The 144,179-nt window shown below is 37.4% G+C and overlaps 7 protein-coding genes, 1 long non-coding RNA gene and 3 pseudogenes across 10 annotated transcripts; 8 read left to right on the top strand and 3 right to left on the bottom strand.

The window, feature by feature from the left end:
• The first annotated feature begins 17,168 nt into the window (after nucleotides 1-17,168).
• LOC148917776 (trans-resveratrol di-O-methyltransferase-like) lies at nucleotides 17,169-18,542 on the top strand. Its single transcript, XM_089051432.1, has 2 exons — nucleotides 17,169-17,339; nucleotides 18,036-18,542. Exons 1-2 carry the CDS (start codon nucleotides 17,184-17,186, stop codon nucleotides 18,342-18,344), a joined length of 465 nt encoding a protein of 154 aa, XP_088907558.1. The 5' UTR covers nucleotides 17,169-17,183; the 3' UTR covers nucleotides 18,345-18,542.
• A 9,643-nt stretch (nucleotides 18,543-28,185) lies between these two features.
• Nucleotides 28,186-29,989, top strand: LOC103328349 (trans-resveratrol di-O-methyltransferase-like; annotated as a pseudogene).
• Nucleotides 29,990-36,700: 6,711 nt separating this feature from the next.
• On the top strand, nucleotides 36,701-61,506 carry LOC107880901 (uncharacterized). The gene is made up of 15 exons (XM_089050676.1): nucleotides 36,701-36,827; nucleotides 37,086-37,139; nucleotides 37,304-37,357; nucleotides 38,466-38,519; nucleotides 43,260-43,623; nucleotides 44,786-44,986; nucleotides 45,257-45,537; nucleotides 46,271-46,382; nucleotides 50,396-50,686; nucleotides 53,584-53,974; nucleotides 54,087-54,328; nucleotides 56,282-56,489; nucleotides 56,592-56,768; nucleotides 56,879-57,120; nucleotides 60,647-61,506. Exons 1-15 carry the CDS (start codon nucleotides 36,763-36,765, stop codon nucleotides 61,046-61,048), a joined length of 3,138 nt encoding a protein of 1,045 aa, XP_088906802.1. The 5' UTR covers nucleotides 36,701-36,762; the 3' UTR covers nucleotides 61,049-61,506.
• Nucleotides 57,587-60,110, bottom strand: LOC148917775 (uncharacterized). 2 transcript variants are annotated; one of them, XR_016125830.1, is made up of 2 exons: nucleotides 58,411-60,110; nucleotides 57,587-57,913 (listed from the first exon to the last, which is right to left on the bottom strand). It is a non-coding gene; the product is annotated as an uncharacterized LOC148917775 (long non-coding RNA). The 2 variants fall into 2 exon arrangements; XR_016125831.1 differs by having other exon boundaries at nucleotides 58,642-60,110.
• Nucleotides 61,507-66,147: 4,641 nt separating the features above from the next.
• LOC103328351 (vignain pseudogene) lies at nucleotides 66,148-74,526 on the top strand (annotated as a pseudogene).
• Nucleotides 74,527-97,149: 22,623 nt separating this feature from the next.
• LOC148917774 (uncharacterized) lies at nucleotides 97,150-98,025 on the bottom strand (annotated as a pseudogene).
• A 5,070-nt stretch (nucleotides 98,026-103,095) lies between these two features.
• LOC103328304 (14-3-3-like protein D) lies at nucleotides 103,096-108,762 on the top strand. The gene is made up of 7 exons (XM_008230690.3): nucleotides 103,096-103,307; nucleotides 103,818-104,124; nucleotides 104,239-104,326; nucleotides 104,883-104,992; nucleotides 105,073-105,221; nucleotides 108,195-108,250; nucleotides 108,333-108,762. The coding sequence occupies exons 1-7, from the start codon at nucleotides 103,235-103,237 to the stop codon at nucleotides 108,333-108,335; spliced, it is 786 nt and encodes a 261-aa protein (XP_008228912.1). The 5' UTR covers nucleotides 103,096-103,234; the 3' UTR covers nucleotides 108,336-108,762.
• Nucleotides 108,763-110,014: 1,252 nt separating this feature from the next.
• LOC103328305 (bifunctional riboflavin kinase/FMN phosphatase-like) lies at nucleotides 110,015-114,063 on the top strand. The gene is made up of 10 exons (XM_008230691.3): nucleotides 110,015-110,530; nucleotides 110,644-110,833; nucleotides 111,173-111,303; nucleotides 111,779-111,848; nucleotides 112,194-112,259; nucleotides 112,561-112,712; nucleotides 112,797-112,874; nucleotides 113,028-113,164; nucleotides 113,429-113,518; nucleotides 113,802-114,063. Exons 1-10 carry the CDS (start codon nucleotides 110,428-110,430, stop codon nucleotides 113,961-113,963), a joined length of 1,179 nt encoding a protein of 392 aa, XP_008228913.2. The 5' UTR covers nucleotides 110,015-110,427; the 3' UTR covers nucleotides 113,964-114,063.
• Nucleotides 114,064-121,349: 7,286 nt separating this feature from the next.
• LOC103328306 (ubiquitin-conjugating enzyme E2 36) lies at nucleotides 121,350-125,658 on the top strand. 2 transcript variants are annotated; one of them, XM_008230692.3, is made up of 8 exons: nucleotides 121,350-121,559; nucleotides 121,662-121,689; nucleotides 122,496-122,582; nucleotides 123,419-123,477; nucleotides 124,670-124,711; nucleotides 124,800-124,873; nucleotides 125,046-125,143; nucleotides 125,401-125,658. In XM_008230692.3, the coding sequence occupies exons 1-8, from the start codon at nucleotides 121,524-121,526 to the stop codon at nucleotides 125,436-125,438; spliced, it is 462 nt and encodes a 153-aa protein (XP_008228914.1). In that variant the 5' UTR covers nucleotides 121,350-121,523; the 3' UTR covers nucleotides 125,439-125,658. The 2 variants fall into 2 exon arrangements, with proteins under 2 accessions (XP_008228914.1, XP_088907030.1); XM_089050904.1 differs by lacking the exon at nucleotides 124,670-124,711.
• An 8,107-nt stretch (nucleotides 125,659-133,765) lies between these two features.
• Nucleotides 133,766-134,777, bottom strand: LOC148917773 (uncharacterized). Its single transcript, XM_089049613.1, has 3 exons — nucleotides 134,579-134,777; nucleotides 134,434-134,478; nucleotides 133,766-134,224 (listed from the first exon to the last, which is right to left on the bottom strand). The coding sequence occupies exons 1-3, from the start codon at nucleotides 134,702-134,704 to the stop codon at nucleotides 133,784-133,786; spliced, it is 612 nt and encodes a 203-aa protein (XP_088905739.1). The 5' UTR covers nucleotides 134,705-134,777; the 3' UTR covers nucleotides 133,766-133,783.
• Nucleotides 134,778-138,230: 3,453 nt separating this feature from the next.
• LOC103328354 (uncharacterized) lies at nucleotides 138,231-138,661 on the top strand. Its single transcript, XM_008230747.2, has one exon. It carries the CDS (start codon nucleotides 138,260-138,262, stop codon nucleotides 138,659-138,661), a length of 402 nt encoding a protein of 133 aa, XP_008228969.2. The 5' UTR covers nucleotides 138,231-138,259.
• The last annotated feature ends 5,518 nt before the right edge of the window (nucleotides 138,662-144,179 follow it).

Genomic DNA, 144,179 nt, shown 5'->3' with positions numbered 1-144,179 from the left:
GGTTCCTCTGCACGGCATTCCCATCCCCTGCTCCCGCCTCCTCCGAGTCTTATCCAACGCTCACGCCAAAATCTGAAATCCAGCATCATGCGGAGGATCCACAGACTGATCGAGTCTCCTGGAGGAAGTTGGGAGGCGGACTCTTGAAGAACCAAGCGCTCCTTCCACCATCGCTGCTGCTTAACATTACATAAAATATAAATTCAAAAATGCATATAAATTGAAAGTGTAACATAAGAATTAAAAATACATAATACTTACATGAAGGACTCACCAACTCATTCCCAGTGTCGAACATAAACGCTACCAAAGACGTCGATCTGAATTTCGACTTTTAATTAAACAAGAGAAGGAAAATATTAGTATGAACAAAACAAATTAATAATAATGACGTATTAAAAATTAAATATAAATTATATTATTCTTACCCGACGCTGCATCCATCCTATATGAGAAGGGCCTGGAGTTTAATGGTGAAGAAGAGTCTTCTTCTTCCTATTGTCCTTATTCACTTGGGCTTTGTTCTGTTATACAAAAAATAAAACGTAATAATTGAACTATAAATAAATAAAATAATAATGAGATATAAAAAATAAAATAAACATTAAACAAATATTATTAAAAAAATACCACATAATCGGGCGCTGAAAATGAGCGCAGAGCCACGCCCAACTATCCTCCCGCCTCTCAAGCTCCTTCGCAATTCCTCCCAAGAGCGACTTATGCGGATCATCAAACGCCTGAAAATGGTGATGCAAGTCGCTCTTCCACTGCTTGTACATTAAGTAAATTGATTACATACATTAAGTAATAAAAATATATAAAGTTTGAAAGAAAAATAATCAAAAGATAGGAAACATACCGACAACTGGCCGCGAACTTGCATCTTGATCTCGTCAGGGATGACCTTCCAAGACTTCCATTGCATCGGGCAATGGGTCCGAATGACGTGGCCAATGTCGTGGGCCAAGGAGCTATGCAAGTCCGCCGGGTGCAGCCCGATGGCGCTCATCATATCCGGCCGACACGATCGTCATCACCCGTGTGACCTTCGCCGTCTTCAGCTGCCGACACGGCCCTCGGGTGTTCCTCTTGGCTGCAAAGGGATATGACAATATTGTTACATATACAATTAAATTGAACCATAAAATTCTCAATTAAAAAAATGTTAAAAACAAAAAAATGCAAGTGGAAGGATATTACTTAGGTGCCCGAGGCACCGATACCAACGATGTGGTGTTTGGTGGTAGCGGGCGGTGTCGCCGCCTAGCGCTAAGAGGCTGCACCACCAAGAAGATGATGATGCAGCCGCACGGGATCCCCAGGACCAGCTAGCACGTGGTCCCGCTTCCATCGCTGGGAGCAAGGCAATGATGCGGCCGAGCCGGGCCCGAACTTCGGTGTAGCCGCCACCGCCCTACGACGTCTAATCAAGTCTGACATCTGCACAATTTCATTAATCCAATGTAGCACATACAATGTCATTAAAAAATTGAACTAACTAATTAAAATCATAGTTTGACCTAGGGTTTGCGATTTCGGAGTATCCGGGACTCCGATCCACGATCCGTCAAATCCTAAACGATCCTATAAATACATGGTACCACATACGTGAGTTTCAGCTCGATCCAACGGTCCGAACATATCAAACCCTAAAATCGCACAATAGGTTCGAACCGCTCGACTCAAACGATAACCAAATTCCAATCCGAGCACACCTACGCGCTCGTGACAACGAAATGTTTGCACTCGGGACAAAATGCCCTATGCCACAGTACCCCACGCGCCACCACACGCGCCGGCAAGGTGGGTGCCCTAAGCGATAACAATCACCGGGAAATCCTAAAATTAAGGGTCAAGGTTCCTACCCTAGGTTGAAAACATCAATTGGAGACACTTTTGTTCTCGGACCTACCCCAAAAACGGACGGAAGTGGCCAAATTTCAATTTCAAAACCGGCCGAAACCTAGGGTTTCAAATTCACTACCCTATGCACACAATCAATCAAATCCTACACAACCATCAGCTAGAGCATGAAAAATAGCCCAGAAAGGATACCTCAATTGCCGGATTTGGTGCACGGAGGAGAGAGAACAACGGCGCGCCGCCTAAACGGAGGAAATGACGGCGGCAGGATGGAAGGCGATAGCGGAGAAGCTCGAGGTTCAACGGTGGTGGCGGCAGGGTCTGAATTGGGGCGGAGTAGGGGCTGAGGTCACGGCGGAGCGAAATGGAGGTTTAGGGTTCCGTTTGAAAAACTCGGGGAAGAAGGAGAAGATCGCGATTTTCAGAAAACTTATTCGACTTTGCGCGATTTAAGATATAAATCCGTCGCGCAAAATTCATTAAAATACTTTTGCGCGACGAAAAATGCAATTTTGTCGCGCATTATTAAAAATATGACCTTTGCGCGGGAAAATGATTTCGCGCAAAGTTCTGAAATATAAACTTTGCCGAAAAATCTAGTGTCGTCGCAAGAAAGTTGTCCAACCAAAATTTTGGGATTTGATTTTAGGCGGGAAGATAAATTCCACGATATTGCGCGATTTAACACGAGTTACTTGGTCGCGATTCTAGCGCTTGCCAAACAAAATTTCGCCAAGTGTTGATAGAAAGGGCTGTAATTGTTAAGTTTGCGCGACGAAGAAACTCTTGTTCGTCGCTAACCGCTTTTGCCAAACAATTTCACTAAGTGTTGGAGCGGAAAAGAGCAGCGAATTTTGTAAATGATTTTGCGCGACGAAGGGACTCATGTTCGTCGCTAATCTGCTTTTCCAAACAAATTTCACTAAGTGTTGGAGCGGAAAAGAGCAGCGAATTTTGTAAATGATTTTGCGCGATTTAAGGGACTCATGTTCGTCGCGCAATCTGGCTTTTGCCAAACAAATTTTACTAAGTGTTGGAGCGGAGAAAAGCAGCGAATTTTAAATGATTTTGCGCGACGAAGGGACTCATGTTCTTCGCGAATCGCCTTTTGCCAAACAAAATTTCATTAAGTGTTGGCGCGAGAAGGGCAGCGAAGTTTGTTCAGGGTTTTGCGCGACGAATAAGTTGATATTTCGTCGCTGATATTTTGCGCGACGCATAAGTTGTTATTTCGTCGCGCAAAACCATACCCTTGTACCCTAAACCCTAAAACCTGTACCCTAAGCCCTAAACCCGAACTCCTGAACTAGTTTCAATGATCCAACCGGCAATCTTCTTTTTTCATAGTTCAAGATCGTATACGTCAAAAATCATAATGAATGAACATTTAGAGATTGAGTAACGGGACAAAACTTTTCGACGGTTCTAAATAAATTTTCCCGATTCAATGGTGATTTTAACTCCGATCTTGAACATTTTTTACCGCTGCGGTTCTTTACCCTATATGAATACAGAAATGAAATTCGATCTTCAGTTTGAGATATTTACAGTACAGGACATCACATAATCTTATGTTAGACTGAATGAATGTATAAAGAAATTATTCATTTTTTTTGATATTGTGTTTTTATGGAATACGCATTCTAGAAAACTAGTTTCAGTAATCTAGCCGTCAAATATGTTTGTTTATACTTCGAGATCGTATACGTCGAAAATGAGAAAAAAAAAACATTCGTAGATCAAAGTAACGGGACAAAACGTTTCGACGGTTATAACCGAAAAGTCATGATTTAACGGTTATTTTGACTCTGATTTTGATGATTTTTTACAGCTATACTGTTTAACCCTATGTAAATACAAGTGAACTACTTCGATCGTCAATGTCAACTATATACGTGTGTATATATCAGAAATATATATATGTGTATATGTTTGTGCGACGGGGTGTCTTGGTCGTCGCGCAAAAGGCGCTTGGACGAAAATATTTGTCGCAAGAATAATAGAGTATGCGCGACGTACGCTTCCGTCACAAGAAAATCTGTGCGACAATTATGCATTCTCGCGCAAGGTTATTTTCATTCACATATTATTAATCTGAATTATTCATCATTACATATAATTAATTGTATGAAAGTATGATTTATTTTCTTTTCTTTTGATTTGAGAATGGAAGGATTGTTGATAATCTTATTTTCTTTGTATTCATTTTTTCGGTTATATGGTTTTCATTTGTTAAAAGTTTTTTGTCAAAATAAATTTAAACTTTATGATACAAATTACTTGGATATATTTATTTACCAATGGTTTATAACTACATTTATTTTAATAATGTTTCATTTCTGCACATATATAATGTTTGGATATAACAAGTACATATATGAAAACATTTGCATTACACAAAATATGTCCACTAACATAATAAAATTACAAAAAAAATTAATCATTCATCATCCAACTATAATAACTTTCGTTATCGTTGCTATCATCACTTTCGTCTCCCAATCCTCTTCCTCCTCCTCCTCCTCCGCCCTCTATAACTACATCATCGTCGTTGCTCGGGCCACTGCAACATCATATCGCAGAAGATCACCGAGGTCAATTGTAATTGATCTGAATCGGTATTTCGATTGAAGACACTCCTTGTATTTGAAATGGCTCTTGTATAACATTAGTATCTCGAAGTGTTTCCGCATCATTTTCCATTGAAGATTCCAAACGCTGGTCAACCACATTGTTGACGCGTTGTCAGTTGGATCTAGTTCTCGCTATAGCATACACGTTCCTCGTGATCCATCTTTTGAACAACGTTCCAACCGCTTCCGGCTTTAGGGTCATCTAGATACACAATTTGTGTTGCCATGTTTGCCAAAATATAAGGGTCGTCATCATACCAAGTTCTGTTCATGTTCACAGATAGTAAGCCATGATCGATTTTAACACTTCCCGGCCTATTTGGGTTGGTGTCAAACCATCGACACTTAAACATGATCACTTGGTATCGATCTTTGTAAAGCAATTGCACGACAGTTGTGAGTTTGCCATAGAAATCAATGTCAGTACTTTTGCCACCACCGGGACATGGACACCGCTGTTTTGTGACACAACTTGTCATCTCGTGCTTCGCCAAAAATTTGACGCCGTTGACATTACAACCCGAGAACAATTCAGCGCGAATCGGGCCGAACGCCAAGTTATATAACTCATCACTGTAAGTTGGGGAATTCGATGATTTCAACTTATTCACCTAATATTATACAAAACCATTCATATGTTAGTCTGACAAAATTAAAAACTACAATTTATATTTCTCAAATAACAAACACTGATAACTTACAGAATCCAAAAACCATTGTGGAAACAATTCACGGTGTTTCTGGGCAACCAAATGTGATGGATGTTCTCGCTTCATCATCTCTTCATGCTCATATAAGTATCCCATGATTTCATCACAATTGTTCAGTACGAACCAATGCGCTACCTCCATGTCATTTCTAGAAAACGACTCTCCGCGTCCAGGATCTCCAAAGGGTCGTGCGCTTTGGGCAAAAACAGAAAGTTTTTCATTTCTCATACCTCCATCATGATTGCGCTGAGGACGATTGAAAACCGTCTCCACATCTTTTAAATACATTCCGCAGAAAGTAAGCGACTCATATTGAACCCAAGCCTCTACGATTGATCCTTCGGGCTTCGCCTTGCGTACACTTTTTTCAGCTCTCCGAGAAGCCTGCCAAAATAAAACGATATGATTGAAATTAGCAAGCATGTGATAATGATGCATACACAAACGATAATGATTATATACCTTTCTATTGGATACATCCAAATAGTTGACAGGACCAGCAAGTAATGCCTCTTCCGGCAAGTGAACCATCACGTGCATCGTACTTGTGAAGAAAGTCTGGAGGAAATATCATCTCAAACTTGCATAGGACTTGGACAATGTCATGGCGCAATCAAACATGTCCGCTTTTTCGCAAAGTTTTGCCGTCAGTTGGGAAAAAATCTGACAACAAAATGATTGGCTTCACTACATCTTCCGCAATAGGTGTCGAATACCAACAGAAGTAGGCGCATAAACACATGGCAGTCATATGGCTCTTAAGTCCAGAATTTACCTCACAACATTCACACAACGTGTATATTAGAAGCAATACCCATCGGGAAACTTTACTGACGATACAAACTTTAGAAACTCTTTCTTGTCATTCGGTTTCATAGAAAAGAATGCAAGATCCCTTCTAGCTTTATCATTGTCCCTATTCATCCATAAACCCCTTCGTATGCCCATTCTTTCCAAATCAAGACGAGCTTTGATCGTGTCCTTTGTCTTCCCCTCGATATCTAGAATCGTGCCCACCAATGTGTCGAATACATTTTTCTCAACATGCATCACATCTAGATTGTGCCTCAATTTTAGTTTCGACCAATATGGAAGCTCAAAAAACATAGGCTTGTGCGCCCAGTTCATATGTGTAGAAGGTCCGATATTTACTAACTGCTTTTCCCGAATGGAGCAAAATCCAACCGGTTAAGCTGGTCCAATATCTCATCACCGGACCATTCTCTGGGTCTAAGGCGACGCTCTGTGTTCCCGTTGAACTCTTTATCTTTTTCCCTCCACTCATGGTCCCATGGCAACCATCTCCGATGACCAAGGTAACAAACTTTTCCAGCATGCCAACCAGAAGTTACATCTTCCTTGCATACAGGACATGCCATATAACCTTTTGTGCTCCACCCAGAAACCATTGCATATGCTGGGAAATCATTCACAATCCACATAACTCAAGCTACCCGCAAAGTGAACATCTTCCCGCTTGATTTATCGACGTGCGAACACCGCTTGTCCATAAATCCTTCACTCATCAACCAGCCCTTAAGTAAACATCGATTGACCTCCCAGGATCCTCAGTTATCAAAACAGTCATCATCATGTATTCTTTTTTCATGCATTTCCAAGGCGGCAAATTATATGGGAATACGAAAATCGGCCAAGTGCTGTGGTGTTGGTTTAGAACCCCATACGGATTGAATCCACAGTGGCAAGTCCCAATCTAACATTTCGGGATCAGTGAGCAAACTCGAGGAACGCTCGATCGAACTCTTTCCATGCCTCCCCATCTGCAGGATGCCGCATCACATCATCGTCTCACCCGCTTTTCCTTATGTCATCTCATGTCCGTGGCAGTATGCGTCCGACATATACAATCGCCGCAACCTAGGTTTCAGTGGGCAAATAACGCATGACTTTTTGTGGGATCTTAGTCGCCCTATTCTCGAGATGTCATCTTGAACCTCGACTCATTGCATATAGGACATGTATCTAACGATTCATGCTCTTTGTAGAATAACATGCAATTGTTTTTGCAAGCATGGATTTTTTCATAACCCAATCCAACACCATTCAACACCTTCTGCGCCTGTTTATGGTCTTTCGGCAAACAATTGTCCGTCGGAAGCATTCTCTTGAAAACCCCCAAAAAGTAATCGAAACACAGGTTCGACATACGATACTTTATTTTTCCGTGCATTAGCTCCACAATGGCCGTGAGAACGGAAAAGCTCTCGCACCCCGGGTATAACTCTTGGTTGGCATTTTTTAACAATTTCTCATATTGTTCAAACTCCGCACTGTCTATTGGTGTAGGCACATCATCTTGCTCTTCTTGATTCATGTTGGTCGATGCAAATGGAAAAACATCCTGTATAATATCCATGACTTGATCATTAGCATCCACAATAGGTTGAACATTGTCCACTCTTGTGGCATTTGAAGACGAAGCATGCTCTAATTGTTCCCCGTGAAGGTTCCAAATGCTATATGTCTCAATCATTCCATTCCTTACTAAATGAAATCCAACATTTTCAATTGTCTCCTATAACGTGTTGTTGCACCTCCTACAAGGACAACGGATTCTAGTTGTACCCGGGTTGTGTCTACGTGCAAACTCAATAAAATCCTCGATTCCATCCAAGTATTCGCTCGCATCTGTCGGGTTCTCAGTATCCACCTTCTCGCCCATAATTCCTGAAACCAGAATCACAACACAACAATCACAACAACTTCATACGAAGTTATAATGTCACCTTATGCCTCCGGTAAGGGTCCTATCCCATTCGGGAATGCATACTCCTGCCACGTAACCTACGACTACATGAGATTAGATTTCGACGTGGATGACTCGCCACAAGATTCGCCATAGTTCTTGAGGTGGCCATAGGTATAAATACCTACGTACCACCCGAAGAACGTACATCGAGATGACAACGAAATATCCACAATCGAAACCTAATCCTGTAGCCATAGATTACGTGACAACACTATGCATTACCAAACTATCCAAATAATGGGACAATTCAAGAATTAATTGGACCGCAGTCATGCATTACGCATCCATGCACGAAATCCAACTAATCTCGAACAGGGAAACTAAGTGTTACTAAACATAAAAATAAAAGCACGAAGTTAATTTCAATTAACTTCGTACATCACAACAGATTGTACTACGTTACACACAATTTAACAACATAATATAAATATAACTTCACAAGAACATTTTAAACATAACAAATTAACATTATTAATATATAAAACGAATAAAATACCTTCTCAATCGTTCTCCACCAATCGCTAATTACAAATATCCCTAACGAAAACAAATTAAAAAACCTTAGTACGAACTTTAATTAATACTTTTAAACTAATGACGAAAAATACTTACCCAATCAATGTATTGAAATCCCAGCAGCGGCAGAGAGGTTGAGAGAGAGGCAGAGGCAGAATGCTTTGTTTTTGCATTCTGCCTCTGCAATGGCAGAATTCTAATATGAAGAAGAAGGACTTTGCGCGACGAACAAACACATTCGTCGCGCAAACTTCCGCCGCAAAAAACCAAATCGTCCGTCCGTGCAAACCGCTTTTTCGTCTCGCAAACACTCGCCGACATCTAACTTTTGCGCGACGCGGTATTTCTCGTCGCGCAACCTTTCGTCGCGCAAAAACAAAATTCCGCGCACCAAAAATAATTTTCGTCACAGAACGTGGAACTTTACGCGACGAAGAGTACTTACATCGCGCAAAAAAATCCCAACCAGGTCATTTTGGCGCCAAAATAAAATATCCTCGCTCTTCACGCGACGCAAACATCTTCCCATCGCGCTTAAATACGGACCACTGGTATCACATTTTTGGCGCCGACGAAGAAATGTTCCATCGCGAATGTTGGCTTTAGCGACGATGTTTCGTCGCAAGAATGTTTCGCGCCAAAAAATCCTCGCTTTTTTAACTGCTTTGCGCGATTTAAAATTATTTTGTCGCGCATATACATTTTGTGCGACGAAAAGTTTTGGTGGCGCAAATTTTCAGTGGATTGCGCGACCAATAGTTTCTTCGTCGCACAGATCGCTTATGCGCGATTTAATTAGTCTTCGCCGCGCAATCTTTCATCGCAAATGGTGAAACGTAGTAGTGTCAAGCCTCTATCAGCATCTGCCATATGTGTTTTTCTATTATTCATTATCATTTGTTTGTTTTTATATTTAGAGTTCTTCGTGCTTCCAAATTTGAGAAAGAAGATGGATAGAGGAGAGAATATAATTATTATTGAAGGAAGAAAACATATTATATATAGCATCCTTCTACACATGCATATATAGCATGTATAGCAACTTCCTTCTACACTGCATATATAGCATATTAGCATATACGTACGGCCCCTTCTAGTATTATTTACTTAAATAATTGGGATGTGGATTGTGTCGGGTCGGCAACGACTATATAAGACTTAAAATAAGAGCCATCGGTGTTTTTGAGCTACACATATAAACATACACACTTAGATAAATGAGTTTGAATAATGATAAAGTTAGTGCTACTAGCCATGAGCTTCTTCAAGCTCAAGCTCATGTTTGGAATCATATCTTCCAGTTCATAAACTCCATGTCATTAAAGTGTGCAGTTCAATTAGGCATCCCAGATGTGATTCACAACCATGGCCAACCCATATCCCTTTCCAATTTCATTTCCGGCCTCAATGTCCACCCTTCGAAGGCTCATTTCATCGCACGCCTCACCCTTGCCTTTGCAGAATTTTCCAAACTTGTCCTTGTTTTGCTTGGCTTTCAATTCGAGTTGTGTATTTAAGGAATTTTTATGGAGTTTAATAATACAACTCAAAACGAAAAGACAATCTTGTTGAAGAATGTAAAGTAACACATTGGAAACTTAGACAAAATGTATAAGATATGCCCTTTTATATAAACCCCACACCAGCTTAGACTATGTTGGTGGTTAATTTGGGGGTAATATCGATGTTTCTACTGGTCCGTGAGTCCGTCCCTCAATGAAATCTTAACAAACCTTACTATTCATAAATGAATTAGTAACAATGACATGTCAATCGGTGCATGTACAAAGTATATTAAGCAGGTACCATACACTAATTCTATGGACTGATGAGGTTGTGAGTATAAATTCAAGTCTTACTTTAAAGTAATTAACCATTAATTAATGCATGGCATCAATGATCAGTGGATTCTGCATGATTGGAGTGATGAGGAAAGCGTGAAGATATTAAAGAAGAGTAGAGAAGCAATTCTGAGCAAAAATGAAGGAGGAAAGGTTATCATCCTGGACATAAATGTGTCTGCAGATGATAAGGCGATGGATAAGAAATCAATTGAAACTCAGCTCATGTGGGATATGTTGATGATGGTCGACGTCAGTGGCAAAGAGCGTAGTGAAGCAGAGTGGGAAAAGCTCTTTCTGACTGCTGGATTCTCTCACTATAAGATTACACATACATTGGGCCTCAGGTCTCTTATTGAAGTTTACCCCTGAAAAAATGCATCACTCTTTTAATTGTATGTTAAGTTCTTTCGAATTTCATGAAATAAGCCCTAAATCTATTTTGTCTCTTTTGGTGTGTATATGCCTATATTATCTAAGTTTGGATGTTTCCTTCTTCTTTGTAATCCTTAAAGTTTATAATTTAGTTCTTAAGAAATAAAAACGGTACGCAGTACCTCTCAGTCTAATAGTGTTTCTTAATGATGTGGAAGAAGTATTAAGTTCAAAACTCATCACCTCATTAGTAAAGTTTAAAAAAATAATAATTTGATGCCCCAGAAAGAAAAAGGATCCAAATGTATGATGGACCAATAAGACATACGGGCATGAATGAGAAACAGATTTCATGCTAATTCCAATCAATTTTTGGGAGTTATTAATTTAAAAAATAAATAGTTAACAACAATTGAAGCGTGGTTTCCTACGAATTTTCAAGGCATGAAAAGGACCATAGTCCACGTTTTGGCATTTGAGAAAACAAAAGCCTTGTGAAAGTTGTTAATAGAATAAACAGTGGGTAACAAACAACAAACATCTACAAGCAAAAACACATGTTTCCAAGAAAACCAATTGTTTATGCCATATCCGACTATCCAATCAATGAATGGAACATGGAACAAGGGACCCACAAACTTGATGATCTATTACGTCCCACAAAGTACCATCGGCAAGTTACAAGCCTTCGGCAACCTAACCTGTTGATCACAGCTAAAGACTGAGCTTAAGAGTAATTTCTCACAAAGACACGTGGTGCCTCCTCAGCCAATCCTCACAATCCCACATCGAAATATCACTCAAGATGCACAGCCGTCAAAGTCTATAGATGTTAGAGCTACTTTCCCAAATTCTTGGACTCTTAGAGTGACTGGCTTTTATGGTCACCTTGATCATACCTAGCGTCATCATTCATGGGAACTTATGCAGAATTAAGTAGGGTGGATTATGGTCCTTGACTTTGCTGTGGAGATTTTAATGAGATTATGGAGTATCACGAAAAGAGTGGGGATCGCATTCAATGCAATGCTCTAAGAGCAACTCCACCCATTTGCCCTTAGCCATGGCAAGGGGGGAGCTAGGGCAGCCACTATTCACGTGAATAGTAGTTGCCCTTGCAAATAGTATTTTCTGTTTCCACCCGTTGCCATGACAAAGGGCAATTACTATTCATTTTTTTATTTTTTTCACAACTTTTTTTACCACAATAATTAATTTTGATAATATTTTCGGAGAAGATTTTCGGGTTCCTACGTGTCAATACTATTCATATCTCATAATCGGATAAACTTTTCAATTTCAAATTTTAGATAAATTTATTTAAAAAAAGGCTGGTATTTATAGAAAAAAATTCATTAATTATGGGTATTTTTTTAAAAAAATTCTGAATTTTTTCCAGTATTTTATTGCAAAAAAATTGGTTGCCGTTGGATTGGAGGAAAAAAGATTGAGAGCCCAGACGACGCCACGTGGCAACAGAAAAATAAATCGTGGGATCAGAGCGCATCAGAAGCAGCATCAGGCGATGGGCCAACAGCCCTCGCTTTGGACTCCTGGCCGGTCGCTTCGCCACCCGAGTTCGTGGGACCCACCTACCCCGGCTGGCTCACCACCGAAATAGCTTTTGTTTTTTTCCCCACCTTGGGTTCACTTTCATTATCGGAACCGCTCTAATGGAGGATTTTAAAAATGCTATTTTCGATTGTCACTTAATTCAATTTGAGTTCACAGTGCACAGGGTATAAGTTTATGTGGAATCACAACAGGAAGGATGCAGCTAATGTGCAGGCTATTGGAGAGATCCTAATTCTATTAGGAGATTTATTTTCTATTCTATTAGGATTTTATTTATTTCTCTTTTGTACAAAACTTGTGTAATTAGGAGTTTATTTGTTTGCTTGTATAACCGTACTAAGGTTTACACAATTGTATTATAAATACCTACCTTTGGAGAATGAAAATATATCAAAAAATATTCTACCCCATATTGTTTGACTTGGCATCAGAGCCGACTTTCTAGTAACCTCTGTGTTGTGCCCACATTCTAGCCCCATATTTTTCTCTACCTTTGTAGTTGGGATTGTGTATTGTGTTGTAGTGTTCGTTCCTCTACTGTGTTTGTGCCATTCCTGTTTTCATGCATCTGTCGTATTTGTGTTTCTGCTATTTTCCGATGTGTACTCTGCCATGTTCATGCCTCTACTGTGTTCATGTCTGTCTTTGTGTATCTGTCTTATTTGTGCCTCTGCTGTGTTTTGTTGTGTACTCAGTCATGATCTGTTGAGTTTTTGCTACAATGATGGGTGATAACTCCATTGTTGGTGTTGTTGTTGCTATTTCTACAAATTTGTGAGTTTCTGACTCTATTCCAAGTACTGGCTCCAATACTTGGATAATTGACAGTGGTGCCTCTAATCATATGACTTATGATGCTAAATTTTTTGATGAGTTGCCTAATAACACCCGTGACCCATACATAACTAGTGTTAATGGCTTGCCTTCTCCAATTACTGGCAATGGCACAATCTCTCTCACTCCTACTCTGTCCTTGTCTCGTATTTACTAGTTCCCACTATCCATTGTAATTTGTTATCTGTTGGTCGATTACTTCATACACTTAATGCTTCTACTACTTTCTATCCTATTCATTACTCTTTTCAGGATCTCAAGACTCACGAGACTATTGGGCATATTAAACGAATAATAGGGTTATATTATTTGACATTGCCTTCTGCACTAGTTCGTGATCTTGTCATAAATATTGTTCAAAGTTGCAATATCAAAAACAAACAACAAATGTGGTTAGGGCATCGTCAATTGGGACACCCATCATTTGGCTACCTTAAGCGTATGTTTCCATATTTATTTCGTGATAAGTCCAGTCTTAAGTGTGAGACATGTATTTTGGCCAAAACCCATCACACTGTGTTTCCTTTGATTGACAGTAAAGTTGGAAAGCCTTTTAATTTAATGCATTCTGATGTGTGGGGTCCAACTTGCATTACTTCAAACGGATTTCGTTGGTTCGTCACATTTATTGATGATTGTACCTGACTCACTTGGGTTTTCTTGTTGAAAAATAAACATGATGTTGCTTCCATCAGCAAGCCTTCTAGGACTTGAAGCAGATTAAAGCTCTGCTAAATTTAGACTTTGTTATCGATTTATAGCTGAAACTTATCAGTTGAAGGTGCTGACGCTCAATCCAGCATAAACACATTCAATCCAGCCCAAACTCCAAAAGGCAGAACCAAGTAGAAATCGAAGTCCAACGTTCTGTTGTCTTTTTTGGACTTGACATTTCTCTTTTAAGTTTTGTAATAGGCAATTTTGCTTAAACAACTTTTGCTTTCTTTTTATTTATTCTGAATAGAACTACCAATTTTGTATTGTAAATAAGTTGTGAAGTCCTCAGTAGTCTGAGGCAAGAAAAAAAACTTACTTGGGAGATATTCCTCACCTCAATTCACAATTGCTTGTTTAGAATCAGTAACTTGGGGCGCAGGTTAATTATTTTTTAGAAGTCTGCTAAGGTTTTAACCGCTAGCAATGGCATGCTCATACACAAAAAAAAGTTAATTTGTTAATCACAAATGGTTTTCAAGTTAATAGAAAACTTTACCCTACAATCACATGATTAAATCAAGTGAACACTTTCCAACATATCGCTGCTTAATTTCCATGCTAGCTTTTGTAATTATTATAATATGCAATGTATACTTGATTTGGAACCACCATCTATTTCGTCATTCTCTTCTCCATTTCTGCCTGCCTTCCCCCATCCCATCCCATCAATCAAATCTCTAGTCAAGAAAAAGCAACCCCATCATTCATGTCATATGCATGATGGACCCTACCTTACAATTATCATACTTAACTTCTTCTTCTTTTTCTTTCTGGATTTCAAATTATGATAAAACACAGATGACAACTGCTGATAGAGATTTGAACATAGGCCCTCCGCAGTCCACTCACGTAGCATTCACAAGGGATTAGATGAGATTCGCTTGGCCCTCCTTTTGGTCCCCTGCAATTAACATTGGAGTCTTTTAATTATGATCTTCCATATCAATTATTAGTGGTGCAACAGCGACCCGTAAGAATATTACTGTTAAATACAGTGATGCATGCAAGCAATATTAGATTTGGCATGAAACAGTACAGTCACGTATGTACTTAGAATTTAGAGGCATTCAGATTATAGTTACTAGATACACAATCAATGACGAACCTATTAAGGCGCAAGGAGGTGCAACTGCATCTCCCATCACAAGAAAAGTCATTGTAGGTGCTGCATATTGCACATTTGCTTAGCCTAGAACATGCAGTCTAGGTGTTCGACGAAAAGCCCATTTTGTGGGCATTAACCTATTTCTATCTAGGGTCCTGCATATAAAAAGACAAAAGGCTTTAACAAGGGCTTTTAAATCTAGGGCTTTTAATAACAAGGCTTTCTTTTTCTTCTACAACAATTGTAGTTTATTTGTAATGCTATTCTTTTTCTCTGACTTATGAATGATATTGGTATTGTCTAAATTATAAGGATATTTGATTGTCAATTTTTATATATAAAGCTTTTAGCCTTTCAAAATTGCACCTCCCTTAAGAAATTCATGGGTCTGCTAATGTACACAATAAGAATAATATGTAAAGAAATCAACTTGGGTATATTTAAAAATCACGCACATAAGCCAAAATAAACTTGTATATATGGTCAGAATTAAGAGACTTTTTGACACAAACTATAACCCACTTGATTAGCTGTTAGATGAAACCATTTTGAATGATAGTTATGTTAAAAATGTTCAGTATTTGTCCCATATCGAAAATTTAAGGGACCTTACATGGGTTTATAAAGAGTTAGGCTACTTCGTTTATTGTCAATTAATTTTGGAGTAGAAACTCAAACTTTAGCCTACCCCACTGCCTGTCCTTCATCCAACAAACTGTTTTGAGTATTTCTCCACTATCTCTGTCATTAAGCCAACAAACTGTTAACTATTAGCTTTGGATCAATTTTAAGAATTCTTTTGGTTTCTCAATTTCTAGAAATTTCTATAATTTGATGCTTCATAAACGTTCTTGGTGTGGTGGCATGGAGTTTGGTTCTTTTTTGGCTGCAACGGGAGTTGGGTGTTTTGCTTACTTTGATCAAAAAGTGATGATATATATATTTAAAATGAATGAAAAGGGTTAGAAGAGAACTTAGATTAATATCTCTGAATATTTGAGGTTCTTCGTGCTTCCAAATTTGAAAAAGAAGATGGATAGAGGAGAGAACCGAGAAAGAGAAGAGTTTTTCTTCTCTGGGTAAGGAGAGAATATAATTATTATTGAAGGAGAAAAACATATTATATATAATATTACGTGCCTATTTGGTATTGCTTATTTGGGGTGATAAGTAATTTTTAAAAAAATTTGGAAAACCCAACCCGTTTGGTAAACTATGAGAAAATCACTTATTATTAAAAATTGCTGTGAGAGAAAGCTATTAGAGAAAGCAGCTAATAAGTTGCTTTCATTTTCTGATTATGCAAGAATCAATTTCAAAGAAGCGCTGAGTTTAATGATTATGCGGCAATCATTTTTTAATTAGGGAATCCGTACCAACAACATTTTTAACAAAAAATTTACCAAATGTCAAACTGCTTTCTCTCACAGCTTGATTTCTCTCACAACAAATCTGACAGCAATTATTTTCACAGCACAGTAAATGCCAAACTGGCCCTACATATACATAATATTAGATGAAACTTCACTTTGTCAATTTCTCCCTCCCACTTCAAAGTTCAATCTACAATAACCTTCTGCACATGCATATCATATTAGCATATATATACGTACGGCCCCTTCCAGTATTATTTACTTAAGACTTTGTATCACAAATGGGCCTTAAGGTTTGTCAAATTATCACCTTTGGTCCTTTATAGTTTTATTTGACAATATTGGTCCCTTATGTTACACATCACACATCAATTTGGTCCCGCCGTCACGCTCCGTCAAAATTTTCAGTTAGATTGCTGACGTGGATGTCATGTGGATTAAACAATATTTTAAATATTTTGGATTTTATCACAAATGGTATTTGAGGTTTGCGAAATTATCACCTTTGGACCTTTATATTTTTTTCTGACATTTTGGTCCTTATGTTACACCCCACACATCAATTTGATTCCGCTGTGAGATTTTGTTAAATTTTTTTTGTTAAATTGCTGACATGACACATATGTGGTGCATACATAGCGAATGAGAAAATGTCAAGTGGATCTAAATGAAGAAATGTTTTATAAAAAAAATAGTTTAACGTTTTAAATTTTTTTTTAAAAGAGAAAATAATTTCAAAACATACATTTTTTTATTCAAATCCACTTGGCATGTTATTAATGGACATGTAAGGGCAGTAGTTGAAGAGTGTGAAGGAGTTTTTGAGGGTTTGAATTCCTTGGTTGATGTTGGAGGTGGCACAGGAACCATGGCCAAGGCCATTGCCAAGGCCTTCTCCAACATTAATTCCACTGTCTTTGACCAACCACATGTTGTTGCAAACTTGCAAGGGACTCACAATTTGGATTTTGTTGGAGGAGACATGTTTGAGAAGATACCCCCAGCAAATGCAATTTTCCTCAAGGTAATTATAAAACTCAATTATTTCTCTGATTTTTATTATTCCTTAATTTCCTAATTAATTATTACCTTGTTGTCAGTAAACACATCTCACCCTTGCCTTTGCAGAATTTTCTAAACTTGTCCTTGTTTTGCTTGGCTTTCAACTCGAGTTGTTTATATAAAACTCAATTATTTCTCTCATTTTTATTATTCCTTAATTTCCTAATTAATTATTACCTTGTTGTTAGTAAACACATCTCACCCTTGCCTTTGCAGAATTTTCTGAACTTGTCCTTGTTTTGCTTGGCTTTCAACTCGAGTTGTGTATTTAAGGAATTTTTAAGGGAGTTTAATAATAAAACTCAAAAAAAAAAAGACAATCTTGTTGAAGAATGTAAAGTAACACATTGGAAACTTAGACAAAATGTATAACATTGCCCTTTTATATAAACCCCACACCAGCTTGGACTATGTTGGTGCTTAATTTGGGGGGAATATCGATGTTTCTAGTGGTCCGTGGGTCCGTCCCTCTGAAATCTTAATAAACCTTACTATTCATAAATGAATTATTAACAATGACATATCAATCGGCGCATGTACAAAGTATATTAAGCAGGTACCATACACTAATTCTGTGGACTGATGTGGTTGTGAGTATAAATTCAAGTCTTACTTTAAAGTAATTAACCATTAATTAATGCATGGCATCAATGATCAGTGGATTCTGCATGATTGGAGTGATGAGGAAAGCGTGAAGATATTAAAGAAGAGTAGAGAGGCAATTCTGAGCAAAAATGAAGGAGGAAAGGTTATCATCCTGGACATAAATGTGTCTGCAGATGATAAGGAGATGGATAAGAAATCAATTGAAACTCAGCTCATGTGGGATATGTTGATGATGGTCGACGTCAGTGGCAAAGAGCGTAGTGAAGCAGAGTGGGAAAAGCTCTTTCTGACTGCTGGATTCTCTCACTATAAGATTACACATACATTGGGCCTCAGGTCTCTTATTGAAGTTTACCCCTGAAAAAAAGCATCACTCTTTTGATTGTATGTTAAGTGCTTGCGAATTTCACGAAATAAGCCCTAAATCCATTTTACCTCTTTTGGTGTGTATATGCATATATTCTAAGTTTGGATGTTTCCTTCTTCTTTGTAATCTTTAAAGTTTATAATTTAGTTCTTAAGAAATAAAAATGGTACGCAGTACCTCTCAGTTTCTTAATGACGGGGAAGAAGTTTTTAAGTTCAAAACTCAAATGTATGATGGCCCGAAAAGAAAAAGGAGAAGCACAAATGTATGATGGACCAATAAGACATACGGCCATGAATGAGAAACAGATTTCATGCTAATTCCAATCAATTTTTGGGAGTTAATTTAAAAAATAAATAGTTAACAACAATTGAAGCGTGGTTTCCTACAAATTTTTAAGGCATGAAAAGGACCATAGTCCACGTTTAGCACTTGAGAAAACAAAAGCAGCCTTGTTCAAGTTGTTAATGTTGGAATTTTAAAAAAGGTTTTAAAAATTTAACAGTTTTTATTTATTGTGGGGGTTGTAAGTATTTAATATTCAGGTTTTATTTTTATATTGAATGTCTTAATTTTCTGGTTGGTGAAGGTTTCATGTTCTTAGATGCCTATAAAAGGCCACTCCTCCTTCATATTTAAAGCAACCACAATACACCATCAGAATATCACATACCACAATCACCACCACAAACTAATTCTCTCATTTTCTACTTTTATAATATTCTCTACTTTATATTATCATTTTAGCAATGGTTCTGTGACTTGGATACCTATATTCGTCTATGAACGTACTCATAGCAGATTTTGAGTTTGTGTACAAGGGGTCGTATCTTTGAGTCTGTACACCGTCAATAACTACACGTAGGGAGGCTATAGAGGCTTTAGGACAACGTCTTTGACGTTCTTTACCAAACTCACCTTCTTACTTATTATTTATTTTGCTTTTACTTACCTGTTATTTTGTTTTCTTCAATTTTATTGTACCTTAAAAGCTTTCTAATTTGTTTATATGATATTATAATATAAAGGTTTTGTATTTGGCTTTACGGAAAAGGAAAACTATATTTTTTTTTTATAACAATCTAAAGCATTTGTATGTTAAAGTTGTTTTCTTCCCATACTGTTATTGCTTTAATACCTTATAACTTTTGTACTGAAACTTTTGTATTTGTATTGGATATTCAAATTGAAAATTATGATTTGTTATGGATAGATGCAGTTTAAAGCTTTCATGTTGTCTATACAATTCCAGTTGCTTTAAATATTGTTGGTACATTTATATTTCTATAATTTGTTGCTAACGTTTGGGAAATTGCTGTTAGTGTTTGGAGGAAAAATAAATAAATAAATAAACAGTAAATATAGGTTTTAGCCAAAAAAAAAATTTCACTTTTGGAAAAAGCAAAAAAAATTTCAAAAAAGACAAAAAAACCTCTCAACTTTCAAATCAAAGACATGCAAATGTAAAGGATTCCTTAGGAAATCCAAAAATAAATAAGGGCAATTTTGTCCATTTTAGCTTCTTTTACAAAATCTCTCTCTCCTTTATGTTTTTTCAAAGTCTCCCCAAAATAAATCAGTTTTTTTATTCCATACCTCATAGGATATTTATGCTAGTTTTGATCCGTAAAGAATTTAACGGTCCATACCATTACACCAAATTTGAACGTAGTAGCGTTTTGTGCAACTTTCATCATCTAAAATAATAATAATAATAAATAGAACATTTCTCAAAATATGCTGCTCCTTTTTTTTCCCAATTATTTCCCATGGCATTTTTGACGTATAATAATAATTCCACATAAATTAGTCTCTAGGTTTATTTAGGGAGACTTTGGAAAAACACAAAAGAGAGAGAAATTTTGTAAAAGAAGCTAAAATGGACAAAATTGCCCTTATTTATTTTTGGATTTCCTAAGGAATTTTTTACATTTGCATACCATAGAGAAAATATTTCAATCGAAACCAAAACTAAATTCATAGTAAATATTTCAAATTAACTCAATAAGTGACAATAAAATGTTCTAATGACATTGGAGTAATTTTATAGCAATTATAATATTAAAGTTGTAGATATAACATGATGTTGTAAGGCTAACGGCTGAAGGGAACCAGAAGCAAAATAAAAGTAAATTTAGGTTTTAGCCAAAAAACAAATTTCACTTTTGGAAAAAGCAAAACCTTTTTCAAAATAGACAGAAAAACCTCTCAACTTTCAAATCAAAGACATGCAAATGTAAAGGATTCCTTAGGAAATCCAAAAATAAATAAGTGCAATTTTGTCCATTTTAGCTTCTTTTACAAAATTTCTCTCTCCTTTGTGTTTTTCCAAAATCTCCCTTTCCTTTTTGGTGTACTCGGCCGTCAGAACAAGATCTGCTTTCCTCCGCTTGTTCTACTCCCTTCAAATCTGCCTGATCCTCTGCCCTAAAGCTGAGTATTTCCTCGCCATTGCATGATCGCTGTTGATCTGGCCAACACCGCCCCTAGTGATTGGGTAGCGAATTTCCTGATGCATGTCGGAGGTGATGACTTTGATCTTGCCAATCCATGGTATGTCCAGAATGCCATTGTAGGGTGAGACTTCATCGATGACCACGAATGTTTGCGAGCTAATTATAGGTGGGGAGTAGATGTCGAGATCTATCGTGCCCACAATAACCGTTATTGCACCATTGAAGCTAGTTAGCGACCTGGTTAATTTATTGATCTTTGTCGCTAAGCCTATCTGTTGAATGATTGCCAATTGTAGGATATTGGCTGTGTTGTCCTCGTCTGAATGGATTCAATCGACCATGACCTAAGCGATTTGAATGCTGATGACAAGGGCGTCGTTGTGTGACAGATCAAGGCCGATCAGATCTTTCTTCCGGAAGCCTAGGAATGCTAGTTGAGACTTGAGACATCACAGTAGCCTAGTTGAGAAGGGCCAAGCAAATCTCATATAATCCCTTGCGAATGCTACGTGAGTGGACTGCAGAAGGCCTATCTTCAAATCTCTATCAGCAGCTGTCATCTTTGTTTTTTTATTATTTATTATCATTTGTTTGTTTTTATATTTAGAGTTTAAATATCGTAGGTTAAACTATTTACGTGCAGCTTCATGAACCAGTAATAGCCACCATCTCTTTCTTCATTCTCTTCTCTAGTTCTCGCTTTCCTCCTCCCCTATCCCATCGATCGAATCTCTGGTCAAGAAAAAAAGCGACCCCATCATTCATGTCCTCATGCATCATATATGCATGATGGACCCTACCTTAAAATTATCATACTTAACTTCTTTTTCTTTCTGGATTTTAAATTATGAAAAACATGATAGCAGCTGCTGATAAAGATTTGAAGATAGGCCCTCCGCAGTCCACACTACTACATTTTACACTTTGAGCGATTTAAGAGAATTTCGTCGCGCAAAATACATTGTAGTTGCACAAATTTCAGCGCGATAAAAACTTCATCGCGAGAATCCGTCGTGCAAAGATCGGGAAGAAAGACTTTGCGCGACGAAACATATTGGTCGCGCAAAGTGACTTTACGCAACGAACATATTGGTCGCAAAGCGTTTACTTTTGCGCGACAAAAAATATTGGTTGCTCAAAGTTTTGCGACGATTTAAAACATTGGTTGGCAAAGTTTTGCAAGACGAAAAATTTATAAAAAAATTCCGCGTCCCATTTTTTGTACCGCCAAATTTTTAGAGTTCTCGCGATTTAATACTAATGTCGCGCAAATATTTGCACGACAAAATATTTTGGTTTTTGACTTTTTGTTTTATTATTTCTTTAATATTAATTTAATTATATTAATTATTTCGAATTTTTACTTTTTAAATTTAATTTAATTGTATGATTCTTTTCGTTACTTTAATTTAAACTGATATTAATTTAATTATATTAATTTATTTCAAATTTTTACTTTTAAAATTTAATTTAATTGAATGATATTTTTTAATTACTTTAATTTAAATTGACATATTCAAAATAAAATTACATATGAAAAATAGTGATCAAATTATCCAATAAATATATATATAATATTCAAAATGTACACATAAATTAACAAAGTACAATAATAAAATCCTAATACAAGTGTATTGTGGTGGTAGTGGCGGAGGATATGTTTTGATAGCTTCCTATCCTCAACTTTAGCCGTCAAAGTCTTGATGATTCCCTACAAAAAAAAAAAAAAAAAAGAAAAGGGATAATCTCCCCTAAAATTGTTATACCACAAATCCAACCCAAACTCCAATCCCTCCCCACACAAACTTAAAACTAACTCCAAAAACACATATTAATGAAAAAAATTTAAAATTTGGAGAGAATATACCTTTTGGCAAGATTGAGAGTGAGTGAGAATGAGAGAGAGAAGTGAGTTTGAGAGAATTAGAGAAGATAGTGATAGAGAGATGAGAGAGTGAGTGAGAGTGAGAGATAGTGAAAAGAGAGATGAGAGAGTGAGTGAGAGTGAGAGATAGTGAAGAGAGAGATGATGAGAGATTAAGTGAGAGGAGTGAGTGTGAGAGAAATGGTAGGATTTGGGGAGAGGGAAAGAGAGAGGAGAGGTAAGAGAAAGACATTGAGAAAATGGTGGAGGAGTTATTTTCATTTTAAAAACCGTATCACTTTGCGCGACGAACAATATTGTTGGTTGTGCAAAGTTTTGCGCGACGAAAAATATTGGATTATTGGTCGCTCAATGTTTTGTGACGAAACATATTTGTCGCACAAGTTTTGCACAATGAATACTAGAATATTGGTCGCAAAGTAAATAAAAAATAAAAATCCGTGTCCCATTTTGGTACCGCCCAAATTTTGAAATTTTGCGCGATTTAAAAATATTGGAATATTGGTCGCTCAAAGTCAAAAAATAAAATCCCGTGTCCCATTTTGGTACCACTAAATTTTGAAATTTTGCGCGACAAAAATACATCTTGGTCGCAAAAGTCTAAAAAGATTATATAAAAATTCTCGCGTCCCATTTTTCAGACTACCAAATTTTTGCGACGATTTAAAATATATATTGGTTGCGCAAAGTTTTGAGCGACACAAAATATTGGTCACACAAAGTCTAAATTTATTTATTTATTTTTAAATCCCGCGTCCCATTTTTAGTACCCACCCAAATTTTTAGAGTTTTGTGCAACGAATTGTTGGTCGCGCAAACTTTTGAGAGACAAAAAATTGATTCGTAGCACGATATTTATAAAAATAATTGCTATGAATAATAAAAAATAAAATTATTTTATTTTACGATTTAAAATATAAATAATGTTAAAGCTACTTAATAAATGTATATACTATTCAATTTCTTAATTGTTATACGTACAAAATAAATAAATTTAAAGCTACTTAATAAGTAAATAAATATATATATATATATATAAACGCACCATTCAACGATCCAACCGTCAGACTTGTTTGTATATACTTCAAGATCGTATACGCCAAAAATCGCAAAAAACAAACATTCAGAGACCTAGTAACGGGACAAAAAATTTCAATGGTTATAAATGAAAAATCATGATTTAACGGTTATTTTAACTCCGATTTTGATGATTATTTATAGCAACACTCCTTGACCCTATATGAATACAATGAACTAATTCGATCGTCAATTTAAAATATTTACATTTGTGGATACCACAAAATCATATGTTATATTTAACAAAAGTATAAATAAACTCTTAATTATTAGTGAATATATTGTTTTGATGGCATACGCATTCTAGAAAACTAGTTTCAACAATCCAACCGTCAAACTTGTTTGTTTATACTTTGAGATCATATACCCCAAAAATCGGAAAAAATAAACATTCAGAGATCAAGTAACGGTATAAAACTTTACGACCATTATGAATGAAAAATCACGATTTAACGGTTATTTTAACTCCGATTTTGATGATTTTTTACAGCTACACTCCTAGACCCTATATGAATACAATGAACTAATTAGATCATCAATTTAAAATATTTACACTAGTGGATACCACAAAATTTTATGTTATATTTAACAAAAGTACAAATAAACTCTTAATTGTTAGTGAATATATTGTTTTGATGGCATACGCATTCTACAAAACTAGTTTCAACGATCCAACCGTCAAATTTGTTTGTTTATACTTTGAGATCATATATGCCAAAAATCGAAAAAAATAAACATTCAGAGATCACGTAACGGGACAAAACTTTTCGACGGTTGTAAATGAAAAATCATGATTTAACGGTTATTTTAACTCCGATTTTGATGATTTTTTACAGCTAAACTCCTTGACCCTATATGAATTCAATGAACTAATTCGATCATCAATAAAATATTTACACTAGTGGATACCACAAAATTTTATGTTATATTTAACAAAAGTATAAATAAACTCTTAATTGTTAGTGAATATATTGTTTTGATGGCATACGCATTCTACAAAACTAGTTTCAACGATCCAACCGTCAAATTTGTTTGTTTATACTTTGAGATCATATATGCCAAAAATCGGAAAAAAATAAATATTCAGAGATGAAGTAACGGGACAAAACTTTCGACGGTTATAAATGAAAAATCACAATTTAACGGTTATTTTAACTCCAATTTTGATGAGCTACACTCCTTGACCCTATATGAATACAATGAACTAATTCGATCGTCAATTTAAAATATTTACACTAGTGGATACCACAAAATCTTATGTTATATTTAACAAAAGTATAAATAAACTCTTAATTGTTAGTGAATATATTGTTTTGATGGCATACGCATTCTACAAAACTATTTTTAACGATCCAACCATCAAACTTGTTTGTTTATACTTCAAGATCATATACGCCAAAAATCGGAAAAAATAAACATTTAGAGATCAAGTAATGGGACAAAACCTTTCGACGGTTATAAATGAAAAATCACGATTTAACGGTTATTTTAACTCTAATTTTGATGATTTTTTACAGCTACACTCTTTGACCCTATATGAATACAATGAACTAATTCGATCGTCAATTTTAAAAATATATTTTCTAACAAAAAGATTTTAAAAAAGAATTTTTTTATTTTATTTATTTTTATAAGGACTTTGTGCGACGAAGTTTATTGTTTTGTCGCGCAAAGTGACTTTGCATGACGAATTGTCTTTCGTCGAGCAAAATTTGGTCGCTCAAGACTTTGAGTGACGATGTATTGTCGTCGCGCAAAAGTTTGTTGTGCAAAGTGATTTTGCGTGACGAAAAACAGTTCGTCGAGCAAAATTTTGTCGCGCAAGGTTTTTAGCGACGAAGTTTTGTGTTTCATCATGCAAAGTAACTTTGAGCGACGAATAATTTTTCGTCGAGCAAAATGTGGTCGCGCAAGGGTGATTTTTTACTAGTGCCACTCACATAGCATTCACAAGGGATTATATGAGATTTGCTTGGCCCTTCTTTTGGTCCCCTGCAATTAAAATTGGAGTCTTTTAATTATGATCTTGCATATCAATTATTAGGTATCAATATTGAATATATATTACAATAATCTTAGTGGTACAACAGCGACCCCCGTAAGAATTATACTGTGATTGGCAAGCAACAATAATATTAGATTGATAAAATTAATCTTATAGTTATTGGCAGGATCCGAATTCATAAAATCTTCATACATCATCTACCAAATAACCTATCACTCTCATTCCATATTAGTCAAGTGTGTGCATGAAACAATACAGTCACGTATGTACTTAGAATTTAGAGGCATTCAGATTATAGTTACTGCATACACAATCACTAGCGGACCTATTAAGGCGCAAGGAGGTGCAGTTGCATCTCCCCTCACGGGAAAAGCCATTGTAGGTGCTGCATATTACACCTCTGCTTAGCCTAGGAGACGCAGTCTAGGTGTTCGACGAAAATCCTAAACGAAGTCTGTGTTGCTTTGCTGTATTGCATTGCGTTGTTGCACACAACGTACTTTTTTTTAATATTTATTTATTTAATCCTGCCAAAACGACGTCGTTTTGGACCAGAATATTTTAAAAAATTATATTTTTAAAAACAATAAAGACGAAACCTGGACTGCCATTTCGTGGGCTTTAACCTATTTCTATCTAGGGCCTACATATAAAAGGACAAAAGGCTTTTAACTCTAGGGCTTTTAACAACAAGGCTTTCTTTTTCTTCTACAACAATTGTTGTTTATTTGTAATGCTATTCTTTTTCTATGACTTATGAATGATATTGGTATTGTTTAAATTATAAGGATATTTGATTGTCAATTTTTTTATATAAAGGTTTTAGCCTTTTAAAATTGCACATCCGCTAAAAAATTCCTAGGTGTACACAATAAGAATAATATTTAAAAAAATCAACTTAGGTATATTTAAAAATCACGCACATAAGCCAAAATAAACATGTATAGAATTAAGAGACACTTTTTGACACAAACTATAACCCTCTTGATTAGCCGTTAGATAAAACCATTTTGAATGATAGTTATGTTAAAAATGTTCAGTATTTGTCCTATATCGAAAATTTAGGGACCTTACATGGATTTATAAAGAGTTAGGCTACTTCGTTTATTGTCAATTAATTTTGGAGTAGAAACTCAAACTTTAGCCTACCCCACTACATGTCCTTCATCCTTTTGGATGACTATCTGTTCTTAAACTTTAAAACTGAATCTCTGGATAATTATGACTTGAAAACTTAATAGTACTATTGGATTACTATATATGGCTTTGCGTATTCCTCAATTCAGACTTCTGAGTGCAACAACCGCATGTTTTGAGTATTTCTCCACTATCTCTATCATTAAGCCAACAAACTGTTAACTATTAGCTTTGGATCAATTGTAAGAGTTCTTTTGGTTCCTCAATTTCTAGAAATTTCTATAATTTGATGCTTCTTAAACCTTCTTGGTGTGGTGCCATGGAGTTTGGTTCTTTTTTGGCTGCAATGGGAGCTGGGTGTTTTGCTTACGTTGATTGAAAAGTGATGATATATATTTAAAATGAATGAAAAGGGTTAGAAGAGAACTTAGATTAATATCTCTGAATATTTGAGTTCTTTGTGCTTCCAAATTTGGGAAAGAAGATGGATAGAGGAGAGAATATAATTATTATTGAAGGAGGAAAACATAATTTTATATATATATATTATTAGATGAAACTTCACTTTGTCAATTTCTCCCTCCCACTTCAAAGTTCAATCTACAGTAACTTCCTTCTACACATGCATAGCATATTAGCGTATACGTACGGCCCTTCTAGTATTATTTACTGAAGGATTAATTGTAGCAATAGTCCTTAAACTATACCCGTAGTTACATTTTGGTCACTCAACTTCAAAAATAGTTGTGAGGTCCCCAATTATGTATGGTGTTGCATTACTAGTCACTTTCGTCAAGTCTGTCTATTTTTTTGTTAAATCCATGGGAAAACTTGGAAATTCATTCCAAATATTTATGAAAATGAAATAACAAAAAAATAAATAAATAAGGGTTATTTGTAGCAATGGTCCCTCAACTATACATGGAGTTACATTTTGGTCATTGAAATCCAAAAATAGTTACAGAGAGGTCACTCAACTAGGTGTTGTGTTGCACCATTAGTCCCTACCGTCAAGTCTCTCTAACGGTAGGGACTAATGGTGCAACACAACTAATTGAGTGACTTCTGTAACTATTTTTGGAGTTGAGTGACCAAAATGTAACTCCGAGAATAGTTGAGGGACCATTGCTACAAATAACCCTTTACTTAAATAATTGGGATGTGGATTGTGTCGGCACGGCAACAACTATATAAGCAGATCCCCAGTATAGAAGACTTAAAATAAGAGCCATCGGTGTTCTTGAGCTACACATATAAACATAGACACTTAGATAAATGAGTTTGAATAATGATAAAGTTAGTGCTACAAGCCATGAGCTTCTTCAAGCTCAAGCTTATGTGTGGAATCATATCTTCCAGTTCATAAACTCCATGTCATTAAAGTGTGCAGTTCAATTAAGCATCCCCGATGTGATTCACAGCCATGGCCAACCCATATCCCTTCCAATCTCATTTCCGGCCTCAATGTCCACCCTTCGAAAGCTCATTTGATCTCACGCCTCATGCGAATCCTCGTCCACTCCAATTTCTTTACAAAAGACCAGCAAGTTCAGCTACCAGTTCGTCCAAACAATAATAACAACAATGAGAATGTTGTTCATCAGGATCTTGATGATGAAGCGGAGGAAAAAGCTGTTGTGGTGTATAGCCTATCACCAGCTTCCAGGCTTCTCCTCAAGGAAAGTCCATTAAGCACCACACAATTTTTACTTATGAATCTTGATATCCATTTCATCTAATGGGCACTTGGTGCCATATGAACAGTAATGGAAATCATGATCATCCAGCTTCCCCATTTGAGATGGCACATGGAAGGTCTTTTTGGGGTTTGGCTGCTCAGCAACCAAAGCTTGGTAGCTTGTTTAATGACGCAATGGAGGCTGACTCTCAGCTGCTAGCAAGGGCAGTGGTTGAAGAGTGTGAAGGAGTTTTTGAGGGTTTGAATTCCTTGGTTGATGTTGGAGGTGGCACAGGAACCATGGCCAAGGTCATTGCCAAGGCCTTCCCCAACATTAATTGCACTGTCTTTGACCAACCACATGTTATTGCAAACTTGCAAGGGACTCACAATTTGGATTTTGTTGGAGGAGACATGTTCGAGAAGATACCCCCAGCAAGTGCAATTTTCCTGAAGGTAATTATAAAACTCAATTATTTCTCTCATTTTTATTATTCCTCAATTTCCTAATTAATTATTACCTTCTTGTTAGTAAATATATCTCACCCTTGCCTTTGCAGAATTTTCTAAACTTGTCCTTGTTTTGCTTGGCTTTCAATTCGAGTTGTGTATTTAAGGAATTTTTATGGAGTTTAATAAAAAAACGAAAAAACGAAAAAACAATCTTGTTGAAGAATGTAAAGTAACACATTGGAAACTTAGACAAAATGTATAACATTGCCCTTTTATATAAACCCCACACCAGCTTGGACTATGTTGGTGGTTAATTTGGGGGGAATATCAATGTTTCTAGTGGTCCGTGGGTCCGTCCCTATGAAATCTTAATAAACCTTACTATTCATAAATGAATTATTAACAATGACATATCAATTGGTGCATGTACAAAGTATATTAAGCAGGTACCATACACTAATTCTATGCCCGATGTGGTTGTGAGTATAAATTCATTGCTTACTTTAAAGTAATTAACCATTAATTAATGCATGGCATCAATGATCAGTGGATTCTGCATGATTGGAGTGATGAGGAAAGCGTGAAGATATTAAAGAAGGGTAGAGAAGCAATTCTGAGCCAAAAAGGAGGAAACGTTATCATCCTGGACATAAATGTGTCTGCAGATAATAAGAAGATGGATAAGAAATCAATTGAAACTCAGCTCATGTGGGATATGTTAATGATGGTCCACCTCAATGGCAAAGAGCGTAGTGAAGCAGAGTGGGAAAAGCTCTTTTTGACTGCTGGATTCTCTCACTATAAGATTACACATACATTGGGCCTCAGGTCTCTTATTGAAGTTTACCCCTGAAAAAAAGCATCACTCTTTTAATTGTATGTTAAGTGCTTGCGAATTTCATGAAATAAGCCCTAAATCTATTTTACCTCTTTTGGTGTGTATATGCATATATTATCTAAGCTTGGATGTTTCCTTCTTCTTTGTAATCTTTAAAGTTTATAATTTAGTTCTTAAGAAATAAAAATGGTACGCAGTACCTCTCAGTCTAATAGTGTTTCTTAATGACGTGGAAGAAGTTTTATGTTCAAAACTCACCACCTCATTAGTAAAATTTAAAAATAATAATAATTTGATGCCCCAAAATGAAAAAGGAGAAGCCCAAATGTATGATGGACCAAGAAGACATACGGCCATGAATGAGAAACAGATTTCATGCTAATTCCAATCAATTTTTGGGAGTTAATTTAAAAAATAAATAGTTAACAACAATTGAAGCGTGGTTTCCTACGAATTTTCAAGGCATGAAAAGGACCATAGTCCACGTTTAGCACTTGAGAAAACAAAAGCAGTCTTGTGCAAGTTGTTAATAGAATAAACAGTGGGCAACAAACAACAAACATCTACAAGCAAAAACACATGTTTCCAAGAAAACCAATTGTTTATAACATATCCGACTGGCCAATTAATCAACGACACATGGAAACAAGGGATCCACAAGGAGATCCCACACACTTGACAATCTATTACGTCCCACAAAGTACCATCGGCAGGAGCCAAGCCTTTGGCAACCCAGCTTGTCGACCGCAGCCAAAGACTGCACTTCAGAGTAATTTCTCATAAAGACACGTGGTGCCTCCTCAGCCAATCCTCGCAATCCCACATCGAAATATCACTGAAGATGCACACCCGTCAAAGTCTATAGATGTTAGAGTTACTTTCCCAAATTCTTGGATTCTCAGAGTGACAGGCTTTTATGTTCACCCTGATCATACCTAGCGTCATCATTCATGGAAACTTATGCGGAGATTAAGTAGGGTGTATGATAGTCCTTGACTTTGCTGTGGAGATTTTAATGAGATTATGGAGTATCATGAAAAGAGTGGGGATCGCATTCAATGCGATGCTCTCATGGAGGATTTTAAAAATGCTATTTTTGATTGTTGCTAAATTCAATTTGAGTTCACAGGGTATAAGTTTATGTGGAATAACAACAGGAAGGATGCAATAATGTGCAGGCTGTTGGCGAGATCCTAATTCTATTAGGAGATTTATTTTCTATTCTATTAGGATTTTATTTCTTTCTCTTTTGTACAAATCTTGTGTAATTAGGAGTTTATTTGTTTCCTTATAAAACCCTACTAGGGTTTACACACTTGTATTATAAATACCTCCTTTTGGAATGAAAATATATCAGAAAATATTCTACCCCATGTTGTTTGACTTGGCATCAGAGCCGACTTTCTGGTGACCTCTGTGTTGTGCCCACATTCTAGCCCCATATTTTTCTCTACCTGTGCCATGTGTGGTATCAAATTATATTTGTTATTCTAACTTCTATTTGTTGGAACCAAAATTGTAGGATGCTATTATCAAATTATATTTTTTATTCTTTCCGCCATGTGTAGCGGTGCCATGGTGGTGGCTAGACCCAGCCACTACGTGGTGTGGTAGCAAGGACACAATGGTGGATCCGTGAGGTTGCACAGTTGTGCCGACCGTGGGGCCTTGCGAGGTAGAACCGGCCATGAGGCCGTGAGGCGGTACGATGTGGCAAGGGCTGGTGCGGTGGTTTCGGCTGTGGCGGCAGGTGGAACAGTAGTTCCAGCCACATGAGATGGCTGTTGTGGTGCGGCAGCAAGGGTTTGCTGCGGGTTCATGGAGGCGAGAGGTGGTGGTGCCACCTTGTCGATCACAGGATCATGGGAGGAGTGGCTTTGGCCGCCGTCGCGAATTGAGCCATTGCGGCGGTCTTGCTCCTAGTGCGCTTGCTTCCAACCATGGTTGTTTGGAAGGCTTTGTCAGATTGGAAAATAGAAGGAACGAATTCCTTAAGCACGCGTTGAGTGTCACTCGTGTTCTCAATGAAAGCACTAAATGTTTATGCAAATACTCTTGCTGGAGAATATTCGGTTTGTGATTCTTCAACCTTCGATCTTGCTTCTCTCTTTTCCTTGATTGTTGTAAAAAAGACTGGAGTAAATAGACAACACCAGGAGGTGTTGGCCAAAGGCCCTCCGATGCCTAAGTTAGTTTGAGTGTTTGTAGGAAAACAATAGCTAACAAAAAGGTACGGAGATGTTTCTATGGTGTGAATCGGGCGGGTGGAGCCGTGTGTGGTGGCTGGAGCAATGTGGAGAAAATATGGAGAGTGGAGAGTGGAGAGGTTGGCGGCAAGGGTGTTGCCGTCAGCTAGAGAGAGAGAGGGAGAGAGCTTCAGGTATTTTTCTTGGGTTTTAGAAATAAGTTTAGATGTACCTTGAATGATGAATGAAGTCATCTATTTATAGGAGCCTCGGAGGCTGGGGTTTCGTAGAGAATAAAACTCTTATTGGGAAGGAGTTTATTCTTTCCCCAAATTGTAGAGATTGAGTCCATTAAGAATTTGATTGGGATCCAAATCTCCTAATTTGATGATGATTATATCTCCTTATTAGGATAATATCTAAATTAATGATATTATCTCATTAAATAAATATAATATCCTATAATTAAGATATTATTCATATTAATTAATTTGCCAAATAAATTGGTTCAATTAATTAATTTGAGGGATATTCTTTTTTTCCACGTGACGTGCTCTAATTGGAGATGAAAATAATTGCTCTCACAAAAAGCTAATTGAAAAAAGAAAAATAAAAGAAGAATAGCTAGCTGTTTGGATCCCACATGCCTCATATGCCAGTTGTGCATGTTTTTACTATGTTTGACATGCACTAGCTACTTGCAGTCATTTATATCACAGAGATATGATAACATGTTTAATTCTGAATATATATTTTACGAACCACTTTTTACTCAAATCAATCTGCTGAAACTCAAGCAATGGCTATTGATTTCAGAACAATCTTCCACCGATGCGTTGGAAAATCATGTGACGCTGTGGACTACTGCGTAGACCTACGCCTAGGGACCTGCAATGGCTTCTACAAAAAGCTGAGTCTCGTGGATTTCCTGGAATGATTGGTAGCATTAACTGCATGCACTGGCAATGGAAAAATTGTCCATCTGCTTGGCAAGGGGATTATGGGAATCGGAAAGGGCAGAAAAGCATCATCCTCAAAGCAGTTGCTGGTTTTGATACATGGGTTTGGCACGCCTTCTTTGGAGTTGCCGGCTCTCAAAATGATTTGAACGTCCTGGGTCAATCCCCGGTGTTCAATGATATTTTGAGAGGTGAAGGCCCAAATATCACATATCAAGTCAATAATACCGTCTATCATAACGGGTATTATCTAGCTGATGGTATCTACCCGAGGTGGACAACATTTGTGAAATCAATTCCACATCCCCGATCCCAGAAGGAAATTTTTTTTGCTGCCTATCAAGAGGGGTATAGAAAAGATGTGGAAAGGTGCTTTGGTATCTTTCAAGCTCAGCGGGCTATTATCAGGGGCGCAGCGCGTCTATTTGACGAGGAGGTGCTTAGAAGTATAATGATGACTTGTATTATCCTCCACAACATGATTGTGGAAGATGAGTATGATTACGATGTTGATGAAGTGTATGAACCATATCCCATGAACTCGGCCTTAACACGAATTTTTGAAACCCTATGGGGCCAAATGGAGAACCAATGCAACATGATCCGTTGGTTAGAGACGGTACTTTCATGCATCGTATGATTGAGTGCTACACGGAGATGCAATCGTCGTATATTCATGAACACCGTCAAGTTGACTTGATGGAGCATGTGTGGGCGGTGAAAGGCAATGAAGGTCAATGAAGTGAAGTGAAGATGTTTTTTTAGTGCATTATGTTTATGTTGTATTTTTAGTTATGCTTTGTTGTTTTTTTATGCTTTTGTTGTGGTTTGTTTATTTGTTATGCTTTGGTTGTGGTTTGCTTTTTATGTATGGAATTTTTTGAATAAAAATGAATTTTGTTGAATATTTTCTTCATTCACTACAAGAAAATCAATACAACTCATAAAATAAAATACATGAATTACCACTACTTTTTTAAACCAAAAAAAAATACAATGAAATGAAAGGCAAGCAAACTAACTTAATTGTTTAACCAATCCGTGTTGCTAGGTCCATCGTCACGAAAAAATCTTCGTCTCATAACATCCCTTCGTTCTAGATTCCAATATTGTTTTGTTTCAGGGGACATATGGGTTGTATCCATGGCCATTGTATCCCGATCCCTTTTTTCAATCTTTTCTTGGCGTGCATACTCCCTTTATTGGCGTGCATACTCCCTTTCTTGGCGTAATACTAGTTTTGTTTTCTTTACGGTTTTCATTTTTATTTTTTGAAGTGTCAGGCATATAAGGTTTTTAACTGACGTTGTTTATCAAATGTCGGGGAAAAACAATATATAGTTGACGCTCTTTATAAAAACGTCAAGGAATGTGATACATACTTGACGTTTCAGGTAAAACGTCATGAAAACATGTTGTGTAGTTGATGCTTTTTAAAAAGCATCAATGCTTCATAGAAGAGGTGATGTTTTTGCAAAAAGTGTCAACTATGAAGTGTCAACTAAAGCTCATTTTCTTGTAGTGACTTGTTGAATCAGGCACATCTATATGTCTTGGAGAATATGGGGAAGTTCTACCTTATATCGAGTATGAGTTTTATTCTTAAGTAGTCACTTTAAATTATATTCGTTATGTCTATCTTATATGTTGGGAATTTCTTTTGGTTTTTAAGCATACATAATGACCTGTAGTTGTTTATATTTTAGGACTAACATTCAGAATATTAATATGGTACTCAAAATAGATGTGAGGAGGAGTATCCTAAGGTTTGAGGAATTTAGGTTTATTGGTTTTTTTTTCATTATTATTGTTTTCCTACGTTCATTAATTCATAACTATTGAAGTAAATAAAAGAAACAAACTGAAAGCCCCCTATTTTTTATTGTTTTCTTTTTTCCCTTGTGACATAGTTTATTTCTTATCAGCGAGGTGACAGATGAGGACGATTTAGACAATAGTCGTAGAAGGAAAGGACGACCAACTGCTAAGAAAATTCTTAGGCACATAATCTTTCCCTTAAGGAGAAAGATATTTATATTATTGTGTATTGCAGGGTCAATTGATTCTGAACCCTAAACCCTAAACTGCACCACACCTTGTAGTTATAGGATGGGGATATTTGTTCCATAAAGCCCCTTATTTCTTTTAAAATTTATAACTTTCTCTGGGAACAAGTAAAGGATAAAATAATGGAAATGCAAACTATTTCCTTTTTCAGTTTCCCTAGTATTCCAAAGATAAAATAAGATGGAAAGTAAAAGATCATTCCATTCCAAAATAAAAAGGAATACAATTCCTATTCCCCTTTCAACATTCCTGTCAAACAAATAGACTGCTAGTTCACTCATTTGTCAGAGATTATCAAAGTATATTATTATTATTATTATTATTATTGTTTGACACCATTTTCTTGGTGTGCTAGCTGCCGTCCAGTTGATTATTTATCTCCCCATATAAATCTTTTGTTGTTTAATTATTGTATTTGTTTGAGCTCAAGCTCCCCAGCTAATATCTACATATATATACGTTACGCCATAAGTGGAATGATTGAGAAGCCACGAATATTTCCTACCCTTGTATTCTATCTCTCATCACAAGAGTATGATATGCTAGTTTCGTGTAACATGTTTCCCCGAAGTTCACAGTGATTAGTCTAAACTAAAAGCCTTGTAGGGACAATTCTTGCAACCTCAAGGCTCAAGCTTTATTCGTGTAACATCATCTTTTCTTCTTTTTATTTTCGGAAACAAAGTACGTTTGTTCTTTTCTTCTGGTTTGGGCAATTGTTTATTAAATTTTCGGGGTATATTACAATAACTTTTCGTACATATGGGAGGAAGCTCCAGAACATGAAACCCAAAGCCAAATGATGACATGCTTATACCCTCAAATATTATCAGCCACAGTAATCTGGTCTTTTTACTTATGTATAAATAACTTTTCTATTGTTTTTTAATTAACTACTTGTACATCCCATGGCAAATTAGTAGTGTGTGTGAGAAATCTCCCACTCTTTGTAGTTCAGATTATCACTTGTCGTTTGGCGTCTCTTACAAAGGTTGTTCATTCATTAAAGAAAAAAATAAGTAAACTTAAATGAAATTGGTGTGTATACAATCAAATGTTTTGAATTAGTGAGCATATTTTGTCAGTGCAAAAATGATATGTAATCATAAAAGTCCACCATGTCATTAGGTTTTATCAATTTATTTTGTTGAATTAGTATATTACTGGTTGAATAGGCATGCCTCAAAGTTTCATTAAAAATTTACATATTTGTATAACAATTTTCATAGTTTTTATTCAATCTTCACCGATATCGAAATTTCCATAAAAATTTTGAGACCCATATTTCAGAAGTGATCGAAATTTAACACCTTGCTTACAATATCCAAAAGGAATTAACAGCTCAATTACAATAGTTGCTTCATTTACTTTTAATCTTTAACAGCTCAAACTAAACTTTACAGTTAATCCACCCAAACCCCACATCCATGATAATATAGCATAACCGTCGACCTGTTCTCTCTGTAGATAGGTAATTTTTTTTTTTTTTTTCCGACTGTAGATAGGTATTAGCTGACTAGAGTCGACTGTCCAGCTCATCATGTTTTGTTATTGTCCTGTATAAAAGGCAATTGTGCCTTCATTCAATGCATATACAGACAAATAGAAATCAGTTTCTCTCCAAAAAAATTTCGTTTGGTCTTCTTCGATTCACACACATTCTCTGTTTCCATGGAAAGGTTACGTTACAATAACTGGTTGGAAATGGAAGAGGGAGAGTTAACCCATCCTCCCAGGTAAGTCGTCATTTGTTTTTCTAATGCATAAATATATATATATATATATGGGGGATTTGATTGAACTATCAAATGAGATCACCATTAGTTACATTAAGAATGATTATTTTGAGATATATTGTTTTGTATTTGTGACTAGTTCAGTTTTGGTTTATACGAAAACCAAAAAGGGGTAATCAGAAATATTTATTTTAAGATGACTTTTGTTGAAGAAATAAGTAGGAAAACCACTTACTAATGCAATTGTTTATACTGCAGGACTGTCGTTGGGATTATTATTCATGTTCTCGCACGTATGGCCGATATCGTGGGGTTAGTATATGCGTATAATTTTTGGTCAAAAGGTTTATTGGTTCTTATTATTCATTATTGTTTTCTTATATATGTTCAACTCTTAATTAATTTATGCATATATTGAAGTAAGTAAATACAAGAAATCAAAAGGATAAACTAACCTGCAGTTGTTTATATTTCAGGACTCTCATTCAGATTATTGTGGACGTTCCTGCATTTGTGCCTGATATCGAGAGGTTAGTACATGTATATATATACGTGTTATTAAAAATTGTGGTTTTTCCTTTTTATAAAATTCTTATTCAAACCTTTAGATATAAATAATATTAAAAACAAAGCTTTAACAGTAAAGTAAAAATAAATAATAAATAATAAATAAAATAAGTCAAGAGTAAGAAAGCAAGCTTGGTATAGTGAAAGCACATCAAAGACGTTGTCCTAAAGTCTTTGTAGCCTTCCTACGTGTAGGTAATGACTATCTACAACACTCCAAGATACCCTAATACGCAGGCTTAATGTCCGCTATGAGCACGTTCACAGTCGGATAGAAATCTCCAAGCCACAAAACCATTGCCCAAAATAATAATATGGAAAGTAGAGAATATATGAAAATATGAGAATAGAGAATCTGATTATGGTGTGTTTCAAATTTGAAGGAGGAGTGGCCTTTTATAGGCATCAAACACTTGTAACCTCCAGACACATTTAACCAAAAAAATTAAGGCAATGAATAAAAAATTAAAAACTGAAAATTAAACAATTTGTAACTCCCATAATAAATAAAAGAAAATAGTCAAAATATTAAAACAGAAAATAAAAAGTTAAAATTTAAAAAACCTTTAAAATAATAACCTTTTGGGGCTTTAGGTTTATTTATTTATGATTTAGGTTTATTGGTTCTCATTACTTATTATTGTTTTCTTATATATGTTAATTAATTTAAAGAAATTTATAATAAAACTTATTTCTTATATTGAATTTATATATAAATCCTAAAAACTATAAATTGAAGAAAAAAAAACTAAAAAAGGGTAAGTTGTAAAATTTTTTTAATTTGAATTATGTGTGAAATACCATTATTATCCTTGCATTATGATTTTTAGAAAAAATAAAATTGATGGTAATGTTTTAATTTCTGAATTTTCAAGGGGTGTATGATATATTTAGTCCATTTGAAATGTCAAATGGATTTTTCCCAAATATTTTGGTATTGTAGGATTATTCTATATTTTTGACCCTATTAAAGGCTTACATGTGAAAACCCTATTAATTTATGCCTATATTTAATCTAGTAAATACAAGAAATCAAAGGGACAAACTGACCTGCAGTTGTTTATATTTCAGGGCTATCATTAGGAATATTAAGAATGTTGTCACATGTGTGGCTGAATGCGTGAGGTTAGTATATGTACATATCTTTTGGTGAATTTTTTTTTTTTTTTTTGTGAAGAAATTATGCGATTGCATTCATAATTCAACCAGAAAAGCCACTAGCCACAAAATAGACAACCACAAAAGGTCCTTTCATTAACATAGCAAGCTAACATCAAAATTAAGAAAATTTAGGGCTCCTCCACTAACGATCATGAAGGATCGAAGAAACTCTAGCATATGCATCCCATTTAAGAATGCAAACTCAAAACAACCAAAAGTATATAAAGTTTGAAAAAAAACGAAGTCATAACAATACAAATAAAACTGTAACATCCCACATCGACCAACGGAGAGGGGGTGATGTGGCTTATATGTACATGCTCGCCTCCATTTAGCATGGGGCTTTTTGAGAGCTTACTGGCCGGAGTTATAGGAACTCCGAAGTTAAGCGAGTTGGGGCTAGAGTAATCCCAGGATGGGTGACCCACTAGGAAGTTGCTCGTGAGTTCCTAGAAACAAAATCATGAGGGTAGATAGGGGGCCCAAAGTGGACAATATCGTGTCACAGCAAAGCCGATCCCAGGATGTGACAATTTGGTATCAGAGCCACTCTGCCATGTAGTGCAAGTGTGCCAACAAGGATGTCGAGCCCCTAAGGGGGGTGGATTGTAACATCCCACATCGACCAATGGAGAAGCGGTGATGTGCCTTATATGTACATGCCTGCCTCCATCTAGCACGAAGTCTTTTGGGAGCTCACGGCTTCGGAGTCATAGGAAATCTGAAGTTAAGCGAATGTCGCTAGAACAATCCCAGGATGGGTGACTCACTAGGAAGTTGCTCGTGAGTTCCTATAAACAAAACCGTGAGGGCAGATAGGGGGCCCAAAGTGGACAATATCGTGCCATGGCGGAGCCGATCCCTGGTTGTCACAAAAACTCTTACAAAGGAGAGGTGGAAAGCTCTCACAAAGGATAAGCGTAAAACTCTCACCAAAAAAAAAAAGTACCAAGAGTAAAGGTGACATAGCCTAATCATCAGAAAATCAGGAAACCCTACCTCTTGTCTGGCTAGCTAAAGTTCCAATTTACCCTTCACAAGTTCTCGGATCCATTTTCGTGCCTCTTGTCCAAGCTTCACTTTAGATCCAACTACTAAACAAGTTTGAACTTCAAATCCTGAAAGAGGAATCTTCACTATGCTTAACTAGGAACAATAAAACTCAACTCACCTTAACAAATATTGCACGTTTAAAAGCTTTGCTCCAAAAAGATGAAATTGCCCCTTAGACCATCCCAAGATCCAAAGCTATCAAATCTTATACAAAACAATCTAAAGTTGTGTCGTACGCCTTATCGAAAACAAAACAATGTAAAAGATAGCCATTGTCCAAAAAGTCACTACTTAGGTTCAATGAACTCTACATGAACCGACACTCCAAAAATTCACCTCAGCACAACTTCAGATTTCGAATCCTGAAGCATCGCTGGACTCTATACAATCCCGACAACAAACCACATTCGTTTGGGTCCAATCCAACGGTCGGTTATCTGTAGATCTAACAATAAAAAAGATATCACTTTATGTAAACCGAGAATCATAGATCCGGACTTGGGATTCTCGATTCTTCTGAACCTACACTCACAACAACACCAGCTTCAACATGCTAAAAGTGTGATATTTGCTTTCTTCCAAAATTTCCAACTTGAAACCCTAAAATGAAATGGTGTCACGGCTTCTAATATGTTGATCCACATCTGTGACACATGTGGTCCACATGTGTGCTGCATTTCAAACTTTGGGGCCTACTTTTGGCCTTCTTGGTCCTACACATTTTTACTTTAATGTGTCACATGTGTCTAAAATCTTACGGTTCAATTATTTATTCCTTAAGTCATGTGGGGTTGGCTTAAGTTGGAGGAGGAAGGATGGGGTTTGCTAGGTGGGTGGGTTGGATGATGGGCGGTGGACTTAACAGAGTTAAGTGCTAGCTGTTTTTTTTTTTTTTTTTTGGTCCAAGAGTTAAGTGCTATTAAGTGGTTTGTCACCTATCAAAAAAACTAGAAAGGAAATAGGGTGGGCACAGGATATTTGGTAACAGAAAAATTGGACTCTTCCCACCCAGATGCACCCCTGCAGCTGCATCTTCATACCCAACCCACCCGTCTTCACACGGGTTGTTCTTTCAAATCCTCCTCTCACAAACAAACCCCATGGCTGTCATTGCAAGACCCATGGAAACCACTTAAGACAAACCCACGAATTCAATCTTCATGTGCATAATCCTCAACGTCCAAAACAGATAAGCACAATAATTCACTTGAATGAACAAAAAACTTCGTAACTTTTTAATTATTCCAAACCTGTGGTTCAAACCCAAGCAAAATCCCCAAACTTCAAAACTTCAGTGTTTTATTTCTTACATTGCACAACACTTAGATTTCTCCAAACACGTCCTATTAAAGTTGTAAGAAGATAAGTTAATTTAAATTTCCTTCTAATTATCATGGCAACAAAAAACCCATGGAAGGATTTTTATCTTAATCCTTGTACAGCTTCCTGTTTCCATGGCCTTCTAGTTGGCATCCATGGAAGCAATTGTCTGAATTTGTTGAATGGAGAGAATGAAAAGCTTCGAGCTTTGCTTTTTATTTATTTATTTATTTATTTATTTTAATAATTTCAGTCGATGGCAGCTATGGGGTTCTTGACTCTATGAGGCTAAGGATGAAGAAAGAATGAAAAATATTTGGGAGTTTCACTAAAACACCCAAAATAGGGGTTGAAATTATAAAAAAACCCAAGCACTATTTAAACATATAAACACACCCAAAACCCATCATTACACACACTCAAAACCCATTTATAAACACACCCAAAAAGTTGACTTTATGGTTGATTTTGGGTGTGTTTCTATGTTTAAATAGTGCTTGGGTTTTTTTATAAATACATGTCTAGGATTGGGTTTATTTATAAATTTGTAAAAATATTTTTTAAAAGAAATTTTTATTTTTATTTTTCCACACATTACTTTTATGTCATGTATGTCAGCAAAACATGGGTTCCACTCGTGCCACATCATCATTTTTAACATATTATTTGATGGAATTGATGATAAGGGCAAAGTGAGATGCAAAACATCGGCCAAGGGAGTAAAATGAGTCACTTTAAGTTCCTAGGACAATGTGAAATTTGACTTGTCAAAGGAATGAACATGTCATTGCCATAGAAAGTTACATACATGCCCAATACAAAAATAAATAAAAAACCAAAGGTTCAACCAAACAAAATAAAAGCCCAATCCAAAATACAAATAATTTAGGTCCAAAACAACAACAAAAAACCCCAAAACACAAAATCCCTAGAATCAAACCTTAGAAATACCAAGCAGTCACCGCCACCCGATCTGTTGCACTTGCCGCAAGAAGAAGGTCTGTGGGAACCGAAAAAGGGGATATGTAGAGTGTGGCTTTGGAGGAGCAAGCCACCAACATGCATCAAGCTCAAATTGGTCAAAATTGACCATTAAACTACAGAGCCCACACCTCCATATCAAAATCTCATATTTGAGGATGGGTTGCAGGGGAGAAGCAGCTGCAACAAACCAGGAGACAACCATGAAAATCCTAGGGAAAGATGAGGAGTTTTGGGTTTGAGATTTCATGTAAAACCTTGATTTAGCATTAGCGCAATTAAGCCTTGATTTTATGTAAAACCTTTTTGTTGTTGAGTTTAAATAATTCAAAATATATATGTTAGAGTCTTGATTGCTAAAACACAATCGAGAGTCCTTCTCCCCTTCTTCCATAAACCTCTTCTTCCTCTTCTTCCTATCATTCCCACAAGAACCCCTCTAATCGAGTGCAAATAACTTCTTTGATTCTAGAGGAACGCCCTAGAATCATATCTTTTCGGTTAATAAATTGGGCCTCTCTTCCCTCTGTCATGTTGTGGAGAGTTTTCCCCCCTAGTTTTAGGCTGGGCTTTTGCTCCCTTGCCTCTTTGGCAAGCTTCTCTCCCCCTAGGTGTTTAAGGGTTGCTTCTCAGCCTTTTGTTGGCCTGATTTTGGCTTGATCTTAGTAGATCTCCACCTTTCCCCTCCTATTGTTTGTATTTTTGAAATTTAAGGGTTTGGTGGTTTCTCTTCTAAGATCTCTTTTATGTGGAGGTGGAGTTGATGAATCTAGTGGGATCTACTATCCTTCGGTGTTGTGGGATTATGAGGGGCGGTGGAGATATTGTGATTTTCTTTAAAATGTCAAGGTGAAATTTGAGTGGTAATACTCTTTCACTCTCTGGTGCTTCTAATCCCAAAGAAGTTTCAGAGGTGGTTATCCACATGATCTCTGTTCAACACTGGTTCCTAAGTTTTATGGATCCTATCATCTTCAACTTTGAGTGAGCTGAGATTTAGATACACGTGGTGACATAAGTCCCTCCATACAACTCATCAATTAATAATTTTCACAAGAACAAGGTATACTCGACATAAATTATGAAGATAATGAAACCTTTCTCTTGCTTACTGTTCTTGCATTGGTTGTATTTTATTGTGTATATTTTCTGTTCTTGTTTTCAAGAACCCTCTTATGGGGCAGTGTTCTTTGTGTGTAATCTTGTAATTGCCTCTCATGTTAATGGATCTACTTTGTTCTAAAAAACATTAAATTTAAATAATAAAAAATTCAGAATATGGATGCTACTAAAAGTCGTCCATACATATGATTCGTTTTTCTTTTCCCTTCTGACATCGTTTCTTATCAGCATATATTTCAATGAGGGAGACCGTTACAATGATGCAAGGAAAAAGAAGGGAATTCTTTGGTGCATCTTCTTCTCTTCATTAACGAGGAAATATGCATTTATAATATCATGTGTTGCAGTGTCAATAGATCCTTTTTTCTTTTACATTCCCATCATTGATGAGAAGAACAAGGGCCTTGGAATAGACAAAAGGGTGAAGACTGCAGCTCTTTGGTTGCGAGTACTTCCTGATGCCGCTTCCGCACTGCATACTATACATTCTGCGTTTAGAATATGTAAAGAGGCGAAGAAGCGTTTTGAAAGACTTGTCGTCAGCCTTATGGGTATATTAATTGGCGCTTTCCTTATCCTTCCCATCCCACAGGTAAGATATTGAAATCTCAACTTTTGTTGCTTAAATAATGCAGACGTTTGAGTTCCTAAGTAAGCTTTTAATTAGGAGATAATTTACGACTATGTTGCCCTTTAAGGTAAATAATGGAAAAAATAAAAATAAAAGTCCTTGATTTAAGGCATTATTACTCTTAAATTTTGAGTTTGACTTTTGAACATTTATGGCTATAAAAAAAATTAAAAACATATACACCAAATTAAAAAATAATAATTTATAATACATGTGTAATCCACATAAGATGAAAGGGAAAGTTACAGGTCGTCGGTTTCGGGTGATGCCGTCGTGAGAGAGAGCAGTGACTACCTTGAAGCTGGAGCTTGCTGGCAAAGACAGATCTCGTGCTATCTGGAGGGCCATCAAAGAGGAAGAGAGAGAGAGAGAGAGAGAGAGAGAATGGAGACGCATGTGTGTCTAATGCTCTTTAGTTTCAAAAGATAGTCAATGGATCTAGCCCAGTGAAAAAGGGCTTGACTTGTAGACTAATGGCTTTAGATTCGAACCTCCATGGTAATGTGTACTATGTGTGTGCGAAAAACTCCCTCTTGTCTTGTTTAGACTATCGCTTGTATTAAAAAATCTCCATGCAAAAACCTTTTTTCCTAATTTATGATATGAATGTCAACTTGATATATATAAGATAATATAGAATATTAGATTAATTGTTTATGAAGGAAAATTTCCGAATCAAGCTGCTCACCAAATGGATTGGTTTGATTCGTTTGTGCTACTAGTTTGAGACCTAAATCATATCAGCCTAATTTGTGTCGCTACATTAATTTGGAACGTAGTTTGAGGTTTAAATGGAACCAAAGCAGACCACTTAGATGTTGTTTTACCTTTGTCTGCATAGCTGTACTTGAAATGTTTATCATATTCTTGAAAAATCCATCGAATTAGATAGCTAATAATGAGTCGTCCTACTCGTGTGTATTTCATTTTATATACACATGTGTGGCATTTAGTCAAGATTTATTTGCCCACTTCAATCCTCGTTCATATCCTTATTTGCCCACCAGCTATTACGATGACAGAAAAATCAGTCGAGGTTTATATTTAGGTCAACCTTGTCTTATGCACGTAGTTAGATTTTGCTTATTGACTCTGGTCTCTAACCAGCTTTTTTTTGGTTCAGTTGGCAATAGTAGTATTCTTTTTCAAGTCAGGAGGCTCCGGACATTTCGGCCAAAGAGTGACCACCGTGAACGTGTTCCTTGTTATGCATTATCTGACAAGGGTTTTCCTAATCTACAGATTCGGTAATTATCTCAAGTACAATACCGAAACATGGGTTCAAGCTCCATTCTATTTTTTCTTCTACGTCCTTGCTAGTCATGTAAGTTCTATCTTCATCATTATAATTCATAAATCACAATTTTATGTCTTATCTTTAGTTTTGTAACTACAAACTTGACTAAGGGCCCGTTCGTTTGGGACCATAATCACCTATAGGGAAAAACACATTCCACATGCTTCTCCATATAATCATTCCCAAACGAGCCATAAGTTTTCTTTTGTATTAAATAAATAGCTAGGTTAAATTTAACCAAAACTTGACAAACCTATTTGAAGATGATCTAATCATGAATAAACATTTTGTGGTTAGGTACTTGGAGGTTTTTGGTATTTCTTTTCTATTCAACGAGAGATATCATGCTGGCACCAATCCTGTAAAAATGCTATAAGTTGTGGTGCTACTGATTATTGCAGTGGTAGTACTTCACGAAATATCATCTTCCTAAATGAGTTAGGCCCATCAAATCCACCAAATGCTAACGTATTTAATTTTGGAATATTTCTTGATGCCATTCAATATGGAACCACAAGATCAATGCATTTTCCAACCAAGTTCTTTTACTGCATATGGTGGGGCGTCAGAAATCTAAGGTACGCATATATGTATGTTAAGCTCTTGATAGTCTAGACGAAATTCATATACTTTTCCACTTCTAACTAAAACAGAACTTTTAAAATGGATGCCTCGTAGGATAAAAGTGGTTTAGGTATTATCATGTATTTACAAAACTATATGTCATTTTGGTTACAAGCATTTTTTTTTTCTCAAATAATCCCTAATTCCTAGCATTTCAAAAATCCAGAATTTATTGAACATTATTTATTTTCGAAATCCCTAAAATTTCTCTAGTAAGAAAAGAGAGTTGAGAAAATTGCGTAGTTTTCTTCTCATTGGCACCTTTATTTTCCTATTTGTGATTACATGGATAGCGCACAAGAGACACTTTTTCTGAAGGACAGCTTGTTGAGTCCACTACAAATTTTATTTTAACAATCCAAATTATCTATTTTTCATGTCTTGATTCATAAATCATCCTTAACAAATACGGTACTTCAAGAAAACATTAAAATGACAACCATTTTATTGAGTGGTAAAATAGATTCTGATTCAAGTAATTTTTTTTTTGGAAGGATGATCTTTGAAGAAATACCAAACAAAAAAAAAAAAAGGCTTTGAATCATGTAGATACAATATGAAATGGGTCTCACAAGAGTGCCGGCCCTTCTTTGAGGAATTTGTTAATTAAAACTCTCTATATATCCTAAATATTTCATATCAAAACATATTCTATATATATATTAAATACTTAATTGGTTGTTGCAGTAACTTTGGTACGAATTTGCAAACAAGTAGCTATGTGTGGGAAAACTGCTTCGCAATTATCGTTTCTTTCATTGGCCTACTATTATTTTTATATCTCCTTGGAAACCTACAGGTACGCTGGTGTTGAATTATGATAAATAAATTAAAAAGAATCGTGATGAATATCTTCTTCTTTTTTGTTGAAAAGACTGAAATATTTCATTAGAAATCATGATGAATCTCTTGATATTAGTAAATTTTTTAAATTATTATTCAGTGATTTGGTCACTGACTTGTGAAATGTTAACCATCTTAATATTTTCCTTCATTATTTTATTTATATAAAAAATTGAAATATTAATTAGTTAGTTTAAAATTAATAAATATACATAAACTTATGTTAAATTTTAATAATAAAATAAGTTTATTTACTAGAAGAAAAAAAAAAAAAAAAGCCCCCAGAACCAGAACCTGACAACCCCCAGCACAACTCCTCTCACTGCCCTCACTCCCACCACAACCCAACCCAACCCTTCCCCATCGCCAACTGCCACCCCCAACCCGTGGCCACCATTTCCTCCACATATCGCCACCTTGATTTATCCTCCTCCATGTCCAAATCTGATCGCACACCCAACAACTTTGTAAACAGTCCCACCCCACCTGCCCCCTTCGCCCCTAGCCATACCCGCCACCACAAATCCACACTCAACTCCACCAATCAGATCTGCTTCCAGCCACAGCTATCCGAATAAAGTAAACAGAAAACCCACACCCAGTCACTACTTGAAATCTATAGACACCAAAACCAAAATCATGAACACGGAGAAAAATAAAGGGAGATTCACTATTATACCCAATGTAGGGCCCGAATTATAAAAAAAAATCTTATATGAAATGAACTTTAGAAACACACCCAAATACTATTTACATCATAACAAAGATAATTTTAATTTCATATAAATTATAAAGGGAGCTGATTTTCCCACTCTCCTTTTCTCCACTTACATTCCCTTTTGCTTTTTAATAATTTTTAATACTTTTTTGTTCTTTCTCTTTCCAATTCTACCCTTACATTAAGATTTTGATAACTGAAATTAAGAAAAGTTAACATAAAATAAAACAAAACACAAAAATAAATTTTGAAAATGGATATAAATGTAAATATTTCTTCACCAAATTCTTTGTTTTTTTTTTAAAAATTTATCTTTGTTGTAGTTAATAGATAATAATTTTTTTGGGGTAACATGTTTACAAGTAGAAGAACCAAAGAATGCTACTAACCAAACTGTCATTAGGAGCTTAGATATGTAGAGCGCAAGGTATGCATAATATTCTATAATTTTTATTCTTTCATAATATTAGTAAGTGATTGTACATGTCTTCTTATTAAAAGGAATTGTAGAACAAAGGTAGAATAAGATAGAGAAAGAACAAAAAAAATTAAAAAGTATTAAAAAGCAAAAGGGAGTGTAAGTGGAGAAAATGAGAGTGGGAAAATCATCTCCCATTATAAAACTGTCATCGATTTCTTAAAAAAACCCAACCCAAAACCTCACTAGTAAAAAAAGTGGCAACAGTCACCATTATTTGGTGACGTTTGTGGCCGTGACAAAAGGTATTAGTCACATTTTTTTTTATTTTTGGTGACTAAAAAGGCTTTTAGTCACATTGTTTGCTTTTTTTGGTGACTAAAGCCTTTAGTCACCCCCCTACAATAGTCACCAAATGTCACCAAATAATGGTGACTGTTACCACTTTTTGTTTTTGTTTTTTGTATTTTTGGTAGTACTCATTAAAAAACCAAAAACACTCAATAGGGTATCAAAGTAATTTAATAATCAAAATTAAATTAAATAAGGTCATTTGTCATATTTTGAGGTTTTTTTTATAGAAATTAAATGGTGTAGAGTTTATCTATATCATTAGTGCTAAGAATAAGTATATGACTAAAGAGCTAAAAAATAAATCCATACATAAACAACAGAGACAGCAAAATTATGGGAGGAGGGGAAAATGTGGTATTTTTTGGATGGGCTTTGGTAGTTAGGGTGATGATGACCACAGTCTTAAATATTGAAATTATCGGCGATATTTCGCCGATAATTTCATTTTTTTGAATGAGCGATATTTTAGGCCATATCCACTTAATTATCGTCAATATATCAATATTTTCGTCGATATTTTCGCGATAATTTCGTACTCGTTCTTGCTTTATTTGGGCAATATATCGCGATATTATCAATAATATCGCGATTGAAACTGAAAAATAATGAAATTGTTGAGAAATGGCGCGATATTATCAAGCATTTTATTATCGATATTATCAGTACCATCAGCACCCCAAAATCATAGAAAATATGAAATATCATATCAAATCTACAAGCTCTTTACCCAGATCTACAAGCTCTTTACCCAGATCTACAAGAACTTAACCCATATCTCCAAGAACTTCACCCAGATGTACAAGATGAACACATATATGTACAGAGAAACAAAACATGAAGAGAAAAAAAAATGAAGAAGAGAGAAATAGAAAAAGAGAGTTGCAAAGAAAGAGATATAGAGGGAGAGAGAGAAACATAAAACCAAGAAAAAAAATTAGATTAATAGAAAATCAGAGAAAGAGAGGAAGAAGAAAGAAAATAAAGACGAAATGAGAGGAGAAAGAAAAAGAGAGAAGAAATAAATAATAAGAGAGAAAGAAGAAAAAAGAACTGAGAGGAAAGGAGGCAAAAGACAGAAGAAAAAACAAGTTAAAGAGCCAAGAGGAAAAGACGCGGAAGAGAGAAGACAGAAAGAAAAAGAGAGTTAAAAGAATCTGAGAGGAAAAGAGAGAGAGTGCGTGAGAGAAAGAGAGTGAAGTGAGAAGTGGGATTTGATAGGATAGGGATATTAAAAATGGAGTTTCACTAAAACACCCAAAATGGAGGTTGAAATTATAAAAAAACCCAACACCCAAAACACTTTATAAACACACCCAAAACTCATCATTACACACACTCAAAACTCATTTATAAACACACCCAAAAAGTTGACTTTGGAGTTGATTTTGGGTGTGTTTCTATGCTTAAATAGTGCTTGGGTTTTTTTATAAATACATGTCTAGGATTGAGTTTATTTATAAATTTGTATATTAAAAAATGGCTTGTTGGACTTGGGCAATGGACTTGGGAAATTTGGGCTTTTTGTTGGTATAATGAAATAGTTGGGTTTGGGCCTAAAAAATTTGATATTTTAAATATATATATATATATATATTTTAATGTGGTACTAAGTTACTCATATATTTTATTTTTGTTTTTTTTGTCAAGCTCATATATCTTATCATATGCAATATATTGTAGTAAATTATTATAACTAAAAAATTATGGTGCGTTTAATTTTCTTTCACTAATTACTACATATTTTCTAAAGACACAATGTTTGTTAGGTCGCTACATAATCAACTTAAATCACTCTAACCCACCATGCCATGCATTTTATTCCAATTTTTTGTGATAAAATAATAGACAATTGACTAAATAAACATCCTCTAAAGTTTCAATAAAAAATTTCAAGTTTTTCTCATAATTTCCGTGATTTTTATTCAATTTTTATCGATATCGATATTTTCTCGATATTTCCATCGATATATCCGTGTTTTTGGACCACCGATATTTCCAAAACTCTCGATATTTTAGACCTTGATGATGACTGACCCATTGTCCGAATGGCCCAATATCCACTTCGTTTTTTTATTTTAATGAATTTTTAAACATAAAACTGACAAAGTGGCTTAAAATGTTAATGTTTGCCAACTCAGTAACGAAATTAATGAAATTAAAAACTCAGATATTAAAATAGATTTTTGAAGAGTTTGTACGCAAAATAATTCAGCTCTAGTACATTTCGCATTAGCGCCTTGAGCTTGACCGTATTTTTCAAATTTTGTCCATAGTATGTGTTCGATTACATATTCTTTTATCCTTTTACTTTTCAGTGAAGGATATTTTTTATTTTATAATATATTGTTTATTTGTTTATCTGTGACGCTATGTTTATGCTTTTTTTAAGAAAACAGTTTAAAACTCACGCATACTACACGGATGTTATGTTTATGCATATTTAATATGACGAACTGGCTTCTTATTTGTTATGAAACAGATATTTATGCAACAAGCACTCACAAGATCGTTGGATAAGGAGCAGTCAATGAAAATGAAGATGCTTGAGAAAGAAAAGAAGATACTTGAGAAAAAAAAGGAGATACAAATGTGTATGAAAATGCATGGCATTTCAGATGACACGGTTGGAAGAATTTTGGTTAATATTCGAAAAAAGGAATTGGAAGAAAACATAGATGGTGAAGTGGATGTGAATTATATCTTCTCTGTTCTTGATGAGTTTGCGAAAGTAATTATGCGCCGTAGTATTTGCTGGGAGATGCTGAAAAAAGTAGGTCCTTTTTTTCTTTCTGATTTTATTTCATTTTATTATTTTTAGAAGTATGTTCATGAATCTTTATATATGTATTGTTCACTTATTAGGAATGGAGAAAGTCATAAATCGTAGAACTCAGATAGGGCAATCAAGGAATTGGAATTGGGTCAACTACTCTCCCCTAGTTGATCCATTCTTGACTTTGAGGTTATTAGATTATTGAAATTGTTACATAGGTGTAAGGGGTAAAATTAACGGATAATCTAGCTGACCACAAATTAGACCAACAAAATAATCCCAACAAATGTATGAGTAGCCAACAACTAGTCACAGACCTAAGATCACACATCAAACAACACACACATTCAACAAATAAATCTCATTCCCGTGCAAGTCTAGAAGATAACTATATGACAACCTAGGTACTCAAAAGGATTCGTCAATCATAAGTAGATTCTTACAGAAAAAGTAATCACAAGCTCAAACAATCCTAGGTCTATTTAGGAAATGAGCACAACTACCCTATGCAACATTCTTCTCCAAACTTAATTGAGCTAGTAGCTTGTCCTTCATGGAAATGGCAGCTAGTCCATCAGTTTCTTTACCTCATGGCACAGCAACTCAGCTCCAGATCGAACAAAACAATGAAATATAGATTTTGAGATGAAACAGTCAATTTTCTTCAAGATGAAGATTTTAAAAGTACAACATAATTCAAAAAACCATTTTCAAAATCACACAATGAAAAACGTAGACTTAACCAAGTAGAGAATGCATAGTAAAATTACTCTTAAAAAATTCTCAATAGGTGAAGTAGATTTCAAAAGCTATTTGAAAACTTCATTTCCAAAAGCCATGAACACTCTCAGACAACCCAAAGAGAAACCCAAGTTTTCCAGAATGGTGCAAATAGAAGAGATGAGAGATTGAAACTTAGATGTGCAAACCTATGGTTAGATTTTCTAAAAAAGAAGTAGCTTTCAAAATGAAATCTTGAAAACCCATTTCCATGCCATGAACACTCTTAGACAAACCAAAAAGAAGACCAAGTTTTCCAAAATGGTGCATTGAAAGTGATGAGAGATAAAAACTTCATATCACTAAACAAAAGTTTGAGAAATGAATTACCAATGAAAGCCCCAAAAGGAATTCAAGAACTCATGAACTCTTCTCTCAAAAAGAGAAACCTAATTTATGCACAATCTCTCACTAGAACTCTCTCTCTCTCTCTCTCTCTCTCTCTCTCTCTCTAAACCCATATGAAAAATGTAAAATGAGAGAGTCAATGAGTCCAGACCAGCCCCAGCCTTTTTGGCAAGTCAAAAGGACACTTGGCAGCCAATGATTGGATTTATAATAAGCAATCACGTGCCTTGATTAAAAATCCGGTGCTAGAAATATTTGGCCTATATGACTGGTCATCTAGACAAATTATTGTGATACATATGCTGATTTTCCTAATGATGTACGTCGATTATAAATGAATGCACAAATTATCTTGGTTTTATAGCCTCATAAGCTCTTCGATGTACTTTAACTTTCTAGCAAATACCCAAGTCCTAATTTCTAAAGATGAGCTAAAAAGAATTACTTACATGACAACTAGTGATGCATATAGGAGAACACTATAATGCATGCAATGCAGACATAAAAATATTACCTTCACTGAGCTTGGTTGCATTGGACAATTATGAAGTTGATCTAACTTGAACTAGCCTAAATTCTTTGAGCTTCATCATACGTATGAGATTACATGTTCGTCAAGGAAAGCTAAAAACATTAGCTAAACAAAACCTAACAATTATGGATTTTAACATAGAACTCACATGATTTTTGATTCCTTACGTATCAGTAAATGTAGGGGAAATAAGGAATTGAAATCATTCAATACCATGTGTTAGTAAAAATTAGAATCATTCCAATATTTAGTACTCAATGGTAGAGTCTGAGCTGGTTTCAGAAGAAAAACGATGTTCAACAACAATTTCTTCACTTAAGACAAGGACAATAATCTCCTTTATTGAGATGGGATCTAGACGTAGTCTAACTGGAAGTAGCAAAAGCATCATAGTCAGGAGGAAGGCCATGTAGGGCATGAAAAATAAAATCTGAGTCATTAAGAGGAGCATTAGTTGCAACCAAGCTGTCTGCAAGGTGTTTGATGTTTTGAAGATAGTTGAGCATGGTGAGAGGTCCTTTCTTGATGGTCTGAAGCGGAGGTTTGAGTTGCAGAGGGTAAGATCTTGTCAAATTGGCGAAACTTTTTCCCTAGTTGAGCCAACCCTCTAGCTGTTCATGGGCCTACAATATAGGCACGAATGGTCTTAGATAAAGAAGCATGAATAATGCAACACGTGCGATCCTTCTTGATCCATGGGTAAAGGATGGGTTCTCTTGCATATGGTGGGATGACCATCGGTATCAAGGAGGTGGACATGGTTCTGTGCCATCAAGGAGTAGCCTATTATATCATAGGTTTGAAGGATAAGGAAAGGGTAGGAGCTGGGGTTAAAAAAAAGGATTTAAAGAAAGGGTTGGTAAAGTTGGCCAATTTAGGAAATAGCACATTGTGGTGTGGTGTGGAAGGAAGTTGAAACTCCACCCCAAAATCAATTGGCAATGGGGAGTAGCCTAACTAATTAGGAACCAAGGGCAGGTCCCATGACAAACACTCACAACAAACCAAACTTGAAATCCTACAACCCTGTAGGACAAATACCACTAAAACCAAAAGATAGTTGTGTTAGTTTGTATGGTTCCATAATTCTCTCACAAAATTTCATAAATGCAGGGGGGAAAAAAGGCCTTAAAACTGAATTGGATTATAGCGATGTTTAATCTTTTATAAGGAATTAATCAAAATTGAAATTTATGTGAGGATTAGGATTAAATTTTCTGATATATATATATAGGTAAAGGAGCTTCAACATATGAACGATGTAGCATTGAGAATGATCGGCGGTTGTCTCAAGCCAAAGATCTTCAAGGAGAATGAGATGGTGATAGAAGCGGGACAGCCACTTAACGTGATGCTCATTATTATAGCAGGCTCTATGCTGGCATACAAGCCAATTAGGGTTACTACAGAGGTGAGTCCCTCAACCTCATTTGAAACTCTTGATAAAGGTATGTTTGTTGGAGAACAACTTCTGGATTGGGCAGGGAAAACCAAAACTTTCGATGACCAACCTGTTTCTTTCAAAACTATCCGATGCTCCAAAAAAGTAGAAGCCTTTGCTCTCACAGTTGATGACTTGAAAACTTTAGTGCTCTCCGGACACATTTTCCCGATGAAGTCAAAAGGTGAAGTTTAGACAATCTTTCCTTTTGAAACTTGAAATATTTGGCACTTCTTCTTTTTCCTTTTTTCTTTTCTTCTTATTTTGATCATGTAGTTGGCACAAATTTGAAACAGTTGGCATTTTCAAAATTGCTGCTGACCGGAAGATACGTGAGAAACTAGAGGCGATATTTTGGTGGATGGCAATAAATGGCATTTCTGATGATGTGGCGATAGATATTATGCATGGTTTTAGTCAAGGTAAATTGAAAGAAAACATTCATGCTGAAGTGGATGTGAATTATATGTTCTCTGTTCTTGAAGAATATGGGAAAAGCATTATGCGGCGCCATGTCTGCATGGAGACCTTGAAAAAAGTAGGTTCCTTTTTCTCTTTTTTTTTTTTTTTTTGGGGTCCAAAATGTGTTCCTGGATCTCTATATAGAAAACTCTTTTAGAGTCATATAAAAATAGATCCTTGAAAGCTCTATATATAAAAACCCACTTATATTACTGTTGTGCAAATAGCTCGTTTAGGATCTTGTTGTTGATGGACTTTGGATAAACACAATAACAATTGTGTCAAACACTCACACACACATAGAAAATAACCAAGCACAAATGTCACAAGTATTTATAGAGGTTCAGCAATTGCCTACATCCTCTTTGGTGATCCCCTTGAGAAATTTCACTAATGAAGATAGGTTACAACTTTGGTTTACCAATGGAAAACCCCCTTAGAACACTACCCTCGCAATCAGTTTCTCTCACACCCCTAGATCAACACCTTGATGCTCTTGTGAAACTCTCTCACACTCGGTTTTCTCTCTTCTCACTCCAGTTTCCAGCCACACTTGTTGTCTTGTATCCTTTTCCCTTTATAGACAAGCCCTTGGACCTAGGAGGAAGCTTCTTCCTGCTCACATTCACCCTTTAGCCATCCTACGTAGACTTAGAGTTAGGTGAACCAAAAAGCAAGTCACCAATGGCTGCACCTTCACCCACCTTATCTAGAACCAAAGAGTGGAAAACCTTTGAAACAAGTCAACAAACAACCATAAAGTGCTATCCCAGCTTTTCAACAGATTGCCAACCTTCCTAGAACTCAAAAATGACTTAGGAAGTCCTTGCAATTAGGTAGAAAGCATAGCACATGAAAAGGAGTCTAAAAATGCATGGAAAATCAAAACAGCAAGATTGAAACGATCGGTCGCAAGTATAGGGCGACCGATCGCTTTTTGGTGATTTCCAAGTTTTACACTCTGCTTCGAAAAGACCGATCGCGCCTACCTGGTGACCGGTCGCTTTCTCCGAAACTTGCTTATTTTAGGTGAGCCAATTTTCCAACAATTACAACTCTAAGTAAAATTGAATTTTTGAATCAAAATGCCATGAATGAACTTGAAAGCTCTACAAATGATACCATTGAATCTCTCTTTTAATTGCTAACCCTTTTTTTCACCACTTGTTTTCTATATTCAGATGTTTGCTGCTAGGGTTTATTACAAGAATAATATCTCTCTCACTGTCATTCATTTACACAAAGGAAAAACGTATATATTTTCCTATACAACAAATCTATAGAATTAGAACAAAAGAATACAAGGAAGAATAAGCCTTGGCTCATCCATATCTCTTCCACATAGGTACTGTGTGAGCTGGCTACTTGCTGGTTCGGGTGCAAGTTTGTTGAGTGCCTTGAGTATTTTTTTTGTTCTCTTTCTAGCCGTTGGATGATTTGATTGTTTTGTTTCTTAACATACCCTCTCAAGCGGAGTTGTGTTGAGACAATGATAAGTTTGGAAATCAAGTCTTGAAATTGGGCTTTAGGTAATCTCTTGGTGAAGATGTCAGCAATTCGATAAGGAGAGGAAACATGACAAGTTGTCAGATATAATGGTAGTCAATTTCAACGTTTTTGGTGCGGGCATCGAATATGGGATTAACTCAGAGAGGGGGAGGTTTGTCAAGGAAGAAATGTAAATCTCGGCAGTAAGTATGTGATTAGGCACAATATTCACTCTCTAAGGAACAAAGATTGACTTCTTAAAATTGTGGTGGAGCTCATCCACAAACCATATTTATTGTTAGTTTATTTGGGTTTTAGTTGGTGTTTGTTTGTATGGTTGAGCCTATAGCAAACGATATATTTGAAGAAAATGGTATTATGGGAAGAAAAAAAAATCAATAAAAACACTTAGCATGCTGAGGTGGATATAATGGATATATAGACCAACGATAAAGATCAATCTTGAATATCTTAGAAGAAATTAATCAAAATTGAAACTTAGACGATGATCAGAATCCGATTTTCTGATATACATATATAGGTAAAGGAGCTTCAACATATGAACGATCGTGAATTGGGAAGGATCTGCGACTCTCTCAAGCCAAAGGTGTTCGAGGATAATGCCAAAGTTGTTGAAGTGGGAAAGCCACTTAACGCGATGCTCTATATTATAGCAGGCTCTATGCAGGCGCCAATTATGGATGCTGGAGAAGTAGCTCCATCAACCTCATTTCATACTCTTAAGAAAGGTATGTTTTTATTTTATATTTTTTTTGGTATGTTTTTACTTTATAATGTTTTTTGCCAAACGGGTAGTCTGCATTTCATTCATTTGAAACTCTTGAAAAAAGGTATGTTTGTTGGAGAACAACTTTTGTATTGGGCAATGAAAACCAAATCTTTTGATGACCAACCTGCTTCGTTCAAAACCATCCGATGTACCACAAAAGTAGAAGCCTTTGCTCTCACAGTTGATGACATGAAAACTTTAGTGCTCTCTGGAGACATCTTCCCAATGAAGTCAAAAGGTGAAGTTTAGACAATCCTTACCTTTTGAAACTTGAAATATTTGGCACTTCTTTTTTTTTTTTTTTTTTTTTCTTTGTTTGATCATGTAGTTGGCACTAATTTGAAACAGTTGGCATTCTCAAAATTTCTGCTGACCCAAAGATACGTGAGAAACTAGAGGCGATATTTTTGTGGATGGCAATAAATGGCATTTCTGATGATGTGGCGATAGATATTATGCATGGTTTTAGTCAAAACAAATTGAAAGAAAACATAGATGCTGAAGTGGATGTGAATTATATCTTCTCTGTTCTTGACGAATGTGGGAGAAACATTATGCGGCACCATTTCTGCATGGAGACGCTGAAAAAAGTAGGTTCCTCTCTCTCTCTCTCTCTCTCTCTCTTCTTCTGTCGGAAGCATGTTCATGAATCTCTATATATAAATTATTAGAGTCATATAAAAATAGATCCTTGCAACTTTGAAAGCTCTACTCAATAACTCACTTACATTATAACTTCTAATTAAAAGCTGTCTACGCGTTTGATTTACAAATGAAGCCACATAATCTTTCCTTTAATTTCCTTTTTTTCACAACGTGTTTTCTGCATTCGGATGTTTGCTGTGAGGGTTTATATAATATCTCTCTCCCTATTGTTCCTTTACACAAAGGAAAAACGTATATATTGTCATATACAAGAAGTCTCTAGAATTAGAACAAAAGAATACAAGGTTCGCAACTTGATTTGTGAAATTTTGAAATCAAGTGTTAGAATTACAATGTAATGGATATAGCCAATAGAATCTGGGCCAGTCATCAACAAAAATCACATAGTACTTGTGACCCCATAGATACGAATGTATTAATTGAAGAGGGAATTGGGAATTACATGAAGACTGATAAAATGGCAAAAAGGTACATTGAAAAGAAAGTTGATTGATAGATAAGATTTGATGGACGACGTGAGCTTAAGGAGGACCTAGTTGTTTGTGCCAAAGAGAGGTTGTGGCTTGCTTTTGGACAGATGAATGAGCTTAAGGAGGACCTAGTTGTTTGTGCCAAAGAGAGGTTGTGGCTTGCTTTTGGACAGATGAATGGGTTAGAGACTGCCTTCAGTAGGGCCTTGAAATAGGATTTTCCCTGTAGTATTATCATTGATGACACCTGAGAAAGGAGTGCAAGTTAGATAACAATTGTTGTCATTGGGAAATTTGTGAACTGAGAGTAGGTTGTGTGTGGCTTGTGGAGTGTGCGAAGAATTTGATTTAAATGAAAAGATGAGTGATAAGTGTACAGTGTTGGCAACATTAACTTTGTTAGATCCAGTGTATTCAGGATGCAGGGAAAAATTGCGCAAGCCATTTGTAAGGTTATTAGTGGCTCAAGAATAAGCATTCCAAGTTGTTGTGGATGAAGATGAGGGTGCGGTGGAAGTGTATAAGGCAGAGGGCCAAGTGGGAGCCGAGGGGAGGGGGTGAAGAAGGGACGGTTGGGAGAAAAGGGTTGTAGAAGCAAGATGAAGGTCTAGGGTTTCAAGAGGAACATAAAGATTGTTGGTAGATAAGATTTGATGGAGGACGTGAGTTGAAGGATGACCTTGCCATTTGTGCCAAAGAGAGGTTGTGGCAATGGCGGTGAAGTAAAAAAAAAAGATGGCTTACGTTTGGATAGATGAATGGGTTAGTGACTGCCTTCAGTAACGCCTTGAAAAAGGATATTTCCCCTACTATGATCCTTGATGATACATGAGAAATGAGTGCAAGTTAGATCAAAATTGTCATACATCATTGGAAAATTTGTGAACTGAGAGCAAGTTGTGTGTTGTCGAGTGTGAATAAATTTTTTTTAAGTTAAAAGATGAGTGAGAAGAGTATAATATAATGTTGATTCACCGTTGGCAACTTTAACTTTGTCAGGTCCAGTGTATTAAGAGAAAAGTTGCTCATGTCATTTGTAAAGTGATTAGTGGCCCAAGAATCAGCATACCAAGTTGTTGTGGATGAAGATCAGGGTGTGGTGGAAGTATATGTGGTAGAGGGGTAAGTAGGAGCTTAGGGGGAGGGAGTGAAGAGTTTGGGTTGTAAAGTGTGATCCAGGTAAGAGCTGTTGAGACAGTTTCTGCAAGTGAGAGCACCATGGCCTGGCTTTTTACAGATTTGGCCAACCGGGCAAGAGTTGGAAAAAGTGTTTGGCCGGAAGAAGTGACTCTTGGGAGAGAGGGTTTGTAGAAGTGAGAAGTTAAAAGGAGCATGGTTTGGTTGTTTGTGAGAAAGGAGAGAGCTTGGTTAAGATTTGGAGAGGGAGAGGTTTGAAAGGCATGGTTGGTAGGCTCATTGAAGAAGCGAGTGAGGAGGGATTGAGGAAACATATTATGCAGCAGGAGGAAAAGAAAGCTGATGGATAACGTCTAAAGAAGAGGACTTGTAAAGGTCTGCGAAAGGGTTGGTGTCGTGAGAATTGTCCATAGGCACAAAAAACGAAAGAAAGAGTTAAGGATAAAGAAATAGTGATTGAAAGTGAATGGAAGAGTTAAGGGGCTTACTGTTGGGGAAACACCGGTTCCCTCCTGGTCACAGGGAACCCGATGGAAGAAATAAAGATAAACAAACCAAGAAGCCCAAGATGACAATGAGTAAATATATGAGAGAACACACCGAGAATTTACGAGGTTCGACAGAAAACCTGCCCACTTCTCCAGAGAGTTACCACTTCCACTGTAACATGAGAAAGATACAAATACAAGGATAACCACTCAAGAGTTTTATACCCAAACCCGAGTCCCGTATCTTATAGGATACACCCCTTGTACACCCTCTCTAATACATGTGAAGATCACTCTCACCCCAAGAGATATATCCTCTCTTGAAAGTTGAACCCTTGATGAACCCAGCTAACTCCCTGCTGAAACATCCTCCAGGAGTTCGTGGGACTGCTTGCTTGCATCTCACAAGCAGTCCACTCCCTCTCTGCCGTGCTCTCTCTCCCTTGCCTTGGTACAGCTGAAGCACAGCAGCCCACGCACCCCTTGCATGCTTTCTCTCCTTTGGTGCGGCTCACATGCACACCAACCCACAACTCACTCATGCCGTTGGTGCAACACAAGCACCCTCCCACTTTGCATGCACCCTCCCCTTTCATAAACCATAAAAGGAAGGCTGATTTTCACCTCCCAAAAATAGCCCACGTACATGCTAGAAGAGCCACAATGATGGCCACTCAAAAGGCTCCCCAAGACAGCATCATTAAAGACAAATGATAATATCTTCCCATCATTGCAACAAACACCATCACGACATACAAAAATATTCCTCCACTAAGGAGGGAACCCAAGGCACCGAAAGCATGTGCAGCTCCCCCATTTTTCTCTTCCTTTCAGCCATCAAGTGTAGAACGTGCATGCATCTCCCATACTTGCATTCATGTGCTAAGGAGGGAACCACAACACTTCAACTCAAAAACTCTAATAATAACCCATCTATATTACCAATTCTTAGTAAAATTCAATTTTTGAATCAAATTCCATGAAGATCTATCAAAGGTGTCCACTTGTTTTGATTAAGTTACAAATGATGCTACAGAATCTCCTCTTTAATTGGTTACCCCTTTTTCACAACCATCCATGTTTTTAAGCAATGCAATAATAATACCTTGATAGACATTTCTATTTCTACTTCTATAATAATTTGATTATAGCAAACGAAATATTTTATGACGATGGATTAATGGGAAGGCAAAAAAAATCAATAAAAACACTCAGTTGGAACATACATGCTGAGATGGATCATGTATATATATCCAATAGATAGAGATCAATGTTTAACCTTTTGAAGGATGTAATCCAAATTGAAACTTATACGAGGATTAGAATCTAATTTTCTGATATTTATGTATATATAGGTAAAGGAGCTTCATACTATGAACAATCAAGCGTTGGGAACGATCTGCGACTATCTCAAGCCAAAGATGTTCGAGGAGAATGCCCAGGTCGTTGAAGCGGGACAACCACTTAATGCGATGCTCTATATTATAGCAGGCTCTATGCAGGCATACCTGCCAATTAGGGCTACTGGAGAGGCATGTCCCTCAACCTCATTCGAAACTCTTGAGAAAGGTATGTTTGTGGGAGATCAACTTCTGGATTGGGCAGCGAAAACCAAAACTTTTTATGACCAACCTGTTTCGTTCAAAACTGTCCGATGTGCCGAAAAAGTAGAAGCTTTTGCCCTCACAGTTAATGACTGGAAAACTTTAGTGATCTCCAGAGACATCTTCCAGAGGAGTTCAAAATCCGAAGTTTAGACAACTTTTAGCCGTTGAAACTTCATGTGGTTGGCACTTCCTGCAACAAGATTGATGAGATACTAAACAATTTTTAAGAAGAAACTAAGCATGAAGGTCAGGAGGTTCGTTTGTTTATTTTTTATCGTGGATGAATATTTCTATTTTCTTCATTTCATGAATTAATTAATACGTTCATTTTCATTTTGTGGTTTCCTCTTTTGAGAAATAAATTCTGTATGAAACCGAAAAATGAGGGCAAAATCCCGAAGATATACAGAACCACAATGTGGATATCATACATTTCTTGTGTAATTTGATAAATTAATTGCATGTGTGGTGCCTCAGGCAAGCCGAGCCGTTTAATTAATTAACTCACTTCGGTCACCAACGAGTCTTGTCTTCTGTATCCTATAGTTGGATGTGAAAAATACATTTAGCAAAGAAAGCACAGTGGTGGTGGATTCCCCCTCCCCTCCATGGCACCTACGTTTAGCAAAGAAAGCACAGTGGTGGTGGATTCTTCTCCAATGTAACCCAAAAAAAGAAAAAGAGCAACCCTTCTCAAATGCGTGAAGAATTACTCTACCCAATCAGTAATCATCGAGCTCTAACAACCAAATGAATCACATCCCTTTGATGCCTCACTTGATACTCACTCTTGAAAGTTGGAAAAGAATATTAATGATTGAGTAACCTAGAACTCATAAAAAGTAATTAATTAAAGCAATATATAAAATAGTTTATTATGAATAAAAATACTGCGACCGTGCCCAATTCTGAGCTTCATGTACAATCGGATTCGCTATGGACTGCCATCAAGAAATATTTTATGTCTTATCCAAGGTTGGCTGCCAAGGGATTAGCTTTGAGGATGCCTTGGTTATCTTTCGACTTCATAGTTGAATTTCTCGCTATCCTTCCCGTCCCACAGGTAACAAACACTAAACCTTTTGTCCTATATATGCACACAATTAGATTTTTCTTCTTACCCATATTATCATTTGTGCAGGTGGCAGTTGCAGTTCTCTTTTTCAAAGTGAAAGGTTCTGGAAGTTAGATTTCTTTATTATACATGTTCAAGATCTTTCACACAATCTAAAATATGTAAAGACATAAAGATATACATGGAGTCATCTTCCTAGCGAGAACAGTAATGGCTCAAGGCTGCTCTCTCTCAGAATCTGTTTCAACTTTCTCTTTATGATGAGAATAGGGTTAGAGAACGTGTCTGATGAGAGCGGGGCCTTAAGCTTATATAGGGCTAGGTCAAGTCGTCTCTACTCATCACCGAGGGCCGACTTGACTAATCTTCCAAACCCACCAAATCAGTTCACGCAAAAGAGGAAATTAATAGGACCCCTTAATAGGCTACCTTTCCTTATTCCACAAGTTTTTGGGTCTCAAGGTATAACTTAATTTAAACTCTTATCAAAACCTGATATAACTTAGTATCTTGTGCACCGATCTAAATAGGAAAACATAACAGTGGATACTTTTACGAAAGATCGATTATCAATCTCGTTCTTCTCTCTCAATATTTGCCCAGGATTTTACGAATCTATCTGCATGCATCTTCTATGAAGAAAATTTGGATTAAAGGCGTTCTCAACTTTTACCTGTACATCCTTGCTAGTCATGTAAGTCTCTTTAAATTGGAAATATATATAGCTATCTAATTTATTTGGTAACAATTATATCTAAACTCGTGTTATTTGAGAGATCCGTTAACTAATGCCTGCTATAAAACACACTTACCCAAAATAAGACATCGATGAAATTATATAAGCATCACATGAGCTTTATTTTTCACATTTTCATGATAATTTACTTTTGTTACTTGATTTCTTCTTACAACAACGATGTATCTTTATGGAATTTTCCTGAATAATTAGTTAATTTCTTGGTGTTTTAGATGCTTGGAACTATTTGGTACTTTCTTTCTATTCAACGAGAGACAATATGTTGGCACCAGGCTTGCAAAAATACTGAAGGATGCAAAGCTATTCATTATTGCGATGAAATTGACACTAGTCATTCAACAAATAATATCGCATTCCTAAATGAAAAATGTCCTATAAATCCAGCAAATGCAATGCAGTTTGACTTTGGAATACTTCTTGAAGCTCTTAAATCTGGTAACACAGGCCAAATAAATTTCTCTGCAAAGTTCTTCTACAGTTTGTGGTGGGGCTTCAGAAATATGAAGTTTGCATACATATTTTGAACAAAAAGTTTCCTGTTTCAGCTGTAGTTAAGATTGTCTTCCTTAGATTTTCTTACTGTAACTAAGCATTACATTAACTTCTGCGCTTCTTATTAGTAATTACTTGATATCATCAATTGATTTGCAGTAATTATGGCACGGATCTTAAAACGATCAATTACTTTTGGGAAAATTGATTTGCAATTCTTATTTCTGCTATTGGCTTACTACTATTTTCATATCTCATTGGAAACGTTCAGGTACATTGGTGATGTTATATCTCTACATTATAACTTGTTAATCATGAACTGAATTTTTTTTTCTTTTTTCATTGGGATCGAAACAGACATGTATGCAGCAGTTTGATAACCAGTCAAGTATGAACAGAGGAAACGAAGAAGAAAACTAAAAAAGTTCTGGATTTCTTTTATTGATTTTCTTTATTGATTCATTACAATATTAGCTGGCTCAATATTTATAGAGTTTTGGGTTTTGCAGAATACATGAGCTGTCATGCTTGAATTTTTCGTGTTATGTAGAGAACATATGATCCACATCAAGACCACTTATCCAAAATTTAGAAAGAGAACAAAGTGGCTGCAAGATAAGCACAATACCACTTTCATTCAATGGCTACGCTTTAAGGTATATGAAATTGAATAACATATTGCACTTTTAATTTTCTTCTTTTTATGTTAGATTGAATTAAGATATGATTCATTTGCAAGTTCAAAGTCAACTTGATGGGGAAGAAAATAATGGTGTATCAGAAAATTTGAGGTGGCTAGCAGTTGGTCCAAGCATAGCAGTGCCATCATATATGAGCTATCTTATCAAATGTATTAAATTTAACACCAAGGCACAAGATGATGTGCATGCATTTCAAAATATTGAAGTTTATTTACTTGCACATACTATGCAAGTTGCTAGTGCCAAGGATAAGAACCCAATTGTCTCAAATATGGGTTTTTATGGTGACATTCAAGATATTTGGGACCTTGATTACCAAAAGTTTACAATCACAGTCTTTAGGTGTGATTGGATAGATAGCACTTCTGGCCTTATAGTCGACGAACTTGGATTTACCCTTGTAGATCTGAGTATAATTAGACATAGGAATGACCAATTTGTTATGACTTCTCAAGTCAAACAAGTATTTTTTGTTGACGACCTAATGCATCATGGTTGGTCAGTAGTGTTATCAATGCCTAATAAAGAATATAATGATGTTATTGGTGATGATGTCTTAGGTGATGTGAGAATTGAGTGTGAGCCATTTACTAGAGGGATATCAAATATTGACACATTTGATGAACTAGCCAATGAGTCTGGGAGTCAAAATATTCGAGATGGGTGTGAAGATATATGGATTGAATGATGCTTGTAATTTATAACATTACTTACGCCCTAAATGACTATGTATGACATAATTTTGTAAGAAATTGTATTGCATTTTTTTCACTTTCATTATACAGGGTTTGGGCTCAAAGCTTTCAGTACAAAAAAATCTTGTTCAAGTACCAAAATATGATGGTCCTGTTAACAGAATTGCAAAAACAGACGTCATAATAGTATCATATGTCGTTTTTTATCATATGTCATGAAATGGAAGACCTAAAAACCTATAATAATAAAAAACAAAGATAAAAATACAAAACACGTCGGTTTAAAAAAATGGACATTAAAAAGGTCATACGTAACCAATGAGACGGCCTCGATGTACTTACCGCCGTCTAAAGCATAACTCAAAATACTGCACATAATAATAGAACAACAACGGTAATGATAAGCCGTTGTTACAGGATATCGTGACGAAAAGGCCCAAAGAACCGACATTTAAAAGAGGATAACACGACCCCATAACATATATACCTTCTACTTACTTAACAAACACAACGATACACTCTTATTAAGAAACGTCTTAATAATATACCACGTCAATTTATGTCTTAACGGACTTGGTGAATAATCGAATAACGTCGTCTTTAGAAATAAAATGACGTAGTACAAAGTAACCACGTCGCCTTTTATATGCTTAGCGACGTTTATATGATGACAAGCGACGTTTATATGACGACATACGACACACTGTTTACTATAACCGACGTTGTAAGTGCATTTTCACCTTCAACATTTAAAATAAAGGAGACATAAAAACCTCGTTCTTCCCATATTTATTGCCGTCATTAAATGTTTTCACGTCTCCTTGGTGGCCATGTGTCGTGAAACATTGTACACAAACGTCATCTTTAGAAACAAAAATGACGTAGTATAGAGTAACCACGTCGTCTTTGATAGGTTATGCGACGTTTGTATTACAACATACAACATGGTGTTTACATTAACTGACATTGTAAATCTATTTTTACCTTCAGAGTTTAAAGTAAAGGAGTCGTACGAACCCGTTTATTCCCATATTTACTGACGTCATTAATAGTTTTCACGTCTCCTTGGTGACCATGTGTCATGAAATGATGTATAAAAACGTCCAATGTGGGAACAGATGTGTCGTGGTATGTTTTTATAACGTCGTCTCTGGTATACTAATAGACGTGTATATCATTTAATACATCAACTTCTGAGTTAAGACTGATGATGTAAATGATTTACAACGTCATATCTGGAAACAAAAGTGACGTAATATATTTTCATGTGTCGTGGAATGTCTTAATAAATGTTGTTCAGTTAATTGTTTATGACGGGATGGCTTTTTTTTCGAGCGATATTTTACTAAACAACGTCATGTTTTATGATTTAGACAACGGTTATTTCCCAAATTGAGTCGTCTAACCGTGTACAATTTGTTATTTTGGCGGTCATTTTCTTTACTTTTACATAAGCTTTTATTAATTATGACGTTGTTTCTCGATGAACAACGTCTCCTTTTTACCGTCGTGGTTTTGTTTTTAATAAGATGTCGGTCGATTTCACGACGGTTAGAAAACTTGCCACACGACTGTGAATTCCCGTCATCTACTACCCTTTTTGTAATAGTGCACGAAAGGAATTACTCAGCTTACCATTGGTAAATTGATCTCTTTTTCTGAGCAAGAGTTGGTAAATTGTGATACAAGTAGAGAAGACCAAGGTTGTGAAGGTGGCTTGAGGGACGATGCCCTTCAGTTCATCCAACAAAATCATGGGATTAGTACGGAAGCTAGTTACCCCTACATCGGTGTTGACGGTACATGCAACACCAAGAAAGAAGCCACCATTGCAGCCAGGATAACTGGATATGAAGATGTTCCTGCAAAGAGTGAAAAGGCTTTTCTTGTTGACGTGAGTCTCCTAATTAATCAAGGAGATTTATTTCCTTAATTAATTAAGGGATTTACTTTCCTATTTTTATATAGTTGATAAATCATTGTATAATTAGGAGATACTTTCCTAATTCTTTACTGTATCTAATTCCTTGTAAAGCACTCTGTAAACTCTTATATATACCTCCTTATAGAGAAGAATAAAAAAAACCTAATACATTCAAACCAAATTCATATTTTAGCATAGTATCAGAGCAATCAATCCTCGGTTGTCTCTAAACCCTCATCTCAAATTTCTCATATTCAAATCCAAAACCCTAAATCAAATTCCTCATAATTTTTCCCCAAATCCAAATCCTCAAATCTAAAGTCCTAAAATCCTCTTATCCAAATCCCTAAACACATACCCTCAAATCTTATATACATACCTCTTAAATCCAATTCCTACATCAAATTCCTCACATCAAATTCCTCACCTTCTCATCTCACATCTTACTTCCGCTGTGATGTTAGGAACCCCTATGATTCTCCATCTTATTGCAGACTCACGAAGCATGCGGTCAATCCTCACGACCCAGCTACGCCCGGACTCTGATTCTATCACCACCACCAAAGGTTCTACTTTTCATACGTCCTCCAAAAACTCCGCATGGATTATCGACTCGAGCGCTATGGATCACATGACATTTGATGTTGGCCAACTTATTAATTGCAAATCATCCACTCAGTCGGTGGTGTCTAATGCTAATGGTACCCCCTCCCCTGTGGTGGAGGAAGGCTCTCTATCTCTCTCTACTTCCCTACATCTAGATTATGTATTACTTGTTCAATCTTTGGACTAAACTTGTTATCTATTGCACAACTTACTACTTCTTTGGGGTGTACTGTAACATTTTGGCCGAATCATTGTGTTTTTCAGGACATCCTCACAGGAACAACGATTGGTTGTGGTACTCAGCAAGGCAAACTCTATTACTTGGACTGGGCATCGGATAGTGAGGTCAAGGGTGGTCAAGCTTTCTACAACCGGTAGAACTCGTCCTGAGGGAAGAGAGACAAAATTTGGTTATGGCATAAACGTCTTGGGCATGCCTTGTTCGGTAATCTTAAGAAGTTGTTTTCATCATTATTTCCCAGTCTTGATGTTTCCAGCTTCCAGTGTGATACGTGTGAATTGGCTAAGAGCCATCATGTACCATTCCCATTAAGTTCAAATAAGAGTTTGGTTCCGTTTTCTCTTGTTCATTATGATGTTTGGGGACGTGCTAAAATTGCCACTCAGACAAGGGTGCGATGGTTTGTCACGTTTATAGATGATTGCACACGCATGACTTGGGTTTTCCTTCTCAAAACTAAAGGAGAAGTCAGTTCCAGTTTCATGACAGACCTGCCCCGAATTTCCCTAACCCGAGATTTAACCTGCGGAGACCCCGCATCACCCCATGCCGGTTCACTCCTTAAATCTATGTCCTCGCTTTACTGAGAGGATTAGGGCACGAGACTTCTGCCAAATTTCGCAGAGTCTCTCCTGTAAATTGAACATTTCCCCAAAATTTCCACCTGCATAAAACACATTTATAACCCAACCGGCAGCATGCACAATAAAATCTCATGCAATTTACATAAATGGCCTCCGGCCTTCAAATGATTCTAGCAGAACTGCCCACAATGCTTTTAAAATAACTTAATGCATCAAACATGCATATACCAAATTCAAAATCTATTTATGCACACCTTCACTTGCTCAGTCCACAGGACGAGTCTCAATTCAACCAAGTTTCGGGACCATCAACGAGGTCCAAACCAATCTCAATAAGACCACCTAAGTGGGGTCTAATCTGTGGCTGCACCTAGTAACTTCAGCTGCCTACGTACCCTGCTAAGGGATCAAGCCACACGTAGCTCTTCCATATCTATCCTGGCTACTAATATCACATAAACCATTACACCACACAATTACATACATGCAAATATTTATCCATCACAACCAATCAAACACAATCATAGTATCACCCCTCATACGACGGACGCACTCCTCGTATGGGGCTAACACGCCGGCTAATCCAAAGACGCTGTGCGACCACACGGGCTCGCTACATTCTCACCAGCCGCTACATTCTCACCACCGCCCGCTACATTCTCACCAGCCGGCTCGCTACATTCTCACCACCATCACAATAATCACATCTCCTCATACGCCGGACGCACCCGCCACGTATGGGGTCCGCCAACACGCCGCTAATCCAAAGACGCGCGTGCGACTCACACGGGCCTGCCATTCTCACCAGCCCGGCCCGCTACATTCTCACCAGCCATCACATAATCACATCTCCTCATACGCCGACGCACCCGCCACGTGGGGTCCGGCTAACACGCCGCTAATCCAAAGACGCTGCGACCTCACCGGGCTGCTACATTCTCACCACCCTCACACAACCATATCTCCTCATACGCCGGACGCACCGCCACGTGTAGGGTCTGCCAACACGCCGGCTAATCCAAAGACGCGTGCGACCTCCACCGGGCTCGCTACATTCTCACCAGCCGCTCGCTACATTCTCACCACCATCACATAATCACATCTCCTCATACGCCGGACGCACCGCCACGTATGGGGTCTGCAACACGCCGCTAATCCAAAGACGCGCGCGACCTCACACTAGGCCTCGCTACATTCTCACCACCGCCCGTCTACATTCTCACCACCATCACATAATCACATCTCCTCATACGCCGACGCACCTGCCACGATGGGGTCTGGCCAACACGCCGCTAATCCAAAGACGCGCGGCGACCTCACCACTAGGCCTCGCTACATTCTCACCAGCCCTCACACAACCATATCTCCTCATACGCCGGACGCACCCGCCACGTATGGAGTCTCAACACGCCGCTAATCCAAAGACGCGCGACTCACCACCGGGCTGGCTACATTCTCACCAGCCCTCACACAGCCATATCTCCTCATACGCCGGACGCACCCGCCACGTATGGGGTCCGCAACACGCCGGCTAATCCAAAGACGCGCGGCGACCTCACCATGGGCACGCTACATTCTCACCACCTCACATAACCATATCTCCTCATACGCCGGGACGCCCGCCACGTGTAGGGTCCGCAACACCGGCTAATCCAAAGACGCGCGTGCGACCTCACCAGGGCCGCTACATTCTCACCAGCCCTCACATAACCATATCTCCTCATACGTCCGGACGCACCCGCCACGTATGGTCCGCCAACACGCCGGCTAATCCAAAGACGCTGCGGCGACTCACCACCGGGCTCGCTACATTCTCACCACCCTCAACATGATCACAATATGGGGTACGTGGGGTAGTGCGTATAGCACTGTAAGCTAACATTCAATCGCTTTATTTACCTTTATACATCCACACAATTAATTATAGAAAATATAATTTCTAAACTTATATAAGTCTCAACAAATAAAGCATTCCATAAACTCCCCCATTTAAATTCACTAATTTATATCTTAAGCTCACGGTCTCCGTTTCACTCAACCACGCTCGAGACCTGTCACTAAGGTCATTCTAGCCCTCCTGGGATGGTAGAACTACAAGGAAAATCTAGCGGTCAACCCAGGGTCAAACTACCCAAACTTGGTCAAACGGGCCCGCGGGGCCCACGACCTCCAAATCATGATCCGACAGTTCCTATAGGTTCTACAAAGTCCAGGACACACGTCCTACAAGTTTGGTCCCGATCGGACGGTCGATCGCTCACGATCGCACGATCGGACGGTCGCTAAAACCCTAACCCTAGGGTTGGCATTTTCGGAGTATCCGGGACTCCATTTTACGATCCGTCGAATCCTACATGATCTTGGTAATACCTAGATCAACATATTATAAATTCAGGACCATCCAACGGTCCAAACCTAGCGAACCCGGAAAATACGCGATATGCGATATCCGTTCGGAACTCTAGCGGTATCCAAAATGAGATCCGAGCATACCTACGCGCTCGTGACATCAAGAGGAGTGCAATGGGACAAAAATGCCCCTCAGCTACCGTGCCCACGCACCGCCACACGCCCGCAGTGTGGTGTCTAAAGCGATATCGCATCGCGGAAAGCCTCCAAATCGTGAGCCAAGACTCCTACCCTAGGTAATACACCTAATTTGAGTCACTTTTGTTCTTGGACATACCCCAAAAACTGACCGGAAGTGGCCGGAATCGCGATCGCAAAACCGGCCGAATCTCAATTCGTAGATCGAGCTACTTAGCCTCAAAATTTATGAAATCCTACCAACCATCAGCTAGAGCATGCGTATGGATGAATTTCCATACCTTGATTGCCAAAAATGGCGGCGGACGACGGAGAACGGCCGTTTCGGTGAAACCGGCGGTTTTCTTCGATTTTCGCGAAATCCTGGTGACGCGAGACCTACTGGGTAGGAAGAGGACGGCGGGCCATTTTGGTACCGGCCCGTCGACTTTGGTGGTCGGACGAGAACCTGGCCGGCCAAAGCGTGGCGGCCTCCATTGCCGCCGAACCAGCGGAGGGAGAGAGGGACGCGCTGAGAGAGAGAGAGACAGACGGGGGCATTTCCGTCTTTTAACCAAAAATCCATTTTCCAAATATTTACGATTATGCCACTGAGCTTCATTTGACCATATCTCTCTCGTTACAACTCCGATTCGAGCCCACTACGTGTCTACGGACTCATCTCACCGTGCTCTACGCAACGGTACAACCGGAATTCCCAAATTCCTTCCGGGTAAGAAAATGACCAAAATACCCTTATCCCACGGGTAATTTCTCAATTCCACTTAAATTAATTAAACATTGAATAAATTTGGGGTCGGGTTGTTGCATTTCAACAGTTTTATCAAATGGTGGAGACTTCGTTTCATGCCGAATCTGTGTTCTTCGCTTACGACAATGGCGTAGAATTTCTCAACCATGATCTTAATCGCTTCTTACAAGATCATGGCATCATACATCAACGCTCATGCCCTTACAGATTTCCAACAGAATAGAGTGGCTGAAAGAAAGAACAGACACTTATTGGAAGTCGTTCGTGCCTCTCTCTTTAGTGCCAATATGCCACGATCTTTTTGGGGCGGTCGTCTCTGCAGCATACCTTATCAATCAGATTCCTTCTAGTATCCTACATTTCCAAACACCACTTCAAACACTTCACCACCATATCCAAACACCTCCTACCCCAAACCTGGAACCCTAGATTTTCGGCTGTGTTGTACTTGTCCACTTACATGATCACCAACGAAGCAAATTGGATCCCCGAGCCGAAAAGTGTGTTTTCATTGGCTATGCATCTCATCAGAAAGGATACTGGTATTATCATCCTCCTAGTCAGAAAGTATATACTTCTATGGATGTTGTGTTTCGGGAAAATGACATTTTTTAGCTGCACAGGATCAGATTTCGACGTCAACACTTCTCAATTTTTCAATTTTTTCCTCCGAATCGTATCACCTTTAAAGTGACCGATCGCTAATGACTCTGCACAAAGCGACCGGTCACGGCGATAACGATCGATCACTTATGGCTCTGCCAAAAATGACCAATGCAGGCTTGGAAGAAACCCGTTCCCAAGACCAGCCTCACCTGATCTGTTGTCTCCTTGTTGTCCAACTCAGGAGGAGGAAACTAATGAGATTTTGCCAACTCCAGAGACTTCTTCACTCCAGTACCACACTAATCATCTGCTGAGGATGGCATTCAGGTAACATCTTGTCCTGAAATTGATAACACTAATGAAATATCCCATGATGATTTAATTTTAGAAGGCACAAAGTCTACATATCGGCTTCCAGAAAGGAAGAACCGTGGCAAACCTCGCGTAAAATATGAAGTATATCTTAAAGACAAAGGGAAATACCCCATCAATAATTATATATCTCTCAGCAGATTATTAGAGTCACGTGTGCACTATATGAAGCAATTGGCTAACATATCTGTCCCCAATAGTGTAACTGAAGCACTAGAAGACCCAAAATGGAAAGAAGCTATGCATGAAGAAATGTGAGCTCTCCAAAATAATGTCACATGGGAACTCGTGCTCTTACCTCATGGAAAAAAGACAGTAGGATGCAGGTGGATTTATACTGTAAAACTCAAAGCAGATGGATCCATTGAAAAATATAAAGCTAGATTGGTGGCGAAGGGGTACACACAGAGATATGGGATAGACTACGAGGAGACCTTTGCCCCAGTAGCCAAGATTAACACTATTAGATTCCTATTGTCTCTAGCAGCAAATCTCAATTGGCCACTATATCAGTTTGATGTCAAAAATGCATTCTTACATGGAGACTTGGAAGAAGAAGTATATATGGACTTACCACCAGGATGTAACTTAGCTCATGACACGGAGAGTCAAGTTTGCAAGCTCAGAAAGTCATTATATAGATTAAAGCAATCCCCCAGGGCATGGTTTGGCATATTCACTAAATCCATAAAGAATTTTGGATATATACAGAGTAATGCAGATGGCACTTTGTTCTTGAAGCGTGATGGAAGAAGACTTAATCCATTGATTGTTTATGTGGATGACATAGTCGTAACTAGAAAAGACACAGGAGAGCAACTGAAAATGCAGAAGTATTTGTCTCAGGAATTTGAGATAAAGGATTTAGGTGATCTGAAGTACTTTCTAGGAATTTAAGTAGCCAGGTCCATAACTAGTATATTTATGTCTCAAAGGAAGTATGTATTAGATCTGCTCACTGAAACAGGAATGCTTGGATGCAAACCTGCTGATACACTCATCGAGATGAATCACAAGTTATGTGAAGACATAGATCAAGAACCAACCAATAAGGAACAGTACCAACGCCTTGTTGGAAGGTTGATATATTTAGCCCACACAAGACTAGATATTGCGTATGCTGTGAGTGTGGTTAGTCAATTTATGCATTCACCCAGTGTGTCCCATAGGAATGCAGTTGATCGGATCTTAAGATACTTACAGTCAGCACCTGGAAAAGGTTTAATGTTCTCAAAAAATAGAGATCTCGAAGTTGTTGGATATACAAATGTTGATTAGGCTAGCTCTGTTACTAATAGATGCTCTACTTCAGGTTACTTCACTTTTGTGGGAGGTAACCTAGTCCCTTAGTGGAGTAAGAAACAAAATGTGGTTTCTCGATCTAGTGCTGAAGCAGAGTATCGAGGAATGGCTCACGGAGTTTGTGAATTACTATGGATCAGAAGACTATTGACAGAATTGGGTTTCAAGACAGAAAAGCAATGGAGTTACATTGTGATAACAAGTCAGCCATTGATATTTCCCATAATCCAATTCCACATGATTGAAATCCAATTCCAAATTGAACAAACATGTTGAGGTGGATAGAAATTTTATCAAAGAAAAAATTTAGAAGAAGATTATCCGCCTACCATTCGTAAGATCAGAAGATCAATTGGCAGATATCTTAACCAAAGCTATTTATGGAAGAGTATTTCATGACTCACTTACCAAGTTGGGCATTGGTGATGTATATGCACCAACTTGAGAAGGAGTGTTGACATGAGTCTCCTAATTAATCACGGAGATTTATTTCCTTGATTAATTAAGGGATTTACTTTCCTATTTTTATATAGTTGATAAATCATTGTATAATTAGGAGATACTTTCCTATTTCTTTACTATATCTAATTCCTTGTAAAGCACCCTGTAAACTCTTATATATACCTCCTTATGGAGAAGAATAAAAAAAACCTAATACATTCAAACCATATTCATATTTTAGCACTTCTTACTGCTGTTTCTCATCAACCAATTTTTGTTGCCATTGATGCTAGTGGTCCTGATTTCCAATTCTATTCAAGTGGTGTCTATACAGAAACTTGTGGAACGAGCCTAGACCATGGTGTTACTGCAATTGGTTACGGCATGAGTGATGATGGGACCAAGTATTGGTTAGTAAAGAACTCATGGGGTATAAAATGGGGTGAAGAGCGGTACATAAGAATGCAAAGAGATGTTGATGTAGCTGAAGGACTTTGTGGCATAGCGATGTCTGCCTCTTACCCCACTGCATAGTTTTAGCATCACCTTAAATAAATTCCTACATATATACTATATAGGTATATCCAATGATATCTTTGAACTTGTAAGTGTAATTAATAGAGATCGTATCGGTGATGATGTAAACCATCAATTTCTGTTAATGAAGAATCTTCTAGTGGTTTTCTGAATTGGCAATCCATTTTTCTTGTTGGATTTGCCTGTTGGGGGATCCCCTTAAGTTAGTTTGTTGGTTCTGATTATTAAACCAACATGTTGTTAGTTAGGAGTGTATGAGAGAAGTAGGAGAGAGGATATTTTTCGGAGAATAATTGGCTCAAGGATATTTTCATGATTGATGATGATTAATTTATGATAGCTTCTTCATAACAAAATTCACAACCCTAGTGTTTGTTGGACTCTCTCTACTGTAACAACAGTGAGATGAAAGGAAGGTGAAATAGGGGTTTTATAAGGGGATAAAGTCAATGGGGTTTCCTTGTCTAAGACTTGAATCCGATATCATTTGACCACTCAATTGGAATTATTGAAATTTTAGTACTTTCTGAAGCACCGTGTTTATTGATTTTGTAGGACACAATTAGATGTCGAAATGGTTTCCGATTTGTGTAATTCATTGGAAAACAATTCGTAAGGGACCCTAAAAGGTATCCCTCAAATAAAATTATTTGAGGGATCCGTCAATAGGAGAGGATTGTATATATACATATATATATGTATAATGTATATATATGTACATTAGTAAAATGGTTCTTGATAATGTGGTTAGGTGTCAATAGAGCATGTGATGAAAGTCTCAAATTACATCTTTTTACTATTATTTTGGAGACTTTATGATATAATTTTGGCTTAATGAATATAATTTCACTTGTTGTTACATTTTATTCTCACCAACTGGATTTATGAATTTTCTATATTAATTTGGTGAACTTATTAGGTGAATTTATCTTCTGTAAGAAGTTGGAAAGCCAAAAGATGAAGACATACATTTGTCCAAGTTCAAGCTAGGTGTAAAGAGAATTGTTGGTGGATTTAATTGAAGAATTGATTGTGGGATTATTGTGATTATAAAGAGAAGTAAAGAGGGAGAAGAGAAGACAAAACTGTTGAAGCTAAAGAGCCTATTTCATGTCATTCATAGCCATTTAACGCCCACTTACCTCACCGTTATTTATTTTCCACTAACTCTTCACCATCAACACATGTTTAATCCAATTAATCCCTCAATTAAACCCTTCATCACCCACCATGAATGTATTAACTTCCCACTCACCTCATTGACTACTATAAATCACCCATCAACTTATTTGGCAAGGGCACCGCTACAACAGATTTCTTTATCCATTTAGTTTATGTTTTTCTTTGTAATGAGTTGCTAGAACTCTAGCTAAGGCTAAAGGGAATGTTCTTTGAGTGAATTTGTGAATTGTTCTTTAATCCAATATACGGTATGAATTGCTAAATTCTTTTATTTTTGGTTGTTCAATCTTTTCATATCCTTTTATTTTGATTGATGTTAAGTGCTATTATCTTTTCATGAGTTCAATTATATTTTTCTCATTGTTAAGAACTGACTTGGCATGCTTTTAAATTAAAAGAGTAGATATTAAGCAACTCCATTTTCTGAACAATCATTAATAAAAGATTACATTGAAAAATTAAATTAGGTTTTAATTTCTTTATCTTCCGGTTAAAGTTTCTCAATGATGATTTTAATCGAGTTATAATTTGGATTAAAGAGCATGAAACATATTTTGTTTAAAGAATTGAACCTTGATGCCTTAGCATTTCCATTATTGATATTTCATTTTTAAACTCAATTTTCCACAACAATCAAATCAAATTACTTTTCCATTTTGCTTGTCACTTTTATTGTGGTACATTTAATTATTTCTTTGTGTGCAGATATTTGCCTACCTGCTCCTTGAGGATACGATACTTGGACTTCCAAGATTATTACTACGTGTGACTACTTGCATTTGGGTAGACGCAACAACATGCTAGTAGCAAGGCTATGATTACAAACCTTGTCAACTCACCATGAAGAACATCAAATTAGGATTGGAGGAGTCACAACGTGTCTTACAAGAAATTCTTTCTTAATTATCTCGCAAGACCATATATATATATATATATATATATAGGTTATTGATTTCAATGGTCCCCCAACTATTGCTCCAGTATCATTTTGGTCCACCAACTAAATTTTTCATTTCAGTGGTACTTTAACTCTTCATTTGGTATCAAATTAGTCCTACCGTCAAAGTCTATCAATTTTGCCGTTAAATTCAAGGGCAAAACCTTCTTTTCAGGGCAGTACCCTCAAAACCAAACGAATTCCATATTAGTCTTCGTCTTCTTCTCTTTTAGGGCAGTACCCTTAAAAACAAAACCAAACAATCTTAGACTGGTGGGCTGTACATGCTAACTAGATTTCAACTGTCCCACTTGAGAGAAGACATGTTTAATGTCCAGATGGTTCAAAAATATTCCCCAAAAAAAACAAAAAAGCTTAGAATCTCTTGGAAACCTTTAAACAGATTGAACTTGTGAGGGTTTAGAGAGCGGTTTCTGGTTGTGTTCTTCATTCTTTTCACCATCTGATTCAACAAACAGAGAGAGGGGAAGAGACAGAGAGAGAGGGAGGAGACAAAGAGAAAGGATGCTGGGGTGGGCTGCGATAGGTTAGGGTTGGTGGTTGTCGAATCGTCAAAGAGAGAGAAAAAGGGAGAGGTTGGAATGCCTTGAAAAGACTATTTTGCCCTTCAATTTCATGGAATAGTTGACAGACTTTGACTGTATGACGATTTTGATACCAAATTAAGAGTTGAAGGACCATTGAAATGAACATTTTAGTTAGTGGACCAAAATGATACTGGAGCAATAGTTGGGGGACCATTGAAATCAATAACCCTATATATACACATTACTTGGATAGTAAGTACATAAACCGCCAGTAACCATCCAATAGGAAATGAGTTGTAGCCGGCCTATCATTTGTATATATATAAGTCATTAGTTGCACAACAAAGGAACAAAGAATGCGAGAGAGAAAGAAAGGTAGAGAGAAGTAGAATTGTTAAGAAAAAGAGTGGGAGACTAAGTTTGTGGATGTCGGGGAAAATTGGGAAACACCTTACATTTCTAGCAAAAGCTTTGGTGTCAAGGTAGGGGGTTTCTTGGGGGGCCTTCACGGAGATTGATTTAATTAAATTTCGTGAGCACTATATTATGCGTGATATTATAATTTGATGGATGTTCTTGATATTCTATAATGTTCTTCATGTGGGTGTTTACGTGTTGTTAACTATTTGAACAATGTTGGCATAATTATATATACATTGGTGATGTTTTAAATAGTTACATTGTTGTGAGATATACAGGATATGTGGAAGGTATAAGTACATAATGTCATGAAAATTGGCTGGAGTTATTGGATTGAGAAAATAATGATAGAAAAGAGGGTAATGGAAATAATCTTTTGTGTAGTTAAGTCTAACTCTTGGTAGGTTCCAGATCTCAAGGATCCCATAGTGCACATGGTTTTTATTCTGGCGACAGAGAGTTAGACAAGATGACTAAAAAAATGGGAAATTATGGGATGATTGAGATGAGTGTTAGTTCATATAAATGGGCATTCGGGTGAAGGGAATATTGTGGAAATGGTGTTGTGTAGAGATTTTTAAAAACTCATTACTTTGATTTTCCACTTATAGCTCTCCAAATAGGTACAAAGATATGCACCTCCCCAAAGCTCTTCACCAAAGATTGAATGGGATGAGAGAATGAGTAGACAACAAGTGAAGAGTGGTGCTAGCACCCTCACTTATGTGACCAATTCAAGGGGTTAGGGAGAAAGAGCTTGATGTTTTCTCTCTTCCAATTTCACCAACTTAAAAACCCCTAGGATGATAGGATACCATAGCTATACACTTACAGGATCAAAAATGTCATATGAGTGACAAAAATACCCTCATGCCCTAGCGTAGCCACACCCCCCCTTGTGTGTCATCCTTTTGTGCTATCTTGGTCTAACAAATTAATTAATATGTCACATATATGCCTAAGTCTATATGGTCAAATTTATTTTGAATTTTCAAGTCATATGGGACCTTTAATTAAAGTTTCATAACTTTAATTGAATAATTAAATTAATCTAATTAATTTAATTACTCTAATGACTTAATTAATCTAATAACTCACTTGTCCAATGAGTGTTGGTCTCAGTCATCCTTAGTTGACCGTGTCAAGTGTTGGGTCAACTGTTTAACCTTTGACCTTTGACTTTTGACTTTGACCTTTGACTTTCACATTGACTTTGACCAAGTCACAAAATCATTCATTTTCTTCTTAATTTCCCAATCAGTTCCTTTTCGGTGTGCGATCTTATAAGTCCTAATTAGTGAGGCAATGGGTATGAATGATTCACTCTGAATTAAACGTGAATTGTATCCCTCCATACAATTCTCCCTTTTGGCGAAGGCTAATTATAATTAGTCCTTACCGGGTTTCCATAAGCCATGAGTGACACCTAGCAATATGTCATGGCTGCCCAAGTTAAAAAGAATTCATTTAGAGAACTTAGTCAGTTTGTGATTACAATGCAATTCGATCCTTCTCTAATTCAATACTCTATGTCATATTCTCGGCATATGGTAAACTTGTGTCAAAATTCCTAATATGACGTCTCTAGATTATATGATTCAATTTGATGAAATTGCAAACGTTCTTGTTTCAATTTCCGTCCAATACTTTGGCCAAAGATTCACGAATCATATCTTTAGAGTATTTTCTCTATTTACTAAGAGCAGAGATTCCTTGTTGTACATTCACCTGTCTCTGCGTACATGCTGAGAATCCTGAGGAACACCTTTAAGTCATAGTATTTTGATACAACCGTATAGTGCTCTCAAAGAGAAACAACATATACACAAGAAAACTATGATGTCTCGGGTCTAAGGATTAATTTGCATTATCACACCTTAGAATTCTTTGTTTGACACTTGTGAGTAAGACTTCCATACAAGAATTCTAGAGTTGATCGCGTTCAGTGGACTCCATCTTCTATAGAGCCCCTACACATCTGTCTCATGTCTCTACACGAATGACTTGAGACTAGTCATCCTTCCAATTGAGCAGACATAATGTGTACCAGTCTTTGCGGGTCACCATTGTCCAATTAGTGATCCTATGACCAAGAACATTTTAGGATACGATATTCATATGTATGGAAAGGTCTCGTGCATCTAACTTCTTTATACCACTTTCCATTTATATCTTAATCCATGGACTTGTTACTTTGTGTATGTTATGTACCTAAAGCAACGTTCTTGCCCCTTTGATTATTATATATTATTTCCTTAGAATTATCCATTTTTATATTGGCTTCTAGAGCATATATCTGACATCAGGACCAAGTGGTATACACATGGTATGGGACGTGCAAGTCTGCTTGTCCAGTTGTATGAATTAACAGGAGTAGATGAAGAGCATTCATGCATTATTATTAATAATGCGATATTTGGCTATGTGATTGTATGTCACTTAATTTAGTTATATCAATTTACCGTGAAAAAGTTTATGTCCTTACTAAGCTATGGTTTCGCTCACCCTCTAAAAAATTTTTGTAGGTACTGAACTTGAAATCTAGGACTTGTGATGATTTTGGCATGTCTATAGAGTGTATTGTGTACATAGTTTGTGGTTGAATAATGAGCTACTTTTTTAGTGAACTCTTAAGTAGTTCTAACTTGTAAAATAATATAAAAATGTAAGATTTCGGATGTTGTCGTTTCCTCTGAAAATTCTATGTGAAATATTTATTTATTTAAATAATCTTCACATTTTAGTTATAGTTTTTATTAAATTATATAATTAAGGTGTGAATCACATCTTAATCCAAGATTACGTAAATCCGTGGGTTGGGTGACATATATATGTATGTGTGTGTGTGTGTGTGTGTGTGTGTGTGTATTATACCCATGTATATATTATAATATACATATATACACCTACCCATGTAAATCCAAGATTATGTACATGTATACGTATTATACCCACTGGATACTCGGGTCATAGAGTCACAATGTAAAAGTGTTGAATTTTTTTGGGCTAAACTGTTGAGGCATTTTTTAGGACAAATGAGTAATTTCCTATCTAATTATTTTAAAAAATAATAATAATAAATTAAATATTTTTTATAAAATACACACATGCAAACACACTAATACTCTACCATCATCTCTAATAGAAACCCTCTCTCTAATACCCGGTTTATAAACACTTTTTTTTTTAAGATTTTTTTTTTTTTTTTTTGGAGAAACCCTTATAGATACATTCATCACTAAAATTATCAGTTTTGTTAATGTTCACTGCCTAGGAAACAGTTTTAATTTCCAAATAAAAATCTCAACAATCACATCGACACATTAAGGCTATAAACAATAATAATAAATCAACTAAAAATTAGAGCAATAATTTAACTAATGAATAAGGATTAAGGTACAATAAAACCTATATTTTGAGCAATTTTTTCTTCAATTGAAGTAAAAAAACAACTTGTTTGTGCTTGCGAATCTGCAATGGGTAAAGCTCTGTTGTTTATGTGCTTGCTTGTTTACTTAAATCCAAATATGAATAAATATCAATATCATATCAATAAATTCAAATTCATAAAAACAAATAAAACACTACATATATCAATTTTATTAAAAACATAAATTCTTCTACTCACTTGAAACTTGAAATGATGGGAGGCAACCAAGCAGCCCAAGGATAGAGAGGGGGAAGGGGGGGTTTGGCGTGGAGATGGTTGGGCATTAGTTAGGGTGTGAGAGAGGAGAGGGAAAATTGTGTTTTGGCTTTGGAGATTGCTGGAGGAGTCGGGGTAAAGCTGATGCTCGGTTTTTTTTTTTTTACTTGGTTCAAAACAACACTGTTTTGAAGCCAGATTTAAAAATAAAAACCTCACGCCCGCTACGTAAGGGAGCAGCAGACAAGGCCTCTCGCACATTTCATCGAACAGGTGTTGTGTGCCACGGGGTTGCCTCAAACCTCCACATCCTTTTTTTTTTTGGCTTCCATGGGGTCACCTAACCCCATTTATGCCTATGTGCATCCGCCCATGTACACCTATACACACACACACACACACACACACACACACACACACATATATATATATATAGTCCCCTTCTATTAAGAGATCCCACATATATATATAGTCTCCTTCTATTGAGGAACACTCTTGTAGGGCCCACTTCGCATTGTATTTTTCACTAATCCAAACCGTCTATTTCTAAGATAATCATTCAAAGATCATCTCTACAAAAGATCACTTGAATCTAATATCATTTGACCACTCAATTAAGTTATTGAAATTTTAGTATTTTCTTGAAGCATCATGTTCATTGATTTTGTAGAACACAACTGGCTATCGAAACGGTTTCCGATTTATCTAATTTTTTGCAATGAATGATCTATGAATATAGACTTATAAAATAGATGGTTTGCATCGATGAAAAATAATTCGTAGGGGACCCTAAAGGGTATCCCTCAAATAAAATTATTTGAGGGATCCCTCAATATAAGGGACTATATATATATATATATATATATATATATAATATATATTATAATAAAAGTATATACATATATATACAGTCCCATATATATATATATATATATATTATTTATAATATATAATATTATTATAATAAACAGATATACATATATACACAGTCCCATTCTATTAAGGGACACCCTTTAGGGTCCCTTACGATTTTTTTTTCAACGATCCAAACCATTCTATTTTTTAAGTCTATATTCATAGATCATCCTTGCAAAAAATTAGACAAATCGGAAACCGTTTCGACATTCAATTATGTCGTACAAAATCAATGAACACAGTGCTTCAAGAAATTACTAAAATTTCAAGAACTCAATTGAGTCATTAAATGATATCAGATTCATGTGATTTTTTGTAGAGATGATCTTTGAATGAGTATCTACAAAATAGACAGTTTGGATTAGTGAAATACAATCCGAAGTGGGCCCTCTCAAATAAGCTTATTTAAGGGATCCTTCAATGGAAGCTCTTTGTATACACATATATGTTATATACATATATTATATATATTATAAAATACATATATACATGTACATTAAAATATGTATTTATACATATATACATATATATATATATATTTTTGGAAAAATAAAAAGATCTAGTCCTAGTCCAAGCATACACCAAACAAAGGATAAATGTTATCTAATTTAGACCAAGCCAAGATAGTCCCTAAGCATAGTCCATGCTAATACAGTGCTATTATACAAATGAGCCGTTACATTCAAATTATCGCTTATACTTAAAGAAAAATGAAAATAAAAATAATTAAAAAAAAGGCGTACAGAAAAATGGAAAAAACTTTCATCAAGTCCTTCGAAAAAATGAAAAGTAAGAGTTTGGCATGTGGTAACATGATGGATGTGTTCCCATAAATAAAAAATAAAAAACAGTTGTTGGCAATGTCATGTGTGCGTGAGCAATGGAGAAATATCATCAATGAATAAAGTTAAGGTTTCACACTCCAAAACTAATTGGCAATACCGCAATTTCTTATAAACTCATGTTAGGTTTCTTAACTTTTTTAATGTGGAACAAACACTCTGAACAATGAGGTTGAATTTGCAAAGAATGATTCTAAATGTTAAAAATGAATTGTTTATGGCTTTCAATAAATTTTAGAAGTTGTTAAGACAAAGCTCATAACCAAATTACTTGTTAGATAACATATAAAGGTGAAGTCTTTTGATTGATATCATATGATTAATGTGAAGCTTTTCGAGTGTAATATATATTACTCATCATCCTTAGGATAGGTATTTGTGCCTAATAAAACACGGTCATGAACTGATTGAAGGGACTTCCCTTCGGCCTTGGCGCCTACCGTTTCGTCAAGCATTTCGCCCCTAAGAGCAAAAGAAAAGTTGCAAAGGCAGAATCCTCGGCCTCGCGATCGAGTTTTGAAGGCCGAGGCCGAAGGCCGCAAAAGACACGGTCTGAAAAAGCTGTGATTGAATCGCCACATGGCCTCAGGGCCCCACGCTCCATTTAATGAAGTAATGCCTCTAACTTCGCAGCAAAACCCACTAGTCACAAGAAACATTCAATTCACGAGGGAGGTGACTGAAGTCAGGATTTGGTGATGGGAATCAGGGTGGTTAGCCGCAGACATTCTCACAAGTAATCTTATGACTTAGGGTCAGATCACCAACCACCAAACCAGGGCATTAAATGCGTTCCCACGGCCAAGGGGCAGAACCCACGATCAGGGTGGTGGCCGGGATTTGCCGAGATTTATGGGGGTCACACCACCATGCTTCTCAACCCCAAACCACCATACTTCACGATCCCAAATGCCGATTTGACTATCCACTTGCCCCGGTCAGGCTCCACCACGCAGGTCTTGTCAGCCTCGAATGTCCCTCCAGGACTCCTATAAATACTAAGCTCAGGACTACATTCAAAGGGTTCAAAAACCAAAACCAAAAGCCTCCCACGGAGCAAATTATATTTTCCTGTAATGCACTTTCAATACCTTTATTTGCTTTCTTAGGAGTAGTAGTAGACTGTAAGAAAAATCCATTCATCAATATATCATACGACCCTTGATTTTCAAGGCGTCGGAGCACCATCTCTGTTATTGCCTCACTCACCCCATATATCATACGACCGTCGCTCTTTGAGTAACGGGCCGAGCACCGCCTAAAACCCGCCAACAACACCACCACTAAACGGCCTTGTAGCTTAGGCCGTGAACTTGACAGCCGAGATTCGTTCCTCACTCGGCCACGATCGTTTGATTAGGAGTCAAACGCAAAACAGGCGCAACATTTAAACCATCTTCTACCGAACCTCATCAAGCATCTCGACGACGGTGAGACCGTCTGGCCGCACGCGCACAACCGCACCGCATCCAAAAGGAGGACGTCCACGTGTTGACGCATCCCCTCGCCCGGAGCACCAAACCGCGAGATTTGCGACGGACCAACACTTTTGGCATGACCCGGTGGGACTCAAAAAACTTATGGTGGAAACTAGGGCACAGTGCAAAACTCAAAAACAAAACAATGAAATGACTTTTGAGGCTCATGAGTCCACCTCACCAATCACTCGTCACCGAGACCGAACATGCGGTCAAAACCTCGGCCGAGTCCATGGGAGTGCAAGCAGTCTTCGAAGATCTGATGGCGAAGCAAACATCCTTAATGGCTCAATGGACAAATTCTCCTCGAGCTACAGACGCTTTTTCAAGAGAGGATGCTGGTGACATCGTCCGCAACGCCTCCCGAGCCGGACAGAGAGGCCAAGAGCGCGAGAGGTTCGAGCCCTAAGCGTCAAATTACGGCCAACATTCACAGCCGACAAATGCGGCTAGGCAATCCCACCAACATGGGTAAATCCCGGACCGACCTACCCGGCAGAGACGACGACGGCCCACTCCATGCTTTGGCCGTGTCACCGGGTAAAGCAGCCTGCGATCCGCGGTCCAAAGAACTCGGCCCATCCACACGGTGGCCGTCCATACCCATCCCGCCCAAGCAACTCGACCACCGCTTCATCACAAAGGCAATACGGCGAGCAATCCGACCGCTCCACCATTACACATGTCATTATCGCCGCCGCTCCCATCTTCAAGACGGTTCGCCATTCCAACTATAACCCATTCAACCCCTGGTCCAAACCTACGGGCATATCTGGTACCACCCGGCTACGGTCGCACCCGTTCAAGTGGCCCGCAAGTAAGGCGGCGAGCGAGGGCAACAAGTTCCACGGCCATCGTGGCCCAACGAAGCGCCCCATCGAGGACCCTCCGACCAAGGCGCTCGGTACGACCAAGGATGACTCAGCCGACGGCCGGAGGCGCGAGTTCCACCGAAATGCACCCACCCGGAGAGGCCGGAGTTGGCGCGACTTGCTCTCTAGGGCTTCTTGGGCACGCCGCGCATCAAAGCCACTCCATGAGCACATTTCCTATATATTGACCTACGGCCATGACATTCATAAACTAATGGAGCTAGAGATCCGATGTCTTCAAGTTTTTCACAATGAGGCGAAAGACGGAGAGTCAGGCGCAAACCGTGCCGGAGTTTAGGAAAGTTAGAATAATCAAGACTCACCGCTTACAGTTGCGCGAGTTCGGAAAAAATGGCACCGAGGGCGACGACAAAAAGTCAAAAAGAATAAAAGGGGAAGTGGGCAAGCAAGCTAAATAAACAGCGCAGCCAATATAAAGCAAACGACATACATTCAATTAATCAGAAAAGAAGGCCCACGCTTTTGTATTTAGATTAAAGACATCGCTTTTTTACAAAAGAAAAAAACAGCCGGTCATGGCCGATCACAACACAAAAAATAATAATATATAAATTTTCATGTATCTGTATCTGTGGGAAGAGAAAAAAAAAGGGGTTTTAATTATTACATCCCAAAATCCTTGAACGGCCGCCCACCTAAACCCCTTCACTAAACATCCCCCAGATTAGGCATGTTATCCTCCTCCAGGCAATGTCCCCACCATCTATATCCGCCTGCCCTCTTTTTCTCGGTCGCCTTAAGGATTTGAGTGGTCAAGACTTCAGCTTCGGTTCGACCGCGATCGCACCATCTCTGCTACCAAGGATGAGATCTCGACAGCCCGAGCTCGGCAATCCAACCTCGACCGCGCAAGTTCCTCATTCTCTCTTTGGATGACGAGGTTATTTTCCTTCAAGCGGGCCATGGCGGTTGGACTTGGTATTTTATCGCATGCTCTTGCTCAGCGAGCATCCTCGCCATCCTTATGTTCGCCACAACATACCGACCGAATCATCTCTCGCCATCGCCAAGCGAGCCTGTAGCTCGCCCAATTGAGCCGAGTCAAGCGCACCCAACGCCATGGCCATATCCAGACAGGACCTAAACTCCATGAATGCCTCAGCCGTGGTCATTTGGTGAACCCCAAGGAATAGGTACTTCCGGAGCCTTCTTCTTCATGAAGACTGCATATAACTCCTCGAGATCATCGGATGAGGTGGTTCCCTGAAAATGGAATAAGGGAGTTAAAATGGGAGACAACCAACTAGGACATGGCAAGTGACAAGGTGAAAATCTAAACACTCACTTCAGCGCCGACGGCGCCCAGAGCTTCGCACCACAAGCTCTGGGAATCGCGAGGGACATGCGCGGGTTTGACGCGTCGGTAGCTATAGCCTCGACCACGCAAGCTCAATCAATGCCATCGAGCTCTAGGATCGCGGCGCCATGGCATACTTACACCGACCGCGGTAGTGATAATGACAACCGGGAGGCCGAAGCAAAAATTCGGTCCAAAGGCACGTGGTGGAATTCGAAAATAAAATGAAGGTACAGAAAAACAAAATGCTTACCGAGCGGATCATGATGCCGCCGACGACGAGGCGGACGGCAACGGCTCAACGAGCGTGGTAACGCCAAGGTAGGCACGCGGAGGCGCATCAAGGAATTTCCACCGGATGGCCCGCGTCGGGTCCACGGCAAGGACCTCGCCATCCGACATGTTCGCGGCGGCCTCCTCGCTGCACCTCTACAACCGCCGCCTCGGCATCCATCATTACCGCGACCGGCGGTGGCCGCCCCTCAATTGTTACCTCGGCAACGCCACCTCATCGGCCGACTCCTCGCACCGCCGCCTCGAGGAAAAGACAGATTATCGAAAAATAAAGAGGAGGGCGGGCCTAAAAAGAAGAAAAATAGGTGATCAAGGATAAGTACTTACGATCACGAGAGGGGCGCTCACAATCCTGGGGACTTCTTCCTCGCCTTCGGCCTCCAAAAGAACGAGGAGGACCCTTTCCTCGGCCACCTAGCACCGCTGCCTCAACGGCAACATCTTCGCCGTCGCGCCTCAACCGCTGCGGCCCCGTGTTTAGGGCCTCGATCCTTTTGCGACCAGTGTGTGTACAGGAGAAGTAAAGAGGTAAGAAGCAAGTAAACAAAGACAGAGGTGGCTCGGAGAAGCTAACGCAAAGCGAAAAGAAAGAGGGCTTACCAACGGCTGATCGATTGAGCGGCGGGGCGGATGGCATCCCTATGCGCCGAAGCTTTTTGCGCCCACTACACCGGCGCCTGGGTCGGGGCTGCAGTTGAGGTCGCGACCGCTGCTCTAACCGGAAGGAGGGCCGCGACCGGCGTGCTCGGTCGAGGAAGCACGGCCGGGCCCTTCTTCCACTTGGCGACCTTGGGGACGAGGGGTCCCATCCGCATTCTTCGAGCCCTCACGGCCTCTTCAACGGGTCGAATGAATCGCCGATATGCACTCGCACTGCACTCGCCCATCCTCGCGTGCGCATTACGACGCAGCCAAGCGCTAGAGTGAGGAAGGTCATTCCCTTTGAAGTGAAGGAAATGCTAGCCACGCCGCGGTCTTTGGCGATGTCGGCCCTCAAAGACGAGTCGAATGGTTGACAATGGGGAACCGGTGCCGTCTGATCAAGCCAAATTGTCGCGCCACGGTTCGGTAGATAAATCTCGCCCCACCTTTGACAAAGCCGTAGTGAAGGTCGCGCGACTGTGAAGGAGCCCTAGATTTCCTTCAAATCGTTATCCGTTTCACCATCGGGATCACGGAGAGGTTGTGAGCCAAGAACAATGGGTACGGCCGAGCAAGGCACACCCGAATCGCGACCCAGTCCTCTCGACCAAGCCATAGAAAAATTTATAATAGGAAGTCGAGGCCCGGGCAAACGCATTGGCCAATGGCTCGGTGTCGGTAATATTGGCCGCTCCCCTCGGCTCTGGGAAATAAGCCTGCAGCCAAAATTGGAAGGCCCATAGTGGACCACCATGCTTCGCTTCATCCCATCCGTGACAACGTCGTGAAGCGTCGGTAGATATGACCGAAGAGGAACGGGCCAAGCGCCACCTTCCGCCGCACAAGATAGTCGCCGGTGGGTGAACTCGGGATGACTTTGTTCGCTGGGTGCAGAACACGAACTTGCATAGCCAATACAAAGAAGAACGCGACATGCTCGACCTCACCCAAGGGAGCAATGCAATCGCTCATCGGGCCGCCCTCCACGCCGGGTTGCTATAGAAGCGGAATAGTTGAGCATGTTCTTCGCCTTGCTCCCGGAAAGTCGACGATGAGGCCATACGACCTTAAACTCCCTTCGGCCTCGGGGCCACGAACGGCATTTACTTCCACGCCGAGGGGAGAGAGGCCAAATAAGGCAGCCATGTCTAGAACGGTCGGCGTCATCATACCAAACCGAAGGTTCATAGTATTTGTGGCCGACGACCGAAGCATAGGGCGCGGCCAAGAGCGACCGGTCCATGACGAGCGGCCGGTCGAACAGCTTAATCAAGTGGTAGATGCCCTGATCCTTCCATTGCTGGCCGAAGAAATGCTCCATCCTCGGCAGCCATTTCTCCTAGTCCGAGGTCAAGGTTGGCCATTGGGGCTGCGATCCGGTGACATTCCAATCTTGAAGTCCCCCCATCAAAGGCTGAGAGGTCCACCAAATTGTTCTTCAGATGAGCCACTAGCCTCTCCGGCATCCCGCTATCTACAGAGGGGCCGAGGACACAAGAGTCGGTGGCGGTGCCATCGTCATCAGTCCAAGGTGTGACGATGTTGGGTAAGACCGAGCCTTGGATTTCTCGGCAAATGTTTTCGAACTCAGTCTGGAAGACTTGGGACCGAGCTTCAACAGATGTAGGAGTGTTAGAGGCCATTGCAACGGATTAAAGTAAGGGTATGTTTGGAAAAAGTCGAAGGAAGGGTGATGAACACGAAGAACACCAAGGAGCCGAGTGCTCAGAAAAGGGGCGAAGAGTTCGAGAGTTTTCAGAGAAATACAGAAAAGCGACTGAAGTCGGTGGTCACTAACAAAGGGGATAATTGTGCGAGAAAGGGGTTGAGGTGCTGAAATATGGAGTTCGAAAGGGTTGAAGAGTTGAGAGAAAGGTTTGGCAGAATTTGGGCATCTAAAGGTTCTGAAAGCGTAAGGAAGGGATGAAGAATGGACAGGCTTTTATATTGGCGCTGGAATTTGAAACGAAAGGGCGTGGCTCGGAGAGATGTAACGGCCGACAAGCGTGCTCAAAGGGTGCGATGACATGTCGAAAGCCGAGGCCGCCGCTTCGCTTGACGGACGAAACGACGGCTCGCACAAGTATGGGCAATGATGGCTGCGAGGCGTGCTTGAGCATTTAATGCGCCGATTGACCAACGATTTAAAGCACCAATCACAATCACTTGTGGGAATGCAAAGGGTCCATCCCTTGGAATCCTTTCGACCTCCGCCTAGGCCGCGACCAAGAATCCAGGATGTGGGGCAATGTTTGTGCCTAATAAAACACGGTCACGAATTGATTAAAGGGACTTCCCGCCCTGGTGCCTACCGTTTCGTCAAGCATTTCGCCTCCTAAGAGCAAAAGAAAAGTTGCAAAGGTAGAATCCCCTCGGCCTCGCGACCGTAGTTTTGAAGGCCGAGGCCGAAGGCCACAAAAGACACGGTCTGAAAAAGCTGTGGTTGAATCGCCACGTGGCATCAAGGCCCCACGCTCCATTTAATAAAGTAATGCCTCTGACTTTGCAACAAAACCCACTAGTCACAAGAAACATTCAATGCATGAGGGAGGTGACTGAAGTCAGGATTTGGTGATGGGAATCAGGGTGGTTAGGCGCAGACATTCTCACAAGTAATCTTATGACTTATGGTCAGATCACCAACCACCAGACCAGGGCATTAAATGCGTTCCCATGGCCAAGGGGCAGAATCCCACGATTAGGGTGGTGGCCGGGATTTGCCGAGATTTATGGGGGTCACACCACCATGCTTCTCAACCCCAAACCACCATGCTTCACGATCCCAAATGCCGATTTGACTACCCACTTGCCCCGGTTAGGCTCTACCACGCAGGTTTTGTCAGCCTCGAATATCCTTCCAGGACTCCTATAAATACTAAGCTCAGGACTACATTTAAAGGGTTCAAACACCAAAACCAAAAGCCTCCCACGGAGTAAATTATATTTTCCTGTAATGCACTTTCAATACCTTTATTTGCTTTCTTAGGAGTAGTGGTATACTATAAGAAAAATCCATTCGTCAATATATCATACGACCCTTGATTTTCAAGGCGCCTGAGCACCATATCTGTTATCGCCTCACTCACCCCATATATCATACGACCGTCGCTCTCGAGTAACGCCGAGCACCGCCTAAAACCCGCCACCAACACCACCACTAAACGGCCTTGTAGCTCGGGCCGTGAACTGACGGCCGAGATTCGTTCCTCACTCGGCCACGATCGTTTGATTAGGAGTCAAACGCAAAACTGGAGCAACATTTAAACCATCTTCTACCCGAACCTCATCATCATCTCGACGCACGATAGACCGTCTGGCACACCCGCGCACAACCGCACCGCATCCAAAAGGAGGACGTCACGTGTTGACGCACATCCCCTCGGCCCGGAGTACCAGGCCGCGAGATTTGCGACGGACCAACAATAGGTCAATGTCACTTTTATCAATTTTTTTGGGAGCTGAAGTCAAGTGAAGTAGAACAAATGGCGGAAGCAATCGAAGAGAAGTTAGAAATATGCATGCGCAAGGGTAAATCAGGCAAACTATATATTTAGGCTCCTAGCTTAGAATTTGGCCCATGATTCATCGATTTGAATTGAACATCGTCACACGTAAAACACATATCTTTACCATGACATATGCTCTTTTTCGGGCATACTAGATTGTTTAGCAACCCAGAATTCAGTTTTTATGTTTTTACAATTTTGAGAAACTTTGTTATTTTTCATATTTTAATTCCTAGTGTTTTGAGGAGTATTTAAACAGATATTACCCGTGGCTAGAGTTAAGGCTAGTCAATGGGCTGGCTAGCCGGCCCAAATTTAACGCTTGGGGCGGCCAGCTTTAAAGAAGAGAGAAAAATATTGAGCAGGGCGGGCGGGTTTTAAAAATTCAAAGCCCAAGCCCGACCCATAGGTCGGGCTTGAGAAAGCCCATTGGGCCGGGCGGGCGAAACGGACCTACTTCATTCGAAAAAAATCATAAACTTAATCATAAGGGCATTTTAGTCTAAATTTGATATTAAACTCACTTAATTCCAATATTTTCATATCAAACCAAATTCATAAAATACCCAATAAAGTCACACAACTTAATAAGATTTTCCACAAAAATAATAAAACAAAGTATTATTTTTGAGGTTATTACATAATTAGACCGTAATACGTTTTAAGAAATAATTTTAAAAAATAATAAGTATCAAAAATATTTTTTTTAAAAGGATGGTATAAATAAATATGTAAATGTTTGGTGATGTGTTCAAGAAAAACATGATTATATTTGGTGGTACGATTATACTTCGTGATATGATATATTGTTCATCTTATTTATATATATATATATATAATTGTTGTATTAATAATTGACACAAATTAATGTGCTAATCATCCAATTATAAACTAGGAATGAGTAAAGAAAAGTAAATAAAATGAAACAAATTATATATGTGATTTAAGTGATATAATCCTAATCCTAAACTCTTATTTATACATAATTATATATGTATGCGGGCCTAACGGGCTTTAATGGGGCGGGCAGGCCGGCTTTCTTGGGCTTAATCGGGCCGGGCCTATGGGCGGGCAGGCTTGACACACCAAGCCCAAGCTAGCCCGGCCCAAGGTGGGCGGCCATCTCAAAGCCCATAACGGGCCGGGCAGGCTTTTTCCTATGGGCAGGCAGGCCCCCATCGGCGCCATGAGCCCGCGGGCCAAATGATGAGGCCTAGCTAGAGTTATGTTTTTTTATTTCAATTTATTAATAAACCCGAGGTTTCTTTATATCTTACTGGTGGATTCCAGAGTTATATGTTTTAGGCTAAAGGCTTAGTCATTCTTTGTCACGCTACGTCACAAGAAAATAAGACAACAAAATAATAGCCCTAACATAACATGTGCAACATGTTGTTGAGCATCAAAGAATTTGGTAAAATATCAATTTAATTGTATCTCAAATAGGTGCCAACTATGGTTTTGCCTATATTCTCCTTTAATTGGCAACTCGAAGAAGAGTAAAACAGATCATATTCATAGGGCTAAATCAGTAGTATGAACCATATAAAATCGAAACACACAAAAAATGTTATAAAAATAAAATAACATAGTATGAAAAGTATCACTAAATATTGGGAGTAGAATTGTATTTGCTCTTGTGATGTTTACATTGACAGAATTTCCTCTTAGATAGAACTCACTCTCTTTTGTTTCCTCTCACTCTTCCTTTCTTCTCTTCTTTTCTTTCCTCTCTTCTCCTTTGGTGTGTTCTACAATTGAATGAGCAAGCTTATTTATAGGCAAATTGGATGGCTTCTCTACCCAACATCATCATTAAGCTTCCAGCATCATCATTAAGTTTTTGACTATTATTTACTTCTTTTCTTTATGTAGGCTTCACCACTTTCTTTACGGCACCCCCCCTTGGAGACCACGTGTCCCTAGATTGGTTGCCTCATTAAAACCTTGTTTGGAAAAACTCAGTGGGAAAAAACCTAAGCGAAGGAAAAAGAATACAACTTTATTTGAGACATAAGGGTAACGTTCAATGCGTTCATGTTGCCTTGTTAAAACTTTACTAGGAAAAACCTAGTGGGAAAAACCCTAGTTGAAGGAAAAAGAGTACAACATGCATATGTCCTGTATTATAAGACTCTTGAATGCTCCCTCTGATTTTGCATGCTCCAATTTGATTGCTTGCAGAGTTGATGTAATCTGATGTCATGCACTAGCTTTTGGAATGTACATTTTGGCAAAGACTTGGTGAAGAGATCTGCCAGGTTATTGCTTGAACAGATTTGTTTGACTTTGATTTCTTGGCTCTTCTAAAGCTCATATGTGTAGAAAAACTTTGGTGATATGTGCTTGGTCCTATCACCCTTGATGTATCCTCCTATGATCTGAGCAATACAAGCTGCATTGTCCTCATTCAGGATTGTTGGAGTGTCCATTGCTGAGGGTAGGGCACATGTGCTTTGGATGTGATGGATCACTTACCTTAACCAAACGCATTCATGACTGGCTCCATGGAGGGCAAGTATTTCTGAGTGATTAGAAGATGTGGCTACCAACGTTTGTTTCGTTGAGCGCCATGAGATTGCAGTTCCTCCACATGTAAACACATACCTAATTTGTGAGCGTCTTTGATGTGGATCAGAGAGCTATCCTACATCAGCATATCCAACAATACTCGAGCATTGGTCGATACACTGGAATAGAATAAGCCCATGTATGTAGTCCCACGAAGATATCATAGAATATGTTTCATGCCGGTCCAATGTCGGCTTGTTGGAGCAAGGTTGTATCTTGCTAACAAATTCACTAAAAATGTTATATATGGTCTAGTACATTGTGCTAAGTACAATAAAGCACCTATCACACTAAGATATGGTACTTCTGGGCCAAGAACCATTTCATCATCCCCTTTTGGACGATATGGATCTTCTTAGTGTCAAGTGACCAAACGAACCATTAGAGTGCTAAGTGGATGGGCTTTATCCATGCCAAACCGCTTCAATACTTTTTCAGTATAAGTTGATTGATGCACCAAAATTCCATTAGCATTGTGCTCAATCTGTAAGCCAAGACAATATTTTATCTTTCCAAGGTCTGTCATCTCAAATTCGCGTTTGAAATAATCAGCAGTCTTTTGGAGCTCTTTAGGAGTTCCAATTAGATTCATGTTGTCAACATATACTGCCACTATCGCAAATCCAGACTCTTATTTCTTAATAAACACACATGGGCAAATAAGATCATTTGTGTATCCTTCCTTTAGTAAATACTTACTGAGACGATTGTACCATATTCACCCAGATTGTTTTAGCCCATATAATGATTTTCTCAATTTAATTGAGAACATGCCCGTGGTTTATTTCTGGCTGCTTTAGGCTACTTAAGTCTTGCTGGGACTTTCATGTATATATATGTATCCAATTCTCCATACAGATATGTGGTAATGACATCCATAAGTCTCATTTCAAGTTTTTCTGAAACCGCCAAACTTATTAAGTAACAGAACGTATTTGTGTCCATTACTCGAGAGTATGTTTCCACATAATCAATTCCAGGCTTTTGTGAAAAACCTTGTGCAACAAGTCGCGCTTTATGACTCGCGATCTCATTTTTCTCATTATGCTTTCTTGTAAATACCCACTTATAACCCACAAGGTTCACATTGGGTGGAGTTGGAACAATAAGTCCAAAAACACTCTTTTTTCCCAAAGAATTTAATTCTGCCTAGATTGTATCTTTCCACTTAGGCCAATCTTGTCTTTGTGTGCATTCATCAATGGAGCAAGGCCCAATATCATCATCTTTTATGATCTTAGTAGCCACTGAGAATGCAAATATATCATCAATGATCATCTCGTTTCTATTCCACAATTCATTAATGGATATATAATTTATGGAGATTTCTTGACTTTCAGGTACCGCTGCTACTTCAGGGGCACTTGTCTCACCAATGACATTTTCTTTTTTAGGAAGTACCTGTCCCTCCTCGGGGGCATTTGAATTATGAATTGTGGGCTCTCCATTTATTTCAACTAGATTCATTTTGGCCATCGACTTCCTCTTTCGAGGGACTAAATCCTTTGAGCCTAGTGGTCCTGCCATGCTTCAAGTGTGCAACAGATGAATCATTTGCTGGCACATTGTTTTGTCCATTATGGACATCAATCCTTGCAGGTGCATTTTTGCTGGGATATGTGATTTCTTCACCTTTGTTGTATCATTAAATGCATCTAGCATCTGATTTGCAATACTTTGGAGGTAAACGATCTTTCTCACTTCAATTTCGCATTGAGCGGTATGAGGATTGAGATGAGACAAAGTGGGTACATCCCACGATAATTCACGTCGTTCTTCAGGAATGAGTAAGCCTTGTTGTTCTTTAGGAACAGATTTTTCTCCCCCCAATAATGGAAAAATTGTCTCATCAAAATGACAATCCGCAAACCATGCGTTAAAGATATCACCCATCAGGAGCTCTATATATCTGATGATATATGGTGAATCAAAACCAACATAAATTCTCAATCTACGTTGAGAGCCCATCTTAGTACGTTGCGATGGTGCAATGGGCACATATACCACACAACCAAAAACTCTTAAATGTGAAATGTTTGGTTGATTACCCAACACGAGTTGTATTGGAGAATATTGATTGTTGGCAACGGGCCTCAATCGCACAAATGATGTTGCATGTAAAATGGCATGTCCCTAGGCAGAAACTGGCAACTTTGTCTTCATTAGGAAGGTGTGAGCTATCAATTGAAGACGCTTAATTAAAGCTTCTGCAAAGCCATTTTGAGTATGAACATGAGGAATAGGATGTTCAATGTCAATGCCTAGTGACATGAAGTAGTCATCAAAAGTCTAAGATGTCAATTCACCAGCATTATCGAGTCTGATTGACTTAATGGGATAATCTAGGAATTGGCTTGTAATTTAATTATCTGAGCCAAGAGCTTAGCAAATGCCATATTCCTAGTGGACAAAAGGCAAAATGTGACCATCGGGTAGATGCATCAATCAAGACCATAAAGTACCAAAATGGTCCACATGGAGGATGAATAGGCCCACAAATATCCCCTTGGATTCTCTATAAAAATGATGGGGATTCAACATCAACCTTTGGTTGTGATGGTCTAATCACCAACTTCCCCTGTGAACAAGCTTGGCAAGAGCTGTCACTTGATAACATAATGTGTTTTCTCAACAAGGGATGTCCTTTAGAGTTGGTCATTATCCTACGCATCATGGTGGATCCAGGATGACCCAACCGGACATGCCAAAGCTTAAAAGTATTTGAGTCAATGAACTTCTAGTCCATGACATTATGTGCCTCAATTGTCCGTACGGTTGTATACTACAACCCTGATAGAGCGCACAAAGCTTCTCCCGTATACACTTCTGGGTATCACTAGAGGTAATGCAAAGATATTTTATATTTTCCTCAATTTTTGTTTCAACATAGTAGCCATTCAAACATATATCTTTAAAACTCAACAGATTCCTTCTGGAGTTAGATAATAAAGCATCTTGAATGGACAGTATTGTTCCATTTGGTAACACAACTTAGGTTGTTCCTGAGCCTTCAATCAGATTTACAAGATCTGATATGGTTGCTACCTTTGCTTTTGTAAGCATCAAGTTTAAGAAATACTTTTGATCTCAAAGGATCGTATGAGTAGTCGCATTGTCTGCGAGAAAAATATATTTGCTAGAGTTTTTGGCAACATCCATAATTTAAATCCATGCCTTCAAATAAATAAAATAAGCTAGATCAATAAACAATTATTCAATGTAAAGGAATAAACACTGCCACTTTTACTGGATTGAAATGAAAACAGTACTTCAGATAATACAAATCATACATAAACGAATTTAGTCTAATTCAAACCCATAAACTTCATTCCCTCTTTCAATAACAAAAACGGAAACATCCAAATGCATCATGTCTAACTGACGCGATATTTCCGATGGGCCATCTATGGCTGGCGGATCTGGTATAACATGATCAATGTAATTTGTCTTCACTTTCCTATTCTTAAGTGAAGATTGATAGAGATCCGCCAAATGCTTCGGCGTCCCTTTGCGCCACATCTGTGATAAGCACCTTCAACATTTCTAGGCACATGGCTTGTCTGTTCTTTCCCCTTATTCCAAGATGCATTTTTGCCACTCGTGGATGGATTGCTCCTTGGACCCAAGCCATATGAATGGGCACCACGATCTTTTCTATTTCCTTGCCAGCGGCCATGCTTGCCTCCTAGCCCACGTCTGTGGATACTGCCACGAGATGAGGTGGCATTCACTTCTTGAGATGCAGCATTTATTTCAGGAAGCGGTGCTGAGCATGTTGGGCGAGATTGGTGATTTTTCAATAAAAGCTCATTGAAATGCAAGATACAGTTCTGAGTACTTCGTAAAACCACTATGTCTATATTGCTGCTACATGAGCACATTTGAGGCATGAAAGGTACTAAGAGTTTTCTCAAGCATAACTTCCTCAAAGATATTTTCACCACATAGTTTCATCAGGGAGGTGATTATGTGCATTGTTGAGTTGTACTAACACTGACTTAAAGTCTTGGAATCTCAAGTGTGTCCACTCATATCTGGCTCTTGGGAGGGTCACCGTCTTCTAGTGATTGTATCTTTCGCATAAGGCTTTCCACATAACCAATGGTTTATCAACCACCACATATTCGCTTTTCAGCGCTTCATGAATGTGACGACAAAGAAAAATCATAGCCTTTGCGTTTTCCTCAGGTAATATCACTTCCATCTACAATTGTTTTTCCAAGGCCATTGGCACGTAGATGGATTTTGGCATCCAAGACCCATGATAGATAGTTGTCCTCATAAATGTCCATGGTAGCAAATTCCAATTTTGCCAAGTTTGCCATTGTAGTGTTGGTTGCGCAAATCTCACGGCCTGGTGCTCCGGGCCGAGGGGATGTGCGTTAACACGTGACGTCCTTCTTTTAGATGCGGTGTGGTTGTGCGCAGGCGTGCCAGCACGGTCTACCGTGAGTCTAGATGGTGATGAGGTTTGGGTAGAAGATGGTTGAATGATGCGCCTGTTTTGAGTTCGACTCCTAATCAAACGATTGTGGCCGAGAGAGGAACCCGATCTCGGCCGTTCACGGCCCGAGCTACAAGGCCGTTTAGTAGTGGTGTTGGTGGCGGGTTTTAGGCGATGCTCCGGCGCGTGCTCAGATAGTGACGGTCGTATGATATATGGGGTGAATGAGATGATAACAGAGATGGTGCTCCGGCGCCTTGAAAATCAAGGGTCGTATGATATATTGATGAATGGATTTTCCTTACAATCTACTACTACTCCTAGGAAAGCAAATAAAGGTATTGAAAGTGCATTACAGGAAAATATAATTTGCTTCCATGGGAGGCTTTTGGTTTGGTGTTTGAACCCCTTAAATGTAGTCTTGAGCTTAGTATTTATAGGAGGAGTCCTGGAGGGATAATCGAGGCGGAAAAGACCTGCGTGGTGGAGCCTGATCGGGGCAAGTTGGTAGTCAAGTCGGCATTTGGGATTGTGAAGCATGGTGGTGTGACCCCCATAAATCCGGGTAAATCTCGCCACCGCCTGATCGTGGGTTCCCCCCTTGGCCGTGGGAACGCATTTAATGCTCTGGTCTGGTGGTTGGTGATCCGACCTCAAGTTGTAAGATTACTTGTGAGAATATTTGCGCCTAACCACTCTGATTTCCATCACCAAATCCCGACTTCACTCACTTCCCTTCTTCCCTCGTGCATTAAATGCTTCTTGTGACTAGTGGGTTTGCTGCGATAGTCAGAGGCATTACTTCATTAAATGGGGCGTGGGACCCTGAGGCCACGCTTGCGATTTAACCACGATCTTCAGCCGTGTCTTTACGGCCTTCGGCTTCGCCCATAATACCGCGGTCGCGAGGCCGAGAGGATTTTGCCTTTGCCACTTTTCTTTTATTTTCGGAAGGCGAAATGCCTAACGAAACGTGGCGTTTTAGTTCATGAGTAGGTGCTAGGGCCGAGATGAGGTCCTTCGGTCGATTTATGACCGTGATTTATTAGGGCACAAACATGTAGGGCTTTTTCTTCCGCATGCAAATGGGCCGCCATAAAAGGAAAATTGATGAAATTGCCCCTGTGTCTGAGTTCGAAAATCAAGCCTCAAAAGAGCTTCGAAAGGGCAGTAGAGCCTTAGGAAGCATTCTAGTTACCTTCACCAACGAAAATAAAGGCTGCTTACAAATGATTTCTTGATGCTTACAAATAAACTTTTGAGCTTGACATGAGAGGCATGTGGCATGGAAGCAAAATCAGCATGAGTTGAGCACCAAAAAGGAAATATGGCTTCTAGGGAGAAAGAGGAGTGTTTAAGGTGAGGAAGAAGAGTTTTGCAAGTAGATGTGGCTGAGAAGAGGAAAAGAAAGAACTATGTTCTTCCGGCAGCTTGCCAGAAGAAGAAAATGGGGAAGGAGGGTGAATAGTGCATGAAGGTTGCTGAGCTTTTGCAAGTAAGAGATGAAGCTTGCTCTCCAGGTGTAGGTTGTTTTTGTTAGGTAGAAGAGGCCTCATTTTATAGGCGCTAAAAACCATCACTTCCCAAGAAACCCTAATGACTTCTACCCATTTTGGCCAAGTTTTTCCCTTCTTTTCTCATCTCCTTCCTTGACTTTCCTTATCTTGGTAACATTTCCTCTGCCTATTTGCACAAAATCATAGATATTTTGGAGCTCAAGGCCCCTTTCCCGCGGTTGTTTCAATGGGAGATTTCCATTCCCAGCCATCTTCTTCCTTTCTTTCCTCCTCTTTTCTATGGCTAGGTCTAATGGGGAAGGGATTGGGGTATGTATGCTGGTTCGAAGAGTGCTTCTCTTCCTGGCAGCTTGCACGTTAAGACCCTTTGGTTTTTCCGGTGTTTTGTGCTTGGAAATTGTTCCTTCCCATGTGCTGGAGCCTTCCAGCAGCTCTGCATATGTGGACATTTTGCTCCCTACACGCTTCTGTTTCTTTTAGCAAAAGGGCTTATGCTTATGCTGCTTTTTACCTCCAATTGTGTGGGCCTTTAAAGTAGCAAGTCAACCTTCCAAACAAATGGGCTATCTTCATCTAACATTGGGCTATATGGGTTAATTTTAGTGAATCATTTTGCTTGGGCTTTTTGGTTAGGCTATTTTGGTTGGACTATTTTCCCATTTTGTGCTCACCCTTATGTTTGGGCCTAAGAAATGGGCTTGGTTCCGAGGTTCCCAAGCAACCTGGAACCTCTACTTCTCGGTCCATCAATAGGCCTCATGATAATTTAGCACCATATCACAACTCACTCAAGCAAGCCCAGGGCATTCGAGTGGCTTGGGCCCACTTAGGCTTGTAGCGTGGTTGGGTGTGTAATAATGATTTCCTACTTGGCATGGCATATCGCTTGGCATGCTTTTAATTATTATGCTTGACAGGATAATTAGCATGGATTTGCAAAGATAATGCATTTTATAATCTTAATCTCGATTCCTAGCATGATGGATTATTTATTTGGCATATTTAAACATAGAAACACACCCAAAATAAATCCCAAAGCGCTTGAGGGTGTTTGAGTGAAACTCCCTTATTTATTTGGCATGACGCGAGGAGTGTGACTCATGCATGGCGGACTTTTGTGTGCTCCAAGTCGGGTTTTTTCTCAATAAGGTATTACGCTGGGCCGAGAATTCATTTGGGCCAAGCCGTGGATTTTTTCAGGCCTCAACATTAGCCCCCTTAATTATTAGGGTCATGGGTAAGTGCTAGAATGGGCCGAATAATTAAACCCGACCCAAAAATCAAATTTATAAGCTCCAGAGCCATTTGTGGTTTCCCAGACCAGAGTAAACCTCTTTTTACCACTTTCCTCTTCTTTCTTTTTCCTTCCTCTAACCAACTCAGAGAGAGAGAGAGAGAGAGAGAGAGAGTGAGATCGGGCAACAACCACCCATTTTTAGTTGCTGGAAGAGAGTTCAAGCCGAATCTAACTCCGTCATCCCCCCGAAGAAACCCACTTGCTATTGCTAGAAGAGATTGTCTCTGTGCAAAATTTTCTTCCAAAATTCTCAATTCCTTCTTTCTTGGTACATTTGAGGTTATCCTTTGAGGGATTAACAAGGTATGCCCTTTTCTCCTGCAATTTCTTGAATCTATTGAGGGGTTCATTGGGTTCTTCATACCCATGAGTTTTGCTCTTTGTTTTGGCAGCCAAGCACCTACTCCTTTCGACACATCCACCTTTTGTTGGAGTAATCATTAGCAAGGAAGGGGTTAAGCCATTTATTAATAGGAACTTCATGCCCTATAATTGTTTGAGGAACTTCAAGCCCTCATTATTCATGTATATTAATTGATGATAAAAATAAAGTGCTATAAATAAATTTGCTAGTATGGACGTTACCATACTTTAAATAAAAGTAAATATGCAATAAAGTAAATTTATAAGGTAAATTGCTTGTTGTATGGACGTTAATTCAGCACCATACTTTTAAATAAAAGTGAATGTGTGATAAAGTAAATGTGCTGGTATGAGCACTAATTCTACTCCATACTTTTAAATAAAAAGTAAAACGCAATTGTGTGGACCATAAACCCACACCACACTTTTAAATAAATATTGCCACATCGGTAACAAACCTACACCATACAGTTAATAAAGTAAATGCAAGGATAAAACCATCACCTAATATATATGAAGTATATAACATACTAGCCCGTTGCCAATTGGTTTTATTTTTTATTTTTTATTTTATTTTTAAAATTAAAGAAAGATAACATGGATAGTTATTTTTCATAAAAGTGGGACCTATTATCTTATTTTGTTTTTAATTTTAATTTTTTAATATAAAATGTGAATTTACCATATTATCCTCATTTAATTAATATTTTAATTTTTAATGTTTGAATTAATCAACGGCATTTTCTGATATTTTGAATGTTTCACCATTCTCTACCTTTTGCTTTATATATATAGATTATATAGTGCGGATAATATAACAACGCCACTATTCAAAATATAATAAGATGGGATCACACCATCATTTTTATTACGATAATATGTGTTACAATGCGACAGGCAATGAAAATTACACCACCATAAAATAACAGGATGGGGTATAAGGCCGCAACATTCTAAATTACAGTACGAAAAAATAAATTTAACAAACATGGATGAAGCAACATAAAAATTGTGAGAATACAAAAAAGAAAGTTTACATGTCTTCATAGTAGTAAAGTGAGAGGAGACATGTGATAGAGAGGAGACAGATAAATAACCACATAGTGTTGAGCTTGGAAAATTTAGAAGTAAAGAGGAGAAACTATAGTGTTGATCACGTGTTATAAAAATAAAATAACAGAGTATGAAAAGTATCACTGAATATTATGAGTAGAATTGTATTTGTTCTTATGATGTTTAGACTGACATAATTTCCTCTCTGATATAACTCACTCTCTTTTGTTTCCTCTTACTCTTCATTTCTTTCATCTCTTCTTCTTTGGTGTGTTCTACAATTGAATGAGCAAGCCTATTTATAGACAAATTTGATGGTTTCATTACCCAACATCATCATTAAGCTTTTGACTATTATTTCATTCTTTTATTTATGTGGGCTTTACCACATTTTTTACAACAAAAACGAGTATAATCCGTGATTTTTTCTATCGACGTATAATCCGCATTAGGTCCCCTAGACGATTACTTGGCATATTGTAATTCGTCCCTGTAAAGCCTCGTGATATTTCGTCCTAACCACATGTGGCACGTTTCCATAGGCCACACGTCTAAGACACTGTCTGGAAATTCCTATTCTACTTTTTAATTTTTATTTTTGTCGAAGAAATCCAATTCTAGCGGCAAAGGGACAAAAATAAATTTAGACAAAAAAAAAGGGACAGAAATAAATAAATTAAAAAATATTAATAAAACTAAATCTTGGACCGTTTTGGTTTTTTTAATTTTTTTATAAAAGAGTTTGCGCGTCTGTGAGTCGACTGTAAGATCAGAGGACGAAGAATTCGCGAGGCCCAAACCCCAAACTCGACGCTGTGAAAAACCTTGAATTCTCTGATTTTCTTTCTCTGAGATCCGCCATGGGTTTCGCTACAGAGCGTGAAAACTTCGTCTACCTTGCCAAGCTCTCTGAGCAGGCAGAGCGATACGATGGTTAGGGTTTCTCCCTCTAATTTGGCTTCTTCTGCTACACATTTCTGTTTGATACTGATTGTGATTATTTTGTGAATCACGTTCCTTGCTGTATCTGTGTGTTATGGAGTTTGATATTATTTTCCTGTCGCTTCATTTTTGCTAACTCAGTGTTTGGTTGGTGAGAAAGTGAAGGAAAATGGAGAATCTTTCAATTTTTGCGTTGTATGCTGATCTGAACTAAGGATCATTCAGATAGTTATTGTAAAGGAGGGATAGTTATTGTTATTTATATTTTGTGTGCATTTTATTACCCATTAACATAGTTTATCTATTTCCAGAAGATTTTATTATATTGGATCTTTGTTTGGAGCTCCAATGTGAAAGAGTAAAACTCCATGGAGATTTTAAATGGGGGAATTGCTCCACTTACTTAAATATATTTATGCCGTGGTGAAAAGTGTGGGTTCTTTTACTTGATCGTAGATTGAAACAATGATTATTTTTTGTGACTTCTCTAAATTTTAACAGAGATGGTGGATGCAATGAAGAAGGTTGCAAATCTTGATGTTGAATTGACAGTTGAAGAGAGAAACTTGCTCTCTGTTGGGTACAAGAATGTTGTTGGTTCTCGTCGAGCATCATGGAGGATCCTATCATCAATAGAACAGAAAGAGGAAGCAAAAGGAAATGAGAATCATGTGAAGCAACTCAAGGAGTATAGGCAGAAGGTTGAATCAGAGCTCTCGACCATTTGTGGTGATATCATGACAGTGATCGATGAGCATCTAATTCCTTCAGCTACAGTTGGTGAATCTACTGTTTTCTATTATAAGATGTGAGACTACATTTCTCCAAACCCAAGCGATATTTTTCTTTTATCTTTTCACTGGGTTTTGAAATGAGCATCATGAAGGTAACTAATGTTGACCTTGAAATAATTTGGTTGTAGGAAAGGAGATTATTATAGGTATCTTGCAGAATTCAAGAGCGGTGATGATAAAAAAGAGGCTGCTGAACAGTCGAAGAAAGCATATGAGGTTACTCTCTCTCTCTCTCTCTCTCTCTCTCTCTCTCTCTCTCCCTCCCTCCCTCCCTCTCTGTTATGCTATAAAATTGTTGTTTGATGGCTGTTACTGTTGTGTTCTATCTGGAAAGGTCGTTTTTCTTGTCCTCTATTGTTTATACATGAAAGGATTCGCACTAACTAATGGATGCTTTCTTAACTATTAACTGAGGATTTTTTTGGAAGACAAATTGGCATCTTGGCTTTTCTTGTTCTGTCAATGTTAAAGCACTGTTTTCCTCTATTTTAATTCAGATTTTCAACTTGTTTTTATAGGACTTATCGTCTTGGTTGATAAAAGAAAATGTTTCTCATCTTTGGTTAATTGAAAATGTATGTCAGCTGCATTTGTGCATAACTTATTTGTTTGCGAGAATTACTTTTGCATATGGATGTTGTCTCATGGAGTTTTTGTTCATCTGCTTAACATGGCAAACATTGTCCCTGAAAAAAAAATTCTCTCCATGATCTCTCTCTCTCTCTCTCTCTCTCTCACTTGCCTATCTTTTTAAAATTTATGCCCTTTGCAGAGTGCCACCATTGCTGCTGAAGGTGAGTTGCCAACTACACATCCCATCCGCTTGGGTCTGGCTTTGAATTTCTCAGTCTTCTATTATGAGATCATGAATTCTCCAGAAAGGTTTGTAGGATGCTATCTTCTGGTTGATTAGTGTTAATTTATGTTATAATACCCTTCTTGATGTGAATACTGTTTTCCAGGGCTTGCCACCTTGCAAAGATGGCTTTTGATGAAGCTATTGCTGAGCTTGACTCGCTGAATGAGGAGTCATACAAAGATAGCACCTTAATCATGCAGCTTCTAAGGGACAACCTCACATTGTGGACTTCGGACCTTCCAGAGGATGGAGGTGATAGTATTAATCATTTCAGGAGTTAATCATGCAAATAATTCCCATGTGTAGGAAAGTTTAGAGGATTAGTATGTTATATTGGATTAGTCCCCTTCCCCTCCTATTATTGCTTTCCCCACTTTTGGGATTTGCTTCAGGCTATATGCTTTGGTTATTTGTTGTTACCATTCTTATGCTTGTGTGTGTGTGTGTGTGTGTGTGTGTGCTTTGGTTATTTGTTGTTACCATTCTTATGCTTGTGTGTGTGTGTGCTTTGGTTATTTGTTGTTACCATTCTTGTGTGTGTGTGTGTGTGTGTGTGCGCGCTTTTCAACGATCTTCCTAAAGGGAAAACAATGGTGCGCGTGCTCAAGTCTCACCCACTATTGTAGAGTAATCACTTTAAAAGGTTGCATAAGCTAGTTGAGAAACTTTGTTTATTAGGGTTTACAATCATAGACTGGCTGCCATTCCTCTCTCTTCAGATTTCAAGGTTCAAAGGAATTGGCTATTAACATTTGCAGTGTTTTCAAAATTTTCTGGTCAAATTTTAATTTCATGAAAAATTACTATGGAAAGAAGATTAAATTAAAAGACCTCGGATTTTTTAAATGGAATTTTGAATATCATATAAACTTCATGGGCAAAATGGTCATGTAGTGTGCGTATGATTTCTCTAAGAAAAATCTGCTAGTTTGGTAACTGATAAACTGGGCATCTTGGTTGGTGAAATATTGTTTGGCTTGTGAGTTAAATGTCTCTTATCTAAAACCTAGCTCATATTTCATTTACTGCTAGCAGAATATCTCTATTTTATATGTATTCTTAGAATCAAATACCCTTCAAAGGAAATGCTCCTTTCCTAATTTGGGACTGAGAATGTTTCTGGTGACAAACAAATGTATTGTTGACCAAAAAAGACAAACAAGTGTATCACAATTATCCTCGGGTCAATATTTTTTTTTTTTAGTACAAGCGATAGTCTAAACTACTATGACTTTAAGACCACTAGTCTTAAAGTCAAGTCCCTTTTCCACTGGGTTAGACCCGTTGGCATCCTTGGGTCAATATAGGTGTGCAGGTTCTGTCCTTCAGTGAGTTGCCTCGTCTGCAACTCATCAGTCACCCACCACAGCCAATGAGATCAAGGTTGTTATGAAAGGGAAACTTTAAGAACAAAACAAGTAAACCTTAGCCTTTGGAAGTGTAAGTTCTAGGATGGCACTTGTTGCAGTATAGTTGATTTTGAGGGATCTTGTTTGGTTTTAAAAAAAAAATTGTAAAACAATAAATGTGCCAACGGACTAATGATAATTGACAATAGTGCATTGCATTGCATTAACTATCCCACCATCATCTTGAAAATTAAACTTACTCGGATTTTTAAGCTCGTAAAAAACTTGCTTTGAAAAATAAATTAAAATGTACATGGTTTGTCTGAAATTGATGAATTTTGGTGAACATAAGTTAAATGGGGGAAAAAAAAAGGGGGAGGACTGTGATGATGTGATTCTATAGAAGAGAAATTTTAGATAAATGGCACTTGAAGGTGGAAAACTAGTGAAAACGGTCCCATTGAGTTGTGACCATTTTTATTTTCTGAATTTGTATTGTATTTCATCATGGTAGTTTTCCAAAATAACTTTCTATGTGAAGGCCAGTAATATATTGGTCTAACTACGACAAGAAGACTTGAGTTTTCTTAAGAGTGGGACAAGTTGACCATAAATAGAGAGCTCAAATTACCAGTCGGAATGGATAAGTAAAAATCATCTATAAATGAAGAGACATTGCAGTAATGTCAGTGTCAGAAAGGTTTTAAAGGAATGGCTGTTGAAGTGCATGTTGACGTATTTTATTGATTCTATAGTCTCCCTGTTAATCATGTTGGAAGGAAATATATTTGCATGCTAGAGATCAGAATTGGTAGTAAGTTTGTGTCATCTGAACTTTAAACAATTAATTAAACACTATAATGAATGGATATGAATGTGTTAATAGTTTTATGAGCTTGGATTACGAAACGCTATGCATTCAGAGTTTGTAACATTGTAAACAAAATTGGATTGGTTCGCATCAAGTTTGTTAGAGTATGAAATTTGAATTGTAAGAAGGCCTGGTGTGCATGCATTTAGTTGTTCAGTATCTTGGCAGGTATTTCTGCATTGAAAGCATATCAGTTAGAAGAAAGTTAGCATATGAAAATGCTATCATCTTAGACAGGACAGAAGGAAAGAAAATGTTACTATCATTTATGGTTATTGTTCAACACATCTTTTTCACAAAGCGTGCGTATGTGCACATATTGAGGAAAAAGGGTGGGGGAATGGTGTGGTTAGGAAAGTGTACAAACATTGGTTTCCTTAGTGGTTTAAATAGCATGTCACAGAATTTTTTATTGTGTGAAGCAGAATAGGGTAGGAAACATAAATTATGTACAACTTGGCTGCTTGTTGGACAACTTTTGTCTCTGATGTTTTACATTGTATACGTTGATTCTTGACTAGCAAAATAGCTTCTGTCTCTAATTATGACTTAGTGAGTGGATGTCAGAACAAACCAAGTTTTCAGTAAGCTCAACCATGATAAGTTTCATTCAGTAATTAACGTTGAGCATGCATTTCTGATGTACATTCCAAGCATTTAGTTTATATTTGTTTTTCTACACTTTGAAATGATATGTAGAGTTGAGAAAAATTGTTATCCTTGATGTTTAGAGGTTCTTTTGGGGCGCTTTGATGGAATGGAATCTAATGATTAATAAGAGATCTCTCCACCCTTATTTGCTGCTTTGAATGATGCCTTTTTTGTATAGTAGCAATTGAGGGCACCAAATTTTTTTGTAAAATTGAAGTCCATAATAGAAAACTGACCTGCCATAAATAACCAAGTATGAAATATAAGCTTGTTGATGGGTAGCAAATTGGATCAATTTTAAATACCAAGCACCTTCTTTAATTCTTACTATCGTTTTTTGTATTTCTGCTGCAGAAGATTCCCAGAAGGTGAATGGCACTGCCAGGGTTGGTGGGCTGGAAGATGCGGCTGTGAGTATCTCGCATATTTCTTAGCTGTCAATTAGTATTCTGATTTGTTTGACTACTCTTCTCATTTATTTCTCTCTGGCAGTGATGCAGGTAGCACCTTAGAATGCGCTCACTGTGTATTATGGATCAAGGATGGATCTGAGTCTTGTGTACCTTGGTGTTGGACAAAATTAGGAGTTCATTGTTTACCTATGTTCTTATTTTTGTACTGATTTTCTTCTTTTTTATTTTTATTTTTCCATTTGAGTCAAGTCCCGTGTTATGTGGTGTGGTTTATTATAGCATTGTATCTGGACATGGTCTGAGCTGCATTCGCACTAGCTTTTCCCTTTTCAGTGATCTCGGATTAAGTATAGGGGATTTGACCTGATTGCTTAGGGTGATTTTCTTGTATTAGTGAAAATGCCATAGCCCAGATGGACGAATTCATACTGATTTGCGCTGTTTGGTGTACTAAATTTGAATGTATGTTGACGCTGTTATATTAAAAGTCCACGCGGTCTTGTTTCTTACTTTGTTGTTATGCTTTAGCTGTGTATGTTAAGTGGTCTCTAGTTTGATTGTTTCATGTTGGATACTGTTTGCAACAATCCATAAAATGCACTTTAGACATTACTAGCCATCGAATGATGACATGGAAGAATATGGTGAGAAAAGTAATCCGCTTTGTTACATTGAGGCTATGTTTGGTGCCTAGGAATGGATCCGATCGATTAGATAACTCACCGGAGTATAGTTCCTTCAACTTGGACAAAATTTTGAAGTCGACGTTCATTTCGTATTAAAACATACCTCGGATCTTTGAGTTATCCAATCGGCACCCCCTTTAACCCTTCAACCCAAGTAGCTTCTTCTTGGTATGGGTCTTGTTGTGCTCGAACGTTGGAATGGTGTGAACTTGAGGTATAGAGGAACAGGTTCCTGGGCTGGCAACCAGCTGAAAGATGTTGTTTGAAGTGGGATTGTAATTAAAGAATATATTCGTACCTGCATGTTTGATAATGCCTCTGTAGCCACTTGTTAATCACTGTTTAAACATGCATCGCTTTAACAATAATAATGCTGCGCCATGTTCGAATTCCCATTCCTCAATATCGTTTATATATGTTTAAAAAAATTACGTATTTGTTTGCAAATCATAAACTCCAAACGGCTGATTTATCAGAGAGGTCAACAAGAAATACAAGATTGAATTAATGGCTGAAATTGCCATTACAATCAAAAGTTTTTCATGCCAACGTGCACCTTCTCAACTCAATGGCTCCAATTGGCATAACAAGCCAGCCGGCTATATCCTTGTGTTGAATTTCATTATTTCGGACTTTGAATTTACTAATTTTGCTATCAGCATAGATAGACTTTCATTATGCTCTTCTAATTTTTTTTTGTTAAAGACGAATATTAACGTTTACATTTTTCGCTAAAATATTAAAGAGCCATTTTCGGTGTCGAAACTGCAACGGTGTTAGTTTGGTCCATCAATAAAAACAAAAAATGTTAGTTTGAGTTTTTTTTTTTTTTTGGGGTTTAATTATTTATTTATCTTTTATTGGAGGTTGTTTATAGTTTTATCCGTCGGTATAGTATCAAAACAAAGAGAAGGCAGATCCAGATCCGCCATAGAAAATGCCAAGTCCGTAGAGAATTGGAACACTTCGTAACGTTTTGCTTACCAAACATAAAAGAAAGACTCTGCCCAGCCCATTTTACCAAACAAATAAAATAAAAAAAAATTATAAATTGTGGCTCCGTGGAAGTTCGTATAGTGATTTACGACTGAAGGACACTGTTTGCTCGAGTGCAGTAGAATTGTTCTGCTGAAAATGAAAGAAAGGAAAAACAGAGGAGAGTGAATTTGTCTTCCTTCAATTTGCAATATCGCATCTCGATCACAACTTGCATTCAATTTGCAGGCACCTTTAGAACAATGCCATTCGAATGCCCATTAAGCTAGCAAACCCATCTTCTTCCTCACAACACCCAAAAAAGATATTTTGGCTTAACCACTCACAACTTGCCCTGCCCATCAGATGGTTTATATAATGACATACACAAACAGAAGAAAACCAATTCCAATCAAATTCTTGGTTTTCAGTTTTTCTCAATCTTTGGAAAACCTCTCTTGACAATTCCTCATTTGCACACACACACAAAAGACTGACCCTTTTGGCCCAGCCATGAGCTGCTGTGACTGTGCCTCCAAACACTGCAATGCAGAGGCCCCAAAACCCAAGATCTTGGCTGTCATTTTTGATTTGGATGGGACCCTTATAGACACAGGTCTCAAATATCTTCTCCTAATTCAAAACCCCATTTGTTTTGGCTTGCTGGGTTACTCTCTTTTTTGTTTAAGTATCAAACTCTTGTGTCTTTTGTTTGTGCCTGTGGTTCAGAGCGGGCTACAAAGGGGGTTTTCCAGGAATTCTTGGCCAGGTATGGGAAAGTTTTGGATAAGGAAAGGGAAGAGAAGAAGAGTTTGGGGATGACATTGAAAGACTCAGCAACTTCTGTTGTTAAGGACTATGGTCTCCCATTGACCCCTGATCAGTTTATCCAAGAAATCATCCCCATGTATCAAGAAAAGTAAGGCTCTTCTCTATGCCACAGATAACCATAATTATATATATAATCATACTTCTTTGAGCTGCTCCCAGTTTTCAAATTTATCTCATATCATTTGTGTACATGTGATGTGAGCATTCATTTAGATGTCTTAACACGTTTGAAAGTTCTCTGGAAGCAAGCAAAGAGCTTTTGTGATATCAAGCCCCACATTTTAAAATAGTAGCTATGTAGTACCGATTTCAGCGTGGTGATAATTGATAAGCATTCTCATTTTATGATTTACTTGTATGTGCATGTGTTCTTGCTGGCCTTTGAATTGTCTCCTTATGTGCTAAGTTGTTGACTGTGTACATTTAGGTGGTTGTACTCGAAAGCTCTTCCTGGTGCTAATCGCCTTATCAAACATTTCCATGACCGTGGTGTGCCTATAGCTCTTGCTTCGAACTCCTTACGAGAATACATAGATGCAAAGATCTCTCACCATCGAGGTCTGTACAATTTCTTCTTTGCCTCTCCAGGTTCCTAAATACTTAGCTTTTGATTGTTGTTATTAATAACATATATAATATCACTTTGCTGAGCCAAAATTTGACAATGAAATGAAAGTCATTGTGTTGCTGCCTCTTGCCCTACTATTGATTGTTACTGTTATTTTCTTAATTGTAGTCTTTAATAAGGTAGCTGAGATTGAAGCTACTGCTGCTAAGTAATTAAAAAAAATTGATTATTGTTGATAATGGCAAATTGGCATGATTTTGTTGACTTATTTCATTCCTTGAGCAAATTTGATCTTTATAGTAATTATGAAGATTGCCTCCCTCTCTCTCTCTCTCTCTCTCTCTCTTTCTCTCTCATGTTAAATTGTTCTAAAATAACCTTCAAGTCTGTGTTATTCTCATTCAAATTTTTTTAACATAATGGATGGCCTGTGGTTTCTCTGATTTTCTCATGTCTTAATTATAGGTTGGAAAGAAAGGTTTTCGGTGATTCTTGGCAGTGACCAGGTTAAAGCGGGGAAGCCCTCTCCAGATTTGTAAGTAGTGAATTCACAGAAAACTTAATGCTTCCTTGAACATATACAAATGGAACTTTGGAATTCTCCACCCCCTTCAACATGGAAGGCATCTAAAGGCCTGATCAGTCTCCATGAAAATAGAAAAGAAGTCATTATGAAATGAATCTGCTGAAATGATGTTAGCAAAAACTTGTGGCAGAAAAAATTTCATTACTGTACTTCCATTTTCTAGTGTTCACTAGTGTCGGAATGATAACATTTCCACTAGTGTTCGCTTCAATTTCTGTTAAGAAGAAAATATCATCTCATATACATTTTATTTTCCTTTTAGCTGATATTAATGTACTTCCCAAACTTTTACAGATTTGAAGAGGCAGCAAAGCAAATGGGCGTGGATGCAGTTCACTGCCTTGTGATTGAAGACTCAGTGTAAGATTAGTCACAAACATATACATCTCATATGAAATTTGTTTCAGTCTTATCAATAGTCCATCAGATTCCACGGTATGCTAAGTAGAGTTGATATTTACAGACATACATTGCTGATTAATTTAAGCTGTCTTTTCATTAAACGTTTCATTCAAGTGGTGGTTACTGATGCAGCATGTGCTGCCAGGTCATTCATGTTCCTTATGCAGCCAAAAGAGAGAGAGAGAGAGAGAGAGAGCTTTGCTGACTGTAGTCTATATTAGTCACAAACATTTGTAATTAATCAAATATATTTCAACAGGGTTGGTGTTAAAGCTGCCAATGCTGCCCGAATGGAGGTAGTGGCTGTTCCACCTCGTGGTGAAGCTACTTGTTCTTCCCTTGCAAATACTGTGCTTCATTCGCTTTTGGAGTTTCAGCCTGAGCATTGGGGTCTTCCTCCATTTGAAGACTGTATATCTCTCTTCAAATATTTGCATGTAATTGGTAATGGGGCTTTCCTTCCCTGTTCAATAATTGGTCAGTTAATGGTTGCAGGGGTAGATAATGCACTGCCAATTGAACCAATTTATTTCAGTGGTCTCAATGTCAATGGGTTTGTCGGTGAAGTCACAGGTTGGTGAATCTTTTTATTACATAACTTACCATGACGTAATATATCTGTTCATCAAGTTGTTTGACTGAGCAGGAGTTTAATACATTCTAAGTTCATGGTTAAGATTTGTGCAAATTTGTATTGAACTTAATCAAAACTCTAAAAATAACCAGAGGATGGAAGATCAACTCTCCCTGACCAAGTTTGGGGAGTTTTCTTTGGTTGGGCTGTAGCTGATATGGAGAAGACCTACAGAGTAGTGGTTGGAATTGGATTAGATTACAGTTCCTGTTCTCCTAATAAAAACATTGTGAGTATTCTACCCTAACTAGTTAATTTCATTCAATCTGTATATTAATTCTGTAATTGGAATCTGTTGAAAAGAATTAGCTTACCAACTGGCCATTTTATAAAGTGATTCTGTTTTGCTTTCTTCCAACTTTATCTAAAACAAGTTATTTCTATGTTGATTCCTAAGTTTGCATGGATGCGGTTAGTTCCATTTTGATATGCACTATGTTTTTATCAATTCAAAAAGTTATATTGATGAAGATGTTTTTGCCCTTTGATTTAGCAAATATATACAGTTGATGGAAACAATTGCTGTATATCCAAACAGCAAATGAAACTGCTGCTTGTCGGCTACATCCGGGGATCGAATAAGGTAATAGCATGTTTGTAAACTGATACAGTTCAAAGATATGGAGGACATCATTTAGTTTATGTACTGCTCTGTTCTTTTTGTTGAGTAGTGCGTCTAATCTGAATCCATGAAACCACTTTCACGATGTTCAAGTCCAAACTCTGTGACTGAATTGGCCTGGGGTTTCGGCTCATGAAGTATATCAAACATTAAATTCTTATTGATATTTTGTTATTTTAATGCAATGAATGTATCATTAGTCAAATTAGTATATGTTCTAAGCAAAACTATGCATGTATTGCAGGAAATTACATCCATGGATGCAGAAACACTCAAGGAATGTAAGTCTATTGCGAGTGCTTCATTGGATCTGCCAATATTCAGTCACCATGGTTGTGTGCCTCTGTATCCAGAACCTTTTTCTGTGGAGGACATGATTGGCTGTGATGAGATACAACAATACTGATTTGTTGGGAGAAAAAGAAAAAGTGATTATGTACCCTATTACAACTTTGATGATAAATTTACACTGATTTAATGGTGGAAGTAAAATGTTCTTAGCTTCATTTTGTTTCCATGATTGTTATTGCCCACTTCTATCACCATGTGATCTTGTGCACAAAAATGGCCACATTTGTTGGTGGTGCTCAAAATGCTATAGATTCTAAGATAAAGCTATCTGGAAATATTCTAACTCCAGCCGGTTGTAGCCTTTATTCTACTTACCTTTTCTTTTTTTTTTCTAAATTAATATATTAACAGATGGACCTATATATATATATATATATATTGTATAGTCCAACCCTAATTCCTACCCTTACTAGATAATCTCCATCAATTTCATGAATTCTCTTCATCCTTAGACTAGCAAGAGTAAGCCATTCTATTTTTCTCTCTAATTCTTCGCAACTGTAATTTGAAGTTCCATAAAATTTTATTAACACGTGGACTTATTAATGATGTTGTTTTATAGCTAGGAATTGAAAAGATCGTACGTGGAAGTATGCAAAAGAAATAGAGGGGGAAAAAATACTTGAGATGCGCATTCAAGTATGCTTTGAATGACAATTAGTACTTATAATTGTTATGGTTCAACAAGAATTAGTTGTACAATTTAATTATATTGTATTATTCATAAATTTTTCTTATTAAAATAAATTAATGTTCAAAAGGTTTACACATCACTGCTTCAAGGTTTACGCCTTATATAGCACGACTAAAAAGCCTCACAACGCCTCGCCTTTCAAAACATTGCTCACACTTTCTAACAGAAACATTCTCTTTTACATGGGCAGAGAATGTATCCTAGCCTTACAAATGTGTCAGCAATATAAGCTTGACACTTGGCACAAATCTAAGACATATGAGTCTTACAAAATTAGATCTCATCTAGACCCTACACTTGTCTAACTAAAACTAAAACCAGTAAAGAGCTTACATTTCGACATTCCCTTCTAAATTGTTGACCGGTTTAACTCCCAGCAAACCTCTGAAGTAGTTGAACCGATCCTTAGGCAATGCTTTTGTAAATATATCAGCTACTTGTTCTTCAAACTTGCAATATCTCAAATCCACCACACCTTCTTGCAAAGCATCTCGAATGAAATTATATCTGCGATTAATATGTTTGGTCTTTTGATGAAAAACCGGATTAGAGACTCAGTGGGTTAAAAACTTGACGAAGCTCGGTCAGTGCAGTTTTCATAATTGACTTAGCTGGAACTGAGCCAGATGGATTGGATTGGATTGGAGTAGCTAACCCAGTTTCTTCTCTACTCATTCACTTGGTGAGGATAGAATGGTCAAATTCTATGATTGGTGTTGCTGTTTTGGTCCATTATCTGTACGTTTTAAAGCACTACAGTTGGGCCCCCAGAATTTCTTGTATGTGTCTGGACGTGCTTACATCGTTAGTCATGTTGCATGCGCAGGTGAATGAAGGGGATGGTGCATTTTATGGACTGAATTGATAGATATCACTGTATCTGATGCATTGAGCAGAGATCATCAGTTGGCAACATTAGAGCTATATGATGATCGCATTTTTTTTTTTTTCGTTTCATGATCTCTTGACGTTTCATCTTGTTGCTGTTACCATTTTCGAAAAAAGCTGTGGTTGCAACTTGATTCCCGATTGCTTTAAGCTGTATTACTCAGCGGAGGGTGAAGATGGCAAGATGGAGAGGCCTGTTATAATACCATTCTGATGAGCCTAAAGATTCAGTCTCTCTTGCACTGCATGAACATAGTGAGGGCAACACCCCATTCATTTTCGTTATGAATATGGCTCCGACATTGTCAATTTCTTTGCTGAACCGAGACATAATACCTGAAGCAAACCTTGTTTAACCCAGCCTTGTGTTTGTTTACTGATATTGTTCTTGTGTTTGCTGGTACGACAAACCCAGATGGCACCGTACAACTACATTTTAGCTGTCGGTCCGGAGGAAGTTCAAAATGGACAGGTCCAATTTTTTTTCCCTAATTTTCTAATTTGATCTAAGAGAGACAGAGAGAGCATGGTTCTTTGTTTTAAGTTAAAGTCTGCCGTGTAGTTTTTTAGTGGGAAGTTAATCTTTGATCCTCTTATGGTTTCAGGTTAGCGCGCGTAAGGGTTAGAGATAAGGCCGATGTCAGTCATGAGCATGGAGGACCTACTCCAACACTTCAAGGACCTAGTTCAAGTTGAAGCTTTCCATTAGGATTTCATTTTATATTTTGTTTTCGCATCGTATGCTATAGTAGTCTCCTAGCTTTGTTTCTGATGCTCTAAACATTTCCCCTCAAACTTTCAATTGAATCAAAGTCGCCCTTTCCGTCACAACCTCCACTAGCATTTGAAGGGGCGGATCCGCATTGAGGCAAATTGACCCCTGCAAACCAGAAACCATGGCTTGGGGAGAAGAAATGTGACCCCTTCAATGGCTGGATGGTTGGCCAAAGAAACCGAGGGAGAGAGGAAGAAAAAGAAGAAAGAAAAAGAGAGAGGGAGGGAGAGAGAGAGAGAGAGAGAGAGAGAGTGGGAAGAAGAAGGAAGAACCCATGCATGAAGAGTTTAAAAAAAAAAAATCCTTCCTTGGAACCCGTTATATATAGTAGTTATATGAAATTAAAACAACAAGAAGTTTTACTTCGCGTGCAGCTTGGAGGTAAGGGGTTCAAACCCCTTAGAGCATTTACAGTGGGATGGTGTATTTTTGGGGGTGTAAAGTCATTTTTACATTCTCTTTATATCTCCGGGGGTTATAAATGTAATTTTTACTCAAGTGGAGAAAATATAAATCTAAAAATGTATAATTGATTTCTTTCACCTTTTCTGCTGTAGGTCCCACTTTTGTCCTTTTTTTTCATATTTTCTCATGTAGGTCCCACCTGCAAGAGATGTAAAAAAAGATGTATATGTGCATCTAAATTTGCATCTCATGGTGGTAATGCAAATTTACACTCGTTTATACCTCTCCATTCCGGGTGATTTCGATTACAAAGAGTATATATTTAACATACACCTCATTATACACCCTCTCACTGTGGATGCTCTTAGAGCAAGTCCACCACAATGGTGTAGCCCAAGCAAGAGGGGGGTCCTAGGTTAGGAAGGAAGCTCCAGTGTGCAAGACCTAGCCCGCACAAGGCGTGGGACCCACGAGCTTGGGCAAGCCCATGGAGAGATTTGGCCTTAGCCTTCGGGCAGATCGTCAATGTTGACGCCAAGATTGCGTCAGCTAAAAACCAACGGCTACAAGCCATGTGACTTCTCCTGGAGGCTCCGATTCGAAAATCTCGCCCAATCCAATGGTCGCCCATTTTTTGGCTAAAAAAAATCGAAAAAATTTGGAATTTTTTTCTATAAATACCTACCAATAGTATTCACTTTCCACACCAAATATTCATACAAATTCTTCTCCTTACAATATTTTTCACTTTCCACACCAAATTTTCTACTACTAAATTCCATTTATGTAAAAATACAAATGGCCTCTTCCACCGAAGCCAAGGCTTGTGGGCAAATGTTCGAAGCGGTCAAAATCTTGGCGACGAAGTAAAAATAATTTAATTGTCGTTTCCAATTTCATTTTTTTAATAGATTATTCAAGGCAAAATAAAAAAGAGGAAAACCATTACACATGGCTCCTCAAGTGAATAATATCCGCAGTCGGTTCTTGTGGTGCATTCGGTGTCCAAAATAATGGCACTATTACGTCATCCGAAGGAAAATACTCCCCCACGTCATGATCCGGTGGAACCGCCTCTGCCAATGACTCGATTGTGTCAAACTATGAGGATCGGGAGTATTTCAATTGTATGATGAGTGAGATGTAAATTTTATAATAAATATGGACACGTAGAAACCGAAAACCTTATCCAAAAATTTTATTCGAAAATTTAATCTGAAAATCTTATTCGAAAATTTTATCTGAAATTTGATATGAGAATTTTATAATAAATAGTGACACGTGGCAATCGAAAATCTTATCAAAATTAAACGTTTAAATATTAAAAAATTAAAAAATAAATTAAAGTGAATAGTAATTTCTGTTGCCCTTCTCCCATAGAGGTGAAAGTGCTCTTAGAGCATTCCTATCCTTTTTCTTTTTTTATGCTTTAATTAATTAATTAATAATGATTGTCATATCTCCCTAGCTTTTGTATGCTTTAATTAAGCAATAAAGAATGTTTTGGTAACAATTAAGAGTTTATTTATACTTTCGTTAAATATAACATAAGATTTTGTGGTATCCACTAATGTAAATATTTTAAATTGAAGATCAAATTCAGTCATTGTATTCATATAGGGTCAAGGAGTGTAGCGGTAAAAAATCGTCTATTGTATGTAAAGATAACGCTTTTTGTAAAGCCGTCGTCTATTGTATGTAAAGATGACGTTTTTTATAAAAAATCGTCGTCTATTGTATGTAAAGATGACGCTTTTTATAAAACCTTCGTCTATTGTATGTAAAGATGACGCTTTTTATAAAAAACCGTCGTCTATTATATGTAAAAATGACAATTTTTTTTTATTAAAAAAGCGTTGTCTTTTAAAACACGCTAAAAAATGGCCGCTTAAGTGAATTCGCGCTCGATAAATTTCAAATTTTCACCCGTCTTTGAAAATCTTATCTCTCATTAACAAGCGTCTTCTTTTAAAACACGCTAAAAAAAATGTACTTAAGTGAATTCGCGCTCGACAAATTTTCAGATTTTCCCCCGTCTCTGAAAACCTTATCTCTCCCTCCTTGAAACCCTCCTGCACTATCTAAAACACCCTCATGAAACTCTCTACAAAATCATCAAAAAATCGATATCAATAAAGGAGTTGAGAGATTGAGGTCTTAGCAAATCCATAAGATGTAGAGGGATGTTCTGTATTTGAGAATCAAAGCTGGTTGAAAGGTTTGATTTGAAAGTCACCTAATCTCTTAATACCCTTGTATATCTTGCTAGTGAATTCTGGATTAGTCTCTTTGCGTTTTTGTTATGTTTTTTGTCGCCCTAATTTCATATTTTGTCTCTCTTGATTTGTCTGATTTGTTTACATATTTTTTTTTTCTGGTTTCTTTTTAGATTTTCTGATTTGGTTATCAGGAGATGAGGAGGAAGCTTGCAGATTTATAACTTTTTCTTTTGCAGGTTTTCTATGTGAGTCGTATGTTTTTTTGTTGTTGAAAATTTGCAGATTCTCGATGGTCTTTTTTATGCTCATTTTACAAGTTTTCTATGGAAATATGAACCAATGGTAAAATTTCTCTTCCACCTAATTTTTTATGTTTATAATCTTAGCTTCTTTTTTTTTTCTCTCTTCGTCATTTTGATTTATTTACATGGATGATGGAGGAGACTTCAGTTGTGCATCATTTGTATGTTTGGATGAGGAATGCTTGGATTAGGAGTACATAGGTCTTGTTAGGAATTATGTTTATTGTAGAATAAAGATTGGTTAACTATGTAATAACTATTGAATCTTCAAGTTTTATGAAAGAAACTATTTTTGATAAAGCATTATGGTTGGTTTTCTAGTTAAAATCATTGTATAGCATCATAGGAAATCAAAAAGCATTATTGTACATAAAGATGACTTTTTTTTTATAAAAACCATCGTCTATTGTATGTAAAGATGACGCTTTTTATAAAAACCGTCGTCTATTGTATGTAAAGATGACGCTTTTTATAAAAACCGTCGTCTATTGTACGTAAAGATGACGATTTTTATTAAAACCGTCGTCTATTGTACGTAAAGATGACGCTTTTTATAAAAAAAACCATCGTCTATTGTGCGTAAAAATGATGTTTTTATAATAAAAAACCGTCATCTATTGTGCGTAAAGATGACACTTTTTATAAAAAAACCGTCGTCTATTGTGCGTAAAGATGACGTTTTTTATAAAAAATTGTCGTCTATTGTACGTAAAGATGACGCTTTTTATAAAAAGGTCGTCTATTGTACGTAAAGATGACGTCTTTATAAACAATCCACGACGGTTTTCATAAAAAAATCGTCATCTTTATGTACAATACACGACGGTTTTATTAAAAACAGTCGTCTTTCCTCCTATAATTAACGATCTTTACCTCTAAACAACGACGATTTTCTTTAAAAACCGTCGTCTTTATAGATAAACAACGACGGTGAAAAGCCGTCGTAGTTTGAAACCCAAATAGACGGCAGTCGATTTCACGACGGTTTGAAAACCAAATACACGACGGTGAATTCCCGTCGTCTTTGGCCTTTTTTGTAGTAGTGTTTTCACATATTTTTGCCCTGTAGCTGCAACATTTATAAATTTTCTTAGTAGGGTGATAAATTTAAAGTTGCTTACTTCAGGCATTGAATCTTTGTAAGATTGGTTAATAATAATATGGTCTTAAATAATTGTAGATTGGTTAATAATAATATAGTGCATTTTAGATTTGTCTAAAAAAATTTGTGAACTTTTATACGTTGACCCCAAAAGAGGAAATTCCCAAATCCCCCAGCAATCATTGATCTTGAATTTTATGTGCTTTGTAATAAGAAACAATTTTGGTTTTTAATGAAAGTTAGTTTGTGAGTTAATTGGTCTGGAAGAAAATATAATATAAAGGTAAATCCAGCAGCGCAGCAATGCATGTTGATGAAGCAAAAATGGAGGAGAAAATGCACATAGGAAATTATTGAAACTGACGTTCTACTTGCAATCCATATCATTTTAGAAGAAAAGAGTCTTTGGCTGGCTTGTGAGGAATTGCATGATTTTATACTAAAATTGTCTTTCTTTTTGTTTTGAGGAAATCGTTCTTATGATTTTTTTTTTAAAAGGGCCTTTTCTATTGAGACGGAGTATACTAAATTCACACACACTACACGGATATTATGACTCGAACTCAAGATCTTGCTTGAGGGAGTAAATATTAAAAGCTTTTATCTTATCTTTTATCATTTTGTTAGCTATGCAATATTGAAAGCTTTTTTGTTAGGGATAATCTACTTTAAACTAATCTAAACTATGAGAAGGGGGATTCGAATTCGAATGCAGAGTGATGAGCACATTCGCTCTAGACAACTTGAATAATGTTTTTAAGCTAATGTAGCAATGAAATTTTTTTAAGGGCTTCCCGTTTTGTAATGATTGATGATCAATGATCATATTAATTGTTAGGAGGCTTTCATGGTATGAAATTTTTATTAAGGGAATGTTACCCATGCCCAGCCCAGCCAAATCTTTTTGCCTTTTAATATTCATTTAATATTATTTGTATATTTTTATTTCAGGAAAAAGCTGTAGAAATTCGTACAAAGAACATTAGGGTAGATTACAAACTGCATTGAGAAGCGTCAACATATCAAGGGTATAATTGGAAGTATAAAAAAAAAATTGCAGAGGCGAGTTGCAAAATTGAAGAGTTCATTCGAAGTTAAAAACCATATTACCTATTTACCAGATTCCCGTTTTCTTCCTTCATCATCCTCAGCTTCTTAGTCTTCTTCTCTTCTGCCTCTCTGTGTTTCCACGTCTGGAACAGTAATTTCCCAAAGAGGAGAAGAGACTTGATGGCGAACAGTAATCTCCCCCGAAGAATTATCAAGGTTCACTTCTAAACCCTCCGATCTCTCCATTAATTTAATTAATCTTTCATTTTCGGTTTTTGATTTTGCGCTTATGATTTTCCTGTGATTCTGATTCATTAGGAGACGCAGAGGCTTCTCAGTGAACCAGGTCTCTCTCTCTCTCACACACACACACATATTATATATGTATTAAATTGTTGTTTAAACTTAAATTATGGTAATAATTTAGATATAGCTGTGGAGTTCTTAGGTTTACACTTTAATTGTTGTAATTTTGGATAATCTTGGGTGCTTCAGTCCTTATGAGAAGTAGGTTCTAGATTTAATGTTACACAAGAAAAAATGCCTTCTGTTAGGAGAGTTTCCTGGGCCTCTGTCTGGCAAATGAATTAACCACTTCTATTTTGAGTTCTGCATTAGTTAAACAACTTAAGACCAAATCCGTAGATAGTAGATATGGTTACTTTTTCGAATTACAGACACATGGAAACTGTGCATCCTAATTTGCCATAAGAATTCAGGGGATATACATATATATTGATTTGTGTCAAAGGATTCCCATTCACCTTATGTGTTCGATCCAACTGAGTTAGATTTCAGATATGCGTGTTTGATTGTCGAATTGTTTTTTGTGTTCTCGTGAGTTATGACTACTGGTAATCCCTTTTGTGAGCATAGTAGGACAGCACACTTTTAACTTTTAAGGCGTACCTTGGTCTAAGTTTGGGTACCCTATGTCACCTTGTCATCACTAGGCTATGATTCATATTCTCTTTCTTACAATCTCCCTTGTGTGGTAGTAGTGAACTTCATATATATCTTAAAGAGTCTAGAAATGATGGATAATATTAATCAATCTTTCTAGTTATGGGTTGTGAATTTATGGTACCTTGACATTGAAATTTCAAAGTTGCAGTAATGATTTGTCATCAAATTAATGACACTGTTTTACAGCTCCGGGCATTAGTGCTTCTCCTTCAGAAGAAAACATGCGATATTTTAACGTCATGATTCTTGGTCCAGCTCAATCTCCTTACGAAGGTGATTAGGCACACATTTTTTCTCTAATTTAATTTTTCCATTGAAGGATTTTTCCAGTTTAATCTTCATCTTTTACTTTCTGTTTTGTTGTGATGAAAACTGAAAATATGTTCTTCAATATGTCTGCTGATGTATTTCTATTTCTGCCTTATATTTATCTAAACTCTAACTTGAAATTTCTGCATATGATAACCTTTAAATAGTATTTGTCTGCTTTTGTGAGTGATCATCACATGACTAATGTAAGTGATTGTACAAGACTAATTGCAACTCAAGAATTCATGAAAAGTTTCTATCGATCAGTAGATTTTGGATTACGTTTTCTTCTGGAATAAGGAGTGAATATGTGGCTGTGACACAAAGATGATATGGCTAGTCTTTCCCTCTTCACTTCCCTTCCTTTTTCTTCTAATTGTTTTTCTTTAAAATCAAATTAAAGGTTTGTTTTTAAATAATTGAGTGTGTACCAAAGGATTCTATGAGGAAGAGAATGTATTTCTTCTTGGTTCAAAAGTTTTATTGGTTATACAGATGATACTTATAAGTTGTACTTATCGACTAGCCAGGGATTAGCATTCCTTTAGTCATTCTCTTTACAATTGCATTGGCGATTCTAATGCCACCAAATTTTCTGAAATCATATTTTGTAATTGCTTGATGGGCAACCTTCTCTAACATGTTACTGTATCTGTATTCAAACATGGCCATTAAACAGTTATCTATCGTTATGCAATTGTACAAAGAATTGTATCGCTTTGTTTCTTAGATACTTAGGTTTATCATCACCTCATGTTGGTATGCCATTGTCATATTCTTTTATTTGTTGATTTACTTAGGTGGGGTTTTCAAGTTGGAATTGTTTTTACCCGAAGAATATCCAATGGCACCTCCCAAGGTAAATATGTAATTGGATGAAAAATAATGTCATATGTTGATACTTGTGTTTTAATAGATAGATGTTCATTACTAGTAATGTTGAAATTTTCAGTCATGGGGTTCCTGTTAATTCAGATGGTTGTCTAATTTTGGGAAGAAAAACTGTGCCCTGAGTTGCATCCCCCAACCTTTCCATTTTACACTTAGTGTTTTTACCCTTACAAATGCACGGGGTTTCACTTGTTTTTAAACTTCTTATGTATGTGGTATTATTGATTTATGTATATATTTTTAATTTGAATAATATTTTGAAACATTTTTATCTTCATGATATTTTCTTGTGCTACCCCTAGATTCTAATAAAAGGTGCTTCATAGTTCATCATCTAAAATTTATAATAGGTGTGTGCGCCAATGCATGTTCCATGAACATATTAATTTATTGGCAAAACAGGTGTGGCCTTTTCTTCTTGGTGTCGGATCTTCATGAGAGCTTTATTTTATGATTGGAGTGCTGCTGTATTTTAGATTCATTTATGTAACGTTAGGATGTTTTTACTCTGTTTTGCAGTTGTACTTGAGTAGTCAAGTGTGTCCAATGGAAAACTTCTCCCCTGTTTTGAAATGTTATTTATATTTATGAAATCAGGTTCTTGTAACAAATATAAAAATAAAATGGAGGGGTTTTTATGGTATAGGTTAGATGCCAATGGTATTGAAGAACATACTTGTCGTGATCAAATTTGGTTTCGGCAGATCACTTCCATCAATTTGTAGGCTGTACAGTTTTTGTACCAAAAACAGTTACTTTATTGTCAGCAAGTATATATGTTCTCTATTATGTTCTTAAGGTGAAATTTTCCAGTTGCCAAGTTGACCTGTGCACGTAGCCCCATATGCTTTGTGGATGGATTCATGCAAAATGTTATTAAATTTGGGACTAAGAGAGTAGACTTGAGTGTCCAAGTTCTAGTTTATCCAATAACTTTACTGAAACTGATAGTTTACATCTCTTCTAATCTTCAGTTGCTGAGTTTCATGCTTTTGGCCTACAGACTTTTTTATTGTAATTGGAATTTTGTAAAGAGGAAGCTGGTTTGGTTCCATAAAAATATTGCTCTCTTAGCACTATGTCAGCTCACCATAGGTGTTTTGGTAATGTCAAATGCTGAACAATGTCTTGTCCTCTATTTTTCTTATTCCCCTTGACAGGTTCGTTTCCTCACCAAAATATATCATCCTAACATTGATAAGGCAAGTAGCTTTCACCTTTCATTCCTTTCACTCCTTTCCATTGTTTCAACTCTGATGTTTCTTAGTAGAAAGGGTTTTCTTTTGGCAGCTTGGGAGGATATGCCTTGATATCCTGAAGGACAAATGGAGTCCAGCCCTCCAAATCCGAACAGTATTGCTGAGGTGACATTTTTCATTACCAGAATACAACATTTCAGCTCTGTTCTGAAATGGGATCTCAAAGAAGTTAATTCTCACAATAAATTAAAATATGTTATCTCTGTATTCTCATGCTCCTGTGTCATGATATATTAAGTGACTAGTAACACAATTTTATCATGTTTCACTGGATCAGCATCCAAGCACTTCTGAGTGCTCCAAACCCGGATGATCCACTTTCCGAGAACATTGCAAAGCACTGGAAGACAAATGAAGCAGAAGCTGTTGAGACAGGTATTATCAATTATGTTCCTCTTCTCAAGTATGGTTTATATTGGGATATTAGCCACGTGTAATTTTAAAAGTGTCATGGCTAATGGCAGCAGAGGCTTATCAAATCTGTCACTTTGTACAGAGCTTAGAAATTTTTCTCTATTTCATGCTTTTGTCATTTTACTCGATTTGTTGAACATAAATTCCATACCTTTAACCTGTATTTGCAGAATACTTTTGTTACGTGTAGTAATTCTTTTTTCTCTTGAATTATGCAGCAAAGGAGTGGACCCGTTTGTATGCAAGTGGTGAATAATGACGAGAGCTTATTTCTCAGAATTTCATTTTTCAATTGTGTGTTGAACATAATGTATGCCTTTAGTCTTATAACATATGTACTACTAAACATCGAGATTTTCAAGCCCATCAGTCCTTGTTGATAATCACTTTCATCCTCCTCAAAGGGCTAGCTTAAACTTTGTACGATCATAATGCCAAGGTAGATCTCAATTGCTATTTTTTGTTCATTTTTTGAATCATGGGTTTCAAAATGTGTCGGTTGTTGCCAATGTTGATTAGTATCTCAATTATACCGTAAGTACTTTGTTTTGAAAAAACAACATTTGATTTCTGAGGCCGATGACAGATTGTGATTGATATTTTCTGAAGGGTTTAGGGTTTTTCTTTTTCCTTTGGTTATTGGGAAATGAATTTTTGTCAATTGGTTTGTACAAAGTTGCTCAAATGAAAATATCAAGCTTGCAAAGTATATTATCTCGTCTGTTGAGTGGATGCACTGTTGCGCATGTTTTGTTTATTTTTTATTTTTTATGCTTGTCAAGGCGCCATGCCAGAGCTATTGCCGGGTGGTGTCGCTGGTGGTGGTATTTGAACAGTGATGGTGGTGATGGCGATGGTTGTGTAGCTTGTGGCCCTGGGGAGAATGGGCTCTTAGTGGTTTGCTCTTTTTATCTCACAAAGTCTTTCCAAACACGTCTTTCCACCACAACTTCAAAAGTAGAATTGCCGTTCTTGCATAGAGTTTGTCACTAGGTTGGATTGGTGGGCTGGACTTGATTAGATATTTTCAATTAAAATGGACATGGGTCCTAATCATTAGGCTCGTTTAGGAGTGATTCTAAATAAGCCATAATCACTTATAGAGAGAACCACCTCTCATGTGATTCTCCGTATAATCACTTTAAGTGATTTTAAGTGATTCTGAGCAGAATCACCTCTCATGCACTTCTCCATAAAATCATTTAAAACTGCTTAAGATGATTATTTGGAGAAGTAATTCTATAAAAGTGCTTTTTGGCATATCCAGAATCATTCCCAAACGAGCCTATTGTTTGGTAAGTTTAAGTGTTTCTCGGACTGGATATGGGCATAAGATCCATGTCCCAAAAAATTATGGCTCTAGAACCCAAGCCCGGATGTGGGTTTAGAATCCGACGCTTTTCCAAGCACGCCTCTTCTCTCTTCTCTGTGTTTTCTCTCCCCTGTGAGACTGAGCCTCTTCTCTCTGTGAGACCGAGCACCCCTCTTCTCAAATTCTTCTCTTCTCTCTCTTCCCCTCTCTCCTCGCTCTTCTCCTCTCTCCTTGCTCTCCTTCTCTCTCCTCTCTCCTCCTCCATCCCCTTTAGTCTCTGCATCAGAGAAGTTCACTTTGGCTTTCATTGAACAAAATATAGAGGGTTCCATCTTCAGCTATCCGTCGCAACAAAACACTCGCAAATAAAGCATTGATTTTTAACAGAGACATACCTATTTCATCCCCTTCATCCCCACTTCTAACCTTGGACTTGAACAACACATTGAAAATTACTCAAACAGGTCAAGATTCTATTAGATATGAGTTATCTTCTTCGTTTGATTAGGATTTTGCTTCTGGGTATAGACTGTTCGATTAGGATTTTGCCTCTGGTTAAAGACTTTTCGCAAAATTTGAGGGGTTCTCTTCGATATGTGGAAAAAAGTTGGAATTATTGTTAATAAAAAAATTAAAATAAAATTTTGATTTATTAAAGAAAATAAAGTTAATTCCAGTCTGTTGTTTGGTGCAAGAATAAATAGGACATGACTCAAAACCTAGCCAGTCCGAGCCAACTCAATCCAATGCTTCAAAGTCTATCCTAACCAGTCCAAGCCAGCCCACCAAATGGGGTTAAGAACCTCCAATCCATCCTTTGACTGGATTATGATACAACTAAAAGATATCTCTTTCAAATAGTAATAATTTGATATGATTATTATAGCCCCTCGAACTTTTGATTTGGAAATGGAACTGATTGGATCAGTACCTCTTTTTACCCATGCAGAAACTCTGGAAATAAAGATCCCATAACCTAAGTCCTTGGCAGGATTCATATCTATTTTCATGATTTTTTTTAAAGCTATTAGACCTTTGTTTGTTTTTGGCCCCAATAAGTTTGAAGTTACAGTGAGGAATTGAACTCTTGTCCTTAAACGAATGATCCCTTCCACTTGAAAGCTAGAGTCAATGATTCCAATATTGCACTCAAGGGAAAAGAACTTAGGTTTATAGGTAGTTGCAGAAGTAATGGTGTTTCTTTAAGGCATCTGGTTGATATGGTGACAAAATTGCACTCAAGCCACAGATAGAATTTTCATAAGTGTATAAATGAGATGGTGGTGGTTGAAAATCAGTAAGGGTGAGCATTTCAACCAGTGAATCAGTGAACCGGTGAAGCGAGCCGAATTGGATTCAAAAAAATTGAAAATAAACTCTGATGATCAAAAAAGTCAATCGGTTCCTGTTTTGATTCTTGCCTTGGGAAAATCGATCCAAACTAAAACGAACTGGTTATGTTAAGTTTACTTATTAATTCATATCCAATTTTTTCAGTAAGCCTAATTAATATTTTTTTTAACATTAGTAACCTCAAGTAATATCTAGATATACCTTAACCCAAGTAATACCCAAATGTCTTAATCCCAATTTATACCCAACTAATGGTGAACCGTAGTCATTCTTCTTGTTGCGCCTCCATCTTTCTCTCTTTTCCACTTATTTATCTCTCTCTATCTCTCTCTCTTCTTTCCATTTCTCTCTTATTCACCTTTTCCTCTTTTTCTCTTCTTCCATACCGAAAATTTACCAAATTGAACCAGAATCATATAGATCTAGTTTGTTTATGTTCCTCTAGACACTTTGTATGAAAACCAAATCAAACCAAACTTTGTTTGTTTTGATTTCGATTCTAATTCGAAAGATAAACTGGACCAAACTAAACGGTGCCCCACCCTAATAATGAATTAATGAGATGAATTTTATGAACTCAATTGAAGAATGATGGCTGAGTACCAATTATGAGAACTTGTAAAAACTTTTGGCATAAGAGAATTTTCCATATAAACAATATACGTGCTCATCGTTATTATTAAGAAATGGGAATGAGCAAGAAGATCCAAAAAAAATAAAGGCTTTTTATCACAAAATGTCCCTGACGTTTACGAAACTATCAGATTGTATCCTTAAAGTTTTTTTGCATCACTCATGGTCCATAACGTTAATATAAGTGCTCTTAAATAGTCCATCTGTTAAAAAAAAACTGTTAAATCCAGGGATATAATCGTCAAATCAATCTAAAATTATTTATATAAAAAATTATTTTATTTCCTTCCCTTCTCTCTTTCTTTCTTCTTCTTCTCTCTCTTTCTTTTCTTCTTCTTCTTTCTCTCTGCTCGAATGGACCTTCTCTGGGTCGGTGGTGAGACTGCAATTAAAGTTCATATCAAATATTAAACACTGATTGGTTACTAAGAAACTGAATGGAAAAACAATATAAAAACTCAAGCTTGTCATGTTTCTTTCATTGCTGGTTTCCCAGTGAATGAAAAGAAACAAAATTCCAAACTCAAAATTTTGTTGGCATCAAAGACATAACAAAAAGTAGCAAAATTCGAAGCAAACATCGTGCATATGCCATAAAGAAGCGTGTCAGAGAACTTTATGAGCCCATCTTGCCCCAATCTCCATTCCCACCTAAAATATACATATATAAAATCCAAATCGATTTAGTAGTTTTCAGTGTAAAGAAAAAAACTTCAAAATCAATTTAATTTAATTAAGTTTCCCTAATTGAGAAACAGCCAGTGAACTTGTTTGTGCCGTGACTAACCGAGCAAGAGGAGTCCCACATCGGAAAACTACAAGAGATGGAGACTCCCCCTCACCTATAAAAGAAGACTTCTCTTCACTTAGAAGAGGATCCGGGTCTTGGATCTAGACCCTTGGGCCTTGGACACTCTCTTCTGGATCCTGGGCTGGGCTTTATCTTTAGTCCTAGGCTTCCCCTTTCTTATCTTTATATTTGGGTCCAACCTCATGTACAAATGTAATCATACATTATTATAATGAGAACATACTTCTCCATAGACGTAGCCCATTCATTAAGGGTGAACCATGTATATCTTGTCTTCTTTCTATTTATCGCTTGCCCAAATATTCACACACATGTTGCAGGTCCTCACCTTCACCTATCATCCACCATTCCACATCTATCTAAGTTGACATCCCAAAAAAAGCATCAACAGAACTTACAGCAGCACCAACAAATAGAGCAAATGTACCCAATATTTCAAACAAAGGCACATTCCCACCCTACACAGAAAACAAAATCACTCAATTCAAAAACTCAACCAGAGAAGATAAAGTTCGTAACTTTTGCTGTTTAGGGAGCATAGAGAAATTGGGTACATCCATTTGCCAGTAAAATCTGTAATAAACAGCCATGACAGCCATGGAAGTAATACCAAAGCTGGACATCACCGCAGCAACAAGATAAGTGAACCTCTCCGATTTCTTCCTGGACAACTTTTCAGCCACACGTACGGACGAAAGAAGAAGAAGAAGACAAGATAGAGAGAAAGAAGAAGAAAGAAAGAAAGAGAGAAGGGAAGGAAATAAAAATATATATATTTATAATTTTGGATTGATTTGACGATTATATCCCTAGACTTAACAGCTTTTTTAACAGATGGACTATTTAAGAGCATTTCTATTAACGTTAGGGGCCATGAGTGATACAAAAAAACTTTAAGGATGCAATCTGATAGTTTCGCAAATGTCAGGAACGTTTTGTGATAAAATGCCAAAAACAAATTGAATATAATAGGAAAATCATACATGAACTTCATTATCCAGACCAACAGTGCTTAGATGAAAGAGTTTGTCATCTGCAACTGGGTGGTAATTATGTTATTTAGTTGACGACTTTGATGTTATATGATACTTTAACTAAATTCTTAAACATAGTTGCAATTGAAAAGCCCACCTCTAGTCTAGTTATAGAAAAATATTTAATCAACCCTTCTACTTTAAGAGTTTAATTAGGGTAAAGGTCCCTCAAATTTTACTCGAGTTTCATTTTGATTTTTCAACCATATTTTCTGTCAATTTCATCAAATTTATGTTAATTTTAAAGGTAAATTAATAATGTCATCTTACATAACAAAAACACACAACTACATAAAAAAGGTAAAATTAATAATCTCAGAATTTAAGTTTTTTTAGATTACATTCTTTGATAAATAATGGTTTATTTCACATATCGTACTTGAGATTCACAAAATTATCACATCTGGTTATTTATGATTTTCTTGTGATATGATAATCCTTAACGTTACTTTCTATACATTAAGTTGATTCTTACTGCCAAGTTTCGTTAAAAATTCTGTTAAAATGCTGATGTGGCTTTTTTTCCTACAGAACGTGTCTTTTTTCACATGAGAGCATCATAATATCGTATTTACTGATATGGCGCCAACTAGAAAAACATAATTAAAAGTAGAATTCGTTGACATCCCGTTTTGGGATTTGGCTCCTTCCACTCCCCGCCCAAACTTTCTCCTTTTCGTGTGCTTTTCTCATTTTTGGCTCGCACCCTCCTCCGACTGAAGACCCGCCAAGTTTGTTTCAACCCTCTCTCATTCTCACACTTTGGCACTTGCCAGATGTCATCTCAAAATTTTGAAAATCCCCCAATTAAAGAGCAAAGCTGCCGTGAAATTTTTAAACAAACTCAATTTTCACCAACAAAAAAAATATAAAAATCAAAAATCAAATTTCACCGAATATTTTCACGTGAAGAAAAACAAACATGAAAAATAAAAATAATAAATAACAAAAATAAAAATAAAAATAAAAATTTCAAAACTCCCTCCAAAATAGAATTAGAACCCATCATCGCCCAAACATTACAAATACCTCACACCTTCTCCGCTCTTGCCCCAAGCCCATCTCCTCCATCTCTCCCCAACTCTCAGAAATTTTATGCGTCTTGAAGTTCTTATCAATGGAGGCCATTGCTTGCCCCGACCACAGCAACAAAGAGAACCTCCCTCCTTCCTCTGCCATTGCAAATCTGACGAACCCAGTTCCTGAAAATGGGTCTTCTTCCAAGAAATGTAATAAGAAGACGAGATTAAGGAGGAAGCCTCTTGCTGATATAACTAATCTCTACATTTACGGCAATCAATCAAGTTTCTGCCTTTCGGATCATCTACCAAGCGCAACTCTTCCCTTCTCTTCTTCTTCTTCCTCTGTCTCTGGCTCTGCATCAAATTCTCGGAAAAGAAAATCAACCCAGGAGGATAATACGAATTCTAGTAAAGTCAGCAGCTCCAACTCCAAGTCTCTGAGGATGGGTTTCAGATAATTTTTCTTACGTGTTTTCTTCCTTTGTTGTTTCTGCAATTTCAAATTTTGTAATGTTTTGAGGTTGGTTCCTCGTCAATCTCATCGTAGATACAAATTCATACCAATGAAAAAAAAAGAACAGAGAAATATACAGATTTTGTCTCTTCTAACACTCTTAGATTGTGGTTCATTGTAATTTTCAATACAAGAATCATCTTTTATTTATCTGGATATTAGTGCAGAATTTTTCTCAGTTAGAAAAAAATTATAACTTTTTGAGTTAACTACACAAAACCCCCAAATTTTGGGCCGCATTTTAAATTAATAAGCGTTAATGAGTTTGTTAATTTGTTTGTTAAATGATTACGTGACAAGCCGGTCCAATTTTTCATGCTTATGTCACTTTAAGTATGCTAAAAACAATTAAAAAGAAAATAACAAAAGATATTAAAATTATCCTACGTTTAAATGAAACCCACCCATGGCAGTTCAAAATTTGAATTTCCGTAAAAAGAAATAAGAAATTTATACAGAAGAAGAAAGAAAAAGAGTGGTTTTTCACGTGAGGAAGGATGTGTAGAAAAAGAAAATTGAACACATTTTCAATTACATCATCAAACTACTCCATTAACGTGTTTTGTTAGAAAAGGGTTGATCAAAGTCACAATTTTCCAAAGCTCCCCAAACCCTAAACCGTGATTGTGAATGCTTCTTAAAGCCGGGCATGCTGACTTGTCCCCGCCTTTATTGGTGACATGAGCATGATCACGTTTGATGATGGCCCAAATCAATTATTAAAATAAAATAACATAAGAGAAGCCAAATGGACATTTGGTTTTGGGATTTGGCTCCTTCCACTCCCCGCCTAAAGTTTCTACTTTTGTAGACTTTGTCATTTGCCACAGTTGCCACCTCAAAATTTCAGTGCAAAACAAAAGTCAATTCCCAACTCCCTCCTTTCTTGAAAACAAAATTCAAAACCCCAAAATTTAACCTTAAGAATACAAAGAAGAAGAAGAAGAAAAAACAACCCGAGATTCAAATATCCCTCCAAAATAGAATTAGAATTTAGAACCCAATCGCACAGACATTATAAATACCTCACTCCTTCCCTGCTGCTGCCCCAACTCCCTCCCCAACTCAACCAGTAACACCAAGTTTCTTGTTTGTGCCTCCTCGAAGTTTTTATCATTCATGGAGGAGGTCGTTGGTTGCCATGGCCACAGCAACAAGGAGAACGTGATCCCTCCTTTCTCTGCAACTGCAAGGGCAAAGCTCACCAACCCGGTTCCCGGAAACGGGTCTTCCTCCAAGAAATGCTATAAGAAGATGAGATTAAGGAGGAAGCCTCTTGCTGATATAACCAATCTCTACATCTACAGCGACAACGATTCTGTTCAATCAAGCTTGGCTCATCAACCCAGCCCAACTCTTTCCTTCTCCTCATCAAATTCTAAGAAAAGAAAATCAATTCGGGAGGTAGATAGTACCGTTCAAGCCACCAAATCCAACTCCAAGTCACTTCGGATGGGTTTCAGATAATTTTGAATTCTTATGTTTTGGGATTGATTTCTTGTGAATCTCTCGCATATAATGTGTTTTGCTATTGGTATCTATTTCTTTAGCCATGGTAAAAATTAAGGAGATAAAAAAAAGAAGATTAAAATCCCAATTTCATTGTATTCCAGTCATCAAACCAATACATTTAGATCGTTATCAATTCGTCGATACTACTTTCGAAACACAAATCTACCACTGCCTGAAGAGAATGTACAGAAACACCCCTTCCTTCTACGAATATCACAGATCTACCACTGCGAGCACCAACCGCGTGTCAAACTCCCGCCAAGACGAAAATGCTTTCGGTGTTGCGAAACAAAAACAGAAACCCAAATTTCAGACACGCAACGAAAAACGAAAACCAAAAAAACAAAAACAAAAAAATTTTAAAAAAAAATGCGCACACAAAGCGTGAGTCGTGACCATTCATTACCGCGTCAGCACGCTTCGTACGAAACGCAGGCCAAAGCAGTAGAATTGGCGCCACCGCCGCAACTCGGCGACCTCTTCCTCTTTCTCTCCTGCACCGACTCCTTCGCCGGATGAGTGGTCTCAGAAGCCCCAGAGGACAAGGAAGCACCGTCCAGAGCGGAAACGACGCCGTAGGCTACCGAATTCAGGGGTAAGGGCGCCGATTGCTGATGCTTCTTGTGCTTGGCGACGTCGGGGCAGGGGCTTGTAAGAGGGGAGCAGTGGGCGTGTTTCGATGAGCTTAGGGTTTCAATGGAGGTGACGCAGCACTCTTTCCACTTGAGCACGTCGAGGGCAGCGATGACGTCCTCCTGCGCCGTGATTGCAAACGGCGAGATGCCGTCTTTGAGCGTAGAGCGAGCAGGCTGGACCAGGGACATTGAGCTCACGGCGTCGCTCAGACGTTGCTACAGAGTTGAAGAAAGGGGAAAAGAAGAGGAAAATGTGATGGAGAAGAAAAATCGAGGAAGATATAAGCAAATTTCAATGAAATAAGAAACAACAAACTAAGCTAGAGAAGAAATGGAAATCATCATGATATGTAATCGATGAACATTTCATCAATTTCTTTTTCTCTGGAACCAAACAGAAGATAAGAATGAATGAATTTTCTCACCTTGTTGACTCCGTGGATTTTCCTGTACCCGTGCATGCCGAGGATCTGCAAAACCGAAATTCCGAGATGAAGAAGAAATTAATATTCCATTTCAAAATCAAAGTAAAAGATGTAGCTAAATTAGATGATGAAGAAGAAGAAGAACCTGATTGAGATCTGATGCGGTGAGATGGAGGTTGGAGTTAGACTGAATGAGAAGAAGGTAATCTTCCAGAGACATCTTGTGGTTGGGACCTCTCGTTTTCGCTTTGCTCACACTCACCATCGCCATTTTCGCTCTGCTTTCTCTTTTGCGTTTGTCTCTGCTCTTTTAATTTTATCACCTACTAATCCGTTTAAATATGCGCCCTATTTCATCGATTTTATTTATTTATTTATTACTGTTCTTTTCCCCTTTTTTTATTTTTTATTATATATAATTATTAGTGTAGCAATTTTCTGAAATGATTCTCAGTAAACTGTGTGAGCTCAAATCCACTTGACAAAGACCTAACTTTTATCAGTCGCTTTTTTTAATTTCTTTTTCAAGTTGAGTACGACCAATTTTGGTTCGTTATAAATTGTTTTTAGGCCAATTTTGAAGTTTTTAAATATATTTAAAATTAAAAATAAAAAAGAAGAAGAAGAAGAAGAAGAAGAGTAACTTCGTTAATTATTTATTTATATTTTCACTAGTCCAGAAAAATAAGGGAAGAAGAGAAGAGAGGAGAGAAGGGTTGTTTGTGATGCTTCTTCCTCTGTCCCCTCTATTAAGTTTTTCTTTGGAAGTCACATAGAGAGACTAAAGCTAGAGTTTTTTTTTCTTTGGGACTCGAACAATTAGGTCCAATTTTGAAAGTAAAACTTAAGTGTAGAAACACTAAAATAAGTGTATATATGTCCACTAGAGAGTGAATTCACTGAACAAGATCAACTGAGGGATCTTGTATTAAAGTTTTACCTACATGTCAAACAAGATCTCCATAGTTGCAATAATGTAAATTAGTCATCGACCAGATGCATCACAGTTGTCTCATGGAAGTGTTGTGAGCCTTTGGTCATACTAAAGCATTGTGTTCCTTGGGGCATGACCATAAGGTATGGTGGGGGTTCATGATCAATTCATGGAGGCGAGTGTACAACAAGGAATCTCTACTTTAAGTAATGAGAGAGAATGTTCTGACGATATGATTCAGGAGTCTTCGACTGAAACACTAGGTATGATTGAAAATAGTAATTCCAATCAAGGTCTAAAATATTGAGGGTTTAAGAAATATCGAGGGTCGAAAAACATGAAAATATCGGAAAATTATCGATAACGGTAACAATTGAATAAAAACCAAGGAAATTGTAAGAAAAACTTGGAAATTTTGATTGAAAGTTTAGAGGATATTTATTTAGTCAATTATCTATTATGTTAACACACAAAATTGGAAGGAAATGCATTGCATAGTGGTTTTGATTGATTTAAGTTGATTATATAGCTAACTAACAAACACTATGAGTGTAGAAAATATGTAGTAATTAATGAAAGAAGATTAAACAAACCATAATAATTTACTACAATATTTTACACTTTATACATTGCATGATAAGATACATGAGTGACTTAGTACCACATAAAGTTCCTATGAGGTTCAAAATTTTCACTGTCTTCATCATCTTTAGATATATGTAGAGTACGTGTACTTTAAAAAGTAGTCATCAAATAATAAATTCCCAAAATAGTTTTGCATGTAATTGTTAACGTGTCACCCATATGGATTCAAGATTGTTTGACGTTGCCCATAAGCAATAAAGATTGGATCTCAAATTTTTTCCATGAGTCGCTCAATTCAGTCCCAAAAGGCATGGGATATGAAGAGTAGGGAAAGGGTTGGTTTTGTGTATAACAAAGTCATCAGTAGTGTGGTGGATAAGGCGTTGAAGGAAGAATGGACACGAGTTTGAATCCCCATGTGCGCGCATAAGCCTTTTCATTATTTTTTCTATTCCATGTGCATATCGCGATATATTGACGAAATGTTGATGATAATTAAAAGATATTATCGGTGTCGAAATTTCTCCAAAATTATTGATATTTATACGATAAATACACAGATATGTTAAAAAATATATCTCTCCCCAAAAAATGATAATATACCCGATATTTCATCGATATTATCAATATTTCTGTTCTTGATTCCAATCGTACTTGTATTAGTCATATAAGCTTGGATTTCACATTAGGGGCCTAACCTGTTTTATGTGCCCTAATGATGTGATTAAGAGCATTGAGTTAGAGAAAGACCACCGTATTACATTATAATTCTAACTGAATAGGTTCTCCACCTCATTCTATATTAGCTTACGTAACCGTAAAATGTTGCTAAACGTCACTCATAGTTTGTGGAAGCCTTGAGGACATGCCATAACTGGATCCTCATAATAAGGAGAATTAAAAAGGGTTTTAATTCACAATCAATTAAGGAAGAGTCCAAATTGCCCACTACCTCGTCGATTAAAACCTAATGAATCTCACGCCCCAAAAGCCGAGTGATGGAAATTAATTAAGAGATTATGAGCAAGGCTTAATTAGTTAATATAAATAAATTGATTAATTAAGGCTCATAAATTGTATTGAAATTAGATTCGGCGTTCAATGTCAATTGGGCTTGTAAAATGAGTTGTAAATGAAAACTTAAGTGAATAATCCCAAGAGGCCCAACAAGCAAGGAAAACCGATCGTAGGGGTATTGTTAATGGGTTTGACCCATTTGATGACTCACATGGGTCCTTTTAAGTTATATGGGTTCACTTAAATGCCCTAGCCTATAAATAGTACCTTGAGTCATCTTAGGGTTTTAAAGTTTTGGGAATTGAGTGAGGCAACTGAAGTACTCTCACTCTCACCTGACCATGGCCGGCCACACTAGGAGGTGTTGCTAGCACCTACACCTCTTTGTGTTCTCATCTTCTTCTCCATGTTCTCTTTTTTGTTGTGTATGAAATTAGAGGCCATGCTTATTTGTGTAGTTTTTTCTTGGAGAATCTTTTGGTGAAGGCCCTCCATAGGTGATCGACCTAGAGCTTTGCTCAAGGTAGTGCTTCAAAGGTATAAAGGAACTTCTTATCTCTCTCTAGACAATGTAGAAGAGTCTACGTGCTTCAATCCTTTAGGCTTAAAGGTATGGGAAAAAGATTTGTTTTTGCTCATGATTTTAATTTTTAAGCTTCCGTTGTCATAATATATAGTGATTCTGTTCTTCACGTATATGTTCAAATGATCTTTTATAAACACAAGGTTTCCTTCAAAGAAAATCAGAACATTCGAAAATGTCAACAAAGCCATGACACGAATTGTTGAAATTTGACATGACATATTTTTAATAAGTCTATTTCATGTCATGTCAACAATTTTAATGAATTTTACGACACACTTGACAATGGAAGGTAAAGTCAAATGCTAAAAATTGGTTAAAGGGTAATGTAAGTCACTTCGATTACCAAATGATAATAGAAGATTTGATCATACTTTCAAGGGGAACTAGAACAATTAAGTGTATATGTAATACAAATTAGTTAAACTATAAAGACAGTTTGTAAAAACAAAAATAATAATATTAAAAAATTTGTGTGATTGTGATGGCCTAGTGATGAACATTTAGTTAATATAGAGAAAACATGTGGGACGATAGCAAAGTGAAACAATACTTGTGACGACTAAAACGAAGCACATACTTCGATTTCCACCATGTATCTAGTTTGTTTCCATTGCACTTGGTATTAGCTATATAAATGGTTTTAAGACTTCATCTTCCTTCCATTAACAAAATTAATTAACATAACCACAAGCTAATCATTAAGCATGGCAGAGAAAGAAGGGGCCATAGTTAAGAAAGGCCACGAAGAAGGCTTGAAACTGGCAGCCTCTATTCTCCAAAAATTCGAACTCCCTCAAGGAGTTCTTCCCTTGGTCGGTGTGATCGAAGTCGGGTTTGTCGAAAGCACGGGGTACATGTGGATCGTGCAAGAGAAGAAGGCGGAGCACGAGTTCAAACTTATCAGCAAGCTTGTGAGCTATGACACTGAAATCACCGGCTACATTGAGAAGAAGAGGATCAAGAAGCTCAAGGGCGTGAAGGCCAAGGAGCTGGTGCTGTGGCCTCCAGTCAGTGAGATCACAGTGGATGAGCCACCAACTGGGAAGATTCACTTCAAGAGCCTTGCCGGGATCACAAAGACCTTCCCTGTTGAGGCATTTGCTTAACTTTGGCGCCAGTGAGGCATTTGCATGGTTATGCATGGGTTTTAATTAGTTCTTGTTCAAATCAATGGGCTTTTGATGTTTCTTCTTCTTTTTTTCCTTTTTTTCCTTTTTTTTTTGTTTTTTTTTTCTCTTTTTCTAAACAACTAAGAAGCAAGTGGGAAAGACAAAGGACCCACTAAGTGGTTTGGAGTATTTACTCCCTCAGGTCTAGTCCTAATGAGTTTATTATATTATCGCCCTCTCAATAGGAAAGGTCCTAAAAAAAAAAGAAGCAAGTGGGAATAAGATATTAAATGGAAGTAACTTATCTATGTTTATGTAATATAGAGGATTTGGTGACATAAGGAATAACTCTATCTAAGGTTTTAGTATTGTTTAGTTAAGTTTTGCTTTTCTTTCTAAATTTTTTTATCTATTAGTTATTTTTATTCAAAATTATTGTTAATAAGATTTGAACTAAAGAACTTCTATATATAATAAAGTGAAAACTTGATGACACTAGACCGAATAGCATTCATCGGTTGCTGTTAGTTCTAAAATCAGTCATTGATTGTGCCCAAACATGATAATGTATAGGAATTTCTACATCGCTAGTTTCCTTTGGTTTGGGTAAAAGAATTCATCTTTTCAATTAATCATCGTTTTCTCGTAATAGAAACTCTATGTGAGAACGATACTCGTACTTGCATTAACTATACTATAATAAGATTTGCGCACTTTCGAGGTTTAATTTGGCCTAAATTAATCTATTAATTTAAAATTGAGAAAAATAAAAAATAAAAAAATTATAAAAATAAAAAAAGCAAATTAACGCACACGTGAGCGTGTGCAAATAGATATGCAGAACAAATTATTAATCCCAAATTAATGAATCCTGAAGGCTTAAACGGAACATTATGATTTAAAGTATCAAATTCATTGAGAATTGGTAATAAAGTTGAAAATTTTGGGATTCACCTGATTTTCTAGGTTTCTTGCAATCATGCCTTTGAAATCCAAATCTAATATACGACATCTAACTTGGATAGCATAACCACAATACCTTTGGCGAAATTGGAAAAGAAATTTGAAAGAGAGAGATTGAGACTTGGGAGACTGAGAGGGAGAAAGGAGAAGAGTCATGAAGAACATGTTGGGAAGCCGAACACGTTTGGGAAGAAAAAAAAAAGGGTACAATAATAGGGACATTTTGGAAAAGACCAGAGGTTAATTAACTTTTATTTTTATAATTAAAAATAAAAGTTAATTTAGATGCAAACAGGCCCATTTTCATTTGAAGGGGTGAAAGCTCAATATGCTGCCGGGGGCCTTTTAAAAAAAAAAAAATTTATTTTGTAGCTGGGCTTAAAGGTTTTGGAGGCCCCTAATTTTAGGAGGTTCTGTCCGTTAGAGCAGCCCGCACATGCTATGGGCCTTCCTTGACCATTACATGCTTACAAACTGAGCTAAGCCTCTCCCTACTTAATTCAATATTTGGATTTTAACATTCCCAAAATTTGAATTGTGTCACTTTTCTCTTTAGCGTTAAAATAGATCATATTCCACCTATGTGACCATTATCTAGCGTTAAATATGGCGTTTAACATGTCAAGAAATTTTTCGGTGTGACTGTCAAATGATCATGTGCCTTTACTATTGGTGGAGCAATTGTAACCACCTCCTTGTCAAATGTTGATGTGCTGTTACTATTGGTGGAGCAACTGTAACCCATTCCTTGTCAAATGATTATCTAGTGTTATTAGTTCTCAATATTACTGTTGAGGTTCAAAAAATCCAAGGTTGGGCCCAAATATATTTCTAACCGAGTAGACACCTAACTTAGGTATGCAAGAGTTCGTCATATACGCATGCACACATGCCACACCAAGAAAATAAGCAACACGCCACGCTACAAGCTTAAGTAGGCCCAAGTCACACGAATGTCTGGGGCTTCTGAGCGGGTTGTGGCATGGATGGTTACTGAGTATTCAATAGGCCCATTGATGGTCCAAGGAGGAAGTTTTGGGCTGCTTGGGAGCCCCAAAATTCAAGCTCATTTCTTGAGCCCAAATATATGGATAAGCATGAAAGAGAGAAAATGGTAGCCCATTACCTTAGAAAATTGGCCCATCTCCTTAGTGAACTAGCCCATTACCTTAAAGAATGGCCCAAGTGACCTATAAAATATTTGAAAGTCTCCAGCCAAAACCACAACAAAAGCCAAAGGTTACCTATGTATGCAGGCTGCTAGGAATCTCTAGCACATGGCCAAAGACAAATCCCAACACAGGCCATCCAAAAACCAAAGGATACTTGAGCAAAACACCCTTCAGACCAGCGACATTACCCACTCATTTCTCATACCAGCTCTTGCCACGAAATAAGGGAGGAAAGAAGGAGATATGGTAGCCAAAGATAGGAGATTGCCACAGGGACAGCTACGGGAAGACTCTAAAACTCCCAAAAATCTTATCTCTGTGTATTTGGATTGGGAGAGATTTCATAAAAAGAGGTTGAATCGAAGGAAGAGAAGAGAAATGGAGGAGAAGACTTGGTAAAATTGGAGAGAACCAACTAGGGTTTCTCGGGAAAAAGAAGCTTCCAGCGCCTATAAAAGGGAAGCACCTTTTACCCAACAAAACAACTCAAAAAAGGGCAAGCAACCCACATCCATAGAGCAAGCTTCATCTCTCATCCTTGGAACCCTTCAATTTCGAGCTCTATTCCTCAATCTCTTCTCATTTTCTCTTCTGGCAAGCCATTCCAGAGTCTGACAGGCTGCCGGAAAATTGCTCAAACCACCCACTTCTCCTCCCTTATCTTTCTCCCCCTCTCTCTCCTCAACGAATCCTCTTAAAATCCCTTCCCCCTTGCTTTGAATCTATGTTTCTCATAGAAAATCACAACTCTCTCTCTTTCATGCTAAACTCATGAGTGATTAGCTTCCATGCTATAAACTTCTCAAGCCAAGCAAAGAATTTATCTATAAGCAACTATTGGTTTCATTGGTGAAAGAGACCAAGGTGTTTCCTAAGGCTCAGCTATCCTTTTGAAGCATTCTTGGGGTCTGATCATTGAACTCAGACTCAAGGAAAATTTCACATATTTTGCTCTTTACAGAGCCTGCACCCATCAGTAGCTGCCGGAACGAAAAAGCCCATACAATTACAAATTAGTATTCACATGGAAGGTGTCACTCATATTATAACATGTATTTATTTAGTAACTGTAAGGTGTCACTCATATTATAACACATTTTTATCTAGTAATACTATATCATAGATTTATGAAATATCAAAACACTTAGAGCAAGTACACCGACTAGACTTGCCAGGGCATAAGGCCTCCTAGGCCAAAGAAACCAACTCTAGCTATCAAATTCAACTCGGCAGATAGTGGGCTCCACCAAGACTGGGTAGGCCCGAAGGCAAGAACAGCCCGAGTTGTTGTCTGAAGGCGCTAATGTCAACGAAGAATATAATTTTTAAAAAATTCTAAAAAATTCTAAAAAATTACCAAAAAATACATAATGTTTTTTTTTTATACATACTTAGTAATTTTTTATTATTAATCTCATACATATAAATAAAATTAACCCCATGTGGATAGTAATTGCCATTGGGTTGTCATGGCAATGGGTGGAAAAGCAACAAAAGTATTGCTACGATAGATACTATTCATGTGAATAGTAACTGACTGGCCTAACTTGCCATTTGCCATGATAAATGGGTGGAAGTGGTCTTAGATTTGTAACATCATGTAACATTGTAATGGATGACTTGTTCAGGGTTTAGGGCATTGACAACAAGACCATTTTGGGAAAAGCCCTATAGTGGTCATGAGGCCATAGGTCACATGCCAAATATAGCTCTAAAATAATGTAAAACTCCTCCAACCATAGGCCATATGCCAAATATAGCCCTAAAATAATGTAAAACCCATCTCCAGTCATGGGCTAAAAAAAATTTGGCCAAATTTGAAGTCCACATTTGGCCCTTTAGCCTCCATGGTCAGGCCAATTTTTTTTTTTGTGGGCCCAATGCATGTGCTTTCCAAGAAGAGAAAGTATCATGCGTGGGTAAGAGCACGAAAGATCTCGTGCAACTGCATATCCAACAACCAATATTAAAGGGCTACTGACGTCCAACTAGTTTATTAGGTTTTTTTATAGATAACTTTTTAAATTCGTTTGTTTTTAATATATATATATATATATATAATTGGTTTTTGATCGTTGGAGGTCAGAACTATTGATTGAAAAGTTACTTTTTTATATTATTATTTAAAACCTTTTTATATGTTTTAACCATTGAAACATAGCCTTTTTTTTTATATTCTTTTTTTTTATAAAAATAATAAAAAGTTCCTTTTTTGACTTTATTATTATTATTTTTAAAAATTTTGAAAAACTTAAAATATGTCTATAAATACGTCAAAAATTTCTCACTCATTTCATTCCACATTTCTTACAAATTATATCACATTCTCTACTTATTCACAACTTTCCATACTCTTTCTTTTTGTCAAATTCACATTGTTTGAAAAATGTCTAAGACTTTGAGGGGACGAAATGGTCACGAGTGGAAGATGAACATCTTTGCAAGGCTTTCATAAGTCTCAGAAGATAGCGTTGTGGGTGCTAACCCAAAAAGGACTGGACTTCGGGAACGCATCTCACAAAAATACACAGTCTATGGAAGACATCATCAATCCTTCCATTTACAAAAAAAGGAGATGAAGTTGTGAGATATTGAATCGAAAACATTCAATTTACTGACATTTGAAGATGAAGATAAGAGGTGCCACATCGACAAAAATCTAATCGGAAATCTAGATAGTTGCTCATGGACCGACATGTGTCACTTGAAAATCATATCCGAAAAATTATTAAGATTCCTTCAGAATATGACGTGCCATATGGACGCAAAATCTTATCAGAAATCTTGTTAAATGCTTATCAACACACGCGTGTCATATATAGAATATTGTCTCTTAATAATAGTTTAATTAAATTAAACAATACATAATTGTGGAATGCATGAGTATTGTACTTTAGTTTTTCTCAAAATAATAAAATATGAAGACCCTAAAATATAGTCATGCATGGTTGGAGATGGAAAAATTTAGCCATACATTTTTATTGAAAAAATTAATATTTTAGAGGACTAAATTTAAAGCCATTGACTACATTTAGTCCTATGACCGGAGATGACCTGAAAAACACGACCGTCCATTTCCTTTGGCAAAAATAATAATAACAATAATATTAAATTAATAATAATAATAATCCATGTCATGAAAAGTTGATTCAACTTAGGGGGCTTGGGCAGCACTTTCCTTCTCAAGGCAACTTAACAGCCGGATAAATACAAAATGTGACGACTCCAAACTTTTAAGCACTTTACTATTGATTTTTTTCAGATAAGTTACACGTAAATCTATGTTCAAACCAAGGATTGCTAACACAACGGGAGGATCTAGGTCACTCTTTTTGTAATTTTTTTTTGGAGGTCTTATAACAATAATGTAGCCAAAATTA

Source organism: Prunus mume, linkage group LG4 (genome assembly GCF_029339155.1).
Source record: "Prunus mume cultivar Tortuosa linkage group LG4, ASM2933915v1, whole genome shotgun sequence".
Taxonomy (NCBI): Eukaryota; Viridiplantae; Streptophyta; class Magnoliopsida; order Rosales; family Rosaceae; genus Prunus; species Prunus mume.
This window is presented reverse-complemented; position numbering and strand designations above follow the sequence as displayed.

Coding starts and splice junctions, on each gene's coding strand:
- LOC107880901 (XM_089050676.1), top strand. CDS start 36,763: ATGGAAAGGTTACGTTACAATAACTGGTTGGAAATGGAAGAGGGAGAG. Junction 56,490..56,591: donor ATTTCATACTCTTAAGAAAG/GTATGTTTTTAT, acceptor TCTTGAAAAAAG/GTATGTTTGTTGGAGAACAA. Junction 56,769..56,878: donor CTTCCCAATGAAGTCAAAAG/GTGAAGTTTAGA, acceptor AATTTGAAACAG/TTGGCATTCTCAAAATTTCT.
- LOC103328306 (XM_008230692.3), top strand. CDS start 121,524: ATGGCGAACAGTAATCTCCCCCGAAGAATTATCAAG. Junction 122,583..123,418: donor AGCTCAATCTCCTTACGAAG/GTGATTAGGCAC, acceptor TGATTTACTTAG/GTGGGGTTTTCAAGTTGGAA. Junction 124,874..125,045: donor ATCCGAACAGTATTGCTGAG/GTGACATTTTTC, acceptor TCACTGGATCAG/CATCCAAGCACTTCTGAGTG.
- LOC103328304 (XM_008230690.3), top strand. CDS start 103,235: ATGGGTTTCGCTACAGAGCGTGAAAACTTCGTCTACCTTGCCAAGCTC. Junction 104,125..104,238: donor ACTGTTTTCTATTATAAGAT/GTGAGACTACAT, acceptor ATTTGGTTGTAG/GAAAGGAGATTATTATAGGT. Junction 104,993..105,072: donor ATCATGAATTCTCCAGAAAG/GTTTGTAGGATG, acceptor ACTGTTTTCCAG/GGCTTGCCACCTTGCAAAGA.
- LOC103328354 (XM_008230747.2), top strand. CDS start 138,260: ATGGCAGAGAAAGAAGGGGCCATAGTTAAGAAAGGCCACGAAGAAGGC.
- LOC148917773 (XM_089049613.1), bottom strand. CDS start 134,704: ATGGCGATGGTGAGTGTGAGCAAAGCGAAAACGAGAGGTCCCAACCAC. Junction 134,479..134,578: donor CCGCATCAGATCTCAATCAG/GTTCTTCTTCTT, acceptor TCGGTTTTGCAG/ATCCTCGGCATGCACGGGTA. Junction 134,225..134,433: donor AAATCCACGGAGTCAACAAG/GTGAGAAAATTC, acceptor TCAACTCTGTAG/CAACGTCTGAGCGACGCCGT.
- LOC103328305 (XM_008230691.3), top strand. CDS start 110,428: ATGAGCTGCTGTGACTGTGCCTCCAAACACTGCAATGCAGAGGCCCCA. Junction 110,531..110,643: donor TGGGACCCTTATAGACACAG/GTCTCAAATATC, acceptor CCTGTGGTTCAG/AGCGGGCTACAAAGGGGGTT. Junction 112,875..113,027: donor GTTTGTCGGTGAAGTCACAG/GTTGGTGAATCT, acceptor AAAAATAACCAG/AGGATGGAAGATCAACTCTC.
- LOC148917776 (XM_089051432.1), top strand. CDS start 17,184: ATGGCCAAGGCCATTGCCAAGGCCTTCTCCAACATTAATTCCACTGTC. Junction 17,340..18,035: donor CAAATGCAATTTTCCTCAAG/GTAATTATAAAA, acceptor ATCAATGATCAG/TGGATTCTGCATGATTGGAG.